The sequence below is a fragment of the Salminus brasiliensis genome, chromosome 19 (assembly GCF_030463535.1).
Source record: "Salminus brasiliensis chromosome 19, fSalBra1.hap2, whole genome shotgun sequence".
NCBI classification, from domain to species: Eukaryota; Metazoa; Chordata; class Actinopteri; order Characiformes; family Bryconidae; genus Salminus; species Salminus brasiliensis.
The window spans coordinates 5,825,575-5,947,470 of NC_132896.1; the positions used below are offsets into that span (position 1 = coordinate 5,825,575).

The 121,896-nt window shown below is 42.8% G+C and overlaps 4 protein-coding genes across 8 annotated transcripts in view; 2 read left to right on the forward strand and 2 right to left on the reverse strand.

Moving 5' to 3' along the window:
• ccnd2a (cyclin D2, a) overlaps positions 1-52,876 on the reverse strand; it is a 228,032-nt gene extending 175,156 nt beyond the window's left edge. The window contains exon 1 of the mRNA XM_072663097.1: positions 52,814-52,876. The gene's annotated coding sequence lies outside the window, so the exon portion shown is untranslated. The remainder of the gene's footprint in view (positions 1-52,813) is intronic.
• A 3,728-nt stretch (positions 52,877-56,604) lies between these two features.
• Positions 56,605-91,264, forward strand: kdm7ab (lysine (K)-specific demethylase 7Ab). Its single transcript, XM_072663810.1, has 20 exons — positions 56,605-56,702; positions 70,803-70,888; positions 71,330-71,447; positions 71,760-71,920; positions 74,560-74,701; positions 75,110-75,296; positions 78,897-79,059; positions 80,851-80,938; positions 81,113-81,219; positions 81,604-81,695; positions 81,886-81,972; positions 82,462-82,716; positions 82,869-82,996; positions 83,722-83,879; positions 84,294-84,382; positions 84,980-85,182; positions 85,365-85,513; positions 86,401-86,465; positions 86,591-86,819; positions 87,523-91,264. The coding sequence occupies exons 1-20, from the start codon at positions 56,605-56,607 to the stop codon at positions 87,609-87,611; spliced, it is 2,694 nt and encodes an 897-aa protein (XP_072519911.1). The 3' UTR covers positions 87,612-91,264.
• Positions 91,265-94,428: 3,164 nt separating this feature from the next.
• cnot1 (CCR4-NOT transcription complex, subunit 1) lies at positions 94,429-114,343 on the forward strand. Of its 5 annotated transcripts, none has more exons than XM_072662872.1 (49): positions 94,429-94,531; positions 97,528-97,825; positions 98,152-98,259; positions 98,734-98,832; positions 98,997-99,065; positions 99,182-99,236; positions 99,512-99,715; positions 99,976-100,144; positions 100,329-100,455; positions 100,578-100,688; positions 100,819-100,989; positions 101,172-101,299; positions 101,407-101,647; positions 101,742-101,861; positions 101,954-102,076; positions 102,156-102,307; positions 102,715-102,859; positions 102,973-103,174; positions 103,727-103,852; positions 104,158-104,282; positions 104,397-104,683; positions 104,823-104,901; positions 105,016-105,246; positions 105,460-105,600; positions 105,707-105,886; positions 105,976-106,092; positions 106,226-106,336; positions 106,609-106,686; positions 106,782-106,977; positions 107,143-107,273; positions 107,452-107,748; positions 107,871-108,011; positions 108,134-108,238; positions 108,354-108,473; positions 108,603-108,797; positions 108,931-109,073; positions 109,171-109,279; positions 109,419-109,588; positions 109,945-110,176; positions 110,358-110,606; positions 110,736-110,899; positions 111,220-111,337; positions 111,424-111,525; positions 111,612-111,785; positions 111,994-112,143; positions 112,364-112,544; positions 112,687-112,819; positions 113,105-113,239; positions 113,352-114,343. In XM_072662872.1, the coding sequence occupies exons 2-49, from the start codon at positions 97,724-97,726 to the stop codon at positions 113,428-113,430; spliced, it is 7,125 nt and encodes a 2,374-aa protein (XP_072518973.1). In that variant the 5' UTR covers positions 94,429-94,531; positions 97,528-97,723; the 3' UTR covers positions 113,431-114,343. The 5 variants fall into 5 exon arrangements, with proteins under 5 accessions (XP_072518973.1, XP_072518975.1, XP_072518976.1 ...); XM_072662874.1 differs by having other exon boundaries at positions 107,146-107,273; XM_072662875.1 differs by having other exon boundaries at positions 106,782-106,959.
• A 945-nt stretch (positions 114,344-115,288) lies between these two features.
• On the reverse strand, positions 115,289-120,762 carry setd6 (SET domain containing 6, protein lysine methyltransferase). Its single transcript, XM_072664018.1, has 9 exons — positions 120,572-120,762; positions 120,004-120,096; positions 119,688-119,832; positions 119,463-119,604; positions 119,176-119,370; positions 118,578-118,698; positions 118,250-118,430; positions 117,744-117,886; positions 115,289-116,713 (listed from the first exon to the last, which is right to left on the reverse strand). Exons 1-9 carry the CDS (start codon positions 120,596-120,598, stop codon positions 116,378-116,380), a joined length of 1,383 nt encoding a protein of 460 aa, XP_072520119.1. The 5' UTR covers positions 120,599-120,762; the 3' UTR covers positions 115,289-116,377.
• Positions 120,763-121,896: the final 1,134 nt, after the last annotated feature.

The window sequence follows — 121,896 nt, forward strand, 5'->3', positions numbered from 1 at the left end:
TCTATAAAAATAGTAGACCAAGAAATATTATATATATATATATATATATATATATATATACACACATACATACACACACACTGGGGGACTATTATGATTATATTATTTTGTTATTTATATATAACAGTTAAAATCTCTATAATAATCTATAAGCAATCTATAATCTAAAAATCCATAAATCAAATGAATCTAAAAACATTTCTAGTGTTTTAACTATTTAACTTTAGTTTTTTTGTTACTTAATTGTTGTTTGATTGTTGTTTGAATTTGACAAAATTAGAATTTAAAATTGAGTTTAAAAAATATTTACACAACCGCTGATTTCATTAAATAGTGATTTGAAATGCAATAAATTCTAAGTACTTTCTCTATCTACAGGTTCAGCTCTGCTGCTCTGCCTTTTTTCGTTTTTTTTTAAACCCAACAACAGACAAAACCTTGGAAATAATTGGAAAGGTGTTTTTTCGTTCTGTAAAACAGAAAACACTGTGATAAGAATCAAAAAGGGTTCTTTAAGTGTGTACTACAGCATCCTGCAAGTAAAGAAACACCACCAGCAGGCTTCAAGTAAGAAAGGAGGTGCTCCAAGGAAGTGGAGATTTTCAGTTTTTTGAGGTCCCCCTGGGTTCCACACTGGGACTCTATTGTTGTGTTTTTTTATTTTGTATTATTTTTACAGTGTAATCTCAAATTGGTTAAGAACACAACAGTAGATAAAGTATAAAAAATCTAGTATAAATAATTAAAACAAAATTAGCTATGACATAAATTATTATATCTCATTAAAAATGCTAAAAAGATTATTACACTGTAAATGTAGTATGTTAGTAGAATAATAATACATCCTTATACTGAAGTTTATTGTTTGTTGTTGGTTTTCGAAATGTGACAAATTAGCATATTCTAAACATAATTACTGCTTATTTGCTTTTTTAACATATTATAAAAAACATTAATTGTGGTACATGGAAAAGTAATGGAATTAAATATGCTATAAATATTATCCTATGTGATTATTTCAGAAAATAAATAGTAATTGTGTTTAAAATATGCAGAAAATCTTTAGATTTAAGTTTGTTTCCTTTTTAAATAGTTTTTTCTAATTTGTTGAATTTAAAAAATAAATAGGAATTGTCTAAAAATGTGCAGAAACTTTAGGCTTACTGCTTGTAGAGTTTTTGTTTAAATATTCACACATTTATTTACACAAATATTTATACAATTTAAAACAAAAATGAACAAAATTGTTAAAGTTAATTAAACTCAAAATGTTATGGTAGTAAAATTAAATTACTAATTATTTTAGGGAAAGGAAACAAAAAACGAAACAAATATTAAGAAAAAAATCCGTAGCTATGAGTTTAGTTTCTAATGGTAGCGTGAGATATTTTGACAGTCTTGCAGATGATGCCATAGAAGAACTGTTAATGTTCTACACCAATTAAAGGTCCACTTATCCAAGTGAACAACCATCCTGGAACCTTCTTGTTCTGCGCTACACAGGAAAGAGTTACAGTGTGCCCTCTTTTACAGCCTGAAGAACATTTAAGTTCTTTTTATATTCTGACAAATCCTTTAATATCAGTAAAGAATTAAATGGTTCTGATTAAACATAGAACTGTAATTTCTGTAATAAGAACTTTTGGTTCCGTAGAGAATATTTCTGTGTTTGTAAATGAGATGATGAACCCTACAATTGGTTTAGAACATTTGTTTACACTCATTTTAATAATAATTTTAATAATTGTAAAAATATTTTATTAAGCTTTTATCATTGTAAGAATGTGTAAAGGTTTAAAGAACCTCACCATCTCATTATGTAAAGTTTTTACACTCATTTTAGGGTTTTTTTTTAACACAGATGGTAAAACATTAATTGTTTCTCAAACATGGCTCTTTAGGGAATTAAAAGCTTGGTATTTTTTGGGGGGTCTTTGGTGGGCTGGAGGACAAAAAGTTATTCACTGGTTGATGTAGTTGTATTTATTTGTGTTACATTTTGTTACCAAAACCAAAAATAAGAAAATATTAAATTTATGAAAGGCACATATACTAATAAAACAGCTTAGTTCTCTCACTGGATGATGGCAACTGTTATCCAGTTTTGGCAGACCAAAACAAACATGGTTACAGTTCACACTTTGGACAGCTGTGTTCTGGAGCATCGATCAAAGAACGATTAGTGACGTCTTTTTTGAGAAAAAATCTAACCAAATAAATAAATAAATAAATAATCTCATTTAAAACCAGTCAAATCTCCAAAACCCTGGACAATATGCACTGCACCCGACATCTAGACCCTTGTTAGTGCCCTAATTAGGTTAAACAGGTTAGAACAGTAAATTGAATTTCTTAAACAGGAACTACAATGACAGTCTTGCTGTTTCCAAACCATTTCCTGTACAACGTCTTTCTTTCTGTCTCTGTCTCTCGCTCTCTCTCTCTCTTCCTCTTTCTGCCTCTTTAATTTGTTTAAAAGTGAAACACTGTAATAAAATGCTTCTGCCCATCTGTGCAGATTAAATCAACCATTAAAGCGATCAAAAACTCAGAAAGACAGAACAACAGTGCACACTCGTTGCAACTGACATGCCAGTAACAACGATATTCTATTATTATACTCCATACACTAAATAATTTGTTATACTGTGTTATACTGTAATATTTCTATAACAGTTGTGTTTATAGGCATAATGCATTGCCTGACAGTACATTCCTGAGCAGATATGTGATCTACAGTTCTGTCCACACAGGCTTATGTAAACGTTTGGACACATTTTGTTGATTTTCTAAGTGTTAATAAGAGTATAAATCTTAAACAGTCTTAATAACGGTCCTGTAATTAGCTCTATATAATGTTAGAATAAACCCACATAAACATAAAGTCAGTGAAAATGTCTACCTGCAATGAACTCCATATGATGTTAGAATAAAGCCAAATAAACACAAAGTCAGTGGTCAGTGAGAGTGCCTACCTGTAATTAACTCTATATAACATTATAATAAACCCAAATAAACATAAAGTCAGTGGTCAGTGAGAGTGTCTACCTGTAATTAACTCTATATAACATTAGAATAATCCCTAAATAAACATAAAGTCAGTGGTCAGTGAGAGTGTCTACCTGTAATGAACTCTATTTAACATTAGAATAAACCCAAATAAACATAAAGTCAGTGGTCAGTGAGAGTGTCTACTTATAATTAACTTTATATAACATTAGAATAAAATCAAATAAACATAAAGTCAGTGGTCAGTGAGAGTGTCTACCTGTAATTAACTCTATATAACATTAGAATAAACCCAAATACACAAAAGTCAGTGGTCAGTCAGAGTGTCTACCTGTAAAACTATATAACAAGAACAAACCCAAATAAACATAACATCTGTTGGTCAGTGAGCTTTGTAAGGGTTTGTTGGTTAGAAGAGCACAGAGCTTCTCCAGATGGGAACTCCAGATACTGTACTGATTTGTTCAGTTCCACCAGCAGCTCACCTGATTTACATTTACTTCAATGTAATAAAGGACTGATTTGACGAACTAGGTGTTGGGTGGGGACTGGAAATACTGGCCTTCTTCAAAGGACAGAGCTGGAAATGGTTAACAATGACTTGTTCATTTGCATTAATGACAGTGTTTAGTAAATAAAGTTTTACACATCATCATTATCATCATCATCATCTCAGAAGCTTTTGCCCAGATCTGTCTGATATGAGCTAATCTTCTCCTGATTATGGAGATAATCTGCTAGGTTACAGGAAGAGAGACATGAAAGCAGCAGAGCACAGATACAGTCATTAAACAGTGCTGACTAATTCATTATTCAAATCTATGTATTAAATGATTCATTAAGAGGCTGTTTGTGAAGACAGTAAACACTTCATTACACATGTAAGTGATTCAGTGTGAATTACATGCATGAGCCAATCAGCTAAACTACTCTGCAGTTGAGTGTGTTAGAGTCTTTTACATAACCGTTAACCCCATCGAACCTAGCATCTCCCCGCTGATGCATTCTGAGTCTTTGTCTTTGTCTCTTTTACTGGATCCGTTTGTAGAACCGAAGCTTTCTGGGTGCTGCTATGGTTTTTATCACTGTTTAAAAGAAGTTCCATGCTGCCTTTATTGTTGGCTGCACTGTGATAGTTCCACTACATCTCTATGCAAAGATATGGCTGACTTGTTTAATTAGATTTCTTATAAAGTGAAGACACAAATGAAAGGGGTCTCAGGTGTGAGGTGTATTTATATATATATATATATTTATATGTTTATATTTATGTTTATTTGCTCAAAAATATAAAAATAAAACAGAGATCAATCCTTCTATATCTATTACATATCTGGCAGCTGTTCTTTACATTGTGTCAGCATTTCATGATGAATGGACCAATCAAAATGCTCCAAAATGACTTCATGAATGAATGAATTAATTCATGAATTCAATTGCTTTACTTTGTCTGTCATTGAGTCAGAAGTTGAGAAGTGTTTTTATCTCTTTCTGGAGTTTCTGCAGAGATAACATTATGTTGTATATCAGAAGAAATGCAGAGACCACATTGAGGCATACTATTAGTCAAAGAGAAAAGCACAGTAAATTACACTTTAAAAACACCAGCCTTTTGTGACCTTAAAATGCTTAAAATGTACTTATTTTAATGTAGTGTAATGAACTTGCCCTGTCAGGCAATCAAACCCTAGATCTGCCACATGGCAGGTTGTGTTGTCGGCCACCTTCCATGTGATGGACTACACCTACTTACCCAATAGCCCATTATATGTTTTATCAAATATCTTTATTTTAATTATCAGATTATCAGATTGACAATTGGTGGGGGCATTATTTACATATTATCTTCTTGCAATGATGAGGATTTGGTCACTTAAAGCAATATTATGTAACAATTTTACCTTAAAATAGCTTCAGCTTCAGAATCATGTTGATGCTCCACTGACAGTAATCAGGGAGAATGGCGTCTCTGTTATTGTCACTCCGGGCTGGAACAATAACGAAGCTGTATGAGACTTATCTCCAGAACTGCTGTGTAACAGTGTGTTTAAACATGCTTCTCTACCTTCAGATCAAGCTTCTGTATCTTGTCATAAAGTGCATGTTTATAGCTGTCCACAAGGGGGAGGGCATAGTGCAATTTGTATTTACTGCAGTGGCGTCAGTAAATGATACTCCATAACTGTAGGGGGAGCCCTGGAGTAACAAATATACCAATTCTCAGATAATACTGTTTTAAAATGAGCTGTTTTTAATTCAAACTCTTCTCATAAGATGAGCCTCTAAAGGCAGGCTATTGTCCACAAGGGGGAGCTAATAGTGTAATTTGTATTTACTGCAGTGGTGTCAAAGTAAATTATACTGCACAACTGTAGGGGGAGTACTGGAGCAAAAAATACTAACTGCTGCTTTAAAATGCTGCTTTAAAAAAAGTAAAATGCTGGTAAAATTCAGTTTAATCAAATAATTCTTTACTTTAATTATCTAGACATTGTTTTTTTATACAAAAAATAAAACATTGTTTTTGCCACTTATTTTTTTGGGCTCCCCGTATTTGTTTCACTTCTATTGTGAAATAAACTAAACGAGGACTTTTATTTCACAACCGCAAACAAGTTTAATCATAGCAGCACTTTGAGCTGTTTATAGCACTATCATCAGTCACGAGCAAAGGCCATGTGAGGACACGTTTCCAAAACAAGCCATTCATGATGTTTATTAGAAGGCAGCGAGCTAAAGACGCGGACATTGGTTTGCCAGGCCCTGGTCTATTGTTCTGTTGGTTCTGCCCCTTCGATATGGGTGTGAGAGACAGCAGCTAGTGAACACTCTGCAGATAAAAATCCTAAGAATTGCCTCACGTTCTTAGAAGTCTTCCTATAAGCTACTAGAATACCGAGAACAGGACGTGTCAAAGCTTTTGGTTTTACCCTCAGTTACGCAGCTTCACGCTGCACGCACATTATCTTTCGTGCACAGGGGACTTGAGTACATGTAGTACGCACCAAATGACATGATTCTGCACTCACTGGGCTCATTGGTGGAGAGCTGGGTCAGCATGAGCCACCGGTAGGTTTCCCCCAGCAAAGGTAAATGCAGCTTAAGCTCCAGTTCAGCTAGACGCTGGGGTTTGAAGATCATCCGGCGTCTAAAAACAAGCACAATCTGACTGATATGATGCATTAGCATGTCCAGTGCTATGAACAAACTGCATGGCAGTGGTCACTTTCTGCTGCTGTGGAAGGCACTACAACACCAGTTGCTGGCATTTTTAGCATGAATGAGGTTAGCGCTTGACCCAGCATTCTAGTGAAATGTGTGGTTAATGGTAGGAAGCAGTCTCTGTAGATGTCACACCGTTTTGCAATGAAAGTCAGTAAGGCAGCATGGCTCTCTCCTGAGTCTGGCATATCTGTTTAAAATGCTGATCTTCTCAAAGCTGACATTAACTCACCGAATCCAGCACACACACACACACACACACACACACACACACACACACTCACACACATTTCTTTACAAATTTCAATTCTGACAGAAAGCTGAGGCCAGGTACGTTAAACGCAGCCTACGTAGACGTGTATCGCTATGACAAGCCTGTGAAAAACACCAGAGGAACATGTGCAGGGTGGTTGTATGCTGAAAATGAGAGGACGAGATGAAAGAGAGAAAGAGAGAGACTGAAAGAGAGTAATGCAGCTCAGCAAGTCTTTAATGAGGCCCTTGTCCGCAAAGCCAGCCCAACGGTTGGGGCACAGATGGCTTTACACCTGCAAAGCCCAGCGAGAAAAGCCCTCGTCAACAGCAACACATCCCTGTACGCGATGCTCACCCCTGGTGAAGCGGCCCTTCTCACCCAGAGAAGACTTGAAGCCAGTGACTGGATAACCGAGGGGCTTTATTGATTACACAATCGAGAACTTTACAGATGAGGCTCTGGGGCAGACGCTGAGAACTCAGCGCCATATGGGAGATTAAAAATGGGCCGCTGATGATTAAAATAAATACTCCAATTACCCATCAGTTATGCTTTCAAATACACTCATCATACTTACTGAGTCACGGTAGAGTGCTTTCACAGCTGCTGCTGGACTGTTTGATACACTCTTCTCTTTAGAAACAACTTTTTTTTCTTGCAACACATTTTATTCAGATTCAATTCGTCATGTTTGGACGTTTAAACTCACCCTGGTTATCTGAAAAACAAACAGTTGTGCTGTTGTAAATTATTAATAGTCAGTTTATATTACAGTGCTGTAGAGTCGGCTGATCTAATTGCTCATATTTCAATTCCCTGTACGAACTGCTTTGAAAGGTGCTACTAGATTTTTCGTTTGAGCGAAACCATTCAAGAACCATTAAAGTTAATAGGATCAGAGAGGGGGACGAACCTTCCGTCACTTAATGCAAAGTTAAGGTTCCTCACACATTTCTTTTACAAAAAGTGGTTCTTTTCAAATACCCCCTCTATGTATATGAGAGTGTTTATGAATGATGTCAGTGAGAAATTCTGTTGAAAGCAAAGATTTGATGCTTATCATGGTTGTCTTTGCAAGATATTGTGTATTTAGTTCTGTTGTATGGAAAGAAAATAATATATTTGCAAATGTGCATGTTTTTGTGAGTTTTTAGGCTTAAAAATAAACTGGAAAAGGCAGAATAGAAGAGCTGAAGCTGTAGATATAGAATGTTTTTTAAATGTAAATTTAGTTTTGTTCATAACTCACTATTTGTGTTGTGTAAATACACTGGAAAAATGGTTAAATTGCCAGACTTTTGTGTCAAATGTAAACAATATACATAAAAATAAAGTTAAAACATGCTGTGTTCTTATGTTATTGTCATATTATTTATAGATTACTATAGATATTTTATATATATATAGAACCACATTTGATGGGTCTTCTGTTTGAGAACCATTGTAGTAAAGGGGAAATGTGAGTGTGCAGAACCTTTACATCGACTCCTTTAAACCTTTCAAAGGTTCTTCTCACATATATTTCTTGGTGGTCCATTAAAATGGTTCTTAATGGACCTAAAACTACACAGTTTTACTGTTGTGAACTTCTCCCATACAGGAGTCTCAATTCCAGAAACCACAGTGCTGTGCAAAAGTTTTGGCATCTGTAAACATTAGAATTAAAAGGGCAGTAAGTGTTTATCTCCTCAGTAAAACACTGATATTAAAATAATCACTAATAACACTCCTACAGAAAGTGGTGGTGGTTTTCCATCACTGTGATCATCATTAGAACATCTCCAAAGTTCTCCTCATGGAGTCTAGTGTTATTTAGAGTTCTCCTCAGATCAACACCTGGTTTGGTGGCAAATCAGGGCTTAATGATGGTAAATCAGGTGAGCTGCTGCTGCTGCTGCTGCTGATGGAGTTGAACACATCCTCCACGCTGTGCTGGCTGGAGTAGGGGGCATCCAGGAGAACCCTGGAGGAACCAAGCTCTGTTCTTTAGGCTAGATCTCACCTACTTCATGACAATCAATGAGGGAAATATGCTGATTTGCATATCGTGCTCCGACGCTCTGCAAAGATGGCCTCACCCACTGATAACAGAGGCTGTGTCCAAAACTGCACCATGCTGCCTTATCTATTTTCCCTCTTTGCTTTAATGGCCGTTTATGAGTAAGAGAATAGTCTTTAATAGACTTCAGTACCGCCTGTAAAGCATCTGAATGATTTCCCTGCACTACATTAATGCACAAATACCTTTTCTTGTAGAGATTACCTATGCTGCGTGCTGATGCTGCATTTCAGGTAAGGGGATGCTCTGACACAAAACTTGGGTTGCTTGTTAACACTGAGGTATGTTTTGTTGCAGAATAATGCCCTGAAGTGCAGATTGCATGTTTTTAAGAGAAGTTTTGAAGTGACATCCGAATCTGCCAGTCTGACTGTAGAACGGAGTGTGAGAAAATATCTACCTCAGAGCAGTAGATTCTGCCCTGTCATCTTCTTGTGGAAATGCCCCTGTTTCTAGATTAGATTTAGATTAGATTAGATTTTACTGGCACACAAATAGTACACAGTGTACAGAGACAGATGCAGACTCTTAAATATGATGGTGCTTCATATGCCTTATGATGTCACGAAAGAATGTGTGCATGTGAAGAACCTTTTGTCTAAATCTGAAGAACCTTTTGTCTAAATCAAGAACCTAAAGACCATTAAAGGTTCTTCACACCTGTTTTGGCTAAGAGTGTTCTCAAGTTCTAAAGCCATGGAAGATCAAATTTAGGTTCCATAAGGAACCATGCTTATAACAGAGCTGGGGAGCTTTAAAGAACCTTTCTAAAGATCTAAAACAGTGTTTCTCAGCCCTGGTCCTGAAGGCACCCCAGACTGCACATTTATTGATTTCCCTGCTCCCAATACACCTGATTTAACTGATCAGTTAATTAACAAGTTCTTTCAGAGTTACGGGGGTGTTAAAGCTGGGAAAACACTGTAATTTGCAGGGCAGGGTGCCTTCAGGACCAGGGTCAAGAAACACTGGTCTAAAGAACCCAGAAAATCTTTATAGATCTTTATGGAACCAAATGTGGTTCTTGAGTGGCATCGCTCAAAATGACCATTGTTGAGAGTTTTAGATGTGTAAACTTTAAAATTTGTGCAAAACTTGTAAAATTTATATCCCTGAATTTTGACTATATATATATATATATATATATATATATATATATATATATATATATATATATAGTTTTAGATTAGCCAATTACCCAACCCTTTCATTAGTGATCTTGTCCTAGGCGTCCAGCCTTCCTAATCAGTTGATTTAGTCAATAACCACAACCTCTGCACTGCCCTTCAGTCTGGTGTTACCAGAAATCCAAAACCCACACAAAAGAGACGAATGACGCTTTGGGCGAATGACTACATGGGAAATTCAGTGTCATAATAAAGTAAGGTCAGGGAGATGGCTTTGAGGTGTCTCCCTGCACAGTCTTTTAAAATGAAAGGTTCCTAAATTGATCTTAGGTTGGGTCCATGGTTCTAGATAAACAATTTATTGGTATGGAACCTGTACATGATGTGGAAGTTCTTGATCTCACACATTCTACTTACAGAAAGGCTCATTTGAAGCAGAACCATCAAATGTGGTTCTGAAGAGCTGCTTGGTATGTTAAGAGTTTGAAGAAGCTTAAAGGTGCTACAGAGGGTTCTTAGAGCGATGCCATAGAGGAACCATGGAGAACCATGCTGTGTGTACTCCAAGATTCTCAAGATCCCAAACAAGTCATCAGACAATTTCCTAATAGCACCACGTCTTTCTACTAGATTTTGGAAGAACATTGCTGTGCAGATTTGATCACATTCAGCGACAAGAGCTTTAGCGAGGTCAGGATGCTACATGACCATCACCCCACCTCATCCGCCCTCATCCAGCCCCCAGCTCAACCCAAAAGTATCGGGTGGCGCACTGACCATCATCCCAGAGAACACAGCTCTTCCACTGCTCCACAGCTCAATGCTGGGGGGCTTTATACCCCTCTACTAGCCCACGCCTGGCATTAGGCAGCATGGTGCCACTAGATTCTTAAAGTAGCTGAATGCATTCATTAGAAGGGGTGTCCACAAACATTTGGCCATATGGTGTAGTGTAACACTTTCTAAAACATCCCACAGTTGAATTTTGCTGCAAATTGTTATTAAGGGTTTGAAAAGAGGGCAATCAGGTGCCGAAACCCAGCAGTTCATCACAAACTCGCCCGGCATGTTCTATTGGCCTGGCATCACGGAGTTAAAGCAGCAGCATGTGGAGAACAAATGGAAGAAATGTGTCACTGCAGTTTACAGCACATCTCATTAGATTAGATTAAATCACCCCTCTGATCTGCTTTTACAGTACTCTGACTCTTCTACTGCTGGAGGACATATAGGCCAAGTTTCCACAGTGTTTACCAGCAGGTAGAGCCCTCTCTGACATCTGAAGTGAAGTCTTAAACTGGCCCACCTCCTGCATTCTTCCTCCCCCTGAACTTCTACATGAACATCAGAGTGGCTTTGTGTACCAACAGTCCAACAGTCCAGCTTAATTCATTGTTCACTGCTGTAACTAAATGACCTCGTCTGCCATTGGCTGTCCTGTGTACATGGCGTCATGAAAACAGTCAATTCAAGACAGTGTGTTTTTGCAGGTTTACTGTAGGAGGAGAGGAGAGTACATACACTTTTTTGAGTTGGGCCCCTAAAGTAATACTCAGGCACGCTCATCATGACAGTAATCACGAACTGTGAAAAGGGATGGTGGGATTAAGTGACTGTGGGGTTTTGCCTAAGCAGCAATAACCAGACTGCTACTGTCATTTTGGATTTTCAGCAGAAATTAACTACCAAAATACACAGCTAACCCCTGCCAAGCATACCGTTTCATACATCCAACATAACCAGCTGAGGAAATCAAGCCCTGCCAATAATAACTGATATTGTACAGGGACCAGTTACTAGTTCCTGTTATGCATTTTGTACCTTTTAACATAACCTTTAATCAAACCCCGAGTCTTTTGTCTTCTGAGTGCTAAATTTAATGTGATCAATTGTTCTGATTGTTTTTTTGTTTTTTTTACAAACACCTTATATGAGCATTTGCCTATACCCATTAGAAAGTGGAATGTGACTGAAAGCAACTGAATGTAATTAAATGTAACTTTGATATTTTTACTCACAATCGAATTTAGTCTGTTATTTTAGTAAACATCAGAAGTCCCCAGTGAGCATCTGACAATAGCACAACGATCTGTGCTTTCTGGGCTTTGGGAATTTTATACATCCAGCATTATTATTAGGTGAGGACAACACAAATATGGACGGTATTCACATGAATGGATGATTTTACTGATGGGACATTGCATCCCAATTGTAATCAAGCCCTACTAATTACAAATGAAACCTGAAATGTGAAACGTTCACATTTTTCTCAGTGATGTATGTTTTAGTATAACCCTTTATCAAACTCATCATTTATGTTTTGTTTTTTTTGTCACTACTGTCACTGAAACATGCAACAGTATTTGCGCTTTGTGATGTTATTAAAACCTTAAAAAATTAATGTTAATATATGATAATGCAATTTGAGATAATCCTTAAACGAACTCAGACCTTCTAACTAAATACTAAATTTAATGTAATAATTTGTTCTGATTGGTGGAAAGTATGAACTAACTGGATCTATTTGACAACTGGACACAAATCAAATTTGAATTCTGACCAATAATAAATATGATCTGTAAATGAAGGGATAAAACCCATATTTTATCCACATGATTTCAATCTTTTATTTTACACTTTAATGTTGTTTATTTAAAATAATTTTTTTGTATTTATTTAACATTTAATTTATTTTATTTAAAACAAATGTAGACATTTATATATATAGATATTTGTTATATATATTTATTATAGTACATATATTTATTATTTAATTCAATTCATTAAATTATAGAACTTTTTATTTACATATAATTATTTTTATTTAACAATTATTTCTATTTGATTAAAAACATGTTTATATTTTTTTTATTTAATCATTTATTATTATTTAAAACAGTTTTTTTATTTGTAATTATTTTTTATATTTATTTAACATTTATTTTATTTGATTAAAAACATAAATCTATTTCTATTTTTATTTAATTATTTTTATTAATTAAAAGATTGTTTTTTGTTCATGTCTCTGTCTTTTTAAGAACTGGTATCTGTTCTTTTGCTCTTGTTATTCTGTGAACTGCAACATATACATATTTGTTTTCATTCTCCTGTAAAGTTTCTATAATTGATGGTTATGACAGCACAAATGCAGTGCAATAAAATACATGCTTTATATATGTATCTACAGTAGAAAAGGCCTTTTATTCAGGCAAGAAATGTCAAATTTCAGACACTACTTCGGCTTCACTGTGAATGACTGTTCTTGTCATTCTCTGAACTGCACTTCAGCTTAAAACTGCCTACGAGTTGCGCTCTGGCGGAAGGCTTTGGAGCTGTACAGTAGAGTGGGGGTCAGTCCAGCCCACTGGCACACACAATAAGGCATGCATGCCTGCCACCTATGGGACACTCTGGATACTGCAAGCATAGTTCCCCAAACTTTCTGCTGCTCTCTCTCTCTCTCTCTCTCTCTCTCTCTCTCTCTCGACACACTTTCTTCTATAACTGTACTTTTTTCCAGCAGGCCTGGCTGTACTAAGGCGGCCTCTCAGAGAGAGCCTCATGCACAGGGAAGCCCCCTCAGCACTGACTGCCACTATTCACAGAGGCGTCCTCAAAAGAATTTGCTAAAAGATTGCATGTAATTGACCGAAGGTCTTCGCCACTGAGAGACTGGCGTACGCGTTTGCCGTCAATGGAAATCTTTTGCCCTTCCAGGACAGAATTCACACGCCATTCTCTCAGGCCGCTCCTCAGCACACGGCTAAACATACACATGTGCGGGCCAACACAAGAACGCGAGCGCAGAACACACACCTTTATCAGCATGTCGGGGCGGATGTTCAGAGCGTTTGGCTCCTGATCAGATTCTTCTTTCCCATGAAACCATATTGAGGGTAAAATAACGAGGCGATCGGTGGTTGATAAGTGTTGTATAGTGGCTGCAGTGTATGCAAGGAATGAGAGCGATTACAGCAGAGGTTGGCAATGCCTTAACCTCTGATAAACCCAGCTGATTACGGCGTGAAAAATACAGGCCTTTCCTGAATGGTGGGCCATTCAGAAGAAAACCGGGGGCGGTTCAGCAACACAAGGCTGGCGAAAGACGTGTTTTTTTTCTGCTCCTTCTTCTTCAAAGTTCAGCGAGTCAAAGCGTGGCAGCATGGGAAAATGCAGCTAAGCTATGCGAGGCCTTTCGACTATAATTTTCCATGAGGGGAAAGTCTTAAGGAAATCCCTTAAGGTGGGATACGCAGACATGCATGGACCCATTCATGTCCGAGAGATGCTTTATGGCTGCTGGAGGACAGGTCCGATTTAGCGCCGCTTTAGCACGCCATCCAACAGAGAGACGGTTCTCATCGTTAAAAAAAAAAAAGCCAGAACGTAGGGAGACTTTCCTCAAAGGCCTGAGTGAGATCCAACTGGGCTTTTGGACCCTCATAGAAGCAACACTTAGCGCTGCATATTAGCATTAGCATGTTAGCATCTCATCATAACAGGGTACAAGAGGACCTTAGTATCACTGATTTAAGCAAATACAGACCATGTGACCAGTGAACTTCAGCAGGTGTTCCTAAACCTTTCATCCAGAGACCAGATCATAGTCTGTGGGCCAGCTGGATATCAACAAACACACCATTACACTGGAAATGAAAATGTCCAGGCAAAGGATTGGGCATACCGTGTATATTGCATGCAGTCGCTGTCAATGGACCCTAGGACTGAAACGTATATGAACAATAGGACACACACAGAGATTCTAATGGAATGTACATTATATGGACAAAAGTATTGGAGTGTTAGGCAGGTCAGGATGTTGGGTGATCACCACCCCACCTCATCCCTAACTCCACTACTCATCCCAAAAGTATCCAAAGTATACAGTTCCACTGCTCCACAGCTCAATGCTGGGGGGCTTTATACCATTCTAGCCCACGCCTGGCTTTAGGCAGCATGGTGCCAATAGGCTCATATGGTTCATATCTGCTCCAGAGAGTCCTATTCCATTGGCAGTACTTCTCTACAGGGACTAGGACTAGACTGTGTCTAGGCTGTGTCTGTGTGTGCATTTGCACATCTGTGTCAGCAATGGGTGCACCTTAAAGTAGCTAAACGCTTCATTCATTAGAAAGGGTGTCCACAAACTTTTGGACATATAGTGTGCATGACAATAGGATTGTTTTTAGTAACGGTATCGGTGCAGAAACATCTGAAATACGAAACATGCGTAAGGTACCACTGCCAGAACACACATGCACTCACACACACACACACAACACAGACCCGTGTGCACAATAACACTTCCAGAGAGAGTGAGAGAACCCGACAATCAGATAGCAGGACACAATCAGGCAGACGGAGACAGACAGAAAGACGGAGACAGACACACAGTGAGACGGCTGTCCTTTCTTCACCCCGAGTGGAGCTGTGAAGGTTCAGCTCAAATGTTCCAAGATGTCAGAACTACAAAGCTCCCTTTAAAAGAGAATGTGTGTGTCAGAGAGAGAGAGAGAGAGAGAGAGAGAGAGAATATGATAGAGTGTCACTACAACAGCTGGCCTGCTGATGGGCCTTCTGGTCCTTCATTCCGAAAAAGCTAGTAGGGACAAGACAGCAATGCGTGGCCGGGGGGAAATGACTGCAGGAAGAGAGAGGCTGAGGGGGGACTAAAGGGGCGCTGGAGAGGGGAGCTCGACAGAGGAGGCTGGAGAAAGCAGCAATAGAGGAGAGGTTCTGGAGAGGGAAGCAGACAGCCGGGACTCAGCTGAGCCTGAAAGTTTGCTGTGAAACTGAATATAGCCTGAGGACATATAGCTTGAGCGCCCCACAGCGAGTTTAGATCTAAATTCAGCTGCAGCTGCAAAACACAGTGTCAACTAGGGGTCGGCCGAAGAGATAATCAGCTGATACTGATTCGGTAAAAGTGAGCTAGAAACTAAACAACTGATCATATCAGCTGACAGAATTTTAACATCTTAAACTCAGCAGCCTAATGCGCTGCCACTGTCATGGCCCAGGGGTTGCGAGTTCAAATCCTGAGCCATGCCGCTTTGCCATCAGTGGCCAGAGTCGGAGAGAGCATAATTGGCCGTGTGCTCTCCTCCCTCATTACTCTTAGGCGATGAAATGGTGTTGGCTGGCACAGGCGTCTGTTAGCTGGTGCGGTAGAGCTGGGTACCTATCGCTTTCCTCGGAGTGTGTCGACTGCCCGGCGAGTTTGAAAAGAGGCGACAGCTGTCTCCACATTTCTCTGACAGGTCATGTGTTAAGTCCTTACCCTCCTAGCGTCGGAAGCATTGCTAGGGTCTGTAAGTGATTATGAAACAGTGAGGATCTTTCCAATATTATGGCGAGATGGGCGACTTTCCAAATGTTAGCACCCCCATTTGTGGCTGTGGCGATGAACAAAGCCAAAAATTCTTTAACTAGTTCCTTTCATCCCTGCCCACTCCTTGCTAAGCCCCGCCTCCACACACTTATTAACTTGTTATCCACAACCCCTATCAATCTGAGAGGGCCTGGGACTAGAAGGTACTGATGGTGGGTATACTTTTTATATATATACTCGATATACTGTTAATTATACATATTTTCGTAGTGGGGTGGAGCTACACTCAATTAATTCAAAATTATTACGTGCATATTTGTTTTCTATTAACTAACCTGTGATGGACTGGTGCCCTGCCCATTTTTGCCTTGGGCCCAATAATTCCAATAATTGTAGGAAGGTTCATGTTTTTGGAATACTTCCCGTAAAAAAAAGGTCAGTCTGATGGCTGTGATACAGATATGGAAAAGGGGATTTCAATGATCTCTTCGCAGGTGATCATTTTCACTTTTGGGCTGGGCAATGATTAAAAAATTGAATAAAACCGACACTCAGAACCTCCGATTGACGTAATCTTGCCCATGTCAGTCATATTGAGTGTTTTTTTTTTTTGTTAATACATTTTTTCCCCACTGTGTGTGTTCATCGTCTGTCCCCTTAAAAACACAGTACCATGTACAGAGTCGCGTGAGGAGAACTCAAACACTGAGCCGACTGAGTCATTAAAGCAGCTCATGTAACTGTTCATTAATTATAATCGAGGTAAAATGTTCAATTCATCGTGAAACTGATTTGAGCTCATATCGTCCAGCACTAGCTTCACCTCATCGGCAGGAGAACGCTAGCTTCAACCAATAAAGCCAGCCAGGATACGTTGGTGCCAGGACTGAAAAAAGTCTGGATGCTTGTCTTCATCAGAAAGGATGGTGGGTCAAGCTGAGCCACACCTAAAGCTTGAAGGGTTGTTGGTACAGACCGGGTTTTAACCATAGCCTTCAAATATGGAGGGGCTGGTCCATTCTTGGCTTCGTAGGCCAGTGTCAGGGTTTCGAATCTGAGGCGGGCAGCAGCTACAGGAAGCCAGTGAAGAGAACGCAGCAGAGGTAGACCTTCACATTCCTTCTGTTGGAGTGGATTTGGATGAGACTACATTGTGAGATGGTGACATCAAGAGATCCCTCAGCCCAGTAAGAAGTAGGACAGACTGTCTTTTGCTCTTTACCACAATCCTTCACCTCACACACCGCAGCTTCTTTGGACCTCTTCAGCCTCTTCACCAGCTTCCAGTGAATGTTCCGTCATTAGGAACGCCTCTCAACGTTGGTGAAAGTGACGGTGATGCACCTGACCTAAACCTGCAGCGCCTACTTTACGAATTATCACCCCCTCTCCACAACTGCACCCTATGTCCAAATGTTTGTGGACACCCCTTTTAATGAATGCATTCAGCAACTTTGAGTTTAGATCCGTTGCAACCGACACAGATGTGCAAATGCGCACACACATACGGCTTAGAGTCTAGAGCCTGTAGAGAAGTACTGCCAATAGAATAGGACAGTTACGGGAAGCCAGTGAAGAAACCGCAGCAGAGGCTCTGGATCAATTGCAGGAGTCTGATGGTACGCATTGCATAATAGTGGCAATACCAGTAAAACCTTAGGTTGTCAATATCGGCTGTCAATATCGACCAACCGATTTTATCATCACAGCTCTATTTAATTTTACTGTCATTATGCTAATACAGGGTGGTCCAGTCCACCAAACACTGTTAGGTGCAGTAATAGGGAAGAACATGGCACAATGGTGAAGGCGAGATAATAGGCGAGACACATGAGACAGGGTTCACAGACACAGAGCACAATGAATAAAGACAATCTCCACTAAATATAAAATCTACAAATGTGTGCATGACCTGTTCTGCTAGGTCCTCAAGCCTGTCTAGAACGTTATACAAAAGGCGAACGGCTGCATGCTTGTGTCCTGCACCTCGGCTACCATGTGTTCCAACACCGGGTTTCCCCTATAGCCTACCAAACTATACCAACTGTCACAGCCATCAACTGTAATGATAGTACTATTAGGTTCTCTTAGCGACAATGTTGTTATCCGGTGGCAATGACCAGCATCAACAGGTTGCTGGTAAATATTAAATTATATAAAAAAAATACTGTTTATTTAGACACTTCTTGCAACACCAATTTTTACCCATGGATTTGTCAATCAATGTCTTAAAAACCCCAAAATGGTTAATTTTCCATAGTCCAACAGGCTGCCTTCATGTTCACTTGGTGGTCCTCACTGCCAGATATTGAGCAAGTCCAGTGAGTCAGATTATAAACTGCTTAAAGAAATAAAAGTAAAGAAAAACTAAACAAGCAGTGATAAAACTAAACCTTAACTTAACAACGCGAGCGGGAGGCGGGAGTCTCTGAAACCTGATGCTGATTTGAGCCTGACGAGAACTGTACTTGAGAAACGATGTCCAAATCCAACCAAACATCTCACAAACAGTTGGAGCTCTAGCACTCAGGCCGAGCTCCATCAGGCCTCCACTGCTCCAAGTCCACCCTCTCTGAGGCCCTGGCTGAGGCCTTGCACAAGAGCGGAACAGGAGCACACACATACACACAGGAAACACCAAATGAAGTCAAAATTTATAAGAGCGGGGATTATGTAACAGGAAGTCATATCTCCATCTGCTGGAGAGCCCAGCCCTGGGAGAAAACGGGGGAAAATTACAGACTAAATCATTTGCGGCCTCCATCCATCTTTAGGCGAACAACGTGGACTTCAAATGGGACTCGGAGGGCGAGGTGGGCCTGCTTCAGACAGCTGGAGCGGGACCGCACAGATAAGACGAGAACGATTAACCCTCTGAACCCTCTGAGTTATTCATCTTAAAGACTACTGGATGATATTTCGTCTTAAAGGGGCTGTCAACTTAAGAAGTAGGACAGACTGTCTTTTGCTCTTTACCACAATCCTTCACCGCACACACCACAGCTTCTTTGGACCTCTTCAGCCTCTTCACCAGCTTCCAGTGAATGTTCCGTCATTAGGAACGCCTCTCAACGTTGGTGAAAGTGACTGTGATGCACCGGACCTTAATGTTTGTGGACACTGAATGCATTCTATGCACTGAATGCTTGTCTAGTCCCTGTAGAGAAGTTCTGCCAGTAGACTCGGACTCTCTGAAGCAGATACACATGAACCTGTTGGCACCATGCTGCCTAATGCCAGGCGTGGGCTAGAGGGGTATAAAGCCCCACATGTATTGAGCAGTGAAAAGAACTGTGTTCTCTGGAATGATGGTGGTGCTCCATCCAATACTTTTGGGGATGATGAGGTGAAGTGGTGATCATCCAACATCCTGACCTCACTAACGCTCTTGTTGCTGAATGCTATATATACACTCACAGCAATGCTCCTCAATGCTCCTCTAAAATCTACCAGAAAGTCTTCTTCACTGGTCAGTAGTCCAACAACAGCATAAAAAGTACTTAGTCCAACAAAAAAACTCTATTTTAATTCCCTTGATTTTAGAAGAAACAATGAAAATAGCATGTGTCCCAATACTATTGTCCTTACAGTGTATTTCGCACAACTCTAGCTTGGCTTGGGGAGCTGTTTGTGGAGAGAGCTGTTCCCTCTTGCTCTCTCTTTTTGCTGTGACTGGATGACTGAGCTGAGGGCAGAGCGAGCCAGTAAAATAAACTTCTCCCTACATCGTCATTGGCTACTCTGACTCTGGCAGCACGTATCAGCTAACTGTCCTATCAACCACAGTATACTGGATTCAGATTCGGGCACTGGGACAGCCAATGTTCATGTCCATGAGACCAGACCGGGGTGACTTTTGCTTTGTCACATGGTGCATCGTAATGCTGGAAGATGAGTAAACTGTGGTCATGAAGGAATACACAGGGTCAGCAGCAGTACTGAAATAGGCTGCGGGGTTCGAGTGATGATTGATTGGTAATAATAGCCCAAAGTGTGTCTAGAAAACATTCCCACACCATTACACCACCTCCACCAGCCTGGGCTGTTGAGACAAGACAGGTTGGGTCTCTGAACCTGAGATTGGTTCATTTTGTCACATGACTGCTTCGACTTATCACCTGCATGGCCAAAAACCTTCTCCTCGGCTCCTTGTTTGCAGGTGACTCCAGAGAGCACTGTTCCTCGCTGCTTGAGTTTTTGTATCCCAGGCGAATAAGGAAAGCGCTGAACAAATGAACCCAGGTTCGACCGTTTTGCAAAAATGCAAGCAGAAAAGTGACGTTCAACATTGCGCAATCGGTCCACGGTTCGAATGGAACTCTTGTGTGAAAGCAAATCAGTGATAAGGAGCCCATTTCCTAAATAAGCCCAGAATCGGCCCAGGGTGGGAACTGTCATATTCAGGACAAGTGTAAAAACGCCCTAAGGTGAGCAGTGGTGGCTCAGCAGTTAAAGCTCTTAGAGGCTATTGATGACAGGGTTGAGGGTTTGATACCTGGGCTTGGCAAGCTGCCACTGTTGGTCCCTTGAGCTCCGCAACGATGGCTGCCCACATGTTCTCCCTGTCACTAGTGTGTATGTGTGTGTTCACTACATCAATGGGTTACTGGCAGAGGGCAGATTTCAGCTGTGTCCAATACTAATAGTGAATATAGTCTTGTCTTGTCTATAAATGACCATTCTTCACACTGAGAAGATACCTGTATGACCTGAAAAGCTATTTTAAGCTCACGAAGGAGGCGAACCAGTCTGTTCCAGTATGGCGGTTCCAGTATGTCTCTGGTCCATACCGAAAAGCACAGCGTCTCCATGAGATCTAAGTCGGATGAAAAAAAAGGGCATTGCCCAATTTATGCACACTAACAACAAACCATTACACTAATGTCACCAAACAGTATCCAGATTTGCAAGTTAATTCATACCACCCGGACCACTTCAGCTGGGACCGGTCACATTTGTTTGATAAATGCCCAAGTAAAGATGCCGCACAATAACACTAACAATAACAATAACAGTCTCCAGTAAACAAACAAAGCAACACTGATCGACTTACAGTACTGTATTATTTTTTTATGGAGGATTATGGTTGAGGTGGCATTCCCACGAAACCAGTGACTCTGTCAGCAGCTTGACCCGAGTGTGAGTGAGGAAGTACACACTGGCGTTCTCACGCCTTGTACAATTGCTGGCACCATACCGGCAATGCAGAGAAGCATTAAACAGCTACATATGCAGACTTGGATGTAGAGGAACCCCAAATTACTGGCTGCAATGGAAATATAGCTTAATTCAAAGAGCAAAATCAAGGCAAACGTTCAAATCGAAACCACCGTACAGTTAACGTAACCAAATGACGTAGACGGCCATGAAAAGCTTTGTTGTTCACTTGAAGCTGAACAATGTTACGAAGGGGGGGGGAAGGGAGAGAATCATTACGAGTTTATTGGTGTTTGTTTATTTTTTTCCAGACTTTGGGAGTCTTGTCATCTGCATTAATGTGACACATATGAACTAGAATGCTTTTCTGGCACATTCCAAAGAGGGGAGGGGGTGTGTGAAGGCTCAACTGAAGAACTACAGAGATTTAGAACCCAAACGCTGAAAACAACAGAGCAAAGGAGCAGAGGACGCTTTTACAGGCAGCTCCAACGACGTCTGCCGGGATAAACCTTCCCAGCCGTCCTGTGTGTTTCCAGACCCCCATAAAGCTTTGTCTTTGGCACGGTACAAAAAAGCATGCAAATTAAGATTACAAGGGCCTGGCCCTGAAAGCCAATCTGGGCTGTAGATGTTTGTACTTAAAAAGCTTGTCGAGAAGCTTGTTGCCTCCAAGACCACCTAAATGAATAGCACCGACTTCAGTGGTCTGGTAGATCCACTGTACTCAAAGCTTAAGTTGCACTGGTGTTCCTGGAAGTGTCTTTCAGGTGCGCCAATTCTTGCCTGGAGCTGTAACAGGAGTTAGCAAGACTTGTGTCCATGCTGATTTTACCAAGATTGCAAGATTTGTGCCCAAGCAGCAATGGAAGAGCTTCTACTTTCAGATGAACATTTTTAGGAACTATTTCCTACGGGATAACAGTCTCCCAGGACCTCGCTGAAAGAAGCAAATGCGCACTGCATGTTCGGTAATGTCAGGCAGACATGATTCAGTCCAGACCAAGACCAGAATACACAAAATCAAGAGTCAGAATCAAGACGCAACTATACATGTCAAGATCAAGACCAGGAGTCAAGACCCAGACTTAGACAGTAGACAGGTCCAAGTGAAGACCAAGACAAAGGTTACACTCAGTCTTAGTCATGACCAATACTTTGCAGTGGTTAAGTCCGAATCAAGGTGAAGACTAGGTTACACTGAGTCCAACACCCAGACTGCGCTAGCCAGGTTCTAGTCAAGACCAAGACCAGGGCACTTAGAGTCCGAGTCAAGACACACTTTGAAGTAGTCAAGTCCCAGTCAAGACCAAAGCCAGGACCACAGTACATTTACATTTATGGAATTAAGCTGATGCTCTTATCCAGAGCGACTTACAAGGTTACTCATATTACAGTATTACAATCTAGTGTTAGGAGTCTTGCCCAAGGACTCTTATTGGGGTAGAGCAGCATAGTCACCCAGACCAGGAATCGAACCCCAGTCTCCCACGTGGTGAGGTAGCAGGTAATGGTGTTATCTTTTGCGCCACACCAACAACTCAGTACAACAGAGTTTAGTGCACTTCCTCATCTAACTAATCTAGCTAATTAGCAACACCATCATACGTGAAGCGTCTCAGAACTACTGTTCCACAGAAGTAGCTGGTGGTAGACCATCAACCACCATCAATCAATGTTAGCATTTCTACATGGACCATTTCTTTAAGTGTATCACAAGCAAGGTCAGCGGAAGGTTGTCAAAAACATTCCCAACTATGTAAACAAAAGATAATCTGCTAAATCAGCAGCCGGAGCTCTCCCAATAAAACAGTGACTGGCAGCTGGCTGAGGGTTGAGGCATCTTCGCTATGTGTTTGGTGGAACACAGATGATGATTCCAGGAGTTCCAGTGCAGGCCCAGGGGCTGCAGATCCTCCAGCGCTCAAACTCCTGACGTGTCCCAGCAGCTGCTTGGCCACACACTCCATACACACAGCCCTTTTGTTTACCGCCCAGACCTCCAAATGTTTACAGTGCTGCTGTTTCGCCTTCTCTAGCGCTGCTGCGTTGAGCGGACGTTTCGGCGGAGTGCGGAACTTACAGTACAGGACGAGAGCTGTAAGTGCTGTTCACAACGGGGCAGGTGTCACCTGCTGGAGGCCTGCACAGAGCTTGAACTTTGCACACTGTGAACTCAAGCGAGCCGGTCAGGTGTGAATATACAGCCAACACCGTAAACAAACCATAAAAAAGGAGATTTACATTGAGGAGAGCCGTCAAACCACAGAGGTCAAACCTGAGGACATGTACACCCAAGTATGGATAAATCTTGTGGTGCTTTCAGTTTGTTGTGGAATGACGGAGGACCAGACTCTTCACTTGAGCTTTCTCCTCATTCTTTGCAGCTGAACTTTTGTCCATTTGTTATTTTTTAAAGATGCCATAACATTAGGAACATTATACCACTATTGAGTAGAAGATTTTCTTGAAGGTTCCTTAAAGCACCTTAAGAGGTTCCTCAAGGATCTCAAGGATTTTGTCCTGTCCTGTAAATGACCACTGCGTTCACAAAGTAGTCAGGGCTGAAACACTCCTTAGGAGTGCGGGAGCTGAAGTGGAGCTGGGTTGAGCTAAAGAGCTGTAGGCTATACAGGTGGATATGGCGTGGGTAAAGGTGTTGGTGTTGCTTCTCTGACATCACAACATTAAAAACAGGCTTAGTTGCAGCCTAGCTTCCACGAAATGGGCCCTTCATTTAGAACTTGTCGTGTTTTAAAACGGCCCTTCACACTTCACCCAACCTTTAAGAAGGTACTTCACACTTGTGCAAGTGGTTCTTCTATGGATTTGCTCCCAAGAACCCTTTATTTGTGCGGCAAGCACCTCTTTGCTGTCGGATAAGGATCTCTTAAAGCCTATGGGGTGAAATCCAGTAGATAATTCTGCTGTAGAGGGTCATTAGCGGTTTCTGATTTACATAGCTGGCCAAAAATGTCCCTGTGGCCAATCCCTACTGCAGAACTCTGATTCATTCCTCTTCATCGAACTCACCTCCTGACGTGTAGAAGTCTAGCATTTAATGAGGCGAAATGAGTCATTTCCTCCATTTATTATTACACCCACATCTGTCCGAAGAGAGCAATCTTCTGTAATTTGGGAGCAGAGAAGGCCTTTTCAATGGAAAGGACACTTCAAATGTCTGAGGGGCTCAGCGGTCACTAATCGAAGGCATCACGCTAACAGGCCTGTCATATTTCATTAGCTTCTTAACCTGGAGGCCCACGAAACACAAACCTTTCATCCCTCTAAGGTTTCTCAGCCAGTGGACAAAAGGAAGGGTGAGAAGGGGGAAAAAAAGAGGACGGAAGGAGGAAAACTTGCATTTGCCAGCGTGGAAAAGGATGAGGTTTGTAGCTGTCAGACCAACAGGGGCTGCTGTGTGAGGGTGAGGGTGAGGAGAGGGAGAGAAGGGTTTCCTCACGCAGACAAGACGAGAAGGTGAGAAGGCCTAGCGTTGCTGTCACCACCACCTGAGTGTTTGCTGAGTAATATACACGCTCTGCAAAGCAACGCCTGGGCTCCACGCCAGAGTTATCTGATGAAAAAAAGGGGGCTTTTTCAGACATTAAAAACTGGATACCCAAGATAAACAGCATGTTTTCTCACCTCACAGATGATTCATGCCTTAGATGTTTTCCCAGTATTGCTTCATAAATTATCAGCTCTGTCTTTGCGCTTTCACAACGCTATTCCTGTGCGCTGACCACTGTAACTACAATGGGATGTGAAAGAATGGGCCTCTGCTGGAGTGAGCTCACATGGTAAAGGGCAAAGCACTTCATTTAACATCTCCTGCTCAATCCAAGAATCATACACCTTTGCCTGGAGACTGGTACAACACACAAAACACAGCCAAGGCAACGTTATGCTTCTCGAAATTCTCCCTCCAGGGAGATGGGGAACAACGTTAGAACCCTCCGCAGACTTCTCGCCATCTGTTAGACATTACAGACCCTTTACATTCCATATAGCCATCAGATACGACAGCGCTGTTGGGAATGGATGTTCTCACAAAGTGCTTCAGGTTCAGCAAACCAAGCCACCATGGCATCACTACAGTAACTACCAGTTAATGGATCTGAATCCAGTACAGCTCCTTTGGGAAGAGGGTTAAAACGCAGATATTCAGAGCATTAAGGCGCACCTGAAACATCGTCAGGAACTAAACATGGACCAGAATCTCCAAGAAGTGTTTCCAGCATCTTGGGGAATCCATGCCATGAAAGCCTCAGGCTGTTTCAAGAGCAAAAGGAGGTCCTACCCAGTATTAGTACAGTCTTCCTGGGTGAGTGTAACATATTTACGTGGCTCAAAAAGTTCTTAAGTGGTTCTAGGCCTGGTTTTAGACCAAATATTTTTAATTAATATGAAAGTTTTACATTGTGAAGGTTCTTTACACCCTTTACCAAGTGGTTCTTTAAAGATCTGTCCATAAAAAAGGTCTTTAAACAGACCGTCAAAGACAAATCAGTAGCATCCTGAAGACCAACCATTTGGTACAGAGCACCAATCCATCGTTTGCTATTTTTTTGGGAGACTGGCTACAAGCCATCCAGCCCGGCTGTCCAGAACCTGTGGCACATGGCAGAAGCTTTGGCTGCCTTGATGACTCATGGAGTGCGACATCTGCTGAACGCTTCGCCACGCTGTTACCAAGCAGCAGTGACCTGGCACTTCCCGTGATGAAGGAAACCAGACAAATGAAGAGAACAGTGGAAAACACAGAATACAGCCTTGCTTGGCCAAAGATTCTCGTTGCTGTTTTTCTATGCATTTTCTCAAGCGGCGGAACAATGGCGTAGCTGAAACTCAGGATGAACAATGAAGCCGAACGAATCACTTGGTGCTCCTGGGATGTGCCTCCATATTCACATTAGAAATGAAAAGAATATGTAAACGTATGAGCTTGCCGTGCTTTTCCTCTGAAGCTACAGTCTGGGGGTTGTAATGGATTCTGTCATAGATATGTCTTTGGGTTCTCCAAACTGCCGTGGATATGACATTTTCCATGTTTCTCCAACCGGCCTGGAAAAACACATAGCAGAAATGCTGGCAGGAATTTTGGAAGGCATTATCTTCGCAAGTGCTGATTCTGACTGCACACACACTCTGCAAACTTTAAAAAAAGGTTCTACACTCCTGCAGATCTCATTTAGCAAATGGTCCTTCAGTGATCTGTCCATAGAAAAGGTCTTTAGACCTTAACTTTTTGGGAGACTGGGTGAAGCCATCCAGCCTAGCTGTCCAGAACCTGTGGCACATGGCAAAAGCTTCGGTTGCCTTTATGACTCAAGGATTGGCTGATATCAGGGTAAGCTATAAAAATGAGCTCTCTATTCTACCCTTTCCTTGGTTTGTGAGATTCTAATGGTAGGGTTGAAGCAGACTGAGGAGTTCTGAAAGAGTTGATTAGTGTTATTAGAACTTGTCAAGTCTTGTAATGAAACCTAGTAGGTCTAGGCCTACCCAAAATCTAACATAACCGTTGAGGCGCTTGCCAAGCGTTGCTTCCTTCTGAACCTTCAGCAACGACTCAAGCACTTAGTTACAACTTCATCACTAAATCTGTCTAAGGCTGAGAGCACCACCAAAAGAAGGCCAACATCCATTACATAACCATGGTGGCACAGTCATCATACAGCTCTGCAGGCAGAAATGCCAGAGTTAGCCAGCATATTAAAGATACACTGTATGTCCAAATGTTTGCGGACACCCCTTCTAAAAAATGCATTCAGCTACTTTAAGGTGCACTTATTGCTGACACAGATGTTAAAATGCTCACACAATAAAATAAAAAAGAACCCCCTGGAGCAGATAAACATGGTTCTAATGGCACCGTTGGCATTAGAGGGGTATTAAGCCCTGGAATGACGTCGCTCTCTCCATCCAATACTTTTGAGATGTGTAGAGGATGAGTTTGGGTGGTGATCATCCAACATCATCCCTGACCTCATTATCACTTCTGTCCCTGAGACAATCAAATCCTTGTGGCAGTGCTCTAGTAAATCTAGTAGAAGGGCTTTCCTGGACAGTAGAGACAATTCCTCCAACAAACTCAGCAGGACAATCTTATTTTAATAGCCCTGATTTTGGGAAACAATGTATGAGCAGGTGTCCAAATACTTTTGCCTATATCCTGTATGTTGTGTATGCCAAAAAGGGTTCTGAATAGTACTGAAAGTGTGAGCAGGCAGCATGCCACCAGCCACCAGCAGGGGGCCCGGCCAGCAAAGTATGAAAGCTGGTGGGGTTGGAGCAAAGAAGCCAAGCCCCAAAATCCCCAGCGGTAATCAATGCTGACCAGACCCACCTGTGTGGCACGGTATAAATACACCCAGCCAAACACAATTCCCTGTCCCAACTTTGTAGAGGAGCGAATGGTAACAGTGGGTTTAAGTTGCGAACAGAAAAGAGAAAAGTAAAATATTGTGAACTGAAAAGAGAAAAGAGAAAAGTTGTGAACAGAAAAGAGAAAAGTTGTGAACAGAAAAAAAGAAAAGAGAAAAGTTGTGAACAGAAAAGAGAAAAGTTGTGAACAGAAAAGAGAAAAGTTGTGAACAAAAAAGAGAAAAGAGAAAAGTGAAAAGTTGCGAACAGAAAAGAGAAAAGAGAAAAGTTGTGAACAGAAAAGAGAAGTTGTGAACAGAAAAGAGAAAAGTTGTGAACAGAAAAGAGAAAAGAGAAAAGTTGTGAACAGAAAAGAGAAAAGTTGTGAACAGAAAAGAGAAAAGAGAAAAGTTGTGAACAGAAAAGAGAAAAGTTGTGAACAGAAAAGAGAAAAGAGAAAAGTGAAAAGTTGCGAACAGAAAAGAGAAAAGAGAAAAGTTGTGAACAGAAAAGAGAAAAGTTGTGAACAGAAAAGAGAAAAGTGAAAAGTTGTGAACAGAAAAGAGAAAAGTTGTGAACAGAAAAGAGAAAAGAGAAAAGTTGTGAACAGAAAAGAGAAAAGTTGTGAACAGAAAAGAGAAAAGAGAAAAGTGAAAAGTTGCGAACAGAAAAGAGAAAAGAGAAAAGTTGTGAACAGAAAAGAGAAAAGTGAAAAGTTGTGAACAGAAAAGAGAAAAGTTGTGAATAGAAAAGAGAAAAGAGAAAAGTTGTGAACAGAAAAGAGAAAAGTTGTGAATAGAAAAGAGAAAAGTTGTGAACAGAAAAGAGAAAAGAGAAAAGTGAAAAGTTGCGAACAGAAAAGAGAAAAGTTGTGAACAGAAAAGAGAAAAGTTGTGAACAGAAAAGAGAAAAGAGAAAAGATGCGAACAGAAAAGAGAAAAGAGAAAAGTTGTGAACAGAAAGAGAAAAGTTGTGAACAGAAAAGAGAAAAGTTGTGAACAGAAAAGAGAAAAGATGCGAACAGAAAAGAGAAAAGTTGTGAACAGAAAAGAGAAAAGAGAAAAGTTGCGAACAGAAAAGAGAAAAGTTGTGAACAGAAAAGAGAAAAGAGAAAAGTTGTGAACAGAAAAGAGAAAAGTTGTGAACAGAAAAGAGAAAAGAGAAAAGTGAAAAGTTGCGAACAGAAAAGTGAAAAGTTGCGAACAGAAAAGAGGAAAGAGAAAAGAGAAAAGTTGCGAACAGAAAAGAGAAAAGTTGCGAACAGAAAAGAGAAAAGAGAAAAGAGAAAAGTTGTGAACTGAAAAGAGAAAAGTTGCGAACAGAAAAGAGAAAAGAGAAAAGTTGCGAACAGAAAAGAGAAAAGTTGCGAACAGAAAAGAGAAAAGAGAAAAGTGAAAAGTTGCGAACTGAAAAGAGAAAAGTGAAAAGTTGTGAACTGAAAAGAGAAAAGTGAAAAGTTGTGAACTGAAAAGTTTAAGTTGTGAACAGCAAATAGCTGAAGTGAAGAGAAAAGCATTTGAGTTGTTGTCTTTAGTTTGAGTAAACATCACTCCTGGTTTTTCCTTTGTTTGTTTTCCCGCCGTTTTCTGTGTTGCTTATGATCAGTGTTTATACTGCCATCTCTCACAGCTGTGGTGGCAGAGTGGAAATACACTGGACTCCAACCCTGGTAGGGTATTCCTCTGAAACTAAGAGGAATAGTTTCATTTAATCATAATAAAACAAACTTTGACTGCACTTCCAAACCCCACACCACACCGTAACAAAAAGGGTATCTTTGGTTAGTAGCAGAACCACTGCCTTTACTAAAGAACCCTTGAAGAACCTATTTTTTAAGCATGCCTTGATCACCATGAGTATACTCCTCAAACACTCCAATTATGTAGTCAGAACTGACTGTTGAATATTCTGTTGAGCAGCAGTCCAGTCAAACTGGTCCCCAGGGGTCCCAAAGGGGTCCAGATAGTTTCCCCAAGCCTACACTTGTCTACACTGTCTATCATAGAAATTTTGTGAGAAAAGCTTTGCGAGTGTAGAAGTTCATAAATCAACCAGTAAGAAATGGACCTTATGATTGTAGAGGTGGTGGACTGCGGCCCTGGCAGCAAGTCCAGAAGAACGCCCACATAGGAACCAACTTCCCACTTGATTCCCTCAAATGACGCGACCTGCCTGACCACTAGATGACATTAGGTCCTTTTTCCATTCCCTTGACCTTTTCCCCAGTGTGCCGGGCCTGCCCAGGTCTCTCTGGGTGGCAGAGGTGCTTTCATAAGCAGCAGCTCAGAGGAATAGCTCTCAGTTCGCTGCTGCAAATGTCTTTTTCGTTTTGCTGTGTTATGACTTTGAGGGAAGCCACTGGGCAAGTGTGTGTGAAGGCCTCCTTTCGATAAAAGCTTATATGGCCTTTAAGTATAAGCAGACTTCTTTGTCTGGCTGCCAGCAGTCATTTATATCTCCCGGATTAGAGGGAGTGAGAGCAAAGCCACGAGACCCTCCATTTTCCAAACACATTGCAGTTAAAACAAGGGAGTCGTTCTAAAAGGGCTCATGGGGCCCTGCAGTGGGATGAGATCGAGGTTCAGAAAAGTCGTCTAATGGCGTCCTGTGTTCAGAGACTAGAACGATGTCATCGCGGCGAGGTTTAAGCCGTCCAATGTAGTCAAGCAGCACAGTGAACTGAGCAGCCACACACAGATTTGTCCCACGCTGTATATTTTATGTATTAGGGCTCAACCAATATATCAGCCGGTCGATGATGCTGGCCGATTTTGTGGTCCTGAAGATTTGCTGGATAATTTTCTTATAAGGAAAACGTCCGACCCCCCAACACACACACACACACTTTCAGTACTTCCATTTAAAATGTGTAGAATTAGAAAATGTGATCAGAACATGGTGAGAGAGGATTATTCTGGAGGAGTCTGTCTTATTTAAACCTCAGACGTTTAGTCTGGTCTGCTCTTGATGGTTGAAGTAAGTGGTGAATAGCGTGTGTGTGTGTGTTAGCATTAGCATTAGCCTTCATTCGTTCTGAACAGGTTCTTCAGTGCTGGTTTATAAACAGAGAAAGGTGCTCTCGGTTCTCCAGTTCTCCCGCTGGTAAAACAGAGTGTTTCAGTGAGAGTTTTTTCTTTAGGTTCCACTGTAAAATAGCTCCACATTGCAGAACCTCAACTCCTTTATTTACCTTCTGAGAACATCAACAGTGACCAGGAGCTAGAAGGGAAATTTCCACGTGAAAACTAACAGTGCTTTTTAGTCTCCACTTTAATCCAGTTGAATTAGATATTAATTCTGTAATTTAACTATTAAAACTGATCGTTTCAGAGGCCAACCTTCTGACCCCTTACAGTTTAAGACGAGTGAGCCCATCGTAAGGTTAAGAAAATATTTAAGAACATATTATTTAAAGAACATTAAATGAAGTGAGTCTTTGAAGTGAAATGAGTCTTAGAAGTGAAATGTTACAAAGAAAACTGTAAACATTATAACGATTTTTCAAGAATAAAAATGCATCTTAGTTTTGTTCAAAGTTAAAGAAAAAAGAAGAAAGACTTTCTTTGTGAATCCGGCCCCCGGTTCGACTGCAAATATGTCCCTATGAACGCAGAGCAAACCAGGACTGAAATCTAACAGTCTCTCATTTTCTTGCTTGATCCAGACCAAGAGAACCGGACTACAAGTATAAACACACCCTAAAGAACCAGTTTTCTTGGTCCTGTAGGTTTGCCCTGTATATCTGGCTTTCCTATGACATTTGTACTGAAAGTGAAAAGAACACACACACACACACACACACACACTGAATAAGGCCCACACGTGAGAGGCACCTTTGATGTTTCTCAGACATCTCTCCAGTGCTGGATGCTTTCACATGGCCTGAATGCCTTCGTGTCCTGCAAAGGGGAGTGTGTGTGTGTGTGTGTGTGTGTGTGTGTGTGTGTGTGTGTGTGTGTGTGTGTGTGTGTGTGTGTGTGTGTGTGCGCATGTGCGCGTGTGCATGTTTGTCAGGGGGAGGGAGGGGGGTGTCTGGAGATGTGTGAGGGGTTTCATGCGTGCGGTCTGCTGTACAGTAAGCCCCAGTCACATACTCACATGACTGACTCGGGTGGCACTGACCGCTGGCATCCGCAGGAGGATTAGAGTGTCCAGCAGAACGCCGCTCACACAGGTAGCTTAAACCAACACGTGCTGCTGCAGCACCCCACCTACCGGCCCACCGACCCACCCGGGCACAGAGTCACAGAGTCCAAACGGCTGCAGGCAGGGTCACCCTGCTGCTGAGGGGACACGATCGACATGGGGTCAGAAGGGCACGAAAATAAGCTTACACACTCCACACACACACAGCTTTAAACACTCAACACACACACACACACACACACACACACACACACACACACATACTCCACACTTGCATCTCTCTCAACCCAGCTCAGCCTGCCCACTTCTCGTGTCAAATCAGTACTCTCTCTCTTTCTCTGTGTCTGTATGTCTCTCGCTCTATTCATCTCTCTCTCTCTGTGTGTGTGTGTGTGTGTGTGTGTGTGTGTGTGTATGTCTCTCGCTCTATCCATCTCTCTCTCTCTCTCTCTCTCTCTCTATGTGTCTGTATGTCTCTCTCTCTCTCTCTCTCTCTCTCTCTGTCTGTATGTCTCTCTCTCTCCATTTCTCTCTCTCTCTCTCCCTCTCTCTCTCTCTCTCTGTCTGTCTGTCTGTACGTCTCTCGCTCTATCCATTTCTCTCTCCCTGTCCCTCTTTCTTTCTCTCAACCCCTCCCCATCTTTTGGTCTCTCTCTCTCTCTCTCTCTCTCTCTCTCTCTCTTTCTATCTTGTTACCTTTCTCTCTCTCCCCATCCTTCTTTTCTCTCTCTCTCTCTCTGTACCCCCCTTTACCACCCTCCCTATCCATATCTCATACATCCCTCTTTCTCTATCCATCTCTCTCTCTCTCTCTCTCTCTCTTTCCTTCCTTTCTCTTTCTCCCTCTCTTTTCCCCATTCTTTCTCTTTCTCCCTCCCTCCCTGTCCTCTCACTCTCTAGCCCCAACCCCCCCCAACCCCTCCTGTCCTCACCCCTCGTTCCTTTCATCAGGGCTGGCAGTGGGGCTGTGCTCTGCATTCTGCACTAATTAACAGTCTTCAGAAAAAGACCACCAAACCGGTGAACTGGCACACTCTCAGCACACTTCAGGCTTTTTTTTCCTTCTCTGTCGCCTCCCAAACACCGCCAACCTCCAACTTCACGACACATGTGCTATGACACTGTTGGTGACCTCTCTTGACAAGCTCTCTCGCTAAGCAAAAACATGTAAAAATGGTGGCCATGTCTGTCCTATATAGAACCATGGTCTTCACTGAACACCGCTGAAGGACCCATGTTTGTAAGGGTGGAGGCTATCATACTCGAACCACACCATTCACATAGAAGCAGCTTCCAAATTGCAAATTTGGTGCTACAAGAGATGAGGTGCTACAAAGGGTTTCTGGGAGCGATGCTAGAGAAGAATCATTTTTGGTCCCATAAAGCTTCTTTGTAAGAGAGATAGAGATGTGAAGAACCTTTTAAAGGTTATAGAACTCAATGTAAAGGTTCTTCACACTCACAGCTTACGGATTCCCCCGTGACATGTTCATACCTCATTCCTCAGAGTTAACATACTTCAGGTAATCAAACATACACACACTGATCAGCCATTGTGAGTAGATCCCCCTTGTGCCGCCACAACCATTCGAGGCATGGGCATCACAAGACCTCTGAAGGAGTCCTGTGGTATCTGGCACCAAGAAGTTAGCAGCTGATCCTTTACAGAGCCGGCCCAAGGCATACTCTAATTACACAGCCGCTTAGGGCCCCAACGCCACCAGGAGGCCCCCAAGAGCATCATGATAAAAAAATACATATTTTAAAAATAACATTGAATAAAATAAAAATGAAATGGTGTTACACAGGTAAAGTGATTTTTATATTAATTTACTTTCATAGTTGGCACATCAATACTAGGTTAGTCAATTTCTGCTGTTGGCTGCTGCCACTTTTGTGCAAATGCAGATATGCGCCGCTTGGGTGGTAGATAAAGGCCCTGCCGCTTCAGCGTATTGCCCAATATGGTAGTGGTATGGGGGGCTCCAAATGAAAATCTGCTTAGGGTCCCCTAAAGCCTGGGTCCGGCCGTGATCCTTTAAGTCCTGTAAGTTGTGAGGGGGGACCTCCATGGATTGCCTCAAGAGCACCCCACTTGTTGCCAATAGGGCCAGGTTTTTAGAGTTTCAGCGATAAGTGTATTTACTACTTAAAGTAGATGAATGCATTCATTAGAAGGGGTGTCCACAAACATTTGGACATTATGTATATAATACATTATTTGAGTGTAGAATATTCATATTCATATATTCAATATTTCATGGTTTAGGTAGTCTACTTTGCAGGGTACTTTGCTAATGAATCTGAGCAATTTACAGCTAGAATTGATGTGAATTCAGTTCAATGACTTAAACATGATAATCATCATCATCATCATCAGATCCAAAGTCTACACTTTTAAGAGAATGGGGTAATAGTAGCTGGGATCGACTGAAAGGAAGCCACATCAGTTTTACTGTTTACGTATATAGCGCAGTCAGCCATCGATCACTAGGCGCAATACTCACACCGATGCTTTAAAGATCCGTCATAGCCCTGCCACATCTCGCAACACTGAGCCAAGACTAAACAACAAGACTTCAACGCCATCCCGCCATCTGAAATGGGTGGGAGACAAACAGCAGCTTGTTCGGAGGCTCCAGTGGCCTTCAACAGCCAGAAAAAACAGCCTGTGGAGCTGCCACGAGCCCTCGCTATATATGAATCAATCACCTTCCCATGATTGCCTTGCCCAGAAACGCAGGGCTGATTCATCGCTCGATGTCATCCATCATTTCAAAACACAAGGAACGACAGGGGGAGGGCAAAGCCACCCGGGACCCGCCTCCGGTGTCCATGGTGATGTCTTGTGGCGATGGGAGCAGCTAGCGTTTGCTAACCCACGCCCATATTCATTGGCGTAATCGTTTCTCGCTAATCATGCAGCCACGACTCGGCGGAGGGCAGCGGTCAGGCTGGAAAAAGTCGCGTGGCGAGACTGATTGAGTTTGTCCTTTCCATTACATATTGTCTGCCCGACCGCCGAGCCTGCACAGCGTATCCTGTACGGCCTGAGCCTTTATTTATCAATCAGGGGCCTTGTTCAAATACACACATCGCCCACAGCCAGCCACATTCACACAACACCCAATCTGTCATTCCGCGAGCAAATTGATGTCACCTCGAAGAGGCCGTCGGAATCGAAGGCAGGGTCCGCTTGTTTACAGGTGGCGGCGTACGGGCCAGCGTGGGTTACGGACATGATGAGGGCCAGAGCGCTGTCAACGGCGTGCAACTAATAGCTGCTTACACAGCAGCTTAAAGGGTTTACTGCACTGTGGATTCAGAACAGATGATTGTACAAAACATGCTCATATACCTGATGTGCTCAACTGTACTGCTGCGTTAACCCCTAGTCATAGTTAGCGCCATTGGTAACAAGGGCGAGGAGGGGGGTTACATTAAAAAAAAAGTGGAGGGTAAAAAGCTCAGATTTCAAACCTTTGAAAAGGTCCTATAATGTATAACGCAAATGGGCAACCATGAACCTCAAAACGTTCGTCTTCTCCTTCAAAACTAAATCCAGCAGAACCAAAACCGAGTTGGAAAACAGGCCAATTCCAAAACTCCAATTCCTAAACTATTACATCACAGTCTGGACTCTAAGCCTGGTCTTAGTCAAAGCTGGAGAAACAGGACATTTTGGAGCTGTAACTATAACTAGTCCAGACGATTTTAGCCACTGTTGGGCAAATGCAGATATGCGCCGCTTGGGTGGTGGACAAAGGCCCGGACGCTTCAGCGTATTGCACAATATGGTAGTGGTATGGGGGGGCCCCAAATGAAAATCTGCTTAGAGAAACAGGACATTTTGAAGCTGTAACTATAACTAGTCCAGGCAATTTCGCGTCGAGGCCTATTTTCCAGCTCATCACCTCCAGACTAGTTATAGGAATACAGGCTGCTACAGGAACCGGGCCTCGTGACTGCGGCTTCTCCTGTGTCGGCCTCCGCAGAAGGGAAGCTCGAACTCAGCAAAGGGAAAATCAGGGGGATTAAACCAGCTAAAGGGATCTGCACAGGCTAAAAAGTAATGCTAGCCAATGTTAACTTTCACCAGGTCTTCTCTCATCCCTCAAAAACAACCTGGACCACATCAGCTCAACCAAACCAGAGCTAAACACGCATCAGAAAGACTCATGAGGAAGACTCGAGAACACCAAACCTGGGGAAGAGGGTAGGAGTAGGGCTAAAAGCTGACCAGCTACAATAGCTTCAGCTTGCTAACATCACATTGAGAGGACGCAGCGAGAAGACAGCAAAACTAACTGTGGTACGGCCTGTAAACAGACCTCAACATCATTAAACGTGTTTGGGAGGAACTGGATGGCTTTCGAACGTTGGAGGTGTGGAAAACTCTCTGAGAGTGAGTCTCCTGAGAAGAACAGGGGCTGTAATGAAGGTAAGGGTGGACGCACTAACAGCTATTCAGATAAACAGTTATTTTTTATTTTGATGGAAATTCAAGAAATGAAAGGTGGTCTCCAACTTTTGCGCAGCACTGTAGTTCATTACTGAACAACGTTCAAGGAAGTAGCTAAGATCAACAGAGCAACAGGGCCATTAGATGTGTGCCAGGCCACTGGGAGACCACACTGGCTGTGGTTTCACTGTTTAGATGAGGGGCGGGTTTGATGAACGCATGCTGCTGAAGCCAGGTTTATATGAATGACTCTCCATGACCTCATTAGGACTGTACACAAGGCCGTACTGACCACACTTTTCTGGGTCACGTGGTGATCTGGGACCCCATGTTCTAAATCGGTGTAATTACCTGCACAAGACGTCCTGATCACACATCAGGTGTATTTGGGGATAGCACGGACCAGGCACTCTGGCACCCAGTAGGTAAACTGGTTTCATGTGTAGCATGACTGAACAGAACCATTAATCATATTCACGGTCACTGTGCCACAGAAAACTAGAGACCGTCCATGCTTCGTTGTTGCTTTGACCGAGGGAATTCACCGAACACTAGGGGAACATTGAAAATGTGCCTTCCATTGATTATATTAATATTTCCATTTTATTTATAGTTTATGAGAACACTCGACATGCCATAAGTACAGCTTTCCAAGCAAAATATGTGATTTATGGTGTCCCCATCTAATAGTCCAGCTACAAGCTAATGTGTATGTAAGCCCAATGCTAACACACAAGCCTCAAGCTAACTAGCCTAGCCATGGTTTAATACAGTATAATGAGTAGTATTAGTACATCTTGTCAAGTTATATGCAGGCGAACGTCTGGCTTGGTAATTAGCTAACTCAGACGATTTCAAGCCAGTCTACAGAGCCGGTTTAATGTTTTCACCACGCCAACCCAGTTCTTCACACACCTCATCCAGGTGTTCTGAAAAGCTTGGTTTGATCATAACCTTTTGAGACCTTTTGTCCTCATGCATAACATTTTTGCTTCTCTGCAGCATGATACTTAATTTTTTAAAACTTTGACCCTTTGGCCTTATTTGAGGATATTGAGGATATTTTTGGCAAAAAACGACTTCCTGTACAAGGACAAAGGTTTTGTTGTTATACTTCTTAGTAGAGCTGGGCAATATGAAAATATTATATCGTATTGTGATAAATGTTCTTATTGTGATACACAACATGCTTTTTTAAGCATAGCGAGGATATGATCAGTGCTTAAATAACACTGATCAGCTGCATGATTCATTAAAAACAGTGTAATTAGTAATTAGGTTTAATTGTGGTTGGTGTGGCGCAACAGATAACACCACTACCTGCCAGTGTGCTACCACACCCCGTGGAATACTGGGGTTCGATTCCCGGTCTGGGTGACTATGCTGCGCTACACCAATAAGAGTCCTTGGGCAAGACTCCTAACACTACATTGGCCCACATCTGTGATACGAGGAACCTTGTAAGTCGCTCTGGATAAGAGTGTCTGCTAAATGCCATAAATGTAAATTGGAAGAAGATGTTGAATAAAAATCACTGTGCTAAATATGGGTGATGTGTGTGCTTGGATGGTAGTTTTTAAAAATCCATCACTACTTCTAATAATAATATCTTTAAATATCGTGATACAATATTTTTTTACCATATCGCCCAGCTCTACTTCATATAGCCCAGCTCTACTTCCAGCTCTCACGTCCTGCTAATCCCAAATAGGAGAAATTGCATATGCATAACAATGCATACCAAGTGAAAGTCCGGTTCTCAGGAGGTTAAATGTGATGGTAAATGACAGAAGCCCTGCACGATGATGCATCATCTCCAAGCTGTGCCTGGAAAGGTCACTGCGGCATCCAGCTCCGCGCTGGGTCTTTCCGTAGCGTAGTGGTTCTCACGTTCGTCTAACACGCAAAAGGTCCCCGGTGGCTCAGCGGTTAGAGCGCCGGGATATCGATAACAGGGTTGTGGGTTAGATTCCCGGGCTTGTGGAATCAAATACGTGCACCTTTACCTGTATCAGCGATCGACTGATTGAGAAGGACAAAGGACAATGGGCCTCAAATTGATCAGTCCATCTTTAAAGGCATACTAATGACTTAGCATCTCAAGATAATGACATAGCAATAGAGGGAATGCACGTGACATCGCAGGTGGTGGAAGTCACTGCGGCCACGCCCACTGAGTGGAAAAATGGCAGGCTGAAAGGCAGCGTTAGTGACTGTACAAACAGATTCAGCAGATTCACAGCTTTTGTTCTACAGACTGCTTTAAGCTACAGAGAAGAGAAACTAATGGATTGCTGGAATTCGCAGAAACAACGGAATCCAGGACTGAGAGAGAACGCTAGCCAGCAAACCTGGATGAGCCAGTCATTCGCTCTGAGCTCTCAGATATGAGGCTTTATCCTCAAAACATTTTGAGCGATTTGAACCTCAGTCAGCTGGACGTTCCTGGCTGCCCATCGCTGTCCCTGGACCATTTTGACGGATCGCTGTCGAGTCCAACTGCCTTTAACTTGAGCAGATACTGGCTTGTTTTAAGCCCCTGTTTGGTCGTTTTCCCCAATAAACGCTGCAGCCGACTAAAGGGTGGTATCTCCTTCCTGGACCTGATCGAACCTCTGGTCAGCAGGAGTATTCGCTTGGTTTGGGACCACTGTCTCAGATCACTGCATGCACTCTGATAAGCAAGTACAGACTAGGACCAGTTCAGAGAGGCAGCTCAGGCGCTGCAGATGCTGCGTGATGTGTCCCCGGCATCTCTCTCAAAATCCCGAGCCGCACAAAACCACATTGTGTGCGGATTTCTAAAGAGGCTTAGGGCTTCCATGAGAACAAGGCGTCCTCAGAAAGAGGCTGAGGGAGCCGTCTCATCTCAGCAATGTTCCACCGACAGGGTGAGGAGGTGCAGGGAGCGCTCCGGAGAGGGAGAGGGAGGAAAAGAGTGGGGTCGATTCAGAGGAAGATGACATTGGAGTATGTAGGGAAATGAGATACAGTCTGTGATAAGATGCATGTGATCTGTGTTGGGGGGCAGAATAAGGAAAAATCGCTGAGAATGCCAAATGAAACAGATGCATAAATGATGTGGATACACAGACATACACTATATGTCCAAATGTTTGTGGACAGCCCTTCCAATGAATGCATTCAGCTACTTTTAGTTGCACCCATTGCTAACCCAGATGGCTTATAAGTACTTCTGCTAGGACAATGGGTTATTTGCTACTATGTTCCACGCCCCTGAGGATTGGAACGGGAGGGACTCAGACTTTTTGGGCTGGAGTTTGGAGCGGCTTCTAGGTAGGTGCTTGAAGCTGAAGCGCCCCCCCCCCCCCCCCGCCAGAGATGAGAAAAAAGGTGGGGAAAAAGAGGTGACGAGGAGGTGGAGGGTGCAGAGTAGTTTGAAGCGATGATGGAGTGAGATTGGGGGTTTATGTAGGGCTGAGTGGGAGGAGTTATAACATAACTCTACTTTAAGTTGACATTGACTTGACTTAAAGCAGTATTATGCAAGAATTTGTAAGTTTGGCTGCTGGGCTCCCCCTACAGTTGAGGGAGTGTAATTCGCTTTCACTCTACTGCAGTAAATACAAATCCCACTTTAAGCTCCCCTTTGTGGACAGCTGAGAGATACAGAAGCTGCATCTGGGGGTAAAGAAGTATGTGGACTGAGGCAGTAGAGCAATACTACAGGATTTTACACTAATAAGACTCAGAGCATCAACATGCCTCTGAAGCTGCAATTGTAAGATACTATTTCTGCATATTGCTGCTTTAAATCGGGGAAATTGAATTCTGGCCAAACTAAGCCTTTAAGGCTTATCACTCTCAAGTTCCCGTTTTTATAAGCCATTTTTGTCTCCGCGGGTGGCTTGGCACTGTCTCCTAAGCTATGGCGAAAGCAGTGCCGGTCACCACCACCACTACACCGGTAAAGCTCACTCAGCTCTCCTTCCCGTGCCGGTGGGTGTGTGACCACGCGTGGGCTTCGCTCAGACGACAGCGGGGGCGTTAGAGCTCCGGCTGGAGCTTCTCTGGGCCTCAATAGTGTTCTTGTGCTGTGCAGCACGAAGGAGCCTGGCTATCAGGGCCCCACGCTGCACACATACACACACAGAAACACACACGCACAGCAGCCGATTTTTCCATTCTGTCAGCGGCGAGCAGCACACTGGTCCCTTCCAAACTCAGCGCCCCTTCATTAAATGACTTCAGACTCCTGGCAGAGGCAGTGGGAAAAGTCTATATTAACTGTGTGTGAGATCCACGGGACGGCCAACAAAGGCTGCGGTTGTTCCCCGCCTCCTTCCTCGCGGGACGCCGTACTGCGGCGGGGCTTTGGGACCTGGAGGGGTACCTGAGAACCCCACGGTACAGTACGCATGACTTTTCCGCACATGTGCAGTATGCTTCACTTGCACATGGCTTGTACACAGGTGATGTAATCTCAAATAGAGCGAGTATGTGGTTTCTGACACTATGACACACTGTTATCTATAAACATGGACTAAAGTACTGACAAAAGCCTGCTTCCAATAAGGCTGCTGCTACTGTTTTTATTCTTTTTTTGTGAGAAAATCTAGACATGCATAGGTGTCAACCAGGGATGCACTCGATAAATTGAACGTAATTATTGGTGCGATACTGAAATTATGAACGATAATCACAACTTATTGCTTTATACCTTATTTGTTGGAGCTTCTGCACAATGAGGGATGTGTAGAAGCACCATCACACTGTTGACCTTCTTGTACACTTGTTTTACAAGTTGCAGGAGACGGGTGTAGTCTTTCCCCCAAACTGGACTTTAGTTAGTGTAGATGTTTAGGTTATTCATTTAAAGTATTTCAGATTTTGACTAGCAAAATATAGTGCTGCAGTTGGAAACTGGCCTCTTATTAAATATTTCATTCCACCTTAAAAGCCATGGATTTTACATTCTGGTGCATGTAATTGCTGCACCATTTAAGGTGGAATGGGAAATGCCTGAGATTTCTCTATTACTACAAATGAATGCCATTCAGCAGCAACAACCAGAGCCAACCTTTAAAATAATGTTTGTTAATAATTGTTATAATTATTGTTAATTTTATATATATATTGTATTTATTTATTATACTATATATTATATATTAATTATATATTATTAATAATGTCTGTTTGGCTCTTATAGGCCCTGTCCGCACATGTCCAGATATTTTTCTCTCCGTCTACACCACTGTTTCTTAACAACTCTCTATTGACAAAAAACGGCCTTAAGCTGCAGTCACACTGGGTTTTGTATACAAATTATCTTGTGCAAAATCCAATCCAAAGATTTGCTGTGACCACCGAATTTCGTATAAACGACTTCTAGGCAGAAAAAAAAAATCACAGAAAGCTTAAACACGTGGGTGAACTCAGACATGTTAATTGCCGCCCCACACTAGTGCTGTGTGACCTTCACTGTTGAAAGTATATGTTCCCTTTTTTCAATTTAAAATTGTGGAGGAACCTTTTAAGGGGCTTTGAGGAACCTTCTAGGAATCTTTTCTTCTTCTAAAAAAAACCCTTTTTTGAAGGTTCCTCAAAGCACCCTAGGAGGTTCCTCCACAATTTCATATTCGGCAGGAGAACCGCTGACCTTTCTCAGTTTATAAACCAGCACTGAAGATCACACACCAATCACTATAAACCAGCTATTACACACCAGAAGACCAACAATCACAGATATCAGATATCACTACACACACACTCACAGAAAGTGGCTTGACTGCAGTGTTGTAAAGGATCTGGGAGCTGATTGGTCAGGAAGGAGAGTCTGACTGGATTCGAAGATATTAAACATTGTAAAATTAAACTAAATCACAAAGATCAGATCAGATTGGAATCAGCATTAAGAGACTCTGATCGGATCGGTGGGCGAAATCACCTGATCAGGCCATCCCTAATGTGTCACACCTATAAGACTGCACAGTGCTATGGGGTTCAGCCTTCCATTACCAGCTTGCTGCATTAGCTTCGTAGCTCTGGAGCAAACTGTCGCCATAAGCAGCGTGCCTGGTGATGGCACAGAGGTTGGCTCAACTGATAGGCTGGTGCGATGCGAGCCGGCTCTACCTGTCTGCTGAATCAGGGCACTGGTGTTGGTTCAGAGTGTGAGCTCATTACCTCAGAGTGCTGGAAAACAGCTGAGTAACAACACCGCCACAGTGCTCTGCAACAGGTCCAGTGTTGTCCAGAGCTGTTCTAGAGCAGCCTGCCAGAGGAGCTGGCCGACAGTTCGGTGAAACCTTAAAAACAGAATTCTTCTCAAAACAATCTGATTGCGGAAAAACCAACAAGCGCACACACACTCTTTCGAGCCATAAGTGTTCTATTAATGAGGCCTTAAACATTTCCAGCATCCACGGCAGAAGCCACAGCGAGCGCGATGGCCGGCGGCTCACGCTGGAGGCAGAGCTGCAGGGTTAACAGTGTGTTAAAGGCCTCGCTCGCCCTCAGCCGCAGCAGATCAAACAGAGCCGGTGTCATTATCAAACTGCAGGCAGCAGCTCCAGAGAGCAGCTCCATTTGACTTGTGGAATCGCCGTTAGCGCTGCCGCTCACTGAAGACTGGATGTAGCGTACGCTCTGGACTGGGCTGATTATTCAGTTGGGTGCACTTGTGCTCTCCAGTCTGGTTTCATGGCCATTTCTTATGTAGCGAGGCAGAAAAAACAAGCCTCTGCACAATGACTGCCTTTTACAGCACCCCCACCATCACACATGGAGAGAGGGAGGGAGATATTTCATATGTATATTTAATATTTAACACTTTAATTTGTTACATATGTAATACTAAATGTTTCTATATAGTTCATTTTATTTGTATTTGCTTATGTTTTACTGATATTTATTTATTATTTATTTGTTTTGCAGTGCTTTGACAATACAAATGAAAACTGAGAGAGAGAATGAGACAGATAGAGATATAGAGAGAGACAGAGAGAATGAGACCGTGAGGATGAGACAATGAGACAGATAGAGAGTTAAAGATGAGACAGTGTTAGAGTGATAGATAGCAGACAGAGAGACAGAAATAGATATACAGAAAATGAGACAACAAGAGAGACTGAGACAGTGTGAGACAAAGACATATAGAGTGAGACAAATATACAGAGAATGAGACAGTGAGAATTAGACTGTGCAAGATATAAAGAATGGGACAGTGAGATAAAAGATCCACAGAGAATGAGAATATAAGACAGAGTGAGAGTGTGAGAGAGACATATATAGAGAATGAGACAGAGTGAGAATTAGACAGTGAGATAGAGAGAAAGAGTGAGAATCAGGCTGTTTGAGACACAGATATAGGGAGAAGGAAATGAGACAGTGAGACATATGTGAAATAAAAAGAGTAAAACAGAGAAAGAATGAGGCAGTGTGAGAAAGAGAGTGAGACAGGGAGAGAGGGAGAATGAAGCAGTGTGAGGGGGAAAATGAGACAGTGTGAGAAAGAGTGAGACTTAGAGAGAGGGAGAATGAAGCAGTGTGAGGGGGGGAATGAGACAGTGTGAGAAAGAGAGTGAGACAGGGAGAGAGGGAGAATAAAGCAGTGTGAGGGGGGAAATGAGACAGTGTGAGAAAGAGAGTGAGACAGGGAAAAAGGGAGAATGAAGCAGTGTGAGGGGGGAAATGAGACAGTGTGAGAAAGAGAGTGAGACAGGGAAAGAGGGAGAATGAAGCAGTGTGAGGGGGAAATGAGACAGTGTGAGAAAGAGAGTGAGACAGGGAAAGAGGGAGAATGAAGCAGTGTGAGGGGGAAATGAGACAGTGTGAGAAAGAGAGTGAGACAGGGAGAGAGGGAGAATAAAGCAGTGTGAGGGGGGAAATGAGACAGTGTGAGAAAGAGAGTGAGACAGGGAGAGAGGGAGAATGAAGCAGTGTGAGGGGGGGAAATGAGACTGTGAGAAAGAGAGTGAGACAGGGAGAGAGGGAGAATGAAGCAGTGTGAGGGGGGAAATGAGACAGTGTGAGAAAGAGAGTGAGACAGGGAAAGAGGGAGAATGAAGCAGTGTGAGGGGGAAATGAGACAGTGTGAGAAAGAGAGTGAGACAGGGAGAGAGGGAGAATGAAGCAGTGTGAGGGGGGAAATGAGACAGTGTGAGAAAGAGAGTGAGACAGGGAAAGAGGGAGAATGAAGCAGTGTGAGGGGGGAAATGAGACAGTGTGAGAAAGAGAGTGAGACAGGGAGAGAGGGAGAATGAAGCAGTGTGAGGGGGGAAATGAGACAGTGTGAGAAAGAGAGTGAGACAGGGAAAGAGGGAGAATGAAGCAGTGTGAGGGGGAAATGAGACAGTGTGAGAAAGAGAGTGAGACAGGGAAAGAGGGAGAATGAAGCAGTGTGAGGGGGAAATGAGACAGTGTGAGAAAGAGAGTGAGACAGGGAGAGAGGGAGAATAAAGCAGTGTGAGGGGGGAAATGAGACAGTGTGAGAAAGAGAGTGAGACAGGGAGAGAGGGAGAATGAAGCAGTGTGAGGGGGGGAAATGAGACAGTGTGAGAAAGAGAGTGAGACAGGGAAAGAGGGAGAATGAAGCAGTGTGAGGGGGAAATGAGACAGTGTGAGAAAGAGAGTGAGACAGGGAGAGAGGAAGAATAAAGCAGTGTGAGAAAGAAAGAGTGAGACATGGAGAGAGGAAGAATGAGAGTGTGAGACAGAGAGAGTGAAAGAGGGAGAATGAGGCAGTGTGAGACAGAGAAAGTGAGCAGGGGGGGTGAAACAGTGAGAGACAGTGAGAGAGAGAAACAGAGAGAGAATCCAAAAGCTCTCTTCAGAGGCACTGGGGTGTGGAGGGTTATGGGCTGTATGGTCTGGGGTTAGAGTGAGGGGCAGCTCCTGATTCAGCTCCATTTATTTGTTCTAATTAAAGCAGCGGACGTGGAGCAGCTCTCCTAATGAAGCCATTCATCTCCCCTCAGCCAAGAGGCCAGGAAAACCTGCCACCCCCTCAGCACAGGAAGGTGAGGAGTTTCAACACTCACACACACACACACACACACACACACACACACACACACACACACATCCTACCAAATCATACAGAAATACGGTCATGTGACACCCCATGAGAACCTACACCACACCAAATGTTTGTGGACAACCCTTCTAACAAATACATTCAGCTACACAGACATGCAAATGCACACACACACAGTATATCAGGTCCCTGTTTAGACGTTTTCCCAACAGAACAGGACTCTCGGCTGGGGAGTTGGGGATGAGGTGGGGTGGTGATCATCCAACAAACAGTCCTCACAGGTAATAAATGCATGTGTGTACAGAGCCATCCCAGGGCATACTGGAGTTATGCAGCCGCTTAGGGTCCCATCGCCACCAGGGGGCCCCCAAGAGTACGAATATATCATGCTAAAAAATAATAAATAATAAAATGAAATGGTGTTACACAGGTAAAAGCGCTGTTTATATGAATGTATTCTCATAGTTGCTCACCAATACTAGGCTACTCAATTTCTGCTGTTAGCTGCTGCCACTGTTGGGCAAATGCAGATATGCGCCACCACATGCGGTGGTGGATAAAGACCTGGCCGCTTCAGCGTATTGCACTATATCTCTCTCCCTATGAAATGATGAAGCATATGGTGCTGAGGTGGTGGTATAGGAGGGGTATAAGAGCAGCAGTATAAATCACAGTTTATAAGAATCTGTCGCTACTGATGTTTTTAGTCTGTGATTACATGTATCATGATAAATACTGTGTATAGCAAAAATGTCTTTAAATATCGTGATATAGTATTTATACCATATCGCCCAGCCCTAATTTGTTGTATTTGTTGAGAAATGCTGGATAGCAGCTTTACAGAGATCCGGGTCCTAGCCTCTTTTGAGCGAAAAACCACCTCAGATCGAGAGGAAAAACCTTGAGAGGAACCAAGACTCAAAAGGTAACACGTCCTCCTCTGGCCGACACCGGAAAGCAGAACAAATGACAGAAGAACAAGAATAAAAAACAGTAGTGAATTAAGAGCCACAAGCCAAAAATGATGACTGAACTGTGAGAGTCCATGCAGGTAAGCAGTCAAATGCACAGCTATGCAGCAAGGCGAGAATCAATTAATGTGAAGATCCAGAGCAGGACAGCATTGCAGCGGGCAGCAGTGTTGTGGAGAGCCAAGTCTAGCAGTACCGGGACAGAACAGTCGGAACAGGGCATCTCAATATATGGAAAAGAGAGAGAGAGAGAGAGAGAGCAGAAAAGACCCCATGCCCAACCACGAATGGACTTGCATCAGCGGCGAGCAGACAGCAGGGGGCAGCTCAGCACATGGGCAGAGAGAAGAAAGGAGAACACGGACGGCCTGTAAAATAGACAGATTAGACAGCAGTAGATTTTCACAGGCACAGCTTCTCTTAGCCCATGTTCTATCAGTCAGCTCTTACTCAGAAGCTCCTCTGCGCTGCATCAGCATCTCTATGATGGAGCTCTACTGCCCTTCAGTGGCCAAATGAGGGATTACAAGATAGATGCACAGTTTGGACCAACTGCCTTTATAGTCTATAGGCAAAACTGATCAAATATGTGTATCTGATAGGGGATGTCCAACAATGAACTCCAGAGAAAGTTTAAGAGAGTTAAGGGCATTTTGTTAAAAATCTGTTGTTCTCATATGACCAAGACAGCAAATATATAAAAAATTAAGGCACACAGTTTTAGCAGATTTGTGCTCAAAATACAGTTAAAATGATGGATTATGAGCAATTCATGAAAGAAGACATACTTCACACGTCAGGCCCTTATATAACGGCTATACTGCTGTACTGATATCTTCCATTTATGCAGCTGTATCCATTTAAAAGCACTGTATATGAATAATTATTAAGGCTGAGGCTGATTGAGCATGGGCAAATCAAAGCCAAGTCAAAAGATCTTTTACAAGATTTTGGTTCAGTCTGCTGCTCAACACATAAACCACAAGTCATCCACTAGATGGCAGCATCCGAAAATAAATGACACTTGGTTTTTTTGCATGTAGCACATTAATATTAGTGCTGTGGGTCTGTTATGTGACTGTTAGGATACTTGATGACTTTTGGGCTACTTCTATTTATATACACAAGTTTGAGTAGCCCTCGTCAAAATATCTGTTACAGTGAATACATAAGTCAGCAATGATTGAAAAGCTTGGGCACCCTGCAAGGTTATAATTTAGTCCATTAAAGGACAAAAGTATTGGGACACCTGCTCATTCATTTATTGTTTTATCTGAAATTTATTGTTTAAGCTGAAATATTAAAACAAATTCCTGCTTTAGTGAGAGTACCTGTCTACTGTCAAGAGAAGAAGGTTTTCTACTAGATTTTGGAGAAGCATTGCTGAGGGTTTGATTGCATTCAGTGACCAGAGCGTATGTGAGGTCAAGGTGTTGGATGATCACCATCACAGCTCATGCCAAACTCCCCAACTTATCCTAAAAGTTATGGACAGAGCACCCATCAACATTCCAGAGAGCAGTACTTCTCTACAGGGACTAGACAAGCTGTGTGTGCGCGTTTGCACATCTGTGTCAGCAATGGGTGCAACTCAAAGTAGCTGAATGCATTCATTAGAATGGGTGTCCACAAACATTTGGACATATAGTGCATCACAGCTTGTAAGCATTTTTTTGTTCGTTCTTGTTTGGACGTTTTATCGTTCACTCCTCTTTACAAAGGGCTTCCATTTCTTGAGATTCCTGGGCGGTCTTGCTGCACTGCTCTGCACTGAGGTCTATCCACAGGTCAATTCACGGATATGGCACGAATCCATGGCAGAACTGTCAGCTTGAGCTTTTTGAGGCAGCTCATTGTGAATTTTGAGGTGTGATTAGGATATTAGGATATATATTATCCTGTTGTAGAAGCGCATCCACTTTTTATCTCGTTTTTTACAGATGGTGTGATGGCCGCTTCCAGATAACCCAAAACATGATCGATCCCCCCAAGTGCTGAACAGCTGGAGATGTGTTCTTTTCATGAAATTCAGCATTCTTCTATCTCCAAACATACCTGGAGCAGAAAATCATGAAGCTATTAGCACCATGCCTAATGACAGGTGTGGGCTAGTAGAGGGGTATAAAGCTCCTCCAGCATTGAGCTGTGGAGCAGTGGAATGATGGTTGGTGCTCCATCCAGTGCTTTTGGGATGAGTTGGAGGGTTGGGGAATGGGGGGGGGGTCTCTTTGAATTTTTAGCCTATTCAAACTAGCAGAGGTTTTACAGGTAAATAGCAAAACACTTTTGTAAGTCGATCTGGATAAGAGCGTCTGCTAAATGCCTTAAATGTAAATGTTAAATGGGTGGTGACCTCACTACGACCTCCCTAAAACACCGTTGTTTCTGAATGCAATCATCGCCTCACAGCAATTCTCCTCCAAAATCTAGCAGAAAGCCTTCTTCCCTGGACAGTAGAGACAGTCACTCCAACAATAAATCCTTTGATTTTTGGAAAATACAAGGAATGCGCAAGTGTCCAAATACTTTTGTCAGTTTTTTTTTTGAGGACTAATCTTTGGTCATTAGCTTTGTTTTGTACTTTGTGGGATGTATGTGATATACAGTCCATTTATATGGCTTTTTTGTCCATTATGGATCTTCGAACCAGTGGAAATTCGCTATGTGGACCTCTATGATACATGTTTAAATATATATATATATATATATATATATATATATATATATATATATATATATATATACACACACACCAACATGCACATAAACATGTAACCACCTAAGGCTGTAATAACACTGCTATATTACCTTAATAACTATATTATTGACCAGTTAAATATTGGAAACCAGTATCCTGTCTTCTGTTAACACAGGCTGTACACTTCCATCATAAAGGGAGCTTCTTTCACTCGATTGTGGTTTAAAACATCTCATCAATTCACGTCTCTTCATTTTCGTTAAGGAAGGAAATGCTGACGTTTAATTAGGGCAGGTGCATTTCTTGGGACATCTTAACCATGGCCCCTTCCACCAGCTGCGGTGAGAAACCCCAACACTTCCTGCTCAAGGGTACAGTAAACAACAACAAAGAAACAAAGATGGCACACAGAGTTCTTGGGAGTTTCAAGGCTTTAAAGCGGGGTTTTACACTTCAGCTCTGACTAATCCTGCCTTCTCCTTCACCAGCACACACTCCAGGACCTGAAATCTGAAAGTACACAAACAAACACTGGGCCGTTACATGGGCTTCTGAGTGTGGGTGGGTGTGTATCCTCCAAAAACACAAAGAACTTGCAGATAAACAATGTTCTGCGTGTTTTGGTCAAATAAGGCGGCCTCCTCTACATACCCTCAGTTTCTGTTCAGCTGTTTAAATGCCACCCGCTGGCAGAAAGCTAAAGACGTCATTTCTCAGAAGCGAGATGTCCTAGAAACCACAGCAGGTGACACCGCACATCAGCGAAAACCACAACGGCTGAAAAGTGATCTGCCATTTTTGTTTCTGCACGATGAGGAGGAGGACTTTCAAGAGAACTTAAGGGGGGTGTTGTTTTCACTGACAAACTGAAGACCTGGATATGAACTGAATCTGCACTTGAGGTAAAAACAGGGCAAATTCAGGGCAAATGTGGGTCTTTATTAAATGGCATTTTACTGAACATCACATTTTTCATTGTTTAGTTAGCTGGCTGGCTTATGACCCCAGAGTCCACAGGAAACCGTCTACAGCCGAATCTCCTGTGCTGAGCGGCGCTCTGATGCTGAACCGGCGTCTCCTGTCACACAAAGCCCAAACTGAGAGAGGAGTAAAGCACTCAGAACAGGGGACGACGGTGTGTTCTTAACTGAATGCCTCTGGCAGGAAGCTACAACCCCCCCCTTCCTCCTCTCCCCTCTCCCCTCCTCCTCCTCCTCCTCCTCACAAAAGAGAGAGATATTGAGAGAGTGAGAGTGAGAGAGCGAGAAAGAGAGAGAGCGAGAGAGGGCTGGTGCTGAAAGCTGAGAATGACACACATAGTACCGCATCCTGTGCTACAGTTCAATGTCTTATCAAAGCTCTGGCCACGTTCAAGCATGGCGTCTATATTCATTATCTGTTCATCAAAACACTGCTTACTTATTTATAAATGAATTTAATAACATTAGACGCATATACAGCTCTTTGTATAGGCTACAAACTCTTTTTAATACCCTTGATTTCAGAATGAGGTGGTGTCCCAATACTTTTGTCAACACAGTGCATATAAATAACATATCTGTTTGACATAATTTGTATCTCAGAGTTGTTCCTTCTATTTTGTCCAAATGTCATGAATGATGAATGGACCAATAGAAACGCTCCAAAATGACCTGGACTGAAATCTTTCTACACTGACTTCCACTGAAAGCTACGGAGGTTTTTCCCTTCTCCTGTAAAGTTGCCATTTTTGGAAATGCAGGGTTTATCATGCTAATATATATTTGTATATATTATATAGATTTTTATATTATAGATTATATATTAGTTTAATGTTCTGCAGGGGGATTTTTTCCCCACATCCTCAAGGTTTTTAATGATATATTTTCAATAGACAATTTCTGCTGGAAACAGAATACACTCTTTTTAATGGGACGCAGTTCTCACAATTCTGTGGGGCACAATTCTCTATCTAACTGCACTGCTTTTGCTATTTTACACTATAAGATTATTGTAATTATAATTCATGAACAATATTTATATATATATATATATATATATATATATATATATATATATATATATATATTATTTACCTTTCACAAATTCATGTCTTACACTTTATGAACAAAAGTATTGGGACACCTGCTCATTCATCGTTTCTTCTTAAAATCAAGGGTATATAAAATAAAAGAGTGGATTCTGCTTTTGTTGGAGTAACTGTCTCTACTGTTCAGTTAAGAAGGCTTTCTACTAGGAGCATTGCTGTGAGGATTTGATTGCATTCAGTGACAAGGTCAGGATGTTGGATTGCCACCAGTGCCTCTGATCCGCCACTCCCCCAAATCATCCCAAAGGTTAAACAGGACTAATCACACTCCTTGTAATGAAGCATGCAGCTGGCCAGTGTTTTTAGGCACTCTAAACTATTCACAACAGGCCAAAAAAAAAAAACATATTATGCATATTATTTAAATAACAGAATTCACCACAATAACATACAATATTGTCATATTGCCAACTCTATCCATTAAACAAAAATAATATATATATATAATTTCATATAAATACAAGTTATCTGTCATATTTGAAAGATGTCTCTCAATATGCTAAACACGCCACAACACTATTACCATCAATTTCATCTAATCTAACAACAGAAACCAGAGCGAAAGTACCTAAATGAGAGTCCTCACACTTTCATTCTGATTTCAGAGGACACCCTTTACCTGTTACTGTATACGGCTGTAGAAACTGCAGAAAGCTCCTCATCTGGGCAGTTAGTGTTTATCTCCTCAGTAAAACACTGAAATATTGGAATAAACACTAATAATAACAGTCCTACAGAAAGTGGTCATGGTTCTCTAGAACATCTCCAAAGTTCTCCTCATGACGTCTAGCTCCTCATATCAGCACCTGGTCTGGTAAATCAGCTCCCTAGCTCACAAGATCTCAGCTCCTTTCTTCAGAACGAGAAATCCTGGTTCCTGAAATGAGAGATTTCTGTTTACCTGCATCTGTTCTAAAGAGATCTGGTGTTTCTACAGTAAAGCTCTCTCACTGCTGAGAGACAGGGCTTTCAATTAGAGCTGGGTGATATGGATGCAGCCCACACCTGGCATTAGGCAGCATGGAGCATGGAGCAATAGCTTCATGTTTATCAGTCTACTCCAGAGAGTCCTATTCTATTGGCAGTACTTCTCTAAAGGGACTAGACAAGCTGTGCGTGCATTTGCACATCAGTGTCAGCAATAGGTACAGCTTAAAGTAGCCGAATGCATTTATGAGAAGGGGTGTCCACAAATATTTGGACACGTGGCGGGGAATCCTGACCCTGACAAACAAAGCGTAAATCACTTTTTCAGTGTGTATTTTCCACCTCACCCACCTCAGCACAGACAGACAGACAAAAAGGTCACAATAATAATAATTATTATTATTATAATAATTATAATTATTATTTTTATTTTTTTTATTATAATTATAATAAATATTATTAGTAGTAGTATAAAACATAGCCAAAGCCATTTTTAAGTAAAATAAAAATGTCAAACTATGTTTTATAAGTGTAAATCCAGCGTAAGTTAGCCTCCTGCTGGCTAACGTACCAACCCATCACCACCGCCAAAAAACCTGAACCCCAGGCATTGCGCAAGACGGGCTTCATCAGCGCCTCGCTTCAAACACCGATAAGCTAAACAGTTCAAATGAAGCCCAAAATAGAAACACCGAGCACAGCAGGCTCACACAGCCAGCTTTGCGGGGAAACATCAGCTTTTATGAGCCCGTTTTTGGCTTTAGACGCAGCCGCTCCGCCGAGCTATTTTTCACCCACGAACGTCCCGGATGTCTGCCAGCTCCGTAGTAACCAGCGCGAGCTCCCCCAGAGAGACAGACCGAGAGAGGGAGAGGGGACGCGGCAGCTCCCAGCGCCCGTCCCGCTGTTGTTGGCAGTGTGTGTGAGTGTGTGTGTGAGTGTGTGTGTGTGGATAAAGACTGAATCGGCGGGTCGGCGGTGTCTCTCCTTACCCGAATGAAGGCGGCGTGTCGCGACAGCCCGTCGCGCTCGTAGTAAAGCTTGCAGGCAACGTGCGAGCGTGTTGTTTACAAAGTACGGAGTGCAGTTCCCATTGGCTCCCGCGAGGACACGGCGACGCCCCGAAGCCCAAAGCCCGCTGAGGAGGCTTCACTCGCTGCTACACACGAACCGGACGCGGGGTGGCGCTCTCTCCCTCACAGAGAAATGGAGGAAGGGGCTTCTATGGAGAGTGTCTCGTCGTGTGATGTGTGATAAACCTCATCTGCATCTGTGCACTGCATGTCCAAATATTTGTGGACACCCCTTGAAAATTAAGTCACACCCATTGCTGACACAGTCTAGTCCCTGTGGTGAAGTATTTTAACTTTTATTTATTTTAATATTTTATTTTAACTTTTATTTTATTTTAATCTTTTATTTTAACTTTTATTTATTTTAATATTTTATTTTAACTTTTATTTATTTTAATATTTTATTTTAACTTTTATTTTATTTTAATCTTTTATTTTAATTTTTTAATTGTAAAAAGGGAAAAGTTTACTTTAATTTTATTTACTTCAACTTATATTATTATACTTTATTTACTTTGTATATATATATATATTTTATTTTTTTATTTTTTTATTATTATTATTTGTTAATTTCTTTTTTGTTATCTTTATCTATTGGTGAATGGAGGGACAGCAAAGTAAGAATTTCATTGTACAGCATAACTGTCTGTTTCTGCTGTGCATATGACAATAAAACTCTTGAAGTATTGCCAATAGAATAGGACTCCCTGGAGCAATAAACATGAACCTCTAGGCGAGGGCTAGAGGGGTATAAAGCCCCCCAGCATTGAGCTGTGGAGCAGGGGAGGAACTGTGGTCCCTGGAGTTGTGGATGGTTGGTGCTCTGTCTAATACCTTTGGGATGAGTTGGGGAGTTGGGGGTGATGTAAGGTCAGCATCCTGACCTCACTAATGCTCTTGTTGCTAAATGCAATCAAATCCTCACAGCAGTGCTCCTCCAATCTAATAGAAAGCCAGTAGAGACAGTCACTCCAACAAAAGCAGGATAAACTCTTTTTAATACCCTTAAAAACAATAAACAAGCAGGTGTCCCAATACTTTTGTCCAGATAGTGTAAGATTTACTTGCGGACGAGTATTGGTAATAAAAAAACAGCATCAATCAAAAGTTTGGAATCAGGTTTTCTCAAACCAGTATGACGGCAAATGAATATATAAAAATTATTTTAATATCCTAGTCCATTTGCAGTTCATACACAGTTTTGTGCAAAAGTTTGGGCACCCCTGGTCAATCAGACTGGAGGAAAATAAAACGTAAAATGTGATGTGCGTAGTTTTACTACTTAAAACAACTTAAATTCAGATAATAAATAGAAATTGTGGCCTAAAATGTGTAGAAAAAGATAAAGTTTGGTCTCTGTGGAAGATTTGTGAAGTTACTTTATCTTGGAAATGTAAACATATTTGAACATAATGGACAAATGTATGCATTCTTATTCATACCACATTTTAATCACTTGGTAGGAAGCTGTTAGTTGTGGCCATGTCCTAAATTATTGTTGAAGTATTGTTGAGTTAGTATTAAGTTGTTATTTAATGTAAAATTGAATGTATGTGACTTTGGTTGGATTTACCACCCTGTTATTTTGCCTCAAAATGAAATGAAAGATGCTGATGTTACTTTTATGGTGGTCTTGGTGGGGGGGGGTAGCTTAGTTTTTAGTGCTGTGACAAAAACACTGTAGTTATTTTTTACTTCATTATTTCAGAGTCCTACCGGCTAGTGTGCTGCTGTCCCCTCAGTCTGCTAGCAGGAGTAAGCTTTTAGCAGGCTCAGCTTTTAGCCTTGCACCCGCTTGCTTCCCCATGACACACAGCGCTCCCCCGGCCTTCCCAAGCTTTCCCCGGTCGCTTCCTCCAGTCGGCACTCCTATTCAGCAAGATTTAGCTTTTAGTCTCAGTTCTCTATTGCTGCTCTCCAGTGAAAACCACGTATCTCTGTTTTTTTTTAGTTTTCTCCACCGTTTGAACCCTATAGCTGCTCTGTACACTGTGTAAATGATTCTGGATGAATGGGCCAATAGAAACTCTCCAAATTACTCGGAAGAAACTCTTCTAATCAACATTAAGAGCATTTTGCCTTCTCCTGTAAAGTCACTATTTTGGAGATACATGCTCATTGGACAGCGACGATATTCTCCTGAAGTAGTGATGTGTATTGAAAGGTGCTCGGGGTGTCTTGGGTTGGTGTAAAATTTGGGGATGTAATTATTTGGGTAATTATATGACTGTTCATGAGTCTTTCATGGTGCTACACCAATTCTGAGAATTTACTTATACTATATTTACTTTACTATATATATATATATTATATATAAATATAAAATATATATATATTATATAAATATATATAATAATATATTAATATAATATATTATATTATAAATAAATAAATATTATATATAATATAAGCAAACTCAAATATAAGGTCAAATATATATTTACTGACATATAAATAATAAATAAAAATATTTGGTTCAAAATAATCTGCAACAGAAACGGTTGTATGGTTGTATTTTGTGTTAGATTGTGTTTAATAAATCTGTAATTAAATCCCTTATTAATTGCCTCCAGGTGTGTTATGTAATTTGACTTCATGAATGGCCTCTGTAGTGACGTCACGGCACGCTGTCCGGATTCGTTGTTGATCGGTTGTTTAAAACCCCCTCGGCTTTTTCCGCCTCGGTGAGCGGAGCCCCGCCCCGCAGCGATGCGACCGAGTGAATCAGTTTGGCGAACCGATTCGTTGGAACTGGAATGGTACATAGGAGAATGGTACTTAGTTCCGGTGAGGGTGGTGTTTGATGCTGTGGTTTTACGAGGTCTTCAAGATAAGGCCTAAAAATAGCAGTAGGGTCTGGCTGCAGACATGCATTTGAGTGCTCCTCGTAACGTTGAATAAACCAGACGGTTGTTTACACCATCAGCCCACAGAACTGCGGTCCAAAATGCATCAGGCTTGTTGATGCTGAAAGTGTCGCTGCACAGCAGAATAGTGCACCACCACCCCACACCATTTGAGTCTGCAGACATTTCCTTGAAGGTCTGCTGCAGCTTTTACATCTAGCTGGTTTGGTCCAGACCTTCTGACTTTGACAATTTTCTGACAACTAAAAGCATTTTTAGAACATCGTGCATTTCCATGTGGTGATAATGTAGTGTGCACCAAAAAATAGGTTGTCACAATGTAACTGTGTTTGCTGGGATGGTCCTGGATGAAGAGGTGGTCTCGGCCTGGGTCAAAATGATCCATGTGTGCAGGTACGGGAAGCTGGGGCAGGCCATTGTCACCCATCATTCATAAATAAGACAACTAATCGGTAATTACACAAAATATTTGTGGTGAAAAAAATGTCCCCCCATTAAAAAAAACACAGTAAAATACATAAATAAACATCTGAAAAAAAATCTTTTGATATTTGATAAATTATGAAGAACAAAATAGGAGTGAATCACAGTGTTGAAGCTCATCTCAAGGCAATAAAAAATATTTTTAATAATTATAAAATAAAAATTAAAAAAAAAAAAGTTATAGCTTTATTTCAAACATAAAACTTTACGTTTAAATTCTGAAAATAAAAAAATCCAAAGTCTAGCCTCGTGAATCGTTTCGATTGTTTGATTGGTTGAAACGATTCAAACGAATCGACTCCTTCACGACGATTCCTTCACGACTCGGACATCGCTGCTGCTTTGGTGAACAGACCGAAGATGGCGACGGCCCCGCTGTACTGCGTTTGCCGGCAGCCGTACGATGTGAGCCGGTTTATGATAGAATGCGACATTTGCAACGACTGGTTTCACGGCAGGTAAGAAAGTAAAGCATTTACGCGCGATACAGCGTTTAAAAATGCCACTTTATCACGTCCTTTGCTTGTGTATGCTGGCGGTGTGCGGTGTCAGTCCGACTCAGCTGTGTTGTGAAGCGGAGGCTACAGCTGAGAGAGACGGGGTTCATGTGGAGCTTTGTTGTTATCCGTAGTAGCGTCGGACAAAATAGGTCTTTCCGGCTGTTCTGCTCGTATAAGTTAGCTTTTTCTGCTGCTGCTTTTATTTCATAGTAGTACTTTTATCTACTAGTTCGACTGACAGGCTGTTTAATTTTTTCTAAGCAGACAAAACGAGTTGGATGTGTTTTTTTGTTGGAAGTGGCCGATCCGGGTCCGGAAAGTAGAAATCCGCGCCGGGATTTTGTTCCAACTGCCTGGGCAGCGCTGGCGTACGCCTGGCACAAAATCCCGGCGCGGATTTCTACTTTCCGGACCCGGATCGGCCACCGCTTATCTTTGTACACATGTAAACAAGCAAATAGTGCAATTGTGCTGCTTTAAACGCTTAAAACATTAATTAAGACTTCCTATAAGTTATTGACAAGTTTGTCAACAGCAAACTAAACTTATAAAGGTGATCGATTACAGAAGTTTATCTTTTAATAGCTAGTTAGCCAACGTAAGCTGACTTTTCATATATAATGGTTTAAAGTAGCTAGCTAGCCAAAGCTACTCGTACACAGCCACTGCTGTCTTTAATAACACGAGGTTTGATGGAGATATAAAGTGAGAGAAGCACTGATTATGTGATTAAGTTAAGTTGCTAGCTAACTTGGCTTTGTTTTGCTGGCTGTTGGGGTTGGTGGAGCTGAAGTGAGACCAAGTTGGTGCTGATCTGCAAAACCACAGCTGTGGGGCTTCGTGGCTCAGCTGCACATAAAGGGCTCCAGCTCTCTGGTGTGCTGTGCATTATTTGCTAGGATGTGCTAGACATCATATGCATCCTTCAGTTTGCGGTCTAAAGCGGAAGATCTGAGCTATTTTGGAGGAGAAGTAAAGGGGGGGGGGGTGCACTAAACAAAGACCAGCCGTGTAGTTCACACGTCTGGGTTTTCAGTGTTTATACGCGCGCGAGTGGGGAGCGGGTGTCCTCTGTGTTTAAGCGATACTTGCTATGGGTTGTGCGCAGTTTCGAGGATCTCCGATCTTATAATGCGAATATCGACGCTTTTCTGCTCGCTGTGAGTGTGTTTTGGGCTTTGCTTTGGCAGCGGGGGTCGGACATTTAAATGCCTCTTTTGGCAAATATGGGCACGTGGTGGGAGCCGCCTAGTGGTCGCATCAGGACCCGCCTCTAAAAGGGCCAGACTCCGTGCGTTACAGCGATGCTAATACGGTGTTAAACGAATCGGTTCCTTTAAACCGGTTCTTTTGAATAAGCAGGATGTGACCCCCTCTAGTCAAACTCGATTTGCAATGGTTGGGACTAAAAGACCACCAAATTCACCGAATACGCACACTAGTGGGCCAGCGCTGTTGCTCAAGGGCCCAACAGTGGCGGCTTGCCGAGCCCAGGTATCGAGCCCACAACCCTGGCATCTATGGCAGGTGAAGTTTTCTCACCAAATCCAATTTTTAGGCTGCTAACGCTTTTGTTTACATCATTTTAACGTGACTGTTCGTCTGACCGGTTCATGCTCCTAAAAGGATGCATGATCCACTTGATTATGGGGAAACTGTCAACTGCCACAACTGTCAACTGTCACTTTCTTAAAGGCCTGAGACATGCTTCATGCAAGGATGCGAGCACAGATGATATGAGCTGAGCTGATTTGTCCTGCCGTATTTCACAATGCAGCGCAAACGCAAGTTGCATTATGAACGCTGTCCCAAGGGGCGCTACAGCGACCCCCAAGTTGTCTTGTACCACTAGGCGAACCCCCTGGTTTTAACCACCACAGTATCAAGCCCATGTGTTGTCAGAGTGTTGGTCAGGCATTGGCGTTTGCGTACTTGCAATTTTCTGGCGAGAGAGGGCAAATAGTTGAATGACTGTGGGTTCGTTGCAGCCACCTCACTGAATAGGAGTATCTGGATGCGGGTGGGATCGAGACTGTTGGGTTGGATTGTCGTAAAAGTTGCATGAATTCGAATCTGGCTGTTCAGACTGAATCACAGTGCTGCATATCTGATATGTCTGATTCCTGTACCACATATGAAAATGGCTCAAATCAGAACTGAAAAGGTTAGATTCGGTGTGTGTTAGCCATTCGCACTGCCACACTGATCGCACAGTAGGAACACACACTTGGAGAGTTGCTTGGCATTAGGTGCCTTGCTTAAGGTCACCTCAGCCATGCAGGAACATTCTCATCGCTTATTGGTCAGACCTGTCTGGAAGAAGGTCCTGTGTTCCTAACTGTGTTCTAACTAGCCAAGAGCCCATAAGGCCCCTGACACGTCCTCTGTACACGTTGTTAGTGTTAGCTGTGCAATCAGTGCACTGCTCTCATTGAAATCGATAACAGGCTCGCTAGATAAGAACTGCCTGAGTGTTCAAGTCATTCAGTTCTGAGGGCAGGGGAGGTCGGATCCGGGTTGGCAACACTCCAGATTTCAGTACTGGTATCGGAAAAGAGTCATCAGAACTATTCTAGCATCTGTAGTCTGTGAGTGTGTGTAAAACTTGTCTATCAATTGGGCCTAGAGTTGTGATTTTCGACAAGCGTTGGCCTAGCACTCTTTACTCAGTGGACACTTTGGCTGCTGTCTTGCTGTCTCTTTCCCTGCTGTTGTCTTAACACCCCCCTTTTTCTGTTCAGTGCGGAACTGTCGCCTGCCACCAATGGGATTAATCTGTCTAGCCGGGGGGCTTTGGGGGCCCGGGGCCAGGGACCGGCCTGTTATCTAGCCGCGTTCACGGGCTCACTCGGGAGGTAGCCGCCTCTGGGGGTGAGGAGCTTGGAGGATTATGAGCCTCTGTGCTATTCATTGCTGACAGTGATGAGAGGCTCAGCCTAATATCAGCATTACAGTAACTGCACAGCCTTCAGCTGCCTTTGTGTTTCCACACCAGCCACGTTTTTTTTCCCCCCTCACAATGGAGTTTAAGCCTAGGCCAGTACCGACAACACCTTTTTTTTATTTATTTATTTATTTTTATTTTTTTAAAGCATTGATTATGCTTTGATAATTCCCAGTCCCTGCATACTGGGATGTTGGGAAATTATATGGGGAATTGTATGCATAATCAGATTGAGTGTATATATTTTGACTGTGTGTAGGAGCAGAAGCAATGGAAGATTGATGGAGGCCTCTGTTAGCCACAGGCAAGTTCAAAGCCCCATTCATCACTGTCTCTCAGTGATGAAAATGGAGACGGGAGATAGATGGTCTGTCTTTCCGCCCAAATGTTTAGTCTGATTGGTTCTCAGTTAAATATGACCGACCTCTCAGGCTGGGAAAGGCTTTAGTCTTGAAGGACTACACAGGTGAAGTGATGCATCGTTGCACTAGAATATCAGTTGTGATGCGTAATTGCTTTATTCATGAAGCCGATTTCATACATGGTTACCAAAAGCATGATACTGTAAAATCAGCTTTAAATGCTGATTGCTGATTTAAATTCTAAAAGTTAAAAGCTCCTGAATGGGATTTGTCGAGCTGATAATAAAGTCGACTTGAATATTTGTGGAGTCGGACATTTCATACTGCAATCTGCAATAGTATATTATTCTTAATAAACTGTACACCACCTTCCAAATATTGTGTAGGCCTCCCTTGTGGCATTGACTCCACACAACTTCAGAAGGTGTCCTGTGGTATCTGATGCCAAAATGTTGCTGTAGGTCCTTTAAGTCTTGTAAAATGTGATGTGGGACCTTCATGGATTGCATTAATGAGCCTTGGGCGCCCATGACCCTGTTGTTGGTTCACAGATTGTCCTTCATTGGAGCCTTTTTGGTAGATACTGACCACTGCATACCCTGAACATCCCGCAAGACCTGCCTGGTGTTTTGGAGATGCTCTGACCCAGTTTGACCCATGTCAAAGTGTCTCACATCCTCTCACATGTGCACGTTTTCCTGGTTCCAACATAACAGCTTCACTTGGTGCCTAATATATCCCACCCCTTGAGGGCTGTCATTCACTTCACATCAGTGGTTTTGATGTTATGACTGGCTGGTGTAAAATAGATACTGTAAACTGGACACTGTACCAGTGTTGTGCACTGCACACACTTTCTTCTCCTCGGTGAACGACGTGCCAAAACGTGTACGGTGGGAAACTACAGTTATCTGACAAACTAACATCAGCTACAGTAGTGAACATCTAACTAACATTAGCATGTAATGATCATGTTGCATTGTAGAATACAGTATATCCACATCAGCACACAATTCCTGAATCGTTGTATCCCTACCTAGGATATTAAAACTAGTTCTTAAAACTATTCTTGTCTTTGTAGGACATTTCCACTGAGAACAGTGAAGCAGGTCCCTCAATAACAAAGAGCCCAGCTTGCTTGTTGTGGTTTTAAACTGCAGATAGCAATACCTTTTTTCTTCTTCTTCTTTTTCTAACTTATGAAAGCGTGTTGATGTGACATTTCACCTGCCCACACAGCCTCAGCATGCACTGCACGACAACTGCTGGAGGAAGTCCCCAGCTGCAGGCTGACTGATGGTCTTGGCCGTGCTGCGGGTTTGAAGCCTTAGAGGCCCGTTTCCTCTGCAGCACTTCCTATCCTCATTACCTTAAAGAACTCAAATAGTTTCATGCTGGCAGGATCTTGACCATCGGGAGCAGAGGATGAGGAGGAAGCCTTGGTTTACCTTTCCTGCCCTTTTTATTATGCCACACTTCCTGCCACTCCGCTGTCTGTCGAGTGAGCTGCTTTTTTTGTGGACGATTTCCTCCCCAACTTCTATCAACAAGGCTGAACTCAGCCGGAAGGTGCAGGCAGACTGTTGTTAGAAGAAGTTTGTGAACCCTGTTGGTATTATCTGGGTTTCTGCATGAATAGCCTGTGAAATGAGATTAGGGAGGTATTTCACTAAGCTAGCTTTGTCGGTAAACTGGATAACTCAAGCCAGAAGTGAGGATTAGCGATAAGAGTGCCTCTTACCTCTTCTCCTATTGGACAGACTTGACATTGGACTTGCATGATCTGCTTATTTGCAATATCCTCTGACCTTCATCTGTGAAGGTCTTCAAGTGGAAGAATGTTTTTTGGCCAAACTAGAGACGGCATAGTACCACTTTTTGCTTGATATTAATATTTAAATTTTGAGGATCAGCCATTAGCGATATTTTTGTGATCGTCAAAGTCAAATTTATTTGTATAGCGCTTTTTACAACTGTTGTTGTCACAAAGCAGCTTAACATAATTAGTAATTAGGAAAAGACAGAAAAAAAGAAATAATATAAGACATGGAAGATCCAAGACCATCAGTGAGCAAGCCTACGGCGACAGTGGCAAGGAATTGTGCACTTAATATTTCAAAAAAGTAATATACTTAATGTGTATTCATGTAAGTTTGAGTGTTTTACATTTGTGACTTTGGTTGGGCTGACAAATGCTCTGATGTTGTTTTCCAGGCATATTTACCACCCTGTTATTTTCCCTTAGAATGAAACCAGCTTTTACAGACAGTTAAAGAAATAAAACGATAAGCTCTGCTTTTAGAATGTAGTTTTAATACTGTATAATACTTTTTACAGTATTATATAGTTGTAATACTTTAATTCGAGTGTCACATAGGAGTGAAAAGATGATAGTAAACCAGCCAATCAACAAACAAGTTAAATACTCAATAAATGCATTCTCTCTGCGTTAACGCTCAGCGTCTTTTACAGTGGTCATTTTAGAGCGTCAGGTTAACGACATACTAAAGTTAAGTGATTTTGCCTTTATTTTTTTATCAGTGGCGGCAGGTATGCAGGACAGGTACTCGGATTGGGTCACGTTGGGACATCTCCATCAATTAATTTGCCTCATATTCATTGTATAAATCATAACAGTGTCTTATTTAACCAATAAGACACCAATAAGTGTCTTATTTAACCAAAGAAACAACAAATGCTTTATATCAGAACTCAACACTTTCAAAGGCTCATTAACCTTTTTCTGGACAAGCTGGTGATGGATGCACTCGTGAGGTCATTGTTAGGTTCTGCTTAGACGTCTTACTCCAGTTTCACAGCCCCTCGAGAGACAACAGAAACCTTACACCTCCTCTGCCTAACAAGGGACCTGTGTGTTCGACTCAAGTAAAGAATTCAAGTAAAGGGGCTGACCTTGGTCACTGGGACCCCTGGTCTACGACTGTGTGCGGGTACAGTGACAGCAGTAAAGAAAATCTCTGCTCTGGCAGAAATGAGCGCAAACCCTCGGCTGCAGAACGCTCACTGCAAGCCACAAATCGCAGCTTGCGGAAGGTTAAACACCGGCCATGTCAAACGGAGTGTGCTTTTCACCTGCTGAGGTACTTTAACTGCACAACTGCCTATACGGGCATGGGTGCCCCACGCTTTATGGACGCGCTGAAAGCGAGAGGGAGAGCGAGCTAGCACGCTATAGCTGACATTTTGAGAATTCTGCCTCCCCGTCTGCCATCACCATGGAGACACATTTCTTCTTCTCTCGCTCTAGGTGAACTATTGGATAGATCTGTAGGAGACCCATTGGCTGAAGTGCTTTACTGCTTTCATTATAGCTCCTCAAAAGCAGACCTGAGGACAAGAAGCCTCAGCAGAACGCTGGGCTGAATGAACAGCCGCGGGGCATTCGCGTGTATTCGCGAGGTTCCTGTGCTTGACCCCAGAGGTTACACAGAAGCCAACTTTGTGCGTTATCTGGGTCAGCCATCAGAAATCTACCGGCTGTTGATTGTAGGCCCTTAGGCCCTCGTCCAGGGGAGTGCCGTTAAGAAAAACTGACATGTCCTTTCAGGGTTTTGACTGGGCTTGTTCCACCTTTGGATCCACCAAAATGAGCTCCCCGCTGCTCATCTGACTAACGACTGGCTCCACTCGAGCGAAAGAGCAGGTTAGAAAACAGGCGGCCAGCAGGGAGCTGCTGCTGTTGTCAGGAGAAATTTCAGGCAGTAGGAAAGGATTTCCCCTCGCTCATTGAAGAGCTGCTTTGTTATGCTCTCTTTAGCTGTGCTTGCTCGTAGAGGCCAAACCCCATTGTCTTTTGGAAGGCTGTAATGGTCTCGCTTCCAGACACAAACACACTCCAGAGAGATTTGAGGGGTTTAAAGCGATGGAGCCCATACACAGAGGTCAGCGAGAGACTTGTTTGTGCTGTTTTTTTTATTATTTTTTATTTTTTTCAGGCCAATTACATTAACCGGTTCTGTTTGATTGGCTTGCGTTCGTCCAGCAAAACAGGATATTGCATTGTCGGATGTTTAGTGGGATTTCAGACAATAAAGCATCATCTGCCTGATTCCCACATCTGCAAAGATCTCCTGCTTCACCAAAACAACGTGCAATACCAGTGCAATAACAAGTGGATGCAGACAGCGGGCTTATGTTACAGTACAGCAACAAAACAGGATTATTTGAACACTGAATGAAGGATCAGCAATATCTGATCTCAAGGTCTGTTCTGTTGTTTCCAGTCGAAATATTTTCCACACGATCGTACTACCTCTAGACCTTGAGACGGTCGTGTGGCGAAAGCATATTTCCGTCTAATTGGGGCGTCTGAATGAACTGCTTTTAATACAGTCGGCACGTGTCTAGAGGCAGTTTTGACACAGCAGAGCTCTGCACTCTCTCAGGTCTCAACATCTCCTCTGCCTTCTGATGAGCCTCCGCGCTTTTCGTTGTGCCTCGCTGACACACTTTCAGAGCCTGTTGCATCATTCTCCTTGGCCCAGCAACTCGCAGCAAGCCGCAATACGGCCGACTTCCCAAACAGCCTTCCTCCTCACTTCCTCGGATCTCCTCGGTGGACGAAGGGGGGCGGGGGGGGTGTTAAAATTGATCCCTGCTCTGCCTTGAAAGCGAGGATGCGGTGAGATGGAACGTCTGAGTTGAAAACCAGAATATCGACTCAAATAACTTTTTGTTTTGTGAGGTTTTTTAGGTGCTGTCGGGCTGATGTGTTAAAAATCACATTCATTTGACTGCATTTGTAACCCAAATAACCCCAAATCAATAGTGCAGTCTACACCAGCTGTGAGCAATGCAGCTTCATTTTTGACGAACGCCTTCGCAATTCTGTTGTTGGCGTGTTGCATCATGCCGATGTTTGGCTTCATTAAACACTGTGGTTGAGCCTGATGCCTTTTGTTAACACACACGTGCATAATAGCGAGACGAGGAGAAATGAATCCATGAGGTGGAGAACAGAGAGCTATATGACCCTTCCTCTAATTGGAAATGCAAGGAACTGCAATGACTGCTAGAAGTTTCAGCTGTGAGCCAAACATTGACTCTAAATCTGATGATAAATATAATTTCTCCCCAGTCTAGTGTAATTGTGGATTCATTTTATGAGTTATTTACATACACATGTGTGTGTGTACTCACTGCCCCTAACACATGTGTGTGTGTGTGAGTGTGTGTTCACTACCAGATGGGTTAAATGCGGAGGACACATTTCGCTGTACAGTGCACACTGTACAGTGACAAATACGTGCACCTTTACCTTTACATGTTTGTGGACACCCATTCTAATGAATGCATCCAGGTAATTTAACCTTTTGCAAGGGAGTTCTGGCCGTTTGTGGCGGTCTACACAGTATATGTGGCACGAGCAGCTGTGCGTCATCTGTAGAGCAGGGTGGGGAGTCACCAGGAAGTAACAATCAGATCAAGATTCTTGTGGTATTTTTATTACTGTTACAGTTTTGACAGTTTTAATAAACAGTGAAAAAGTTTGCTGTGCACTTCTCACAGCACTAAATTTATATTCCACCTTAAAACAGTACAGAAAGTCATATCTTCTGCACCATTTATGGTGGATCTGAAAATTCAAGCATTAAGATAAAGAGTAGGCTCCTGCTTTTTACTGGTATATGATATCTCAAATGGTGTGGAACTACAGCATTATTTTAATGTGTATGTTTATTAAAATCTAATAAAATGCAATAAATGAGCAAATTAATCTTAACTGAATTCTCTGGAATGATGGTTGGAGCTCCATCCAGTACTTTTGGGATGAGTTGTGGAGTTGGGGATGAGGTAGGGTGCTGATCATCCAACGTCCTGACTGCATTAACGTTCTTGTCGCTGAATGCAATCCAATACTCACAGCAATAATCCTCCAAAATCTAGTAGAAACCCTTTCTTCCCTGCACAGTAGAGACAGTTACTCCAACAAAATACCCTTCATTTCAGAAGAACCAATGAATTAGCAGGTGTCCCAATACTTTTGTCCAGGTAAAGGTAGGAATTGGTTTCTTGCGCAAGAATTTTTATTAGCATTGCAGTAGACCAGTGGTGGTCCTGTGTGGACGTTGAAGAGTTGAGCCCACAATCTTCTGTGTGCATGGTGGTGGTGTTCTCCACTATGCTATCCATTTCACTTGGGTTAAAAACTGACCACACGCTTAAATTGGGCACTAAGTGATGGGCTAAGATGCAACATTGGGCCTATATTAACAACAGAATTGTGACCTCCAGGTTAACATGCACCCCCTAGTTAACAGATCAGACGCTGCCTGGTTGGTCTCATCAAAATGTGTGATATTGGTCAGCGTTTGTACCCAGTATCCTCACATGAGCTGGGCTCTGTGGCTCAGTGAGCTAATAGATGCCTGTCACTGCCTGCTCCACTGGCCCACATTCTCCTGCCTGCAGGCTGTTTTTAGCAGCGTGGATCCTTGTGTTCTGCAAAGCTTACTCAACCATCGAAGTTCAGAACAGCACAGCCCACAGTAGGTCAGGAGCTCCGGCGGCGAGACGTAACCGTCTCTGTGACTCACTTCCTGTGCCGCCACACACACCACCCCCCCCCCCTTGTCTCGCCACAATGAAGGCACTGATTGTCAGTTTTAGCTCACCCAGAGAGGGAGGAGGGGATGAAGAATTGGCCGGCTTTCAGAATTTGCAGTGTGCCGGTTTTTGCTCTGAGTTTTTCTTTGATGAAGCAAGTTGACCAAGAGGGAATGTGGATGTGGGTGTGTTTTCAGTCACTTCCGATCTCAGAGCCAGATTTCTATCTGTGGGCCAGCATGTGCAAGTCTCGCTGCTTCACACCCATTATTGTACAACACAAGTAACGCTGAGGTGGTGACCACTCACCCGGTGTTGATGGTGTAACAGATTGTTGTTGATCCATGATCGTTTTAAATTAATAGACACAGGTTCTCTGTAGTCTTTTTGTGTTGTGTTAGAAAGCTAGTTAGCTCTGCTCTAAGTACCTCTAAATAACAATACCATTAAATTGCCATTAAAACCATTAAACCATTAAAAAGTCGTTTAACGACTCATGGTGTGTAATAACTGGTTTATAGTGGGTGAATGTGCTGTGTGTGTGATGTGGGTTTCTATAGCGTAGGTGTTTGTGTGTGTGTTAGCATTAGCATTAGCCTCCACTCGGTTCTGAATGGGCTCTTTAGTGCTGGTTTTATTAACAAAGCGTTTCTCCGGTTCTCCCGCTGGTAAAACAGACAGTTTCAGTGAGAGTTTTATAAAGGTTCAGATATTATAGGTCTGTTTTCATGTTCCACTGTATAATAGCTCCACACTGCTCTGACTGACTCTTAACTTCTTAATTTACCTTCTGAGAACATCCGCACTGCTGCCGAACGGCTGGGAATGATGTCCATTACAGGCGCCTTGAGTACACCAGATAGTACTTTAAACACTGTGGTTTAAACAAAGACTCAGAACTGGATTGGGGTTAAAATAGCCAGTGCCCGATCCATTAGGATATGCCTGGGTCAGCCTCGTTCCCGAGTCACTGTATTTGTTTTAGGACCTCTCTTAACATTTATATGTAATTGTACACCAAAAACACCACTGTATTATATTTGAATGATCCATTTTTGTGATTTGTTACGTCCTTTTAATGTTGTTTTTACATTCGCATTTGTATTGTGGTGAAGTCTGTTCTTATAGAAAGACATATTTTACTTAAAATCTTCACTTTTTTATTCTTCTGTTTATTACAATGTTGACACACTTTGTCGAACTCAATTATTTTGACACAGTACTTTCATTTAAAGTTTCTCTGACTTTATTAAGTCCCTGGTAATCAAGTTGGGGCATGAGGACAGTTGTCTTAATTAGACTTTATGGCCAGAGTATCACTGTGTTTAGCGTGTTAGCTTGATCATCTGTGTTTGAGCCAAGAAACTATGCCAAAATATGCAGTACTAAGTTTAGTTGCAGGACCACTGATGTGGACAAATGTCAGAAGAGGGGAAGGAGCTGTACTGTAAGCCTTTTCTCGTTCCATGGGAGCTTTTGTACATTGAGGCCGTTCTGGCATTTTACGAGTCAGCACATTTTTCACCCCCATGAGGCATTAGATACACTCTTCCCCACCATCCCCCTCTATTTAACCCCCTCACAAACACACTCCCACCTCGCTCTGTGCTCTGCCTGGTGGGAGGGCCAAACCAAAGCTTTGATGTGGACACCCACCGCCGCCACTCCAAAACCACTGTTTCACAAACCTTGTCGCGCCACAGGCTGCAACCCCCCCTCCCCACCTACCAATCAAACACACACACACACACATACACACTCAGACTCCCCCACTTCCTTACCCTGGAGCAACACCCAAATATAACCCCACATCTGGAGCCCTGGCTCAAACAGACCTGTCTGGCCATATCGGTAATCAGCCGAAGTCACTTGCAGGCCATTGGAGGCTGAACTTTACATCTTTCTCCACATCAGGATTGTGCTCTGATGCATGAAGTCTGCAGATAGGGGCTGCGGTCGGAGTCCTAGCGTCTGTGATATCATTGGCCTAAAGCTTAAAATCACAGCTGGGTACATTTCTTGCTCCTGTGCTCCCCCTACAGTCAGGGAGGAGAGTACACACTTTAAAAATGCTCTACACAGCTTTTCTGGACAAGCTGAGAGATACAGAACAGTCTCTGAAGGTGCATAAAGGAAGCATGTGGACTTGGGTGGTAGAGCAGGGGTCGGTAGCGGGGCCTGGAGTCCGGCACAGGTTGCTGACCTACTGAACCTGGCAATTAACAGGTGAGTGGAATCATGTGTGCTTGAGCAGAAACAGCACAAACCTGTGCAGGCGTCTGACCCTCCAGGACTGACTTTGCCCACCCCTGTGGTCTCAGATATGACTTGGGTTACAGTGTTATGCAGTTCTTGTGAGGGTTGTCCTGCCCACTTCACCAGAGGTACATAGTGCAGCCGAGGCTCCATATTACAATCGGCATGATTTTGAAGACATTATTTTAAGTTCAAGATATGGTTTCTGAGTCCTACTGTAAATATATAAACAACGACAAAAAGAACAGATAGAACAAACAAATGTTTGTTTATTTATTTATTTATTTTTTTAATCAATAGCACACTTTCATTCACTGTGGGAAGCCTAAAAAGCCTAAAGAACGATGGTCGCTAAACTTGTGCCTCATAAGTGATGCAACAGTGCAGTGGATCAAATTGTGTTGCAGTTGAGTTGCATTGTTGCTTGTTAGCGTGATGCTACTGTGTTAGCTTAGCGTAAATATCTATTAACTTGGGCAAGATTGTTAGATTAGAACACTATTAGGCACATATAGTGCACTTTTCGGAGGTTGAATAGGTTGAATAAAGCAATTCTTGAGAAAATCCAGTTTTGAATTGCGTTTGCAGTCTAAAACTGTGTGTGTGTGTGTGTGTGTGTGTGTGTGTAAGTGTGAGAAAGAAATGTTGGTGTTGTGTAACAATCTGGTGCTGATGGTAATTGCGGTGCTCTGGTGAGAGATGGGAAAGCAGTGATAAGAAGACTCTGGGGAATCGGTTCCTTACAGGACATTTGTTGGCAGGCCTGTACAGCTCTCCTAACTCTCCATATGAATACAAGCATTTGTTGCTGATGCAGGTTTTAACAAACACAAGGTGGGGTTTTCATATTTCATGGTGATCTGCAGACATTATGATTTCATAGGGCAAATTTTGATTGTCCTACTAGTAGAATTTGCAATATATAAAGCACAGCACATTAGAGATGTAAGCCTATTTATTAGGAATGTCCCAATCAAGGTTTTCTTTACTGAGCCGAGTTTCCTAATGCTGACCATCGGCCGATTAGTCACACAACTTGGATAAGATGTGCAAATCTACTATGGTAAACGGCAGTAAAATCACTCTTTTAGTAACGGTTTCTATAATCAGACTGAATTCTACTAAATTCAACTGATTGACTTTGTTTTGAGCAACTTTTTAAACGACTGTTTGAAACTCTATAGTGTTTAATATCTTACAGTCCGGTCTGACTGATCTACCTTTCCTTTTACAACTCATTAGCATTAGCCTCCTCCTCCTCGGTTCTGAATGCACCGTTCAGAGCTGGTTTAGAACCAAAGAAAGGAGAGTGGTTCTCTCACTGGTAGAACAGAGCTTTTCCACTATGGTTTGGTTTCTAATCAGGTATAATATGGACAGGATGGGAGAAACGTTAGATCTTCTCAGATGGATCTAATGGGATAAAATTTCTTTGTTGGTGCACAGCGCCAACCAAACTGGGTGGTTTTGGTAGCATGAACAAAACGGCAGAAAATAGACCAACATTTTGTAGAAGAGTGAAGAGTTTAGATCCTCCTCTTCTAACAGAATAACTACCACGTGCTTTACCTGCTGCTCTGAGATCCGTTCCCTGTTGCCGTGTCACGTTTACAGCGAGGCTCTGAGCTAACTCTGAGCTAAAGTTCCCCAAACTCTCCATTCCACCTTTAATAAGGCAGTGGTTGAGCTCTGCTGTTGAAATCCACACGCTGTAACTGCAGTGCTATTTAAGGTGGAATGGTGAGCTAAAATCAGCTGCCAAAACAAAAGCTACAGTTGGCTTCTGGCACCTTATCACCTTATCAGTTCAAGCTGAGCTCTGTTTTGTCTTGCTTACTGAAAGAACCTCACGAATGAACTCTGTCTCCAGTAGTTTTTGAAAAAAACGAGAAGCTCAGCTGAGGATCATATCTATTTTTTATATTTCAGCTGTGTCCAGGTTGAAGAGCACCATGCAGTGGACATTGATGTCTATCACTGTCCCAACTGTGAAGTTCCTCATGGTCCTTCCCAAAGTAAGTCTTTCCTCTCCCCTAGAATGCTTTATTGATTTGCCCTTGTTTGATTTAAGCACCAGTGGTTTCCCAGACCCCTGGAGAACAGGCATTATTAGGCTAATTAAACAACGTAATCATCAAATGGGGATTGAAAATGACCCCTGCTGGACTGGAAGGGTTTAGGACTTTATGGCCCTTTTGAACTGGTCCACTGAAGTGCACTCAATTGAAAACCCCACTGAGTCGTACACTCCCCGTTTTCATCAGTAACACATATGAGAGTGTTTCCTCTCCACCCTTGATTGAGCCCCAGCATGAGTTTTGTGTAACCCAATAAAACCTAATGCCTGAAATGACACTAATAAGCTTTTCTTCATGCAATAACACAACTCTAAAGGTTACTACTGGGATCATTCAGTGTTCTGATGAGTTTATGTTTTACATTTCCTCAATTTGCAGTGAAGAAGAGAAAGAACTGGCACAGACATGACTACACAGAGCTGGACGATGGCAGTAAGCCCGTTCAGGCCGGCACATCCGTGTTTGTGCAGGAGCTGCAGACCAGGACCTTTGCCAGGTATGTGTGGGCATGTATATCGCTGTAAAGCTGCTAGGCACCCGCATCAAATAGACACTTCTGAAAACCAGTGATGAAAGAGATTCTAGGCTCTGTATCCTGAAGTATGATGCTAGGAGAAACCCCATAAGTGGCTATTAGCCACTGTGACAGAAGCTTTATGTCCATTGTGTGACTGACAGAAAGCATATGAACAACATCTTTCTATTTATTTATTTATTTACTTTGTGTGCGCTGTGCTTGCTGTCACTCTTGTCTGCTTGTGGACGCTCCGCCCTGGTGCTAATGGTGTGTCCTCATCGTACTCCACAGTGCGGACGAGATTCTGGTGCGGATGCAGGGAAGTCAGGTGACCCAGCGCTATCTGGAGAGACACAGCTTCCGCTACCCCATCGCCGTGGCCCATTTAGACGGACTGGGCCTCCGCCTCCCCCCTTCAGATTTCTCCGTCAAGGATGTGGAACGATATGTTGGTGAGGAGGAGTGTGAGAGGGAGGGGTGGGTGTTTGAGTGTGAGTGAGCATCATAACTAGGTCAGTGTGTTCCCTTCATTCCCTAGCATGCATCATGTTCTTTACTATGTACAGTCATCCACAGTCATTCACTTTCTATGTGATCACCAGGGTTTGACTGGGTTTAAACACTCGATCTGATGAGTGCTGCGTCTATGTAACCAAGATTTCTATTACAGTGCAGTAACCTGATAGACTTATAGCTCGTGTCGGGCTACTACTGTGGGTTGAATGAGTTCAGTCTCTTGGTGAGAATTAATGAAGCTGTAATAAAATAAGTGTGCGGATAAAAGCGGTGTGGCTTACAGCCACTCAGCGGGCCCTCACCCCTCCAGCTCATTAGGAGCAACTGAAGGTGTCCTGTTACACGCCCATCGTCTTAGACAGACAGCTCGTGTTTGTCTACTCCAGACAGAGCTTTGTCTGTGAAGTTTAGGTTACGTACAGACACACCTGCACACCCGCTTACACATACATTTGACTGTGCTGCAGTCTAGCAGAGGTGGAGGTCTGGCAAACTAGTGCTTTTGCCGTCATTGAGACAAAAGGGTCTCCTGCTTCCGTAAGCGTGGATCAGTTTTCTAGTCTGGCCAAATATTTTGTATATAATCACCTTGGCTTAGCCTCCTGCTTTAGTACAGGGAAAGCGTTGTAATATTGAGGGTATATATATATATATATATATATATATATATATATATATATATATATATATAGATATATATATATATAGATATATATATATATACACACACACACAAACACTTGTTTTGCACATTGCTCTGTAAATTGTCTCCTGTAAGGTCCTAGACTGCATCTGTGCTCCTAGAATGAATCTGCTGTAGACCCAATCAGAAACGGCACAAAGTTGCACCCATTGCCGACACCGATGCACACAGCTTGTCAAGTCTCTGTAGGGAACTGCAGCCAATAGAATAATACCAGGTGTGAGCTATAGGGATGTAAAGCCCCCAGCATTGAGCTGTGGAACAGTGGAACTGTCTGTGTTCTCTGGAATGATGGTTGGTGCTCCATCCAATACTTTTGGGATGAGTTAAACAGTTTGGGATAAGGTGTGGTGGTGATCATCCAACACCCTGACCTCACTACTGCTCTTGTCACTAAATGCAATCAAATCCTCATAGCAAATGCTCCACAGTCCGGTAGAAATCCTTCTCTGGACAGCAGAGATAAACTCTTTTTAATACCCTTGATTTCAGAAGAAATAATAAATGAGCAGGTGTCCTAAAACTTTTGTCATATAGCAGTTGGTTTTAACCAATGCACCGGTGACCAGGTTGTGAGTGCCCAAGGCTCTTTAATGCGGTCCATGGAGGCCCCACCTCTCAACTTACAGGACTTAAAGGATCAGTTGGTACCAGATACCACCGGACACCTTCAGAGGATCTTTTGGAGTCAGTGCCTCAACAGTCAGAGCTAATTTACCAGCACAAGGGCACCCTCATGCATCAGACTTCAGCCTAATAATGTAATTGCAGCGTCAGAGTGAACCTTCGTTTGTCGATTACGCTGAGAGCGATGCTGTGGGGGCACTGGGATCAATGCGTGATGAATGTAAAGTTTTACACGGTGACGTTATGTCTGTGGCTTGTGTTAAAAGCCTCAAGCTTCGTGTCCTTAATGCTCTCCTGGATGGTAAGCGCGGGCTAGCTGCCCAGCTAATGCACTTACCTCAGCGGGCAGCGTGCCTGAGCTGTTCACAAGGGGCCATCCACTTCACTGGATCGAACGCCAGGCTTTTTCCACATCTCCATTTACTTTGAAATGATGAAGCACGATCTCCACCTGCTCCGTGAAACGCTGGTTTTTGTCTCCCAGCTTATGGAGATGAAATTTTACAAAAGTCAGTCTCACCACCATCAGATGTTATAACAATTATAAAAGGGGATGTTTGTCTTTCCAGAGGTTTTATTTTTGAACATTTCTAAGTAATACAGGTGTGAGATGCGTGTTATACTGTATACCTATGGAAGGATGAGTGCTGTGAGGATAGACTGGCCTCCTCCCTCCTGTTGTTGCTTTTGATTAATGGCCTATGTGTTCTCCCTTGGTGCACATTTGGCTTGATTGCAATGCAGATATAGAAACAGTAAGTAGAAAAGCTAATCTAGGATGCCGGTCTTAATATTACAGGTCCTTTAATACAAAAGGCATAATCTTGGATATTGTTTTATAAAAAAAAAAAAATAATAATAATAAATGCACACATCCCTTGATCTTAGTCTAGTGATATTAAAACTGCCCCGAGGTGAGGCAATATGACTCTGACTGACATCTGGCCCTGGCCAGCTGCTTTGTGGAGCTGTGAGTTTGCACACATCCACCAGCTGCCCTGCCCCACACTCTGTGGTGACCTTACTCCCAGCACCTCTCTGACAGGCTTGATTTGTTGGCTGCCAGCTGTCTGGTGTATCCGCACAGTAAGTGTTTTTATTGGGGATCCCTGTGCTGTGGTTTGGAGGTTTCCCCTGCTCTGGCACACCTGTTTCACCTCATACAGGGCTTGATGTCCAGCTAATTTGAGCAGGTTTGTCGGCCACTAAAGCCTAAATTGTGATTGATTGTGTTTGGACTTACAGGTGGAGATAAAGTGATCGACGTCATCGATGTGGCCCGCCAAGCTGACAGCAAGATGAAACTGAAAGAGTTTGTCAAGTATTACTACAGTCCTCAGCGGCCGAAAGTGCTCAATGTGATCAGCCTCGAGTTTTCTGACACCAAGTAAGTTTGCCTGTGTGTCTTTCCGTTCGTATTTTATATACAATTTAAAAATAGGATCACCAGGCTGCGCTACACGAGCTGCTCTGGGCCTCCGTTTGATGTTTAATTTTATTCTCCTTTATTGTCCTAAAAACGCAGCTGATTTCTGCACACATTCTCTCTGACACATGCACACGCTCAGAGAGATGGGAATTCTTGTACTAGTTAACAGCAGGGGGTCCCAAGCTCCCGCTGAGATCAGAGCAGATGTGCTAAAGGCAGTGCTGTAGTATTGTTGTGAGCTCCACTGACAGGCCCACTCCCATGTTGAGAAGTACACTATACTCGTTCTGTATTCCTGCATAACCGAGACTTAACGGAGAAGTGAGTCGTTTCTTTGACTGACTCTACTGTTATCCGCTGTTCCAGGATGTCGGAGCTGGTGGTGGTGCCAGACATTGCACAGAAGATGTCTTGGGTGGAGAACTACTGGCCTGATGACTCGTACTTCCCCAAACCCTTTGTGCAGAAGTACTGTTTGATGGGTGTCAAGGACAGCTACACTGACTTCCACATCGACTTTGGCGGCACATCAGTGTGGTACCACGTGCTATGGGTATGTTTAGTAGATAAAAACAGGCGCCCTTATAAACAGCAATACAGTCCAATTTCAGTCCAGTACACTTCAGTACACTTCTTGTTAAATTCAGCAGGTGTTTGCTCACGGTTTGCTAGCTCTCCGGTCTGTTGGCGTGGAAAAAGAGCTGTCGTTCATACTCAGCCCTGGCTCTGTAAATGGGAAAACAAGAAAACTACTCCAGCTAGTCAGCAGCTGGGGTGTTTGTGACGAGGGAAAGGGAGGGGCAGGGGTGACTGTGTATCTGGCACATGCTATGTGTTGAGCTATATGCGTTGTTGCGAAAAGATGGCCGAGAAACCGCCAAAAAGTAAAAGATCGTTGAAGGGCGTGAGAAGGGATGAGGATGTTACTCTAATTCTGCTCACCAGGTGGGTAACATCATCCCTTATGTGAATGTTTATAATAGAATATAATAGATCACAACTGGTTTGCTTAGCAGCAGCAGTTGTAGCAAACATTTGCTAACCCACAACTTGGCAAATGCTAACCTAGCTAAAGCTAGTTAATTGCTGTTAATGACATTGTTCTCTCTGGAGGGAAGGTGTTTGTTTTGCTGTTTAAATATCAACGGTCGTTCTCCAGAATCATATACAGCTCCTTTAATCACGGTCCTAATAGTTTATTGTACATTGTTCATATTTGATAACTGATACCAGAACAAGTACAGTACACCAGTACACTCTAAGATGATGATGATTGCTCTGTATAGTACAGAGAAGGGTTATTTGACCCCTAACAATAGTTGAACCTGTAGAGAACCTTCTATAAAAGGTTTTCCACCAACCCAAAGAACCCGTTAACCAGGCCAAAAAAAATTAAAAATCTTTTTAGCATCCAAATAGTTCTTTGGGTTGTCTTGGTTCTTTATGGACCCAAAAGGTAAGTTTCGCACAATGTCACCTTTACTAAAGAACCCAAAAGAACCATTTTAAGACTGTAGTTACAGATGCATTAATACATGAAAATTATTAGCCATTTAAATGAACACGGAGCAAGAAACAGTGAGCTTGGTGTATTCTTAGTCATGAATAATAGTCATAATAAATAATCGGTAACTTTCTTCTATTATATTGTAGAAACTCAATTATTACATAGTTGGTTAATAATGATTTAGGTATTTAATTTGTAAAAAAAACTTGAAATTATCTTGAATTTGCCCCCCTTTTATAAATTAAAATTTATTATTTATTATATTTATATTGATTTATAAATATATATTAGAATATTTATAATAATACATATACATGGTTAATTGGATTTCAGAAAACAAATTGCAAAATCACAATTATTAGTAACAATTTGTTGTTAAATAATTCATTAGCGACATATTGGACAATGACTAAGTTACTACGCATGTACTGTTACTCAGGGCCAGTTATTATAAAGTGCTAACAATCTGCTTTAAAGGCTTCTTTCAGTGAAACAATCTAATTTGCATGTTTTTCCCCCTAAAAGTGGAAGCAGCTAACACATTTTGGTTGGCTTGAGTTAGGTGTTTTAGTTTTGCGCAGTAGTGTAATCCTCTACCCAGCAAATTCGCATGGTACAAACTGCAGGCCTACTGTTCATCTCAAACGCAAGCTGTCTTAATACCTACTTTGTTCGGTAAGCTCAAATAGACATGCTTATGTGGTTTCTTCCATTAATGACCTGCTGCTATTTTTAAAAAATGGCAACACTGCTAAAACCAGCCTGAATTAGGGTGATGTTTATAAAGGACCGTGTATTATGCAGTAAGCCACATAAGCAACTCTACGAGACGTTACTTTACACCTTGATGATGTGCTTTGAGGCAAGTGTGGGATGACTTAGCCATGCCGTTTGCACAGGGAATGCCTGCTGATGGTTATAAGCTTCACTTGCTTTCTAACTACACTGTTTGACTGTACCTTCTAATAAATGTATTCAGCTGCTTGACATTGCTCCCGCTGCTGACACAGATGTGTAAATGCATGCACGCCCACATACAGCACGCACAGCCCCTGTACAGAAGTACTGCCAATAGAATAGGACTTTCTGGAGCAGATAAACATAAACCTACTGGCACCATGCCTAATGCAAGGTGTGGGCTAGAGGGGTATAAGGCCCCAGCATTCATGATGGTGGTGCTCCATCCAGTACTTTTGGGATGAGGTGGAGTGGTAATTGCCCAACATCCAAACCTGCCTAACGCTCTTGTCGCTGAACGCAATTAAATTCTAGTAGAAAGCCTTCTTCCCTGGACAGTAGAGGCAGTAATTGCTATTATATTCTGTTTTTAATGCCCTTAACTTTGAAAGAAACAATAAATGTGCTGGTGTCCCAATACTTTTGCCCATATTGTGAACATTAGCCTCATTTCTCCAGTGCAAATTTAAAGAAGCCGGATTCAGGCACCTGGCACGATCACCTACATTTAGCATTAGTGTAAATTAGATTTGTATGTTTCTTTAATTACTTTGATACCTTGATCAATTCTGATGACCTTCATATTTTAAGTCCTGACATTTAAACAGCTTCAAAACAAGTCAGCCTGAATTTAGCCTTTCTGTGGTTTCACACTAATGCTACACCCAGCTGGGTTAGCACTATTTAAACCAGGGTGGAGGCGTCTGCATCTTCTCAGAGATTCAGTGCTAATTATTGCTGTTCGGTACTTTGCTTCAGCCACACAGGGAAGGTTTACCCTTGTTTTTGTCACCTAACAGCTGGTTTGTAAAGTATCATTATGTTTGTTTACACCGTAGCTGCTGCATCGGAGCAGTGGTGATTACTCACATGAGCACGCATTAACATGTCTTGGGACTAGAGAATTTCAACCCCTGTGGGTGGTGTGTGGAGGAAAGGAGGGGGTGCTGTTGTGCCCTGCTGCGTCGAGTTTAATTGCCCTTGGGTTGAAAATTGTGTCCCTGTTGAAAAGCAGCACTATGAGAATATTGCTTGTATGCATATTACATGGAATAAGCCTTGGCGCAGCTTCGGAGTATTAGTGTTCGGATTAGAGGAATTGCAAGAAAAGCAGCAATATGCAAATAAGCTCTAGAGGAAATGTGTAGTGTGAGTGTCCTAAATAAACTTGGATATTCCCTAGTCCTTCATTAGTATTGCACCATATAGGCAGCAGTGGTTGCATAAACACACGCGAGTGACTGACCATGTACAAATCTGCATACTCGCATAAACTGAACTCTAAATTAAAGCCAGTCAAGCATTGTGCTGGAGACTCGTAGTGCATTGTGGTCCATATTCAGCTCATGTAGTCAGATAGGCTCTTCACTAGAAACCACTCGTGCATTGTGGGAAATTGTGGTGCCCTTAAAATCCCGATTGAATTCCACTTTACAATTCAAACATTCTTACGCAATAGTGCTCAAAAATATTAATAGGGATCCATATCAGTCACGGCCTTAGACTTTCCCGGTAAGGTTCTGGTAAGGGTGTTTTTCTATAAATGCAAGGTATCTTATGGTCCAGCAAGGGTAGTTCTGGTCAAAACGAGGCAGATCAGTTATATACTTTTCTGTATCTATAATTGTAATATGTATCCATACCTTGAATCAGTAACATATTTTGTTGTTGTTTTTTCATGGTTTATAGGGGGAGAAGATTTTTTACTTGATCAAGCCAACTCCAACCAACCTTGCACTGTATGAGGAGTGGAGCTCGTCTCCTAACCAGAGCGAGGTGTTCTTCGGGGAGAAGGTGGACAAGTGCTACAAGTGTGTCGTTCGCCAGGGAACCACCCTTTTCATCCCCACAGGTATAAACGGCTATGGTTTTTCTGACTACGCCACTCATTATAGCAGCAGACTGATCTTTATGCCAAACTGCAATGATGCTTTGTAGAGAATTGCCTCTTTTCCACTGCAAGACTCAATGGGTACTGTGTTGCTAAATCAAGACCAGGTGTCTCGTAATAATAATGGCAGTTTCGTTCTTTAGCCTCGCATTACAACTACAAGGCTGATGTAGCTAGCTAATGTGTAATCTGTGTGCATAAATTACACTCGTCTCAAACCTCGTTTTCTAGATGTCGGTGCCAAATAATTTTGGAATCCACTTAAACAGCCTATGGCCTGACAGCGGATCGCAAGTGTGATTACAAACCTCTGTTACCAGAGAATAGCCCCACCAGTCTTGGAGTTAAACAGGTCTATTGATCTGAACTCAGAGGTTTGATACAAGTGGGTTACAACTGCAGCATGCAGTTAGCACTATGCTAACGCATAGCTGTAGCCATGGTCCTGACATAAAAGACAATAAACAGTCACAAAAACATGATCCTAGTCCAGCGCTGGACGAGGCCTGTAGCCGATCGATGAACAGAGGTGATCTGGTAAGAACTAGGGATGTTGTTGACCACCTGTTTAACTGACACATTAGTTATTGTTTGATCAGTGCAGTGATGATTTATTGTTTCATTGCATTATTAGATTTTTATTACCAGGTCATAATTATTATAATAGTTGAGCATTTTTGAACTGTGTACATGAGAGCCCAATAGGCAGCTGGTTTCACTAGATTGGTCTACTAAAACATGAAGCACCAGTTAAGAAATGTTGTGAGTGTTGTGTGTGAGAAGGCAGTGTGGTCCAGTGTAAAATATGTGAAGCTGTAATGGAAGACAATGGGGGTTGGACTCTAATACAAAGTTGAATACCACGCGTTAACCTGAAATCTGCTCATGGAATGGAAGAAGGGGGTGTCCGAGGCCTGAGCTCCTGACCTAAGAAAACTGAAGGACCATGAAAGCTTCTGCTTTTCTACTTAAAAGCTGAGCAGCTGGTTTTGAGGTTTCACAGGAAGGCCCAGATTGATGTGTTCCCTCCTCTTTGCGTTCTGACGCTGTGGGAGCGAATGCCAGCTACCCAGGCAAACACTTTCCCCTGAAAACACACTGACACACATACAGTGGTCTGATCTCCAACACGATCCACTCATCATCAGCAGTGATCTATATTAGTAGATCAAGACACACCATTATTTACTGTAAAATGTTTGCTAGTGTCATGGTTAAGGTTTATGCTCTAATGGTCGCTCATAAAGGACAAAGTAGATTCCTGGCTTTATGGAGTCAGTGAAGGGTTTTTAAGTGTTGGTTCCATAAGGGACACATCTCAGTTTCAAGGCTATTTTAGCTCCTTTCAGGATATGAATGGCCTACAGCTGGAAAAGCAGGGGCAGCTGCAGTTTGGCCAGCAACCCAGCTGTTTGTGGACACTGAGAGAATTAGCGTGGATGTGAGCATCTGTCGGTCAGCTGTTCCCAGATTTGAAGCCTTTTTTTGTTAGCTATTGCCAAATCCTCCCAATTTCCCCCAATTCCCTCTCACACAGCTTCCTCCAGGACCACATCTTTCCAAACCACTGCTCACGCAATGTTGTCTGAGGAAAAGGCTGACTGCCCAGCCCTGTGTACGAGAGCCAGTAGACACCGGAACTGGCTTGCAGCTGCAGTAGGTGGAGAAGAAGTAGAAAAACAGGGCCAGTTGTCTTCTCTGGAGTTCCTTAGTTATAGGTCAGATGTTGATATGGTCTGTCTTTTTCCACAGGATGGATCCATGCAGTTCTGACCTCTCAGGATTGTATGGCATTCGGAGGGAACTTCCTCCATAACCTTAACATCGGCATGCAGCTCAGGTGAGAAAGCTCTGCAAAATTCGAATTTAAGCACTGAAAACTGTATTTATTGCAGATTTAATTGAATAATTTTGATTGCAGCTGTAGGTACATGGAGCAGCCAAAATAGTTAAACTGTAGTAGAGCTATTATTCCTAGTGTGAATCATATAAGCATTTCCTCCTTTTCTGCCAGGTGTTATGAGATGGAGCGGCGACTAAAGACTCCTGACCTCTTTAAGTTCCCTTATTTTGAGGCTATCTGCTGGTATGTGGCCAAGAATCTGCTGGAGACCCTCAAAGGTATGTAACATCTGATCATGCCTGTAGGATCTAAAATTTGGCATATAAAAAATGTGGGCTTTATGTAAACCAAAACAAATACATATACAAATGCATAGCTATACATAATTGTTCATATCTTAATAACAATAAGGGAATGTAAGTAAAGTAATGTTGTTTTGTGGGTGTTCGTCATCCTCTAACCCTTCATCAGTGGTCAGTTTCTGACCACAGAGCTGCTCTTGTCTGAATATGCATATATACTGGGGTGACCATATTGAACCACAGTACTTGGTGTACTTAATCCCACACAATGAAAACTGCCATTGTCTAGTTATTTACAGACTAGGCCTGGAGCCTATACCTGGAGTCTGGAGTCTGATCCATCTTGTTTCTCTTTAACAGAACTGCGAGAAGATAACTGTCTGCCTCCAGACTACCTGATAAAGGGAGTGAAAGCTTTAATTAGTGCACTGAAGAACTGGCTAAGGAGAGAGGTATGATGCTAGTCTAGTGTAACTGAAAACTTTGCATTGTTTCTTTTATTTACCTCTCTGCTCACGGCTGAACCTCCATGAGACAATCTCAGGAATGAGAGGCAGCAGGACACTCCTGATATCTGATGTTATTTGAGCGCAGCAGGAACAGACCCATCATTGTCATCTCCTGTGTCCTCTTCCGGCCCAGGTCACAGAGCCAGCCAGCGAGGTCCCTGACCATATCAGACCCAACCATCTCATTAAGGAGCTCACCAAGGAAATCCGTCACTTAGAGGTACCTTTCGGGAGTCCAGTCTCAGTAATGGACTTGGGATGTAGAAATGTAGAAATCAGAGAGCCCCAGCAATCGAGAGTTTAGCCATTCTCTCTCATTTAGCACACCTGATTCAGCTTATAGCTAATGAGTTGGATTCAGAGTGTTAGAAGAGCGAAGGAAAATGCTAATCTTAGTGTTATGACCAGAAATTCCTAATCCAGTCTTCAAGGTCTGCTTGCCAGTCCAAGGTTCTGTTTCGTTAAAACCCTTTCAACACAACTAGCCCAGGAAATGCACATGTCCATGCAGCGGTGATGGCTAGCTAGCACATATGATTGACAGTTATGGGGCTAGCAAGAGGCAGCCGCACAGCCAAAAGCAATGCTCAAAAAGCGTAGAGTGATTTAGAGATGGTAGCATGTGAAAGCTTAACAAAGTACTGTTGTCATTTTTACACCATGCTCTCGTAAATTGACCTGCTGAGGAACTTTATCCTTCACCCTACAGGAGGACCAGAGTGGGAGTGGTGGAAGCAAGCCAGTGAAAACTCAGGGAAGCTTAACATGTCCATCCACAAGGTCATCGCATGAGAGAGGGTTCCAGGCCCGCAGGAACGCCAGACGGCTCCGACATCACCACCACCACCACCACCACCACCATCATCATCATCCCCACACACCGAAGGCTCCTTCACACCTGGACATTTTTGAGCAGCACACTCAAGAGGTTCTGAAGAGACTGGAGATGGACCCTTTTGAGGAGGTCTGTGTGTCTCAGTATCCGTAACTGCATTTGTTCCTTTATCAGACGCGGTTTTATCTAGAGAGAACATTTAGGGCTGTGGGAACACTGTGTATAAGATGCATACAGTGCAATACTGGTCTGTTTCTAATTATGCTCTCTCTTATGTTTAGGATGACTCCTCCTTCGGCTTGAAGGCAAATGCCAAGTTTAATAAAGTTTCCACAGCCTCCACGGCAGCAGCCGAGAGAAACCTGGTCAACCACTTGCATCTGGTGCTGTGCAATGGCCGCATCATCAAGTAAGAGAGGCTTTCATTTTAGAAAGTGGAAAATGCCCTATATGTCCAAATATTTGTGAACACCCCTTCCAATGAATTCATTCAGCTGTTTTAACTTGCATCCATTTCTGACACCAATGTGCAAATGCGTGCACACACAGCATGTCTAGTATCTGTAGAATAGGACTCTTTGGACCAGATAAACATGAACTAATGGGAAAGAAGGGTATAAAGCTCCCTAGTGTTGAGCTGTGAAGCAGTGGAAGAACTGTGTTCTCTGGAATGATGGTTGGTGCTCCATCTAATACTTTCCAACATCCTGATCATCACTAATGCTCTTGCGCTGAATACAATCAAATCCAAGCATCTTTTTAAATAGGCTTAATTTCGGAAAAAAACATGAATGAGCAGGTGTCCCAATACTATTGTCCATATAGAGTAGGAACTAAACAGAATCAAAGCTGTAACAGTATGATTTCAGACTGTTCCCTGCTGAACCCAGTAGGAGGCACTAGTAAGTCTTGTTTCATCACAGTGGTATGGAGGTTTACCCCCACTGAGGAGTGAAATGCATCTGAAAAGCCCACGTCTGTAAATGCACTAAGTTTGCTAATATCAACAGCAGTGACTGTAGGACTCTCTAGTTTGTCAAACTGAATATTTAGAAGCGTACACCTCTTCATATTGTATCACTTTACCTTGATTGTGCGAAATGTTCTTAACGATTTAGTGTTTGATCCATGCAGAGACGAGCGGTGGCACGTCCGAGAGAAAACCATGGCAGAGCAAGAGGGCACTGGTGAGCAGAAGAGATACACCGTGAAGGTGAAGATGGAGGTGAAGGAGGAGGAGCTGGAGAAACTGAGATGTTCAGCAGGACATAAGAAGCTGTCTGATATTCGAGGTGAGCGGCTGCTGAGACTGATGCCACAGTCACTCAGTTTTGTGGTTATCAGAAAGCAGTAGGCTTTTCGCCTCAGCTTTGATGACTTCCTAATCTCATGTGTAGCAGTGAGGACCGTGACCTTGTTTTGTACTGTCCAATAAAAAAAAAACTTTTCTCCAGTTTGCTATTTTTCACTTTTTCACAATATAAATCTGGTGGTTGTGCTTTATATTTTGCCAGTAACTGATAAATGGAAGCAATAGAAATAAGAATAAAATGGAATAAAATCTTTTTACCTTGACTTTAGAGTTTAGAGTGACAGTGATGAGATGCACATAGTAACAGGGGATATGAGCCATTTAAGGGAAGTGAGCTGTATGAACTGCAATGGTGTTTGGCGTTGGGCTGATGTGCTTTCCCTGTTGTTTTCAGAGATTTATAAGCGGGAAAGATCGGATTTCAGGAACGGTGAATCGGATGTTTCATCAGACTCTGAGTCTGAGGGACATTGTTCGAAAGCGGTAAGCTTTGTTAAGAGAATTAGATAAATTACTAATTAAAGTCTATTTTGGCCCTTTTTCTATTTATTATAACATATATAACATACCATACTAGTCAAAAGTTTGATGTGTGCTGATCATCATCTTCAAACATTGCTCCAAATGCTAGGGTGACCATATTTTTGTTAATAAATAAATAAACAAATAAATAAATAAACTAGGGATATACAGGTATCCACTGTTGTTAGGATGACTGGGGTTCAAGTAGGCCCAACTTGAAGATTGAACTTGAGTGAGATGATTAGGATTATAGGCTATTATGGCTGAGTAAATGCATATGTATTAATGCTCAATAACATACTGCATGGTTTAAGAGGTATTTCCACTCTCTCTCACACACACACACGCACGCACACACACACTGCCACTGTCCTACAACTTGGGCCTACTTGAACCCATAAACTCAAATCCATTTTTGAGACTTAAGACCTTGCATGGATATGGGAAGCACTGGAGAAGTGATGCATTTAGATTTTCAGGGTTTTAAAGACTGATTGCTTCATATAGTTGTAGGTCTTTGTTATGCCATCATAAGACCACTCTCTTCTTTCCTCACAGAAAAAACTCCAGTCGTCTGGAGAAGACTCAGAGAGCTCATCGAGGGAGGAGGAGGAGGAGGAGGTGGAGGAGGAGGAGGAGGAGGAAGTAGTGAGGAAAAAGAATGTTTTATTCAAGAGTATGACCGAGTGCAGCTCTAGCAGCACAACAGATTCCAACTCTGTCAGCCAGCAACTTGGACACAGCGACAAACCTCTTAAAAGGTCAGAGAAGATTCCCTTGTTTTAACTATTTGCGTCATGTGATCTCTTCCATAACAGTTCCATAACAGTCGCATTTTCTGTTGCTGGTGATGCTTTGGTTCCATTTCACAATCAAAATGTGAAAACTTTCAAAGTCTGACATAAAAACAACTGTTCTGTGCTTCTTGATTTTGTGTGTGCAGAGACCCTTCTATCTCACCAAGTGCAGAGGAGGATGCGATACAGGGCATGCTGTCAATGGCAGGGCTGCTGTACGCTCACCCATCAGAGGAGGGTGCCAATTCCCAGGAGTCTTGGTGGTCCTGCACCACCCACCCTTCGCCTGATTACAGTAAGGGGGCTCGCTTTCAGACCTGTCAGAACTTTATTCTTTAGATTAGTTCCACCTGTACTTGGGTGCACACACAAATTTAACCAAGGTCACTCCCATTCAGAGGTTTTGGTCCGCTTCCAAGTGAATCCTGGGAGCAAGTTTTACGATGCAGATGAAGTGATTTCTTGGGGAAGGTTGGCGCTGTACTATCCACTGGCTGCTGTTTTAACATTTAACTCTTTATAGAGACTCATTATTATTATTATTATTATTGTTGTTGTTGTTGTTATTCCTACAGCAAAAGCAGCTACAAAAAACAGCAGATATATTAAAAATAACAATTTTATTTTGTCACTTAGTGATTTGTGATCAGTTAAAGCAATTAATTATCAATCTATTATCAGGAACTAGATATCAAGTAAGATCGATATTAGAAATATATTACTGGGATTGTGACGCATGGAGACAGTAAATCAAGCATCCTACATCATAACGAGTATATTCTTGATAAAATCTACGGCCGTATGGGACGGAGCTGGATTTTATACTCTCCTAGCAACACTGCCATGCAAAAATGTTGTATTTCCATTGTTAAATATTTTTTTACAGTTTGACATGATGTGAATCGTGCACTTATTCCAGCACTTTTCATGATTCCACCACTTTTTATTCCACCACAGTTTAATGATATATATTCTGTACATTAAGGTTTCCTTCACCTGTAAAGTTGACATTTTTGAGATGAACATTTTTTGGAGTGACTGCAACAATACGCTTTATTTATATGGTTTATGATACTATTGAATTTAAATGATATACACAAAGTCACCCCTCCCCCTAAGTCCATATGTGCACTCTACACTACACAGGTTGTGTTACTCTTATTTCTGTTTTGTGTTTCTTAGGTGTGAAGGAGCCTGTATCAGGAGAGGAGAACCCTGATTCAGACAGCAACTCCACAATCAGTCAGGTAAATTGAGGAATCTTTCCAGGCACATAGGAAGGCATGGGGGGGATTCCCAGTGGTTAGCATTACATGTGCTGCTTAGATGGATTGTTCTCACTCCTGTTTGTTTGTCTGTGTTTGTGGAGCAGGAGGATTGGCGTGTACGGAAGCAGCAGCGGAGGGAGAGCCAGAGCCTTATGGACAGTCAGGGCAGCTGCAGCAGCAGTGAAGCCTGGGGCAGCCACACACACTCACCAGAGCGTGAGGACAGTCCCCCATCTGGCTATCAGTACTGTGAGACCTCCCTTTCCCCACCCCTGCACCCCTCCAAGCGGCCCGCTCCCAACCCCCCACCAATCAGCAACCAGGCCACCAAAGGTAGTCAACCAGCACTTTTTGAGTTTTTTTTTTTTTTTTTTTTTTTTGCTTTTTGTTTCTTGAATGACTGAATTATAAGTTATTTTAATGCTTTAAATTTAACTGTTAATTGTCATATATGTTTACATGATATGGACAAAAGTATTGGGACACTCATTTATTATTTCTTTCAAAAATCAAATCGAGGGTTTTAAAAATAGTTTACCCTGCTTTTCTTGGAGTAACTGCATCTGCTGTTCAGGGAAGGCTTTCTACTTTCTATTATAAAGCATTGCTCTGAGGATTTGATTGCATAATGCATTAGTGAGATTGTGTATTAAAACACCCCAACCCATCCTAAAAGTACTAAATGGAGCACCATCCAGCATTCCAAAGAAGTTCCACTGCTCCACAGCTCAATGCTGGGGGGCTTTATACCCCTCTAACCTACGCATGGTGCCAATAGGTTCATGATTATCTGCTTCAGAGAGTCCTATTCTATTGGCAGTACTTCTCTACAGGAACTAGACAAGCTGTGTTTGTGCATTTCCACAGCAATGTCAGCAGTGGGTGCAGCTAAAAGTAGCTGAATACATTCATTAGAGGGGGTGTCCACAAACATTTGGCCGTATAGTGTATCTTATAGTAGGAAACTGGGAGCAAAAAGAGAATCTGCAATTCAGGGTTTTTAATTGTGTTACTTCTCTGCTGTCTTTCCTCTTAGGGAAACGTCCTAAGAAAGGCATGGCCACCGCGAAACAAAGACTGGGGAAGATTCTCAAGCTCAGCAGGCATAAACCATTCTTCGTGTAGAGTCCGAAAGTGTCTGCACGCGCGTGCCGGACAGATGGACCTCTTCTATCACGTACACTCGCTGCGTGTCTGTTAGGTGACAGGGTATTTAAAGAGCACAGTTCTACACACTGAATCCAGCAGAGGCACATCAATGGGGCTACTGCATACAGCCATCTGCTGGCAGCAGAGAATATTACAGCTCGTTCCAGTGGCCGGAGTTTGTGGGTAAAAACATGCAAGGAAAAAAATAAAGTAAGCTTCGTCTCGTTCAGAGTCCAACATTGAATTCCAAGACACGGGATAATCTAACCAGGGAATTGGAGACATTTTTAAGGTTTCTTGCCGTCCTTTCATTCAAAAGCGGAGCCAAAAGGAAGATGTTCTCAACCAGCGTGCAACGTGCCACTCAGCTGCCTCTTGCTTTCAGAGACTTCTTCTCTTCTCTCTTCTCAGATGCTTGGTGTGAACATGCGCGACCGAAAACAGCCCGGTGGCGTGTGAGCGATGAAATGATTTCCTAAATTGGTGCTAAACCTTGTATCTGCACTTGCTGTGCATGAGGCCAGTTCAATCTCGGTGTGGAGGATGATCAGATAAGCCTCATAAGCCTCATCCTCCTCATTTCTGTTTCTGCTTCAGAAATGAACCAACTATCCAGGAGAACTTGGTTGTACTAGCTCAAACTACCTACCCCTTCGTCCTCCGAGTGAGGTGGGGGAGGTGGAGCTGGAGGGCTTTAACCAGTGGATCACATTCTCAATGATTTTCATTTTTTTAATATTAGTCTGAAAAAAGTGTGATGTGTGTTTTTACCAGCATTACCATTTTCACATCCTAATTTTACACTCCTAGTGTAGGCATTTTTTGAGCAGTCATGAGTTAATTCTCTGGCGCCCACTGGTGGTCAAAAAATGCACATACTGCAGAATTTACATGAGGAGCTGAATAAGAAGACATTTTTTATTTATTCCAGTTATTTTTTTTATCTTTTTTGGTGCTTATTTCATTCATTGTGTTTTTTGTTTTTTCTGTTCATTTTGCTTGTGGTTAAATTTGTGTATTTATTACCGTTTATTTTATTCTAACGTGAACGTTTGTTTTTGTTTGCGATTTTGTTGGATGCGTTTGTTTGTCACACAGTGTGAACACACGGTCCAGGAAGAGGAGCATTATTTGACACATTGCAACAAAGCTAGATCCCATAAAGCCGTGCGTTTGTCCATTTCTGCAAAATGTCTTACAGTCTTAAAGATGAATGGAGACAGGACAGGACTTTTTGAAAGCTGAGTTGCAGTAAAGTTTACTTATAATGGGAGACTACATCAATGAGCCAAAACATTATGACCAGTATGCCTAATATATAGTTGCTTTTCCTCGTGCCACCATGACAGTAGGCACACTTAATGATGGACAGGGTTCAGCATGGGTTGTCTGAACAGTCTTTGTTGCCCTCTTACATCAGTGAACCTTTTTTGGACCACCGTGGGTAGGGGCTCACCCTAGCTGACTGGAAGCCACCCACAAGCCTTGCCATTTCAGAGATGTTCCAACCCAGCCAAAGCTGGGGGGAAAAAAAGTTTTCACACCTGCCCGTTTTTCCTGCATTCGACACTTGTTAAATATAAAAAAACAAGAGTTAGCATTAGCCTTCACTTCATCTGGGAGCGGTCATAATGCTTTGGCTCATTTTGAGTCTCAGTAAGCTAGCTTCAGCTACCCTTGAGACTTAGTAAGCTACCCCCAGCTACCCGGAGCTATCACAGGATTTAAGTGGACGGTGATTTAGTGTCGTGGAGTATGAACACTGCCGCTAAATTGACAGTGTCGACTGTTTCTGCTTGTTTCTACGTTTTCGCCACTCAAACACCACATAAGCTTCACTGTCTCATCAAGCTCAAATGAATTGACATGCTGTCTGAATTGGTGCTGTGTTGTAAAAAAAAAAGTCATTTTTTTCTGTTAATGATTGGGATAGTAATGGGGCTGAATGCTGTGTTGAATTGTATTTGGCTACTCCTGGTGTTTTTACAAAGAATTGTAAGAGTATTTATTTTTCTAAGATGAGTTTTAATCCATGTAGAGATGTTTTGCGACTGTACCAACAAGGTGTACATTTGTACGATGTGTGTGGGTTCCATTTTTCTTGAATTCTAGCTATGACCGCGTGAGAGCCACAGTTAGGCCCTGCGTGTGTGTGCGCGAGCGATGTGTATTCGTTTTGACGGATTTTGCTCGGGTTCTGTTTAGTCTGAACAACCTCAGGGAATTGTCAGGCAAGAGCTCAACAGTTTGGTCCCCTTTTGAATGCCAAATAACGTTACTGTGTTCGTCTTGAGGTTCAAGTCCATTTAGTTCGATTGCGGTGTCCCTCAGGGATCTACGCTGGGCCCTGAAAACGCCACCAGCAGCAGAATGAGCCAGTTTGGGTTTTTTTTTTTTGCTTTGGTCTGCCTTCAGGTTAATACAGGTTACAGTCTTCCCGTTCTCAGTGTTTCAGTATCAGAAAACGTGTTGCGGTCTGAGGTCAGTTCAGGTTGGTATTTTTTCCACAAGTTTGTCTTTCTTCAGGCAATAAAACACACTCCTCCTCCCCTCCAGGCTTCCAGACATCACATTTTCCTCTTACTTCCCGAACTTACTTCACAGCTTAATGAGGTACGGTGATAAACGCTCAGGGCTCATGTGACTGTTTTGAAAGACAACTTTTCATATTTTGTTATTTATAAGGACTTGGGAACTACAGGCTTACGTTGTCAGATTTGGGAGAGCGAGACTTTGTTAGGCGTGTTTGAATGAGAGAGAGAAATTCCTCAGGTTCCTGAGGTTCAAGCTTTTTCTTTTCTCCTAAATGTCAACTTGCTTGCACTAACTTAATCTCCGCACCACTTTGGAATTACCTTCTGAACAAAGTGTGAACAAAGGGATTCCCAAAGTAACAGCTGAAGAGCCTCACCTCTCCAGAGAGCAGGTCTTTGTCCTGACACACCTTCCCGTACAGCTCCTGAAGAACCTCTTCGATCAGTGCTGGACCAGTACTGCATCTTCTAGAGCAGCCTCAACAACCTCAGATTGAAAACCGATGGGATGGACGCTGTTGACCCAGGACTAGCAGGGTTCTCCAGAATGGTGTGGAATTCCAGTTGCAGCAAATCCTGCCTGGGGCTTTGACTTCATGTACTTATTAGCCTCCCCTCATTAATTACGGTGCTATTCTGTCTGACGTACGCTGGCCAAAGTGCATATTAGCGTACTGTTGGGACAATGTTTTGTCTGATGGTCAAAAGCCTACAAAATCCTGCACTAACCAGGCCCTGCATAGCTGTGATACACACACTACTCTGCTCCACGTCAGTGAACTTCTCTGCAAACTTCAGAATATGTCCATAATGTTACTGGCCTGCAGGCAGGGTTTGTATCATGCAGTACTTGTATAGTATTTATTTGCCATTCTCTGATCTGATTTTCATTTCTTGCGGTCAGTTTTACTCCGAATGGAAGTGTCGTTGGTCATAGTGTGTACTTCCCTAGTTTTAATGCTCTGAATTTTTTAATGTTTTTTTTTTTTCTCTAATTCTGTGTCAGATATTTCTTTTCACACTGTAATAATAAATTGCGATGGATCTTTGAATAGGAAATTTTAGCTGTACAATGCGGCCTGTACATATTAAAAGATTTATGAGTGAACACATCCTGCTGGTGAGCTTTTTTTTGCCTCTGTGCTTTGAGAGCTTTGTCCCTATGAGAGGTGACCTGAAACAGCTTGCATCCATAAGGAATTAGGGATGCACCGATCCGACTGTTTCAGTTGCGATACGGATACGTGAACTTTGGGAGAGACTTCAGGCATCAGGATTGACTTAAACATTACTTTACTAACTTAGTAAAACAAAATATAACAAATTAACATGGATATAAATGACTTTTTTTTTTTTTATTGCTTATTTATTTATTTGTTTGTTTGTCACTAAAATAAGCAATAATGCAGGACCTTCACACATAGCATTCAAATTCAAAATTAAAAAAAGTTCAAACTTCTTAAAATATATATATTAAATATAATTATATATATTGTTATATATATTCAAATAAATAAAATGTATCAGCCAAAACTTACGGAAATAAGTAGCTTCACTTTGACAAACACACGAACTGGAAACCGGAGTCTTATTTTTTAATAAGTAACTTAGTCAAACATGTAAACATTTAGTGCAGTCTCACACCACAGAGCATGGATCCCATGGATTGGCCTAATTATCCGATAACCGATCCAGCTAATTTTAATTTAATATCAGGACTGATATCTGATCCTAGTATCGGATCGGTGCATCCCTATAAGGAAAAGCAATGCAGATTGGACTTTTATTTGTTGAACAGGGAGGCATTAGGAAGCTTTTGCATGATCCTAAGTTGGCTGAGACAACACAGGCCTAAAACACTGCATCCGCACAAACGCTCCATTTTTCTGGACGGTTTGGAGGGAGGGTTAGGCCTGTGACTGACAGAGGCCCTAAACATGTATTAATGGGTGTAAACATGTATTAATTGAGTATTTTGGCAGAATTGTTAGCGTTCAAAATCCCTGGCAGTGCCCCAGGCTTTTTGTAGCAAGTCTTTCTTGAAGTTCTTGAAATGTTTGCTTTTCTTCACAGAAGGTCTGTAAAGAAGGTCTGGGTCCTCTTCCTGCCCAGCTGGTGTTACGGTCTATCTAGTGTACTATGGTATAGTACATCTAAGTCAAAGGACTGTGCGGCCAATTGCCTAGGCTGTAGTTTGTCCGATAAGGTCGTCCATGCAGGATTTTACAGAGTATTTGAATCATTATCCTGTTGTTGAATCCACCCTCCTCTCAGCTTCAGGCTGTTAGCGCATGGTTTAAGATTTGCATGCAGGATTTGCTGATGTGTTGTGGTGTACATAGTATACCATTCTTCCCTTCACCTGTGCGATTTTGACAATGCCACTGGCGGCAGCACAGCCCCAAAACCTAATAGCTCCACCCCCTGGCTTCACAGTTGGCAAGGTGTTCCTTTCATTCAGATGCGATTCCTTTCTTTTCCAAACGTATCTTTGCTGATCGTGACTGACTGAGTTCTGTTCGGGCGTAATCCGCCCACAGCACATTTCCTGGTGTTGTAGCCTACATTACGTACATGCTGAGACAAGGTCAGAGTTATGGGTTCCCTCTTATACTCCCGCTTATGTCTGAACAAGCAACACTGCACAGCAGAACAGTGCACCACCCTCTTGACTCAGCTAAACATATATGCAGGTTCTTACCAGTCATATGGGGGCTTTGCCTGGCTTATCAGCGTAGAACCAGAGTCCTCTCAGAGTCCTCTCAGAGTTCTCTCTTGGTCTTCCGGATCTCATCCTGACCTCCACAGTTCCCCTGAATTGCCCTTTCTTAACGTGCCACACTGTAGAAACTGCAAGCTGAAAGTCAAACAGCCTTTTCCTTTCTTGTGGACATCCATTACTTTAGACAGCCATGTTGGATGACAGTGAATGAATATTGAATATTGAATATTGAATATTTTTCTTATTAATAACAATAAAACTTTTTTTTCAACTATCAGTTACAACTGATATTTAATCTGTTTTTATGTGCAAATGTAGTTTGCCTGAAAACAACTCCGTCTACTTTATCAAAAAGCTACAAAATATGAAATTGTTTGTCATATTTTTGCGTCAGTTTATAGGATGTTGTGCTGCGTGAGTCGGGCACGAGCATACGAACTACTGATTCAGTTCAATTCAAACCGATTCTTTCTAACTGTTCAATTCAGTGAATCAAAAATCCAATTCAGTGATTCATTGATTCTCAAATCAAGTCAAAATGATTCCCATTTTTTCTTTTATAAACAACCACATTTGATTTCATTGAGCTGGATGGTATTCCTACACGAAGCACAAAACGCACAGCAAGATTTTACATGCTATTTCTACATGGAGCTGCTAATTTAGACATGAAGTGCAAAGTGCACGGAAAGAGGAGGCCTATTAAATTCTATAGATCAAATATAATACTTTGTTTGGGTTATGAGTTTATATTTATATATTTATATTTAACATCCAGTGATGTTTGTGTGGGTTTTTGAACAAAAAAAAAGCCATCCTTAATATTTTACATGATAATTGTCAATGTCAACCAGCCCTAAACACACTTATATTACTGTGCTTAAGATAATAATGAAGGCAAAGATGTTTTATTTTATTAAGTTATGTTGGAGCAATTATTATACATTTCTTTGCTCCTAAACAGGGTAAAAACAGCCTTTTAAATGGTAGAAAAAAAATATATCATCAAAAATACTGATACATGTGAGACATTTGTTTATTGGTTTGTGAGTTTGTCGGGACTGTGATGTGTAATCTGCATTATCCATGTATGATTTTCACCAATTCCTCCAAAGACATTCCTTGGAAATTTCTTGGAGAGAAAACAGTAAAACTACATTCTGATTCTGGAGATTATTTACATCCTGAAAACATCCCATTTCTCATTTCTCCCCTAGAAATGTTTTTAAAGGATTCACTGATATTAAAAAAAATAATAATAATAATTATATATATATATATATATTTTTTTTATTTTTATTTTTTTATATAAATATGGACAAGTATTAGTATATAGCGCACTGTGGGAGATTGTGAGAGTGCCCTCAAAATCACTTTACGATTCAGACACTCAGACAAAAACGTCCTGAAACGTAAACAGGCATCAGTTTCACTCACAGCCTTTGAATCGGTTCTCCACATTCGATTCAAAAGAATCCGTTCGAACGAGTCGGTTGGTTCGCGAATCCGGACGTCGCTAATAAGAGGAGCAGCGCCGCTGGGTGCGCGCGAGCCATGATCGTCGCCATTTTATTTTCGAAAACGCGAACAGGACCGGGGAGGAAAGCGACCTTTCATCAGATCAGACCAAGTCGAGAAACGTAAGAGAGAGAAAATACAAACGATCACCGGCGCGTAGTTTGTGTGAACGGAGGTAACGTACGCGTTTCTGCTCTGCTCTCGTTTTCGGTTCCACGCGCGGACGGTAGATTAGGCTTGTTCTCGCGCGGCGCTGCTCTGTTAGCTAACTGCTAACCTGCCGTCCTCGCGCAGCCAGCCCGGTCAGCCCGCTGCGCTGTAGCCGCCCAACACAGCGCGGCGGGCGGGTCTGCGCTTACCCAACGCCCCGGTCTGAGCGCACTGCAGCAGATCACACGACTTATCCTATCACCAAACTTTAGCACGTTTGACACCTTTGCTCACTACTTTCACACTCCGTCTCAGTTCATAACGGTGTGAAGACACGATTTATACCTTATAGACATTTATACAGACGTTCTTGGTCAATTAATTTACGCTTTTATTCCGCGTCAGTTTCACTTAGCTTAGCTTCGCTAGCCGAGGCCCAGCACACCAGACCAGCTTCAGGGTGATCTAGCCAGTCCTTTACTTTAAACCTAGGTAGCTAATTAAACACATTAGTCCACAAACAAACAAAGAAACAGCTCAGATGCCGACTGAGACATTTTAAGAAGTCTTATTTTTAAAAATGCCACAAGGCAAGCCATCAAGACATGCAGTGTGCTCTCCAGAAGCTGGCTGGCTGGCTGGCTACGGGTCTAGCGCCCAGCTCCGCTACTTTAGGCCCTGCAGCCTGCAGCGGGCAGAGATGTTTACCCCTCTCCGACACGGATGACGACCAGATAAGCTGTTAAATTCGGCTTGGGTCGAGCTGGGAGGCAGGAAAGCACACTCACACACTCACACCGGTGCAGCTGAGGCCTTCGCTTGAGCTCTCAGGCGCTTTGGCTAGCAGGTGAGCCGAGCTCGCTCGCTAGCTCGCTTTGGAGACAATAGGTTGAGGGTCTCCGAGCTGACGTGAACTTTAACCAGGTTAGCTGGTCAACTAATTAACCAACTAACTAACTAGCCAGCCTGCTCCCCTGCCTCTGGTTAAGCATGCATGCAGCTACACGGGTCGGCCAGCCAGCTATCCTAGCTAAGTATACTCAGTAATTGCTGAGTGGGTAGATCGGTGTCCCCCAGTTTCAGCTCGAAGTAATTCACTGTACTTTGCGCATATTGGTGTTTTCGTGCCCAACAGCAGACCGAACCCAGCGACCGAGCTCCCTCTGAGGCTGGGGTTGGGATATTTGGGCCAGGAAAGCACCTACAACATAAAACCGGCGGGTTCCTCAAGATGTTTTTGGGGACACCCCGGGCTGAACCTCACTTATCTGGTGTATTTGTTATTATAGACGAGTTTGGCTACATTTGTTGTAGGAGATGATGCAGCTGTTACTGTAGCTAGCATTTTAGCTAGCTGCTAACTAACTAGCTAGCTGCTAACTAGCTAGCTCTTCTATTTCAAGGCGTATTAGAGCTGGAAACGCTAGCTAGCACTAGCTCGCTCACTAGCTAAATGTATACACACCAGTCCTCAGGTGTGTTTAGCTAGCTTATAATTAATAATTATAAACACAGATAAATGGGCTAAGTTGGTTTATCCGAGCCACATTGATCACAGGAGATGATGCAGCTGTTACTTTAGCTAGCTAGCTAGCTAGCTACCATGTTAGCTAGCTAACTAGTGCTAGCTAGCTGCTGTGTGCTTCTAATGGTATGACTGTCTAGCTATTTTGAGAGTTAACTTGCAGTTTTTTTTGAACTAGTGTCTATTTAACCTTACCTGCAGGTGGTTACGACCTCCTACCTTGCTTACATGTGTAGCTATCATCTAGCAGAAGGAGCTAGCCAGCTAGCTAGATAGCTAACGTTAGCTAGCTAGCTTGTTTCGTTGTTTCGTGCAGTCGTCTCGTCTTGTCAAACTAATGAATGAATTGACTGCTCGCTGGGCTGATATGGTTTACTAGCTTAACTTGGGCTGTCTACACTTGTTTTTTCACGATATGAAGAGGTCATGATTTATGGATGTGCTAATGTTGGCTAGCTGGCTAGCTAGCTAACGTTAATGCCATGCTAGCGCAAGCCGTAGTGCCACCTCCATTCTGGACGGAGGGGTTACGCCGTTTATTGGTGTAGATGGAGATGGCATGCTCTGGATCAGGGCTTGCTTCTATCCTTCACACAGGCAAATGAAGCCAGCTAGACCCTGACATACCCGTGTTGGGCTTACCTGTATGGCTAGGGCTCTTAGTTGACCAGCATGGGCTCAGGTTTACGTTAGCTGGCTGTATTGTTTTGGTTTGGGTTGTAAACAGCGGCTCCAAACATCTGTATGTTATTGAACGTGGTTAGCCAGCTATATGTAGGCAAGTAGCTCCTAGTCTAACACAGCTGGGAGTCCTGTTTTGGGGTTGTTTGCCTGGTGGTTTGTTGGACGTGGCTTCATCTCATGTCAAATGAAAGTCTGGTCTTGGAGTAGTAGTTTATCTAATGTGCGTTTAGACCTCTTGTCTGAGACCTCTCGCTCTCAAGTTCTCTAATCTAAAGACGCAAGGACTAACTGGAGAATGAACATGGCTTCCGGATATGCAGCTGCTGCACCGTTAAGTTTTTCTTTCGCTATAGAGCTGCTGCGGCTTAGTTGTGGTTTAGGTAGAAACTGAAACGCTTAAGCTAGATTTATTGCTGTGTCCTAACCACTCGTGGATGAGCAGTGGTGGTTTATGAAGCTTAGAGCCATACGAACATCGTTCTGCAGAAACTGTATCCAACATCCGTTACTTGTACTAGTTCTCTTTTAATGTACGTTGGTCTAAAATGAATTGATGATAAGTCACTAATGTAATGAAAGTAACCTAAAATGGAAGTGATGGTTACTAATTATTAATATTTACGGCCCACCTAGCAGTGAAGTGTACCCTTTAATTTGCCACAGAAGTCTATTATTTTAAATGAATGCTTTGTTCCCATGTTGCAGTTCTGTTCTCTTATTTCCAGATGTTGACCTTTTCTTTTTTCTGAATTTGTTTAGATGTCAGTCTTGAAGTTGCACTGAGGGACCGTACGTTGAATCAGGATCCACTGACCGAAGCCGCTCGTTGGACACACGGACATTTACACACCTGGGGAGGGGGGGGGAGCAGAAGTAACCTATCACTGAAGTGACTAAAGGGGAATAATGGTGATTTTGCGCCGGGCTCGGCCGCCTGCTTCCGCCCCAATCAGCAATGAATCTTGACTCGCTCTCGCTGGCTTTGTCTCAAATCAGCTACTTGGTGGACAATTTAACTAAGAAAAACTACAGAGCCAGCCAGCAAGAAATACAGCATGTGAGTTTCTGTGGTGGTGATGGAATGAATGGAAATATGGCTTCGGTGTTGACTACATATTTCCACTTTTGTCTGAAGATGTGTGAAAATGTGTTTCTGGTTAATTATTTTGGTTTGTCAGCATAAGAGTCCTATAGACTGGAACATCCATTGCTTTTGATTCTGTAGGGCTCTAAGGATATGTTAAAGGCAAATAATCTCACTTGTGAATTACTTTGTCACGGTCGCAGCAGTATTTCATTCACAGATGTAATAAGTGTTAGGGCTGTGAAGGTCACACTTTCTTGATGGGTACGGAACACGCTCTCACTCTCCCTCTATCTCAGATTGTGAATCGTCACGGCCCTGAGGCAGACAGGCATCTATTACGCTGTCTCTTTTCCCATGTGGATTTCAGTGGCGATGGTAAAAGCAGTGGGAAAGATTTCCACCAGGTAAAAAAAGTGATCAATTTGTTTAGTTGACTTTTGATGCATCAACATTTCTCTTGTATGGCTGGTTTGATGGAAATGGCAATAGCTACTATTTTTCAGTAGTGATCTAGTGCCTGATGTGGCTGGTAATGTATAGAATGTGCAACCCCTCAATAATGTGCACTGAACACCTAAGGTTACTATTCTCACTAAAACAAAGTATAAACCTCTATGCCAGACATGGTTTACTGCAATTAGAGACTGCAGGTATTTAAAAATCTAAGTAAAAAAGTAAAAATGGCCAAATAAAAAATGTATTTGAGTGTCAGTGTAATGTTCAGAATCTTTTAGTCATTTTATGGCTTGTTATAACTGTTGTAACTCCTATGCCGTAAGGTGACAATTAAAGCACACCTGTTGCTGATTATATTGATTTATTTATGAGTTTCTTTTATTTAAAAAAATGACCTTTGTGCTTAATGTTTTCTTTGTAAGACACAGTTTCTGATCCAGGAGTGTGTGTCTCTTATCACCAAGCCAAATTTTATTTCAACTCTCTGCTACGCCATTGACAATCCCTTGCACTACCAGAAGGTATGTGTGTACTTTACCTCAGTCTTCACTTAGTTATGCATGTTTGTTTGGTGTTCTGATTGACATATCAAATCAACACATGGACAACCATTAATCGGCACTTTATATTCATGTTTGGTCACTGCTCCTTTCCTCTCCGTCATTTACTTTTTTTTTTTTTTTAGAGTTTGAAACCATCACCGCACTTGTTTCCTCAACTGAGTAAAGTTCTCAAGCTAAGCAAGGTTCAAGAGGTAAGTGAAAGCAACTTCTTTATCAGGGAAAAGCTTAGCAAGCGCTCTTAATATGTAACCCTTTCATACCTGAGGCCTAACTTTGAGCCTGTCTAATAACCCTCTCTCTGGACTAGGTTATTTTTGGCCTGGCTCTTCTGAACTCCAGTAACTCTGACCTGCGAGGGTTCGGTAAGTAGTGTTTTCTTATCTGCAGCACTTGCACTCTTGGGTGTGGTGTTGGTCTATTTACACTGCATTTTTACATTATTTGAGTTGAGAGTGAAGGTATTTAAGACATGAGGTTAGTAATTGGTAATTAATTATGGTAAAAAAAAATGTAGCTTGTTGACTGGCTGTTTTCTGTATTGTATTTCTACAGTTATATAAATGGCTCCACCAAGCCTCTAATACTGGGGTAGAAGGTAACTGAAACTAGTTTTAATAATCTCTCTGTACTCTGGCAGCTGCTCAGTTTGTGAAACAGAAGCTGCCAGACCTTCTGCGCTCATACGTGGACGCAGACCTTGGGGGGAGCCAGGAAGGTGGCTTCCAGGACATTGCCATAGAGGCTCTGCACCTGCTGCTCTCACACCTCCTGTTTGGGCAGAAGGGTTCCAGCGGAGTCGGGCAGGAACAGATCGACGCCTTTCTTAAAACACTGTGCAGAGGTACATGATGCAAAAAACACTGTATGGATGTAAGCAAGAGTCCTTGAACTGTACAACTAACTATATCCCTGAGTTGGGACTGAGTAGAGAAGCATAACTTTAAAGCATTTTCAGAGTTTACAGGAAGCTTTTGCACAGTCACCTCCCTGGTAAGGTGACTGTTGCTTTGAACTTTGTAATGGGGATGTATGTCTTTAATGAGGGGACTCATCAAAGCTGTAGGTCAAAGTGAAGTAATGATATTTGCTGGTCTTGTGCAGATTTCCCGCAGGAGCGCTGTCCTGTGGTGCTCGCACCACTGCTGTACCCTGAGAAACGGGACATTCTCATGGACAGGATCCTGCCAGACTCTGGAGAGTTAGCTAAGACCATGATGGAGAGTTCCCTTGCAGAGTTTATGCAAGAAGTTGGCTTTGGCTTTTGTGCAAGGTGACTTCACTTATGTAATCTATTATAGCTGTGCCTTAGTTAAACTAAATCCTGTTGCAAATCAAGATTTGGATATGATTTGTTATTTTAGTAATTAACAGCCCACTTCAGTTACATGTGTTTAATGTGTTTGTGATCTCTGATGTTTACTGAATCTCTGAATGTGTGTTGCCTTTGTGTCCAGTGTTGATGAATGTAGGAACATAATCCTACAGTATGGGGTTCGTGAGGTCACTGCAAGTCAAGTGGCCAGAGTGCTGGGCATGATGGCTCGTACTCACTCTGGCGTCTCAGATGGAATCTCTATACAGGTATCATTGGGGAGAAAAAAGGCAATTATCAACACAAGCTGTTGCTTAAGTATGTTTGGCTGTGGGCTTAAGTCACTCGCACTGAACATTGTTATTGAGCTAATTTCCTGATCTCGTTTCAGACCATCTCTGCTCCAGGCAGTGGCATCTGGAGTGATGGGAAGGACAAAAGTGATGGCTCTCAGCCCCACACCTGGAATGTAGAAGTTCTGATTGATGTTGTTAAGGAACTTGTAAGTCCTCCTGACTGCTATTTTTTGCATAGTTACTTGTAAACTGTTTTGTTAGTTTTGCTGTTTATTTGGACATGTTAACCATGCAAATGTGCAGTGTGGGTTTTTAATTGAATGTGTCTATTGTCAGAACCCCAATCTGAATTTCAAAGAGGTGACCTATGAGCTAGACCACCCAGGCTTCATGATCCGGGACAGTAAAGGGCTGCAGATGGTTGTGTATGGGATTCAGAGGGGACTGGGTATGGAGGTCTTCCCTGTGGATCTCATCTACAGACCATGGAAGCATGCTGAGGGCCAGGTAAAAGATTTGCAACTTCATGCATGTTCCTGAGTAGTCTTACTGATGTAGCTTTAGATGTCTTGCTCTCCCTTGCTTGCATTAAAATTAATTAAATGTTAGATGTAAACAGAGGAACTAATGCCTTTTTGATTTGATTAACGGAATAGTGATCAAGTATCTTTCCGGTCTGCTCTTTCCAGCTCTCCTTCATCCAGCAGTCCTTAATGAGCCCAGATGTGTTCTGCTTTGCTGATTACCCCTGTCACACAGTTGCCATCGACATCCTCAAAGCTCCACCTGAGGATGACAACAGGGAAATAGCCACATGGTCTGTATCAGCATCTTACTACTGTTCTCAGATCAGAAATGAGATCCTGTTGGGCTGAAAACCTGGGTCTTTTTAAACTTGGTTTTTGTTTTTGTGTTGTCCTGCAGGAAGAGCCTAGACCTGGTGGAGAGTCTGCTGCGGCTCTCTGAGGTGGGCCAGTATGAGCAGGTTAAGCAGCTCTTCAGCTTCCCCATCAAGCACTGCCCGGACATGCTTGTATTGGCATTGCTTCAGATCAGCACATCCTGGCACACTCTGCGTCATGAGCTCATCTCTACCCTCATGCCCATCTTCTTGGGCAACCACCCCAACTCTGCCATTATCCTGCATTATGCTTGGCATGGGCAGGTAGGAACACTGAACCATGGATCCTGTTGAAGTATAGGTTGTTTAGTTTGGGGACAACAAGGCTAAGTTTAACTCTCTCTGCTCCTGTCTGTAGGGTCAGTCACCCTCTATTCGCCAGCTCATCATGCACTCAATGGCGGAGTGGTACATGAGGGGAGAGCAGTACGACCAGGCCAAGCTCTCGCGCATCCTGGACGTGGCTCAGGACTTGAAGGTGAAGCCCAGCTCTTACACTCTAATCTCTCAAGCATAAACATAAACGTCTGTAGTGGTTTGTCCACTGACTGTGGGTTTTCTGTGTTTCAGTCTCTCTCGATGCTGCTAAATGGTACTCCATTTGCCTTTGTAATTGACCTTGCTGCACTTGCCTCACGCCGTGAATACCTCAAACTAGACAAATGGCTGACTGATAAAATCAGAGAACATGGGGTAGGTGTTTTGCACATATTTGATGCTAGTGTATGTGTATTTAAAAGGGAACTATGAACCTAAAATATTGTTTCTTTAGGAGCCCTTCATCCAGGCATGCGTGACCTTCTTGAAGAGGCGCTGTCCTACCATCATGGGAGGGCTGGCCCCAGAAAAAGACCAGCCTAAAAGCGCACAGCTGCCTCCTGAAACACTGGCCACCATGCTAGCCTGTCTGCAGTCTTGTGCAGGGTAAGAATTTGAGCATTTTATTTAAAAACTGTATTTGCTTAATTTGTAAATGTTGACTTTAAAATACTGTTAACACACCAGAACAGCCAGTTCAGACTATAAATTACTATTTTCCAAACCCCTGTGTTTCCTTGTCATAAAGGTGGACTCTCGTTTCTGCCAACTGTCCAGCCTACCTCAGTGTAGCCCTGCATATTGCAGGTCTCAGGACTGTTTTTTTGAATGAGGCGCACTACTGGACAGCCAATCTGTCTTAAAGGCACAGTTAAAAAACAATCATTTGCAATGAAGGATTAAATCTAAGGACTGTCATAGGATATTCATAGAGTAGTTTTCTGAAATTGTTTACCTAGAGTGCAGGATTTTGTTTGACTGTTTTTTGATATTGAGTTGTTTATGACCAACAGGAGTGTGTCTCAAGAGCTGTCAGAGACCATCTTGACCATGGTGGCGAACTGTAGCAACGTGATGAACAAAGCCCGTCAGCCTCCACCAGGGGTCATGCCAAAGGGTCGGGCTCCTAGCACCAGCAGCCTGGATGCCATTTCTCCGGTAGGCTTGAGCAGAAGTGACTTTTACCCTTTTCCCATTTGTGCCCATTAGGTTGTATTGTGTTGGTTGAATGACTGACCGCTCATTAACTTCTTCCGTTGTGCATGGTTTAGGTGGACCCTCTCACTGCAATGGGCTCTTTGAATCTAGGCAGCTCGGCCACCTCCCATACGCAGAACATGCAAGGCTTCCCCACTCCTCTGGGATCAGCTTTTAGCAACCCCCAGTCTCCTGCCAAGGCCTTTCCTCCTCTGACCAACCCCAACCCCAGTACAGCCTTTGGGGGAATCAGTGGCCTCTCCTCTCAACTTCCTGGTAACTTTTATTAACTCTAGTAATCTATTCAGACTTTCCCAACACCTGAAACAAATTAGTAAATCCTTACTAATTAATGTAAATTTGTTTCTCCTAATACGTAGATGCAAACAGCATTAAAATGTCATGTATGGGCGCAGTATAGCTGTAAATGGGGTCTGTTTGAATCTCATAGATGCATTCAGGTAGTCAGGAAAGCTTATGACCCCAACACTTTGGTGTTGACCGTAACATAGTACAGTTCATATATAATTTGCCGTCTAATGTAAAACGTGTAAGCCACTGTTCACCAGTGACTGCCCTAAGCATTCCTGCTGATCTGCACTTCTGGTCCGGACCAATGACAATCTGCAACTACCTTGCAGTACGAATGCAGTGCAGACGTGACGTACTAAATGTGTGCCGAACTTTATTCAGCAGGCTTTTTGTAAGGAATCTGATAAGCAGGCACTAGAGAGGTATCTACAATGCCAAGTGTAAACGGCTATGCATTTGGCTGTAATGTCATGAACAGAGCCTTAATTGCTTTCTGACTGTGTCCTGTCCTAACAGGCCCATTGGGTTCAGGCAGCTTGAGTGGGATTGGTTCTGGTCTGGGCATGCCGGCAGTAAGCAGCGACCCGTTTGGCCCAAGGAAGATGAGCACACCAGGGCTGAACCCACCCACCTTCCAGCATTGTAAGTTGAAGGCCTATAATGGCAAAGCGACTGAAGCTTCAGCTGAATTTCCTCTGAATTCAAATGCACCCTTAAATCGGGCGTCTACTAAGTAACTAATTCTAAGAGTAAAACAGTCTACGTTACTGTGAGATTTCCGTGGAAATTGGCTTAGATTGAAGTTTAACTTTTGTATTTGACTTCCGATACATGCTACAAACTGTGTGCCAAGTATTGAATGTTTTCAGATGTTTTGCATGACTTTTGGCTAATCCTCCTTTAACAAGTCACATCGGTAAGGTCTTCTCTGATCTTGTTTCTGCTAGCTGACCTCTCTCATGTATGGCCCGAAGCAAACCAGCACTTTAGTAAGGAGATAGACGACGAGGCCAACAGTTACTTCCAGCGCATCTATAACCACCCACCTCACCCCACCATGTCTGTAGATGAGGTGAGCCAGCACACAGTGGAGTGTTGCTGTTCTTTGATAAATTGCTTCTTGAAAAATAAGGACTATTGATTTGAGTGCAATAGCTCACTTGCTCTCTCTCATGCTCTCTCTCAGGTGCTAGAGATGCTGCAGAGGTTTAAGGACTCCAACATCAAGCGGGAAAGGGAAGTGTTCAACTGCATGCTGCGCAACCTGTTTGAGGAATACCGCTTCTTCCCTCAGTATCCAGACAAAGAGCTGCACATCACCGCCTGCCTGTTCGGGGGCATCATAGAGAAGGGCCTAGTCACCTACATGGCCCTTGGCCTTGCCCTGCGTTATGTTCTGGAGGCGCTGCGCAAACCTTATGGCTCCAAAATGTATTACTTCGGGATTGCTGCACTGGATCGGTTTAAGAACAGGTACAATCGGTTTGTTTTTCCTCTGACCTCTGTGAATGTATTGTAAGTCTTGGTTAATGCTATTGTGCATGTTAAGTTTCAGTGAAGTGTTTATTTGAATTGGTTTGTTCTGATTCCATTGTTTCTCTCCTTCCTGCAGAGTGAAGGATTATCCACAGTATTGCCAGCACTTGGCATCAATAGGCCATTTTCTGCAATTTCCCCACCATTTGCAAGAGGTAAAGTTTTGTTTAGTAACCTTTTTAGTCTGTTTTTACCCAAACTCAGATTGTCCCAGGAACTTCATGCTGTACCAAAAAATATAAACTACATGTCTTGTGTGTTTTGTACAGTATATTGAGTATGGCCAGCAGTCACGTGACCCTCCGGTAAAGATGCAGGGCTCGATCACCACGCCAGGCAGCCTTGCTCTGGCCCAGGCTCAAGCCCAGTCTCAGCCCCCCAAAGCACCTCAACCTGGCCAGGCCAGCACCCTCGTGACCACCACAACTACCACGACCACAGTCGCCAAAACCTCCACCATCTCCAGGCCCACTGCAGTAGGTTTTAAGAAGGATGTGCCAGTGAGTAGACTTTATCGGAATGTGTGCATGCTGCGATAAATGCATGGATTTGACTCTTATTACATGTGCTTATTAAGTGGGTATGAAATTCACAGGGAAATGCTTTGAAACACACTGGTTGGACTGGTAGGACTCCTGAGTCCTATTTCAGGTTTGTGGTGTGCCTCCTGCCTAAGAACATTATAGAACAGCGTCTTTACTTATGATCCACAGCCCTCTATCAATACCACAAACATTGACACGCTGCTCGTGGCAACAGACCAGACTGAAAGGATTGTAGAGCCTCCAGAGAATGTGCAGGAGAAGATAGCTTTCATTTTCAACAACCTGTCTCAATCGAACATGTCTCAAAAGGTACAAATTTCAAAGCATTAAATTAAGCATCTTCTGTCAGAAACCAATTTCCCTTTAAGTGGATCGAACAGCAGGTATCAAAATGTAACGTGTGTTTTTGCTAAAGGTTGAAGAGCTGAAGGAGACTGTGAAGGAGGAGTTTATGCCCTGGGTGTCTCAGTACCTGGTCATGAAACGAGTCAGCATTGAGCCAAACTTCCATAGCCTCTACTCAAATTTCCTTGACACACTGAAAAACCCAGAGTTTGTCAAAATGGTTCTAAACGAGACATACAGGAATATTAAGGTAATGTATAGAAATGCATAGTGCTACGTTTGTTTTTTAAAATAGTTGCCATTTTGAGAATTAACTTATGTTTACTTCTTTTACTTTAGGTTCTTCTGACCTCTGACAAGGCAGCTGCAAACTTTTCTGATCGATCCCTGCTGAAGAACTTGGGCCATTGGCTTGGCATGATCACCCTGGCTAAGAACAAACCCATCCTCTATACTGTGAGTCATGCTTTTTCAAGTATTAAATATAAAGGAAACTGTACCGGTCTCCCACATTATATTACCATAGCGGGTATAACATTTTAAGTAGCGTTTTGTCAAATCTAATTACCTTCATGTTGATCCTGTGCAGGATTTGGAGGTGAAGTCTCTATTACTAGAGGCCTATGTGAAAGGCCAGCAAGAGCTGCTCTATGTGGTCCCATTTGTGGCTAAAGTCCTGGAGTCCAGTCTACGCAGTGTGGTAATTGTTCTTACTTTAGTTATTCATTTGTAATTTCCTTGGAACGACTATGGTCTGTACTTATGGGTTTTCTAGGTAAAATAATTTGTCCAGTGTTCTTTAGGTACCATTGGTATTCATGGTATGTTTTGAAAACTTGACAATTTATCCGAAGTGATAAAATGAAGGTTGTCCACTACAACAGGGTGGTTTTGGGGTAAAGCAGTGTGATCTTAAAGATTTGGGTTTTAGTCAGTTCCTTTGTTTAATCATGGCTTTATGGTATTGTGCAGGTCTTCAGGCCACAGAATCCCTGGACCATGGCCATCATGAATGTATTGGCTGAGCTTCACCAAGAGCATGATCTAAAGGTCAGGAATGAATTTCTTTAGTTCCACTGTGGTAATCTCCCATTTCAATCCCAAGCTAAAATCAAACTTACCTGCTCTCTTTTCTTACTCTGCAGCTAAATCTAAAGTTTGAGATTGAGGTGTTGTGTAAAAACCTGTCTCTGGACATCAATGACCTCAAGCCAGGCAACCTGCTGAAGGACAAAGAAAAACTGAAGAATCTGGAGGAGCAACTGTCTGCACCAAAGAAAGAGGCCAAGCCTCCTGAAGAGTTGGTGCCAATAGTCACTACAGGTATATGGCTCGAGCACGGTGAGCCGCCTTGGTTTTGTGTTCTTTGATAATGGTCTGCTTCAGCTTGCCAGTTAATTGGCTATTAGGTTTCCCAGAGCTGAGAAATTAAACTGTGCTATACCTTGGTGCTTGCTTCCCTTGCCTTTGCAATAGTGTGTTGATTATAAACTGTTCCATTTGCAGCAGCCCCCTCTGCTCCTGCTGCCACAGCAACTACTGCAACCACAGGACCACCCACCCCACAGTTCAGCTACCACGACATCAACGTATATGCCCTGGCAGGCCTGGCCCCCCACATCAACATCAATGCCAATGTAAGACATAATTCAGACTTTTTTGCTGTCTGTCTGTTTACTTTTAGCAGATCCCTATGATAACCACTTATGGGGAACATGTGAACATTGAAACTTTTTATGGGGCTTTTGAGTGTAGTAAACAGGGAGATTTCAATGTGTTTTATTTATTTATTTTTTACATTTTCTCTTTGAGTAGATCCCCCTGCTCCAGGCGCATCCCCAGCTGAAGCAGTGTGTAAGGCAGGCAATCGAGCGTGCTGTCCAAGAGCTGGTTCACCCTGTGGTTGACCGCTCAATCAAGATTGCCATGACCACCTGTGAACAGATTGTCAGGAAGGACTTCGCTCTGGATTCTGAGGAGTCGCACATGCGTGTCGCTGCTCACCACATGATGCGCAACCTGACTGCTGGTATGGCCATGATCACCTGCAGAGAGCCGCTACTGATGAGCATCGCCACCAATCTGAAGAACAGCTTTGCTGCTGCCCTTAGGGTATGTTTTTATGCACCTTTTTTTTTTTTTTTTTTTTTTTTTTTTTTTTCTTTTTCTCCAGTGATGCACTTTATCCCCCTGTAGGTGACTAGATTGTAATGCACTCTCGTGGTGTTCCACAGGCTCCCACAGCTCAACAGAGGGAGATGATGGAGGAGGCAGCTGCCCGTATCGCTCAGGACAACTGTGAACTGGCTTGCTGCTTCATCCAGAAGACGGCTGTGGAGAAAGCTGGTCCTGAGATGGACAAGAGACTTGCAACTGTAAGACCTGAATGCTGTTTGTTTCCCTGAATATAGGAGGCACCCTTTGCTTTACAGTAACTGCGAAGACATGGTTTATATTATAACTTCTATAAAGTCTTTTGTGTTGCTGTTTGTTGTAGGAGTTTGAGCTAAGAAAGCATGCTCGCCAGGAGGGCCGGCGCTACTGTGACCCAATGGTGCTCACCTACCAAGCAGAGCGCATGCCAGAACAGATTCGCCTCAAGGTGAGTACCCTGTACTACAGAACTTGAATCGAAGGTGGGAAAGTTTTTATTAACCATTTAAATGTTTTCATGAGAAGGGTTGTATGAGTGGTCAGATCCTGTCTCTCTTCCACAGGTGGGTGGTGTGGACCCGAAACAGCTGGCTGTTTATGAAGAGTTTGCCCGCAATGTTCCAGGATTCCTGCCCAGCAATGATCTGTCTCAGCCCACTGGGTTCCTGGCCCAGCCTATGAAGGTGTGCTCCAAATGATAGTCACACATACTTTTAATGGAACTATTTGCAAGAGGTCAGACCTGCTGTAAATTGGAGATTTCATATACAATTTGAATTCTCACTCCTTCTCCTGTCTTTATGCATCCACAGCAACAGGCATGGCCTACAGATGACATGGCTCACATCTATGATAAGTGCATCTCTGATCTGGAGCAACACCTTCATGCCATCCCACCAGCACTGGCCATGAACCCACAGGCACAGACCTTACGCAGCCTGCTGGAGGCTGTCGTAATGGCTCGCAATTCCCGTGATGGAATCACTGCTCTGGGCTTGCTGCAGAAGGTGAGTGCCAGGTCTCCTCTGGAGTGGTGATTTTGGGGCATAGTGTTCCAAAAGACTTAAGATACCAAGAATAAACTTGCATCTTTAAACCTGTTAATCTTTAAAAAAAAAAAAATCTTGTTTACCTCTCCAGGCTGTTGAGGGCCTGCTGGATGCCACAAGTGGTGCCGATGCTGACTTGCTGCTGAGCTACAGAGAGTGCCACCTGCTGGTGCTGAAGGCGCTTCAGGACAGCCGTGCCTATGGGCCACAGTGGTGCAACAAGCAAATCACCAGGTCAGTGCCAGCTGCACACCTTGGCCTTAAATACATAAGCATCAAAGCAACCTTTTTACCCAATGCAGTTTACAATGCCTTACTGGAAATGTTACAGGTGCCTGATGGAGTGCCGTGATGAGTACAAGTACAACGTGGAGGCAGTGGAGCTCTTGATCAGAAATCACCTGGTCAACATGCAGCAGTATGACCTGCACCTTGCCCAGGTAGAGAATGATATGGCCCTGTTTCCACTGAACGTTTTCATAGTCACTAATAAAACTGTCTGAATGCTTTAGCCAAACCTTAAAACTACACTCAAAGCATCTTCTAATGCCATACTTCTTGTACCCCTCCCCCATCCAGTCAATGGAGAATGGGCTGCACTACATGGCAGTGGCATTTGCTATGCAGCTGGTGAAGCTGCTGCTGGTAGATGAGCGCAGTGTGAGCCACATCACTGAAGCTGACTTATTCCACACTATTGAGACCCTGATGAGGACCTGTGCACACTCCAGAGCCAATGCACCTGAAGGGTAAGTACGCCTGCTTATTTCACTCAAGTGTTTACAGACAGTGGTGTGGTTATGTAGTGTTTGAGACATTCATGTGCAATCTTGGGTATCCAAGACTGGTCAACCTGTTCCACAGTGGTGCCAATCCTCAGTCCTGGAGATTTAATACTCTAGAGTTTAGTTCCAGTAGTAGTTAGTTTTTGTTGTAGTATGAGATGCTTCTCATCTTCAGAATGATTGATCTTCAGCACCCGCGCTGGGCACTGCTGGAGGCTATTGGTGTTTTGGGATAAACAACTAGACTAATACCCCTGATCAGGTTTTCTCATTAAACATTTTTGGGGAATTTTTTAATGATAATTTCATTCCTTTTTCAGCCTGCCTCAGCTCATGGATGTGGTCCGCTCCAACTATGAGGCCATGATTGATCGGCATCACGGTGGACCCAACTTCATGATGCACTCTGGGATCTCGCAGGCGTCGGAGTACGATGACCCACCAGGCCTGCGTGAGAAAGCGGAGTACCTGCTCAGAGAGTGGGTCAACCTGTACCACTCTGCTGCTGCAGGCAGGGACAGCACTAAGGCCTTCTCAGCCTTTGTGGGCCAGGTTAGAGCACCGTTAACACCCGTCGTTGGCTGTATTCTGAGAAATTCAGAGGGGTTTGGTTTTTGATTAGCTTGAGCAACAGCATTATAGGTGGTTTGTTTGTAGGTTGTTTTGGGGTCAAAGTGTTCACTGTATCTAGCAAATCTCTCCTTCATATGCTCGCTCTCGTCTCAACCTCCAGATGCATCAACAGGGCATTCTGAAGACTGACGACCTCATCACCCGTTTCTTCAGACTGTGTACGGAGATGTGCGTGGAGATTAGCTACCGTGCACAGGCTGAGCAGCAGCACAACCCCGCTGCCAGCGCTGCCATCATTCGTGCTAAGTGCTACCACAACCTGGACGCTTTCGTCCGACTCATCGCCCTGCTCGTCAAACATTCTGGAGAGGCCACGAACACAGTCACGAAGATCAACCTTCTCAATAAGGTCGGATAAATAAAAAAAATGGCTCTTTGTGCATGTACTATGCATGGGTTTGAATGCAGCCACTTTGAAAGATCATTCTTTTCCTTCTGTTCCTGACTACCTCTGAACAACTATTTTTGAATTGTATAGGTGTTGGGCATCGTAGTGGGTGTGCTGATTCAGGACCATGATGTGCGGCAGACAGAGTTCCAGCAGCTGCCATACCACCGCATCTTCATCATGCTGCTGCTGGAGCTCAATGCCCCTGAACATGTGCTGGAGACCATCAACTTCCAGACCCTCACGGCCTTCTGGTAGGACACATTTCCATCTGGTGCTGCAGTTCAAATTGATTGTACTTGTAAAAATAGTAACTAGGTTTTTAATGCTGTTCTGTTGTAGCTCCTTGACTTTACTTTGCACAAGGGGTTATTTGGCTTTTCCACTACATGGAGTTTGCAGCAGTCACTCTACATAGACTTGGACTGCTAGTTAAAACATATGCAGAAAATTGTGGTTAAAAATGTCTGTCCAGTCTAAACTATTAAATGAGCTTTAGCACAATTTTCCAAAATGGTATGGAATCGAAAAAGGCCTGATTCATGTCTTATTGAAAATGTCTTTCCTTTTAAAGCAACACCTTCCACATCCTGAGGCCTACTAAAGCACCTGGCTTTGTCTACGCCTGGCTGGAGCTGATCTCGCACAGAATCTTTATTGCCAGGATGCTGGCGCACACCCCACAGCAGAAGGTAGGTTTTTGATGAGTTAATTTCCTGCTTTGTGTTCCAGAAGAAATTTCAGAAGTTTTCTAATTGATTTTTTCTCAACACTGCAGGGTTGGCCCATGTATGCCCAGCTGCTGATTGATCTGTTCAAATACCTGGCACCTTTTCTGAGGAATGTCGAGCTTAATAAACCTATGCAAATTCTCTACAAGGTACAACCACTTTATTGCTCAATCAGCCTATTCCATAAAGAGGCATTGGGGTGTCGGCATCTTTCTGAACATTTTTCTTTCTCTAGGGCACCTTGCGAGTTCTTCTGGTCCTGCTCCATGACTTCCCAGAGTTCCTGTGTGACTATCACTATGGGTTCTGCGACGTGATCCCACCAAACTGCATCCAGCTGAGGAACCTGATCCTGAGTGCCTTCCCCCGCAACATGAGGCTTCCTGACCCCTTTACTCCCAACCTCAAGGTAGCACATTGACTTAATTTCCAACATCATAGTGGCTTCTCCCAAACTTCAGAAAAGAATGAACTGCTTTTATTACAAGGGTTTTAAAAAGTATGTATATATAAAAACATATAAACACAAACATATAAACTCTAGCTGGCCATTTTGTGAGGAACTTGTCAGAATCAGAATGTATGCTTATTTTTTGTGGGTCTGTTTATTTGCCCAGGTGGACATGCTGAGTGAAATTAACATTGCCCCCCGCATCCTGACCAACTTCACTGGCGTGATGCCTTCTCAGTTCAAGAAGGATCTGGACTCATACCTGAAGACCCGCTCTCCTGTTACTTTCCTCTCTGAGCTGCGCAGCAACCTGCAGGTACGGTGTCTGTCAGATTCCTAGAAATTACTCACCCTTCCAGAGGCTGTTTAAAGCCTTGGTGCATGCTGTGCGGTCACCACAAAGCCACCTTGACTTCTTTTGCTGCATAAAGATCATAGTTGGCCCAAAAAAGCGCCAATTCTTGTCTTGCATGACCATACATTGGTTTCAAAGGCAAATCAACACTATTGATCGTGTTTCATTTTTGTTCCATCAGGTGTCCAATGAACCGGGTAACCGCTACAACATCCAGCTGATCAATGCCCTGGTGCTGTATGTGGGCACACAGGCCATCGCTCACATCCACAACAAGGGCAGCACACCCTCCATGAGCACCATCACACATTCTGCACACATGGACATCTTCCAGAACCTTGCTGTGGACTTGGACACTGAAGGTGAGACACATGCACACGATGCATAATGCTGCTAGTATCCATTGGATGAAGTGGCATGTACTGTGACTTTTCCCTTTAATTCTTTTCCAGTGCTCATGAGTGTCAGATTTGTCAAATGCATCTTTTCCTATACTTTTTTTAGGGCGCTATCTTTTCCTGAATGCGATAGCCAATCAGCTGCGTTACCCAAACAGCCACACTCATTACTTCAGCTGCACCATGCTGTACCTGTTTGCTGAAGCAAATGCAGAGGCCATTCAGGAGCAGATCACCAGGTATTTCCCTCCTCACTAGCCCCTGCCCTGAAAAATAGTTTGTTCTAGACCAGAGTCGGCCAAAGTGAAGACATTTCAGTTAATACTAAATGAATTATTTGATTCATTTTTCTTGACATTTTAGTTTAAGCCTACTGTACTGTTAGTTTTAAACTATTTGAACATTTGACTATTCTTTTTGGCCCTCAGCCCACCATTTAAACTGAAGAAATACCAAAAACATAAGGCTCTCTAAAGCTTGATGGTTAGTCATGTGTTTAAGTCTTAACATCTTGCTCTATGCAGGGTATTGCTGGAGAGGCTAATTGTAAACAGGCCACACCCCTGGGGACTCCTCATCACCTTCATTGAGCTGATCAAGAACCCAGCCTTCAAGTTCTGGAGCCATGATTTTGTGCACTGTGCCCCAGAGATAGAGAAGTGAGTATCTTTTGCTCTCTAACAGTGTTAAATTATCAAATAAAAGAAACTTAGTTGATCATTTGTTTCTTGAAACTTAACCTGGTTCTCTTTGTATGGTCTGTTGGTCCAGGCTGTTCCAGTCAGTGGCTCAGTGCTGCATGGGGCAGAAGCAGGCTCAGCAGGTGATGGAAGGCACGGGTGCCAGTTAGGCTGCAGGAGCCATCCCTCCTGAGCCCAGAGAGACCGCCTCAGTCTCCCCTGTAGCCCTCCACTGATGCCCTGCTCCCGTTGGATCATCTCATCTCAGCCAGCACTGGACTACCTTCTACCGGGACTGCCTCTCGCCCAGACTAAACAGTTTAGGGATGTAATTATTTTGCAAGGGGAAGGCATGCTGTTAAACAGTGTAAAACTAAGCTTGTAAATATGAAGAAAAGGGACATTTTAAGAGCAATTTTTGCGTAACCTTCCCCCTTCCCCTTGCTATCCAAAGCTCAGATCTGACACGGAAGCATGAACTCGTGCTTTAACACCTCCATGGTATCTGGTGCACATGCAGATTAAAGAAGTATACACTCTCTCCATCTCCTGCCTGTTCGGCTCCCCTCTTCCATTACCATGAATTTAAGTTTTTGGGGTTTTTTCTTTTTCTTGCCTTCAAGACTGGTCTTTTTTCATTTGGAAGCTTAATGGCTAGTGGCTTATGGAAGCTGGTTTTTATTTTTTTATTTTTTCCAGATTTTGTTTTAAGGGGAGAGCTATCGGTGTGGAGAGGGGATGGGCTTGGGACGGAGTTTGTCCAGTAATTGCAGTGGTGCTTTGGGGTCGCTGGTTTGCACCATTTTGACAGTGGGTAGGAGGTTCTCCCTGGCACTTGTAAAATTGTGGAAATATTAAGAAATTTGATGGTAATTTGAATCTTAAAGTTTGTACAAAGATCCAAATTGCGAAACAAAAAGGAGGACCAATACAGCCCATTTTGTAAGGATTTTGAATGTTTTGTAAATGTATTGGTCCGCGTGTTGTATTTTGTAGTACTTTCTAGTTGCCTTTAGTTCTTGCTACTTATTTCCTGTATGTATGCATTCTGTAGTTACCGCATTAAACACTTGAACTGCAGAATGGAGTGCAGTGTTTGATTTGGTTCAGTCCAGTCTAGGGTGAGCATGATGTCTTGTAGTCAAACTGCCCAGTACAATGTGTCGAGCCAGAATGTGTTTAAAATGTGAATCTGGATCTGTTCCTTCCACCTAATCCCAAATGTAAAGTAGTTACACAGTAACTACAGTTTTTTTTAATAATATATATATATTTTTTTTAGTTTTTAATATATTAATTAAAATCAGCAGGTTTGACCTAAATGACAAAGGAATTGCCCTCCGAAAGAAATGGGTCCCAGTCACTGTTTGATCTGAAATCCCAATGTGAACCTACCAGATAGGTGTGCAGCATAAGGTGCCAGGGCAATGTACACCATAAGGACAGAAGTATTTGGACACTCATCCTGCTCATTCATGGTGTGTGGGTTTTTTTTTTTTTCCCCAAAATCAATGGTGTTGAGCATTTTTCCTGCTTTAGTTGGAGCGACTGGGCCTTCAAGGGAAGGCTTTTTACTAGATTTTGGCGCACTGCTGTGAGGAGTTGATTGCATGCCAAGGTCCAGGTGTTGGATGAGCACAACCCCAACTCATCCCAAAAGTATGGGATGGAGCTCCATCATTCACACGGAGTAGTTCTTCCACAGCTTAATGCTGGTGAGCCTTGTGCTCCTCCAAGCCCACACCTAGCATTAGACATGGTGCCAAGACGTTCATGTTTATCTGCTCCAGTAATACACATTGGCAATATGTTGTGTGGGTGGGTGCGTATTTACATCTGCATCCGGCCAAAAAGTTACACACGAGGGAGACAAAATTCAGGATGAGCCCAAACTAAGCCTGAAGTTGGTGCAATATACACTTATTTGTTTACTGCTCGAGAGGTTACTTTAACTGCGAAAGAGGTGACCTGCTTTCCCAAAGCAATCAAGTTGAAGATAAAACAATAGTTTAAGCAAGGTGGGTTTTTTTCCCCATTTTATTAGAAGTAAAAAAAAAAAAAAAAATCATGACAAAAAAGAATAAGGATCTGAAGCAAAGGTTTGGGCACCCCATAGCCAGTCTGTTAAGGCTTTCCAAAAAATGGAAACGTTTATGTCTGCTGATTCAGAATATTTATAAAGCTGTGAAATGTGCATCACCTGCCCTCTCCAAACGATGATTCTGAACAAGCTAGAAGCCCAACCATCTAATTAGGGCTGATGCTAGGAGTGGGCAATATGGGTATTGTGATGCACAGTATACAGCATGATGTGCAGTTGCTCAGTGTTGGGCATATGTCATTCATGTGTAATTAGAAAAAAGTGTAAGTAGAAAAATGTTCTGGTGAATTGTCAGCATGACTATCATGATTAATATTGTGTAGCTCAATATCTTTAAATATTGTGGTAAAACATTTTTACCACATCCCCCAGCCTAGACCTTGGTGAGAGCCGAATTGTCTTGGTGTGAACACATCTTTACACAGTGCTTCTTTCCTTAATTTCCACTGAAATGTTACAACAAAACAAAAATAATCCAGTAATGTTGCTTTGAAAGACATCTACTCACTTTGCTTTTCGAAGTACCATATATTTTGACAGGAGTGCCCAAACGTTTGCATACCACTGTACCCCTCAACCATAAATGACTTTTACTAAAATATGGTTTAGGCCACAGTCTGTGGGCAAAGTGTTTATAACCATTTCACATCACGGGTGTACCGGTGCTCTTACACCCAGTTCCAAACACGGTTTCACACCAAACCACTCTGACTGACTCTGTTTCTGTCCTACTGATGTAATTATGCAGAAACTTATAAAACACGGTTTCCATTCCCATTTCAACCAGGTCCTGCAAGCGGTATTTCACAAAGCAGGACTTTCCAGATGAGCCTGGTAAGCTAAAAGAAGGGCTTGGCTAACAGAACTTTCTACACTGAAGTTTGGGCCCCCAAGTCGTCAGGTGAGCTGAGAAATCCTGCCTTGTGAAATCCCCCCACTGAGAAACGCTCAGGAGTATTTGGGCTCTACATTTGGGTGTTGGACTGGGTATAAGAAGTGGTGCTGGCTGGGGTACACTAAGCTGTGCTCTGCTGAGTGAGCTGCTGCAGGTGGTGGAGGATGCTCTTCTGCCCTAGCCGTACGTGCAGGGCTTTGCTCTCTCTCGGGCCGAGTTTACCCAGAGCTCCCGGCTCGTCCAGCAGCCTCCGGTCCGACTCCATGTCCTCAGAGTACTGGTCGATTGTAAAGCCTGCAGCAGCGCGCAGCAGCCTTTTCCACGCTGGAGCCATTTCTGGCAGCCCCTCAAAGCTTAGAGCTTGAGCCATTTTTGATTCTTCATCATCGCCATCATCTTCCTCCCAACCTTCATTCTCCTGGAATTCCTTAAAGTCCTCTTTGCTCATGCATAATACCTATAAACACAACAGAAATGCTGCAGTGACACCCGGTGGGATAAAAAAAAAATTACACTGGATCTGTTTTATAAACAGTTATAATGGGTGGTTTTCAGTGCAGTCCTTCAAGATTAGCAGCCAGTTCACAAATTTTGCTCAACTGCATCCAACCCGGCTTGCCCGGGGTAGTCAATTCTGGTCCAGGAGGCTGGTGTTTAGGTTCCTGCTCAAACACACCAAACTACCGGGCAGTTAACTGCTCAGTTACACCTGGGAGGGGCTGGAGCAGGATTGGACTGAAGGACAGTGTACTTAGTGTGTGTTCACACTTGGCAGCTCTGGTTAAGTTAAAAATGAACTCTGGTGTGATTGCTCTGTTTGTGCGGTTCGTTAGAGTACGTGTGAACGCTGCCTTTCCAACTCTGGTGCGACCACATAAGTGGACCGAGACCCAGTCCACTTATTTGGTGTTCACACTTACTTTCTAAATGAACTAGGCTTCGTTTAAACACAATACAAACCAACAGGCATCTAAACTGACCAAATGCAGCAGTTTGCCCATAAAATCTAGTATCAACCCTGCCTGCTCACTCCATCAACGTCATGCCGTCCACAACCGATTACTGAAGAGTTTCAGTAATGACGTGTGCAACTTGAGATGCAGCCCAACTTTATTAAGACTTTAAGGTTTAAGGATCCAGCAATTCGATTTTTTTTGCAAATATAACAGTAACCTAACAGTGTATCAATTTCTTGCTTGATCGGAACCAAGAAAACTGAACTACCCTGTTATGATATAAGATCCTTGAGGAACCCTTGGAGGTCCTTCAATTTGAAACTGTGAAGGAACTTTGAGGAACCTTCAAGAAAAGGTTTCCAGACAAAAAAAAGGCTCCTTGAAGGTTCCTCAAAGCACCTTAAGAGTTTCTTCCACAGTTTCAAACACCCTCAGTATTCGGCCATCACCAAACACTTTTCCCAAGTATTTACGCAGGCGTTTATCATACACTAGTCTAGGATGCTTTATGCAGTCTTTGAAAGACGTTACCTTCAGAGTTGTGTACAGCTCTGTGTCTGTGAGGGAGCCATTCTTGCCAAACACAAAGACACCTTTCTCCCCGACCATCTCCATCTCACATAGAACGCTCCATTTCTCCACCAGAAGGCGCTGCTCTGCCTCACTTTTGGTTGCTACAGGAGTAAAAATTAGAAGTCAGATCATATGGCAATATCACAATTTTATTGTATTGTGATGAATTTGGTTTTCATGGTACACAATATGCTTTTATGAGTGTATCATGGATAGTGTTTAAAGAGCACTGATTATCTGCACGGTTCATTAAAAAAAAAATTTAATGGAGTGGATTAAATCACTGTACTCAGTATGGGAGTATTTGGATAGCAATTTTAAAAAAAAATACGCTGTTTGTGCATTTTGTCTACATGACGAAATATTGTGATAAACATCATATATTGTAAGAAATGTCTTTAAATATCATGATATAAATTTTTCCTGGGTTCAGGCTGTTTTAGGCTGCTTGCTGTGGCTTTCACCTTGCACTGCTGCTTTATACATATCGGACATCTGAATGTCCGCCGTGTCGTTGCTGTTGGTGGAAAAGGGCTCTGCAAATCCATACATGTGCAGAAGCTGCCAGTTAGCCATCTGACCGTAGGTGTTGAAGATCTCCTCACCCTTCTTGATCTGCCTCATTGCTACCATTTTCAAACAGTCCTAAAAGAGGGGAAATAAAAGGAGCAATGGGGGAGAAGGTTAACGATGCTTCTGAAATATAAATAAGGAATATCAGTGCCTGCTCTGAATGTTTGGTTAATAACACGGAGTGATGCAGGGCAGGTTATTCAGGTGAATAAGGCTTACAGGTGTGTACTCTAAATTGGCATTGTGGTCGGACACGTGGTTGAGCAGGTCCGCCATCGGCACCATCATAGGAGGGTTGGGCACTTCATCCTCCTCATCATCCTCAAGAGGCTCCTGGAAACTGAATGGAAAGAATGGAGGCACAGGACATATCTTGCATGAAGGTCAGTTTGCATCAAATACACTGTATGTCCAAATGTATGTGGACACCCCTTCTAATAAATGTATTCTAGAAGCTAGTGTATGCTTCAACCATGACACACACAGCATGTCTAGTCCATGTAGAGAAGTACTGCCATCTATTGGCACCGTGTCTAATAACAGGTGTGGGCTAGAGGGGTATAAAGCCCCCAGCATTGAGCTGTGGAGCAGTGGAAGAACTGTGTTCTCTTGAATGATGGACGATGCTCCATCTAATACTGTTGGAATAAGTTGGGGTGGTGATCATCCAACATCCTGACCTCTGATCACTACTGAGGATATGTCCCTCATTTCAACACTCCCTGACAATTTGGGTATAGTGACCCGGACACTAAACCAGGCACTGTTCCTAAACAGTCCCTAATTCACACCACAGATGTGTGTGAGGCCCTCTCACCTGTAGGCCATAACAAAAGCCACCAGACTCTTATACAGCTCCACAGAGTGCCGCTCAGGGTCCCACAGCTCTGGGTGTGAGCGCATGAAAGGCAGAACAGTCTCATTGTACTCGTTCTGGATGTTGCTCAGGTCTGTGTCCACTGCCTCAGGGATACCTGTCCCCTTCAAGAGCCTTTCTCTCTCCTCCTTGGACCTGCATGACACAGCATTATGTAGGCCATGCATTAGATATGCATGGACAACATGCACACATGAGACAAATTAACAGCAATTAAACCCCCTTACCAAAACATGGGGTGGTCCAGCTTCCTAAAGTCAGTCCAGAGGGCCAAGTAGGGCTTCCAATGTGACTCAGGACAGGTGTACTCATACATCAGTGCTAGCAGGAGAGGAACCCAGCCTGAGGAGCTCTCCAAGCACTCTTTTCCTGGAAATGAAACAGATTCAGAACTCAGAACACGGTTCATCTCAGTTACCTGTAACGTGACAAGAGCTTATCTGCTGTCCTACCTTCTTCAAGGACCTTTTGCGTTTTGGAAGTGCCTTGATGCAGAAGGGTCTGTCTGGGGATGGAGAAGAGGACATGCCCCTCTTCTATGTCATCTTTAGCCAGCATACCATACTCTGCTACCGTGCCCTCTTTACTTAAGTAGACCTGCAAGGAGCAGTAGATCAAGGTTAAAATGATCTGAAGATCATCTGATCTTCTTAAATCAGTGCTTCAATACCTCCCAAACACTCCAGCACCGAATCAAAGCAAAGAGACGTGTATCGTGTGTGGTTTTGTTAGTCAAGTCTGTCAATGTGCAGAAGGGGTTTAACTCACCTTGTTGCTCAGGGTCAGATTCTCTTCTTCACACCACAGCAAGAAGTTCTGCAGAGGCTCATCATGCTCGCTGCCCGGCGTCTCACTCTCCCTCTGAAATCAAATGGTACACTGTTCTAACGGTAAAGGTAATTTATAAAGTGGAAGATAGAAATACTGCACAGCACTTTGGCACACAGCTATGAAATATAGTAGGTTTTAGCCTGAAAATGGAAAAAAATAAAAAAATAAATAAAAGAAATAATACTAATTATAGATAAGAGAGACTCCAGGTAAAATACTACGTCAAAATTACATTTAGGCTTTGTCATCCTGGTAATATGAGTAGTCAGGGTGGCTTTATAGATCTTTCAACATTTCACAGTTGATACTTAACCTAAGATTTTTTACTAGAAACAACTGCATTACTGAGATCTCCAATTCTAACAGTTTTACCAGTACAAGCTGATAAACGACGTGTGGCTGTTAGCATTTTATGGGGAAACGGCATAACACACATGAACACACTGTTCGATCAGCCCTGAGTTTGATCACAAACCCACTGACTGACCTGAACTCATCTGTTTACCTTTGGTCTCTTCGCTTCTGTCGCCATTCCTCCAGCAGGAAACCTCACTTAACCTTGTCACGAATAAACAGCCGAATTAGAGTTTAACTGCGTATGTTTTAAATATATAACCCTAGGTTGTTTTCATTGTGTGAAGATCAGTGTTTACTGCCAGACTGAAGAGCTGCAAAACCCATTGCCTCCATGTGGGATTCCCAGACGCGTTCTGTTTACGTGTGTATTCAGCGCTCTGACTGACATGCCAAAATAAAAGACCCCAAAATAAAAGACCCCTACAAAGAAAGAGAGAAAGTATGACCGAGCAGAGCGTAGAAATAAAAAAAAGAATAAATACATTATATATATATATATATATATATATATAGAGAGAGAGAGAGAGAGAGAGAGAGTATGGCTTTATTAATTTAGAGTGTGTGAAACATCCATATACGCTTTGCATAAATGTTTCTAAATCCATTTAAAAATGCATTTAAAAGCAACTTTGAAATATTAATGAAAGTTATGTAATAAAATGGATGACAAAATAACGTAATTAAATGGTTTAAATACGAAAAAGAAATACTATTTTCTATATAAACAAAAACAAACAAGATATGGGATATATCTCCAGCCAGGCCTGTTCATTGTAACTGGGTTGATGAGAGATGCAGATGTTTAGCACTCAATAAAACAGGCCAAGCTGGCACAAAGTGGCGCAATGTGAATGTCAATAATGCCTCCATTGTTTATCACACTGCTCATAAATGTTGATGTCTGGGTTGCTGGCCAGAGTCCAGCACAGGTTGGAGATTTCCCTGCCCAAATGCACCAGCAGGTGTAATTAGGTAGTAGTAGTAAACTCTGCTGAACTCTGCTGAATAAAAATAATTTCATAAAAAAATAATTTTATATGTTACGATTAATGAATTAAATTATTAATACATTATATTATTCGCTTATTAACAATGAATTCAAAAAGAAATGAAGAAATAAATGTTTAATATGAGCATAACAAACATTATGAGATGTACCACAACAACACTACATCCATCACTCTGTAAATCAGCTTAAATCAACTACATTTCAGTACAAAGACGACTACAGTCAGGACAGTGATCGCTGTAAAAACGGTAAGCCTTTGAACAAGGGCATGAAACTGCTCACACCAGTGTACAACAAACTACCTGTGAGCCTAAGCCCTGTTCAGATGCTACATATTTGCTTGATGTGACTAACCTGGAAACAGTGTGATTGTACCCATCCAAGGTGACCCATCCACTACACTCTTACGTCTATAAATGAGGCACTGCGGTTAAAATTAAAAATGCTGATAAGAAAGTTAAAGA

Bases quoted from the DNA above. Each gene is read 5' to 3' on its own strand.
- kdm7ab (XM_072663810.1), top strand. From the start codon at position 56,605: ATGGCGACGGCCCCGCTGTACTGCGTTTGCCGGCAGCCGTACGATGTG. The intron at 71,448-71,759 runs GTATGTGTGGGC...CGTACTCCACAG, and splicing joins CAGACCAGGACCTTTGCCAG to TGCGGACGAGATTCTGGTGC. The intron at 81,696-81,885 runs GTATGATGCTAG...CTTCCGGCCCAG, and splicing joins AGAACTGGCTAAGGAGAGAG to GTCACAGAGCCAGCCAGCGA.
- setd6 (XM_072664018.1), bottom strand. From the start codon at position 120,598: ATGGCGACAGAAGCGAAGAGACCAAAG. The intron at 119,833-120,003 runs GTGAGTTAAACC...TGCTCCTTGCAG, and splicing joins ATCTGACCCTGAGCAACAAG to GTCTACTTAAGTAAAGAGGG. The intron at 119,371-119,462 runs GTAAGGGGGTTT...TGTGTCATGCAG, and splicing joins CTGGACCACCCCATGTTTTG to GTCCAAGGAGGAGAGAGAAA.
- cnot1 (XM_072662872.1), top strand. From the start codon at position 97,724: ATGAATCTTGACTCGCTCTCGCTGGCTTTGTCTCAAATCAGCTACTTG. The intron at 103,853-104,157 runs GTAAGTTGAAGG...TGTTTCTGCTAG, and splicing joins CCCACCCACCTTCCAGCATT to CTGACCTCTCTCATGTATGG. The intron at 111,526-111,611 runs GTACAACCACTT...TTCTTTCTCTAG, and splicing joins CTATGCAAATTCTCTACAAG to GGCACCTTGCGAGTTCTTCT.